This window comes from Cucurbita pepo, chromosome 17 (genome assembly GCF_057944985.1).
Source record: "Cucurbita pepo subsp. pepo isolate OVF chromosome 17, ASM5794498v1, whole genome shotgun sequence".
Classification (NCBI taxonomy): domain Eukaryota; kingdom Viridiplantae; phylum Streptophyta; class Magnoliopsida; order Cucurbitales; family Cucurbitaceae; genus Cucurbita; species Cucurbita pepo.
Window position 1 is genome coordinate 9853953 of NC_141814.1, and position 142330 is coordinate 9996282.

At 38.9% G+C, this 142330-nt stretch overlaps 1 long non-coding RNA gene, 46 other non-coding genes and 2 pseudogenes across 48 annotated transcripts; all 49 read left to right on the forward strand.

Moving 5' to 3' along the window:
- Window positions 1–6823: 6823 nt before the first annotated feature.
- Window positions 6824–8430, forward strand: LOC147787577 (uncharacterized). Of its 2 annotated transcripts, none has more exons than XR_015413539.1 (2): window positions 6824–7600; window positions 7727–8430. It is a non-coding gene; the product is annotated as an uncharacterized LOC147787577 (long non-coding RNA). The 2 variants fall into 2 exon arrangements; XR_015413538.1 differs by having other exon boundaries at window positions 6824–7042.
- A 32659-nt stretch (window positions 8431–41089) lies between these two features.
- LOC147787578 (uncharacterized) lies at window positions 41090–41728 on the forward strand (annotated as a pseudogene).
- A 4213-nt stretch (window positions 41729–45941) lies between these two features.
- On the forward strand, window positions 45942–46013 carry TRNAD-GUC (transfer RNA aspartic acid (anticodon GUC)). Its single transcript has one exon. It is a non-coding gene; the product is annotated as a tRNA-Asp (tRNA).
- Window positions 46014–46954: 941 nt separating this feature from the next.
- Window positions 46955–47026, forward strand: TRNAD-GUC (transfer RNA aspartic acid (anticodon GUC)). The gene has a single exon. It is a non-coding gene; the product is annotated as a tRNA-Asp (tRNA).
- Window positions 47027–48899: 1873 nt separating this feature from the next.
- Window positions 48900–48971, forward strand: TRNAD-GUC (transfer RNA aspartic acid (anticodon GUC)). The gene has a single exon. It is a non-coding gene; the product is annotated as a tRNA-Asp (tRNA).
- Window positions 48972–49912: 941 nt separating this feature from the next.
- Window positions 49913–49984, forward strand: TRNAD-GUC (transfer RNA aspartic acid (anticodon GUC)). The gene has a single exon. It is a non-coding gene; the product is annotated as a tRNA-Asp (tRNA).
- Window positions 49985–52951: 2967 nt separating this feature from the next.
- Window positions 52952–53023, forward strand: TRNAD-GUC (transfer RNA aspartic acid (anticodon GUC)). The gene has a single exon. It is a non-coding gene; the product is annotated as a tRNA-Asp (tRNA).
- Window positions 53024–53964: 941 nt separating this feature from the next.
- Window positions 53965–54036, forward strand: TRNAD-GUC (transfer RNA aspartic acid (anticodon GUC)). Its single transcript has one exon. It is a non-coding gene; the product is annotated as a tRNA-Asp (tRNA).
- A 941-nt stretch (window positions 54037–54977) lies between these two features.
- Window positions 54978–55049, forward strand: TRNAD-GUC (transfer RNA aspartic acid (anticodon GUC)). The gene has a single exon. It is a non-coding gene; the product is annotated as a tRNA-Asp (tRNA).
- A 941-nt stretch (window positions 55050–55990) lies between these two features.
- Window positions 55991–56062, forward strand: TRNAD-GUC (transfer RNA aspartic acid (anticodon GUC)). The gene has a single exon. It is a non-coding gene; the product is annotated as a tRNA-Asp (tRNA).
- A 941-nt stretch (window positions 56063–57003) lies between these two features.
- TRNAD-GUC (transfer RNA aspartic acid (anticodon GUC)) lies at window positions 57004–57075 on the forward strand. Its single transcript has one exon. It is a non-coding gene; the product is annotated as a tRNA-Asp (tRNA).
- Window positions 57076–58016: 941 nt separating this feature from the next.
- TRNAD-GUC (transfer RNA aspartic acid (anticodon GUC)) lies at window positions 58017–58088 on the forward strand. The gene has a single exon. It is a non-coding gene; the product is annotated as a tRNA-Asp (tRNA).
- Window positions 58089–59029: 941 nt separating this feature from the next.
- On the forward strand, window positions 59030–59101 carry TRNAD-GUC (transfer RNA aspartic acid (anticodon GUC)). The gene has a single exon. It is a non-coding gene; the product is annotated as a tRNA-Asp (tRNA).
- A 941-nt stretch (window positions 59102–60042) lies between these two features.
- On the forward strand, window positions 60043–60114 carry TRNAD-GUC (transfer RNA aspartic acid (anticodon GUC)). Its single transcript has one exon. It is a non-coding gene; the product is annotated as a tRNA-Asp (tRNA).
- Window positions 60115–61055: 941 nt separating this feature from the next.
- Window positions 61056–61127, forward strand: TRNAD-GUC (transfer RNA aspartic acid (anticodon GUC)). Its single transcript has one exon. It is a non-coding gene; the product is annotated as a tRNA-Asp (tRNA).
- Window positions 61128–62068: 941 nt separating this feature from the next.
- TRNAD-GUC (transfer RNA aspartic acid (anticodon GUC)) lies at window positions 62069–62140 on the forward strand. The gene has a single exon. It is a non-coding gene; the product is annotated as a tRNA-Asp (tRNA).
- Window positions 62141–63081: 941 nt separating this feature from the next.
- On the forward strand, window positions 63082–63153 carry TRNAD-GUC (transfer RNA aspartic acid (anticodon GUC)). The gene has a single exon. It is a non-coding gene; the product is annotated as a tRNA-Asp (tRNA).
- Window positions 63154–64094: 941 nt separating this feature from the next.
- On the forward strand, window positions 64095–64166 carry TRNAD-GUC (transfer RNA aspartic acid (anticodon GUC)). Its single transcript has one exon. It is a non-coding gene; the product is annotated as a tRNA-Asp (tRNA).
- Window positions 64167–65107: 941 nt separating this feature from the next.
- On the forward strand, window positions 65108–65179 carry TRNAD-GUC (transfer RNA aspartic acid (anticodon GUC)). The gene has a single exon. It is a non-coding gene; the product is annotated as a tRNA-Asp (tRNA).
- A 941-nt stretch (window positions 65180–66120) lies between these two features.
- Window positions 66121–66192, forward strand: TRNAD-GUC (transfer RNA aspartic acid (anticodon GUC)). Its single transcript has one exon. It is a non-coding gene; the product is annotated as a tRNA-Asp (tRNA).
- A 941-nt stretch (window positions 66193–67133) lies between these two features.
- On the forward strand, window positions 67134–67205 carry TRNAD-GUC (transfer RNA aspartic acid (anticodon GUC)). The gene has a single exon. It is a non-coding gene; the product is annotated as a tRNA-Asp (tRNA).
- A 941-nt stretch (window positions 67206–68146) lies between these two features.
- TRNAD-GUC (transfer RNA aspartic acid (anticodon GUC)) lies at window positions 68147–68218 on the forward strand. Its single transcript has one exon. It is a non-coding gene; the product is annotated as a tRNA-Asp (tRNA).
- A 941-nt stretch (window positions 68219–69159) lies between these two features.
- Window positions 69160–69231, forward strand: TRNAD-GUC (transfer RNA aspartic acid (anticodon GUC)). The gene has a single exon. It is a non-coding gene; the product is annotated as a tRNA-Asp (tRNA).
- Window positions 69232–70172: 941 nt separating this feature from the next.
- On the forward strand, window positions 70173–70244 carry TRNAD-GUC (transfer RNA aspartic acid (anticodon GUC)). Its single transcript has one exon. It is a non-coding gene; the product is annotated as a tRNA-Asp (tRNA).
- A 941-nt stretch (window positions 70245–71185) lies between these two features.
- TRNAD-GUC (transfer RNA aspartic acid (anticodon GUC)) lies at window positions 71186–71257 on the forward strand. The gene has a single exon. It is a non-coding gene; the product is annotated as a tRNA-Asp (tRNA).
- A 941-nt stretch (window positions 71258–72198) lies between these two features.
- TRNAD-GUC (transfer RNA aspartic acid (anticodon GUC)) lies at window positions 72199–72270 on the forward strand. Its single transcript has one exon. It is a non-coding gene; the product is annotated as a tRNA-Asp (tRNA).
- A 941-nt stretch (window positions 72271–73211) lies between these two features.
- Window positions 73212–73283, forward strand: TRNAD-GUC (transfer RNA aspartic acid (anticodon GUC)). Its single transcript has one exon. It is a non-coding gene; the product is annotated as a tRNA-Asp (tRNA).
- Window positions 73284–74224: 941 nt separating this feature from the next.
- Window positions 74225–74296, forward strand: TRNAD-GUC (transfer RNA aspartic acid (anticodon GUC)). Its single transcript has one exon. It is a non-coding gene; the product is annotated as a tRNA-Asp (tRNA).
- Window positions 74297–75237: 941 nt separating this feature from the next.
- Window positions 75238–75309, forward strand: TRNAD-GUC (transfer RNA aspartic acid (anticodon GUC)). The gene has a single exon. It is a non-coding gene; the product is annotated as a tRNA-Asp (tRNA).
- A 941-nt stretch (window positions 75310–76250) lies between these two features.
- Window positions 76251–76322, forward strand: TRNAD-GUC (transfer RNA aspartic acid (anticodon GUC)). Its single transcript has one exon. It is a non-coding gene; the product is annotated as a tRNA-Asp (tRNA).
- A 941-nt stretch (window positions 76323–77263) lies between these two features.
- TRNAD-GUC (transfer RNA aspartic acid (anticodon GUC)) lies at window positions 77264–77335 on the forward strand. Its single transcript has one exon. It is a non-coding gene; the product is annotated as a tRNA-Asp (tRNA).
- A 941-nt stretch (window positions 77336–78276) lies between these two features.
- On the forward strand, window positions 78277–78348 carry TRNAD-GUC (transfer RNA aspartic acid (anticodon GUC)). The gene has a single exon. It is a non-coding gene; the product is annotated as a tRNA-Asp (tRNA).
- A 941-nt stretch (window positions 78349–79289) lies between these two features.
- Window positions 79290–79361, forward strand: TRNAD-GUC (transfer RNA aspartic acid (anticodon GUC)). The gene has a single exon. It is a non-coding gene; the product is annotated as a tRNA-Asp (tRNA).
- A 941-nt stretch (window positions 79362–80302) lies between these two features.
- On the forward strand, window positions 80303–80374 carry TRNAD-GUC (transfer RNA aspartic acid (anticodon GUC)). Its single transcript has one exon. It is a non-coding gene; the product is annotated as a tRNA-Asp (tRNA).
- Window positions 80375–81315: 941 nt separating this feature from the next.
- TRNAD-GUC (transfer RNA aspartic acid (anticodon GUC)) lies at window positions 81316–81387 on the forward strand. The gene has a single exon. It is a non-coding gene; the product is annotated as a tRNA-Asp (tRNA).
- Window positions 81388–82328: 941 nt separating this feature from the next.
- TRNAD-GUC (transfer RNA aspartic acid (anticodon GUC)) lies at window positions 82329–82400 on the forward strand. Its single transcript has one exon. It is a non-coding gene; the product is annotated as a tRNA-Asp (tRNA).
- Window positions 82401–83341: 941 nt separating this feature from the next.
- TRNAD-GUC (transfer RNA aspartic acid (anticodon GUC)) lies at window positions 83342–83413 on the forward strand. The gene has a single exon. It is a non-coding gene; the product is annotated as a tRNA-Asp (tRNA).
- A 941-nt stretch (window positions 83414–84354) lies between these two features.
- Window positions 84355–84426, forward strand: TRNAD-GUC (transfer RNA aspartic acid (anticodon GUC)). The gene has a single exon. It is a non-coding gene; the product is annotated as a tRNA-Asp (tRNA).
- Window positions 84427–85367: 941 nt separating this feature from the next.
- TRNAD-GUC (transfer RNA aspartic acid (anticodon GUC)) lies at window positions 85368–85439 on the forward strand. The gene has a single exon. It is a non-coding gene; the product is annotated as a tRNA-Asp (tRNA).
- A 941-nt stretch (window positions 85440–86380) lies between these two features.
- On the forward strand, window positions 86381–86452 carry TRNAD-GUC (transfer RNA aspartic acid (anticodon GUC)). Its single transcript has one exon. It is a non-coding gene; the product is annotated as a tRNA-Asp (tRNA).
- A 941-nt stretch (window positions 86453–87393) lies between these two features.
- On the forward strand, window positions 87394–87465 carry TRNAD-GUC (transfer RNA aspartic acid (anticodon GUC)). Its single transcript has one exon. It is a non-coding gene; the product is annotated as a tRNA-Asp (tRNA).
- Window positions 87466–88407: 942 nt separating this feature from the next.
- Window positions 88408–88479, forward strand: TRNAD-GUC (transfer RNA aspartic acid (anticodon GUC)). The gene has a single exon. It is a non-coding gene; the product is annotated as a tRNA-Asp (tRNA).
- A 941-nt stretch (window positions 88480–89420) lies between these two features.
- Window positions 89421–89492, forward strand: TRNAD-GUC (transfer RNA aspartic acid (anticodon GUC)). The gene has a single exon. It is a non-coding gene; the product is annotated as a tRNA-Asp (tRNA).
- A 942-nt stretch (window positions 89493–90434) lies between these two features.
- On the forward strand, window positions 90435–90506 carry TRNAD-GUC (transfer RNA aspartic acid (anticodon GUC)). Its single transcript has one exon. It is a non-coding gene; the product is annotated as a tRNA-Asp (tRNA).
- A 942-nt stretch (window positions 90507–91448) lies between these two features.
- Window positions 91449–91520, forward strand: TRNAD-GUC (transfer RNA aspartic acid (anticodon GUC)). Its single transcript has one exon. It is a non-coding gene; the product is annotated as a tRNA-Asp (tRNA).
- A 941-nt stretch (window positions 91521–92461) lies between these two features.
- On the forward strand, window positions 92462–92533 carry TRNAD-GUC (transfer RNA aspartic acid (anticodon GUC)). Its single transcript has one exon. It is a non-coding gene; the product is annotated as a tRNA-Asp (tRNA).
- Window positions 92534–93474: 941 nt separating this feature from the next.
- On the forward strand, window positions 93475–93546 carry TRNAD-GUC (transfer RNA aspartic acid (anticodon GUC)). The gene has a single exon. It is a non-coding gene; the product is annotated as a tRNA-Asp (tRNA).
- A 941-nt stretch (window positions 93547–94487) lies between these two features.
- On the forward strand, window positions 94488–94559 carry TRNAD-GUC (transfer RNA aspartic acid (anticodon GUC)). The gene has a single exon. It is a non-coding gene; the product is annotated as a tRNA-Asp (tRNA).
- Window positions 94560–127961: 33402 nt separating this feature from the next.
- Window positions 127962–142330, forward strand: part of LOC147787625 (uncharacterized) — an 18185-nt pseudogene continuing 3816 nt past the window's right edge.

Genomic DNA, 142330 nt, shown 5'->3' on the forward strand with positions numbered 1-142330 from the left:
GGGTACCTTAAAAAACGTTTCTCTTTTCTTATCTTATACAAGACATACCTGACGGTGACAAAGCATGGACGGTTGGACCATGGAACGTGTCAAGCCTACATCGTTCTATACATCGTAAGGTAGTCTACAATATCTAAAACCTAGAGCTCTGATACCAAATGTAACGACTCTAAATTATAACTTTTAAAAGAAAACATCATCTATAATATAAATCTCGAAAACATTTAAAACGTGCTATTCTCTGGAAAACACAGTCATGGTCTTACGTGTTTAAATACAAAATACTTAAATTTAGAAAAAAAAATAAAAAACAAATACAAATAATTTAAAATGATGTAATGCAAAAAAAAAAATAATAATAATAATAAATAAATAAATAAAAACTTATTCTAACATAGGAATAGGACTCGGAATTTAAATATGAGTCTACCCTATTCACGTGCCACAATCTCTGTTCTAGGCCCATAAGGGGTCATGCAAATGCAAACACTGTTAGAATAATTTGATTATGTCAAAAATAATTAACTTAAGATCGTTTCTTTGGGATAGGTGGAGTACTTTTTGGTATTTAGTTTAAATATTTGCAAGATTTGTGGTTAGTTCTGGTTATTTGTAAAGCTATAAAAGTCAAGTTCAATATGCAATAATATCGTCACTTGAAACTTCAATTGTTTATGTTTCTGTCAAAACCTAACAATTGGTTTCGGAGCCACCACTAAGGCTTTGTAAAGTAGCAATTTTTTAGTGATCGAATACAAAGAGTATGAGTGAAGACAAAACTTTCATGAAGATCCCTCACTTCGATGGTCACTACGATCATTGGAGTGAGTTGATGGAAAATTTGCTCAGAGCAAAGGGTCTATGGAGTGTGGTGATCAAATAGAGAGAGTATGAGGGAAGACAAAACTTTCACGAAGATCCCTCACTTCGATGGTCACTATGATCATTGGAGTGAGCTGATGGAAAATTTGCTTAGAGCAAAGGGTCTATGGAGTGTGGTAAAGATTGGTTTCTCATAACCAGAGGAAGAAACAATGTTGATTGAGACACAAAAGGGCCACCTTGATGATGCTAGACTTAAAGATCACCAAGTAAAACATTACCTCTTCCAGGCAATTGATCGTACTATCTTTGAACAAATCTTGGATCGTCCAAGATTGTTTGGGACTCAATGAAGCAAAAATTTGGTGGAAACCAAAAAGTAAAGAAATCTCTTCTTAATGCATTAAGGAGAGAATTTGAGATCCTAGAGATGAAGAATGATGAAAGTATCACAGATTATTTTGCAAGAGCGATGATAATCTCCAACAAGATGAGAAGCAATGGAGAAAATATGCCTGACAAGAAAATTGTAGAAAAAATTATGCATACCTTGATTGAAAAATTTACTTATGTTGTAGTATTTGCTGAAGAATCCAAAGATACTGATAACATGTCCATTGATGAATTAAAAAGTTCACTAGTGGTGCATGAACAAAAATTTCGACGATCCAGCATTAACGGAGAGGAGCAAGTTTTAAAAGTCAAAGGTCGAACGAAAATAAGTAACAGAGGAAGAGGAACTTACAGGGGCAGAGGACGGAAGAGGAAGATCAACTTTCAACAAAGAAACTATTGAATGTTATAAGTGTCATGACTTAGGTCATTTTCAATATGAATGTCCAAAGAAGAATAAGGAATTGAATTATGCAGAGCTGGCAGAAGAGGATGAAATGTTGTTAATTGCTCATATAGAAAGACATGAAACAAAAAGGAGTGATGCTTGGTTCTTAGATTCTGGTTGCTCACACCATATGTGTGCAAGTGAAGGTATGTTTTCAAGCTTAAACAAGACCTTATCCCAAATTGTCAAGCTTGAAAATAATACAAGTTATGAAAGTAACGGGAAATGGTGTAGTTAAATTAACTTTGCATGGGTCCATTACACTATTAGTAATGGTATAGGGTACCTAAACTAAAAAATAATCTCTTGAGAGTTGAACAACTACATAAAAAAGGAGTAATAGTGTTGTTCAAAGATGGTGTAGGTAGCCTTTATCATCATCCACAAAAAAGAAAAATAATAGAATCAATTATGAGCGCAAATCAGCATTTTAATTAGGTTGAAAATCATTATAGTTTTTAGTTACTATTTTGTAGGTAACTATTCTTCTAAACCCACCTTTTTCTGTTAAACCTACTTTTTCATTTAAACTCAAAATTAGAGTGAAGTGGAAGTCCACTTCGAGTGAAGTGATTTAATTAAGTTGCCCACTTCTTTACATTTTTAGGATGTAGTTTGTTATTTAAATATCCCAATGAGAAATAAAATCATCGGGTCTTCAACCAAATAGTGTCTCTTTCTTTTGTTTCTATGTTATTTTCTTCTTTCAAGATTTTTCCTTCGGCTTTTCCTCGTCAACGATTTCCTCCTCCGTCAAAACAACACCCGATTTCCTCCTCAGTCAAAACAAGTGGTATCAGAGTAGGGTTCGTGATATATCATTGTGGAGAAGCCAAGTCTATCAAAAGCCAACTTGATTAGCTCAATTGATTAGAATGTCGACCTAATAGCACATAGGTCTCTGGTTCAAGTAGAAGAAAATGCAAAGCACGAAAATACACACATTGTATGGGGTCCATCTCGGGCAGGCTCACTCACTCCTCTGTTGGCTCTATCAGCTGCGGAAGGAGCTCTCGGAGTTCTTTTTTTTTATAAGGACAAGGAGTCCGTCGATGATTTTCAATGTGGATCACGGGGCTCGCCAACAACATCCACCACTCTTCTTCCTCACTCAGGAAGAATGGCTTGCACGCCTGAAGCTCCGCGAGAGTAACGTTTTCAACGGCGGTAAAGGTAGCAAGAAGCCGTGGTAATCTCGTGGGCGCGCGCGGGAATAAAGGGGATCAAACCATATGTGACCAAGGGGCAAGGTTTGCATTCTCCGAGCTAGACTCAGGGATTCATGGGACGGTGAAGTTCGGCGACATGGTTTGCTAGCACAATCGAATGTGTAAATAAGCTGTGCGATGTGGCTGATCCTACTACAAGTGAAAAGTGAGGCAGAGAATTCACCATGCAGCGACACCTAACGGCACCCTACTCAGCAGAATGGGGTGGTGGAACGTCGAATCAGACCCAATGGAACGACGTGACCGAGGCAGACCAAAACCCAAATCAATTCACAGTGGAGTACCTATTTGCTGGCAATCGCGGCACATCATTCCTAAGAGGTCCACCACATGGACGTGAAGTACGCATTCCTCAACGGAAAGCTGACGGAGACCATCTATGTCCGACAACCACCAGGCTTCCTGGACAACGACAACTCTAGCAAGGTATTGCGACTGCACAAGGCATTCTATGGGATTCGACAAGCATCACGAGCCTGGAATGCAAAGCTCGACATTACCCTACTGTCGCTGAAGTTTAAACGCACGGCCACGGCGAGCAACGACTAATCATGGGAGTTTACGTTGACGACCTCATAATCACTGGAGGCGACATGGAAGTCCTCGAAAGATTCAAGAGGGAGATATCAAAGAACTTCAAGATGAGCGATCTCGGCGTGCTCAGCTTCTACCTCGGCCTCGAAGTGCAACAGAGTACTGCTGGTATCACCATCTGTCAAGAGCGTACGCAAAGAAGCTATTGGACACAGCTGGGCTAGCGAACAGTAACCCTACAAGGACACCAATGGAAGCCCGACTCCAACTGAGGAAAGTCGACACTACAACAGTAGTCGACTCCACCAATTACCGCAGCATTGTTGAGAGCTTGCGCTATCTGGTAAACGCACACCCTGACCAGAGGCTGGGGTGTGAGATACTACGCAGGGAGAGGAAAGGAGAAGCTTGAGTTGATCGGCTATAGTGTGCAAGTGAAGGTATGTTTTCAAGCTTAGACAAGACATTTTCCCAAATTGTCAAGCTTGGAAATAATATAAGTATGAAAGCTACGGGAACGAGTGCAGTAAAATTAACTTTGCATGGGGTTCGTTACACTATTAGTAATGTTTATTGGGTACCTGAACTCAAAAATAATCTCTTGAGCGTAGGACAACTACATGAAAAGAAGTAGTAATGTTGTTCAAAGATGGTGTATGTAACATTTATCATCCACAAAAAGGAAAATAGCAGAGTCAATTATGAGCACAAATCGGCTGTTTATTTTGCGTAATGAACCATCTACCACAAAAAATGAAGGAAGATGCCTCCAAGTTTCAAATACGGATCAGTGAACCCTTTGGCACCATCGTTATGGTCATCTCGGCTACAAAGGCTTGTGCACCTTGAAACACAAAAATATGGTGAAAGGCCTGCCGCAAATTGTAGCTCCAAACACCACCTGTGAGGCATGTGTGAAAGGCAAGCAACATTGGATTCCATTTCAAAAAATGGGTAAATGGAGAGAAACGGAAAAATTGGGTCTTGTTCATACAGATTTATGTGGTTCAATTTCACCAGCTTCAAGTGGCTAGAAAAAGTACTTTGTGTGCTTTATAGATGATTTTTCAAGGAAGACATGGAGTTATTTCTTGTAGAAAAATTAGAAACATTTTGTGATTTCAAATGTTTCAAAACAATGATGGAAAAGGAAATTGGAATGCCTATAAAATGTTTAAGGACAAATAGAGGAGGAGAATTCAACTGTGCAGAATTCAACCATTTTTTAAAACAACATGGAGTGAAAAGACAATTGACCACAGCCTATATCCCACAACAAAATGGAGTGGCCGAACGCGAAAATCGCACTGTTTTGAACTTGGTAAGAGCTATGCTGACAGAGAAGAAAGTGCCTAAAAATTTATTGCCTGAAGCAGTCAGGTGGACAGGTGGACGATTCACATTTTGATTAAATCACCCACTCTGGCGAGAAGAGGCTTGGAGCGTTGTATTAGTAGATTATTTAAGAGTTTTTGGATGTGTGGGACATGTTCATATTCTAGGTGCCAAGAGAAGCAAACTTGAAAATAAAGTGTAACATGTGTTTTATTTTGAGTTAGAAACGAATCCAAAGGCTATAGAATGTTTGATCCAACTACAAATAATATTATAGTAAGTCGTAATGCAGCTTTCGAAGAAGACCGTGAATGGGGTTGAAATTTTTTTTAAGGTGAAACAAAATTGGACGGGGGACAAATATTGAAATTGATAAGAAGGAGAAATCACGGAGGAAACAACTGAACTAGCTGCTCAAACAATTGAATCAGTTGCTAAAAACGAAGAAGGGGAAATCACAGAAGAAACGACCGAACAGGTTGCTGAAACAATTGAACCAGTTGCTTAAAACAATTTTTCAGCAGCTATTGCACCATATTTGACAATAAGGGAGGGGAGAAATCGACTTCCACATGTATGGTTTGTAGATTATATTTATGGTGAAGGCTTGTATGAGGAGGATGAAGAAAATATGGCATTGTTGATGATTTCAGATCCTGTGAATTTTGAGGAAGTTGTCAAAAGCCCAAAATTGAGATTGGCTATGGAGGAAGAAATCAAATGGAACCTGGTTTAGTTGAATAGAATCCTACTAGGATTCAAAAGTAGTTCCAGTGAGCAGACACTCTTCATCAAGAGGAAGGGAGGTAACATTCTTATTGTAAGCATTTATGTTGATGATCTTTTATTTAGTGGAGACGATGAAGAATTATTGGAGGAGTCTAAATGTTCCATGAAAAAAAAAATTGATATGACTGACTTAGGTCAGATGAGATTTTTTCTTAGAATAGAGGTAAGATTAGATGATATTTTTATATGTAAAAAAAAAAGTATGCTGCGTAAGTTTTAAATCGATTTAGCATATAAATTTACAATTTTGTTTGTAATCCCATTGTTCCCTAAGAGAAAATTGGCAAAGATGAAAATGGTGCAAAAGTAGATATAACGTTGTATAAACAAATAGGGGAAGTCTGATGTATCCCACAGCTACTTGTCCTAATCTCATGTTTGTTGTAAGTTTGATTAGTCGTTTTATGATATGTCCAACACAACAACATTTTGCAGCAACTAAAAGGGTTTTAAGGTACTTGAAAGGTACGGTAGATTATGGTGTATTTTATAAAAAGGGAGGAGTTAGTGATTTAATTGGATTTGCTGATAGTGACTATGCCAGAGACATGGAAGATAGCAAGAGTACTTCAGGCTATGTGTTTATGATGAGTGAAGGAGCAGTAGCTTGGTCTTCTCATAAGCAACCTATGGTCACCTTATCAACCACATAATTTGAGTTTGTTGCTGCTAGTGTCTGTGCCATGTCAAGCTGTTTGGATGAGGAAGATACTCAAAGAGAATAGTCACTCTCAAATAGAAGAAACATAGCTAATGTGTGATAATACTTTAACTATTAAACTATCCAAAAATTCAGTTCTACATAGACGTTCCAAACACATAAGAGTAAGATTTCATTTTCTTAGAGATCTTACAAAAGAAGGAACCGTTAATTTATTATTTGTGGTACCTGAAATCAACATGCTGATTTGTTGACAAAGTCTCTAAAATTAGAAACATTTCAAAACTTGCATGAATAAATTCTTGACAAGGAAGAATAAGTTCAAGGGAGGGATTGTTAGAAGAATTTGATTATGTAAAAATAGTTAAATAAAGATGGTTTCTATTTTATAGTTAAAGTATTTTTAGGTATTTAGTTTAACTATTTTGGAACATGTGTAGTTAGTTGCTATTTCTGGATATTTGTAAAGCTATAAAAGCCAAGTTCAGTATTCAATAATACGATGACTTCAAACTTTAATTGTTTATGTTTCTGACTTAGTTATTTTTCTGTCAAAACCTAATAAACACATGCAATCATGCTCTTCGGACCTATCTCTTTTCTTTAGGGGTGGCCTCCAGTCTCGAACTAATATGGATGTATAGTACTTCCCTACACACGACCCACACGTGCAATTGTGAATCTCCAGGGGGCTCGCACACCCCTGGACCCTCTCTAATTAAGTTAATCTATAGCGACGTTTGGAGGTCAATGGAACCCCTTGATGTCATGCTCTCCATGAATACCCTTATTATCATACCATGCGCATCCACACTCATCGTCTCTAAGGAAGTATCCTTATGCTTATGAACAAACAACATGCATGAGGCCTCTAGTTTCCATCTTATAATCTCTAATGACACAACCCTCTAGTCTCATCTCTTTGTTACATTAAGTAACACATGCTCATTGAATATTTATATTAATATCATTTTCATGCTCTTAGGGTTGTGTCCTATGTCGGTCTATCGACATGATGCAATATGAGACTCGTCATCATATATCATGCTTAATATGAAAAATATCAACATATTAAAGCAAACGTCATGCAATCATCATAATCATCATATTGCAATAAACTGCATCAAGCATATCAAGTACGTCATTCATCGAAATATATATATTACGCACGTCATCAAGCATCATAACTCATACATCACCATATACTCATACATTATCATATACTAGTATACAGCATCCTACGATACAACTCATACATCATAATTATAACACATACAATTTTTAGCTTATCTTATAGTAAGGTCACTTACCTGGTTAACCTTAGTTAGAGTTCACCCTAATTACGCTAAACGTAAGATCTTGTTCCTCACTGCTCCAAAGGTCGCCAAGGTTTGTTTCCTATTACACTATTCGTCACTTTCTGTTAGTATTTCACAATTAAATTAAAAATCAAATTAATAATGTGAAATACGACTCTAAAACGACCTCAGTTACCTTAATCGAGGTCGAAAATAGGTTCGAGACAATCGAAACGGTGGAAATCAAGCAAAAATTGGAAAATCGAGCCGAATAGCCGCCGCTGTCCCATCCAATCCGCTCAATCTGAAGGGCTGCTTCCACTGCAGCTTGACATGTGCCGACATCTGAGCGGGACACGACAACGCAGACATTTGAGCGGGACACGACAACGCAAACAAGGTTGAGGCGCGAGTTGAAGTTCTTGTTTGGATCGCGTTTCTTGTTGGCTCGCGGCTCGTCGGCTGCAGGTGCGCCGCTGGGCTTCGCTTCGCAGGCTGGGCCACAGATGAGTTTGGGCTACTAGGTTGATTGTTAGGTTTTGGGTTGAGTTGGGATTGGGCCTCGGGTTTATAGGTTTGTTTTGGGTTGTAGAGCGGGCGCAGGTCGTACGCGGGTCGCAGGCTTGACCAGCCTCTGGCTACTAGGCCAACGAATTTTGGGTCGGGCTTACCTGCTGGGAATCGAGTTAGGATCAAGTCCAACCTAGATCCGACGGACCTTTTCTTCTTCGCTCAACTCCTTGCATGATTTTCTCTCTCCTCTCTACTACGTTTCTGACGCCTTTTCTCTCCCTATGGACCCGCCTTTTCTTTTCCATTTTCTCTCCCTATCTCTCTATGGACCTCTCCACTTCTCTTCCATGAATTTTTGTGGCTTGTAGCCACCTGTAATGACGGATCTTCGATATTTTTTAAACTCAATTTTGATCTCATTTTTCATGATGACAACGACAAAAATACAGCGTGGAACATGTCCTAGACGGTTGACCTTCTCTTCACGACGTGTTTCAAGCATTTTGATGTCGGATCTGACGGTGTAAGGTCGTGGGTTTCATTTTTGGAACTTGTCGACGTTCTCGATAATTCCCTCTCTCTCTCACTCTCTTCTTCGTTGCAGGTGGTCTGAGTGTCTTGGAGTGGTTGCTGACGTTTGTGTGGTGATGGTTGAAGGTCCAGGGAGCATTGTGAGGGGTTGGGGGAACACGACTTTCATGTGTGTGACGAAATTTCCGGAGACTGAATTTTTTTTTAAAAAATTCGGATTCGTTACCGTGTTAGACTGACGTGATAACCAACTACATCATGACACCAGATGATTTACAAGTTTTGTTCTATATTATGATATAATATTATAAAATTCGGAGCACGAGTAAAAAGAAAGATAAAATTAGAAATTCAAATCCCCACTTTTTTTAAAAAAAAATTTAGAATTGATTGAATAGTCTTTACATCTTTGAATGTTTTCATTATTATTTTGAGTAGTGCGTCGAGCTCTTTAATCTTAATATTGGCCCCTAAAAATTTGACTACTTACCAGTGACAACTATACAACGTGGGAAAATGATGTTTGTACCCTTTCCACAACCTTAACCTTTTGATCCCAAATTAGACGCACTAATCCATTGCGCTATGCAGCCATTTTTAAAATTTTATGCCTATAATTTAATATAAATATATATTTTTATACTTTTGTGTTTGAATTCCTACTAATCATATGGTGATGGAAAGTATGTGGACCTAATGCATAACTGAGTGTTTACCATTTGTCTTTTAAGTCATTAATTTCATATCGAGAAGCGGTGTTCATTATTAAGTCTACGCCCATTCCTTTCAAGCTTGACTCCGCCCTTAGACTCGTTATGATGTTCGACTGAACTCGTTGTCTTTGTGCTCTATTTGGTCGAATCAAGATACTTTTCCATAATGATGAGTACGGACGCATATACCATACCATATCATATCGTTCATATTAGAGACATTATACACATATGTCATATCCTAATGTTTCATATTAGACACATAGTTCGCGTTTTGCATGTCAATCATATTATTTCATTCCTTCAACATATCATATCTTAACATATCTGATAAGCGCCAACAATGCCAGATTTTTGCAAAGCTAGAGGTCCTTCTAGAATCCTTGCAAAACATTCATAGAGAAAGCTAACTTAACAGATTGATTCCAACCAAGAGCTAGTTAGAAGATGAATGACTCTTAGATCGAACTTGGAATCTATGATGGTCACTCTTAGATACCAAGACAATTCACTCCAGAATTAGCTTGATCAAAACTAATTCAATGAATCGGTTTAAACATCAAACCTAAAGCAAGGTTTGAAAAAGAATAACACTAAGAGGTATCAAGAAAACACAAAGGTTTTGTTCGTATTCAACAATTCATCACAAACATGAATATTACATGCCTTTAAATAGGCCCACAAGATAACCCTAACATAATAAAGTTCAACCACCAACTACAAATCACTAATAAATGCTATTAAATACAAATCGAAGGAAATAAGGCATTCATAAATTAATTGGTAATTCAACTACCAATGGCAAGTCTTTTAATCACTTTCCAATGTCACTTACTCCATTATTTTCTTGATTTGATACTTGAATCTTCTTTGTATTGCTTCTTGTAATTGCTCGTTCTGGTACATGGAAGTGATCAGTTGTTGGATTCATATTATCCCCCTTTCTTTAAAAGAATTTGTCCTCAAATCAAATTCTTCGTTCTTTCCGGACAAGAACTGAATATTGTTTTTTTTTTTCTTTCTCTACTAATATATTTTTTTTTCACCTTTTTTTTTTCCTTTCTTGGTTTTCACTCATCCTTTGCCCCTCATTTTCTCTCTTTTTTTTTTTTCACTCTTATCTCTCTCTTTTACCTTAGTTTCTTCTCTACATTATTGTTGTTCTTCATATTCTTTTTTTTTTTTTTTCTCTAATTTTAATTGGTCACAATGTACTTCATATGGAGACAATGAAAGTAAAGTAAATTTCTTCCCACACAAAGTAAAAGTATACTTGTTCATCAAACCATCAAATGTTACCTTTCTATCATATTGCCAAGGTCGGTCGAACAAGGTGCCCCCACATGCATTGGTAAACCATCACAAAGGAATTCATCTTTATATCTTCCAAGAGTAAAAGAAATAAGAGCTTGGGAGTTCACCTTAATTTCTTTTTCGTTTGTCAACCATTAAAATTTGTATGGTTTTGGATGTAGATGAACAGAAAGTTGAAGTCTTTTTACAAGGAAGTTGCTTACCACATTTGTGCAACTTCCACTATCAATCACCAAGCTGCGTGGGTTTCCTTTGATCAAACATCTTGTGTAGAACAAGTTTTTCCTTTGATCTTCAAATTTTTCTTCCTTGATTTGAACATTGAGTACCCTTCTTGTGATCAAAGATATGGAACTACCTTCTTCAACATACTCATCACCATATGCTGCGATTTCTTCCACAAGCTATGAATCATGATCCTCACATTCATCATCTGAATCAAGTATACCATTCCTTATCACCATAACTTTTTTATTAACACACTCTTTGCTCATGTGTCCAAACCCTTTGCACTTCCAACATTGAATAGAACTAGACTTCTCCTTTACCATGTTTGAAGCTTCATTCTTTTTACAATTGGAACTCTCAGCCTCCACTCTTTTAGCAGCCATAAACTTTTCTTTTGGTGACAATGATTCATTTTATTCACAAAACTATCATTGTTCCAAGTTTTAGAATTTGAAAAGGTGTTAGTTCGTGATGTGTACCTTTTTTAATGCTCTTTTTCTTCCTTCAATTGTCTTCAATTTTGAGAGCATAATGATACATGTCTTCCAGATATGGTGGTGGATTTCTATCAACAAGATGAGCAATTTCTCGATTCAAACCTCCAAGGAATCTAGACATGGTATCTTCTTCTTCTCCTCTAACATTTGCTCTTTCCATCATAGTCTCCATCTCTTGATAATATTCCGCCACACTTTTTGTTCCTTGCTTCAAACCTTGCAATTTAGTTTTCAAATTTCTTTCAAATGTTTTGGAACATACATTTTTCTCATGGCTTCTTTAAGTTCTTCCCAAGTCTCTATTGGATCCTCCTCTTTTCTTCTTCTCTCGGATTTGAGATGTTGGTACCAATCACCGGCATGATTGGTAAATTCAGCAATAGCAAGTCTCATCTTCTTATTTGCACTATAGGTGTTGCAATCAAATACATGCTCTATCTTTCTTTCCCATTGCAAGTATGCCTCAGAATCTGCCGTTCCACAAAAGGGTGGGATTTTGAGTTTAACTCCCCCATCTCTATCTTCATGTACTCTTTCCATCCTTCTAGGTTGCATAATAGTTGCATGGTTATTTCTTCCTCTCCATCTTCCTTCAACTTATCTTTCTTGTACTACTATACCTTCATCTTCTTGTAATGTTCGTTCTTGTCTTTGTTGTTGCGCCCTTCTTTCTTGTCTATCTTCCATCATCATTCCATCATACCTTGAATTGCTTGAAGAATGGTTGTATTAAGATCTGGTACTAGTGGTACTTCTTCTCCATTATGTGACATTTTGTTATCAAGGGACCTCTCCGCACTTCTCACAAAAATTTCACTCAAGGACACTCGTGATTAACACTCAAAGGTAGACTTTTGGTACTAGGTCAAGAATGTAAAGGCTGGCTTTTTTTTTTTTTTTTTTTTGGTACAATCTTGGTTTAAGCTTGATTATAACCAATTCAACGATCAACTCTAACAAGCTATGACTAGTATCTCAAGGATCAAAAACTTGAAAATTTTGAACAAACTCAAATAAATGATAAGAACTGAATATATATATATATATATATATATATATATATATTCCTCAGAACTATCGATTTTTTTTTTCTACTGATTTTTTTTTTCTTTTATTTTTTTTTCTTGATAATCAGAGAGAGACAAAAAAAAAAAATAACTGTAAAGATATTTCACCTCTAGAGCGGCCAAAGAACGTCGACCAAATGCTCTGATACCAAATGATAAACACCAACAATGCTAGATTTTTGCAAAGTTAGAGGTCCTTCTAGAATCTTTGCAAAACGTTCACAGAGAAAGCTAACTTAACGGATTGATTCCAACCAAGAGCTGGTTAGAAGATGAATGACTCTTAGATCGAACTTGGAATCTATGATGGTCACTCTTAGATACCAAGACAATTCACTCCATAATTAGCTTGATCAAAACTAATTCAATGAATCAGTTTAAACATCAAACCTAAAGCAAGGCTTGAAAAAGAATAACACCAAAAAGGTATCAAGAAAACACAAAGGTTTTGTTTGTATTCAACAAGATAACCCTACCATAATAAAGTTCAACCACCAACTACAAATCACTAATAAATGCTATTAAATACAAATTGAAGCAAATAAGGCATTCATAAATTGTCTTAATTGGTAAATCAACTACCAATGACAAGTCTTCTAATCACTTTCCAATGTCACTCACTCCATTATTTTCTTGATTTGATACTTGAATCTTCTTTGTATTGCTTCTTGTAATTGCTCATTCCGGTACATGGAAGTGATCAGTTGTTGGATTCATATCAATATCATATAAGGGTTGTATTTCATGCTAGATCATCGTTATGCATGTCAATCATATGATATCATTCATATTAGACACATACGCCATATCATAATGTTTTCATGCTTCCAGACATAACAATTCTCATCATGCACATTGATATGAACCAAAACACATCAATCATACAATATACTTCAATGAAGATATGAAAAAAAATATTGTTGAAATTATCAAAAGATATTTCAATTCATGCCACATTGAAGAAGAATGAAGTTTCATGTTATAAATTTTGGGTGGATTACAATTTAGAGTTATTGTATTTCATTAATGTATTTTAAGACTTTTTATTTATTTAGGTTACAATTACATAATGGTTAATTATGGCCATTAAGTATGAATGTTACAACTCTTGGAATGCCTTTACTAGTTTCATTTTGAGGCTATATAAAGCCATGTATGTTGTATTTGTAAGAAGACTTGAAAAATATAGTAAAAGATGCATTTGTGCTCTTCTTTCGCCAATGGCTAAGTTTCTTTGCAATTCTATGTAGTTTAGGTTGCATGTAGAATCATTCAAGCTTGACATGATCAATCTTGCTTGTGGAGTGATTCGAATCTCAAACAAGTGTTCTTGCGTTGAGATATTTGATCAACAAGAATCATTCAAGCTAGACATAATCAATCTTGTTTGTCGAGTGATTCGAATCTCAAACAATGTTCTTGCCTTGAGATATTCGATCAACAAGATAATCCAAATCTTAAACAAATTAATGCACTCAATACAACATAACAATCTCATAACAATCTCATATCATAAACATATTAATGCACTCAATACAACATAAAAGTCTCATATCATAAAAGTCTCATATCATATCATATCATAAAAGTCTCATATCATATCATATCATAAAAGTCTCATATCATATCATATCATATCATATCATAAAAGTCTCATATCATATCATAAAAGTCTCATATCATTTCATTTCATATCATATCATATCATATCATAAAAGTCTCATATCATATCATATCATATCATATCATAAAAGTCTCATATCATATCATATCATAAAAGTCTCATATCATATCATATCATATCATATCATATGTAACACCACAACACGTGTCATCATAAACACAATTATATAGGGCTGCTTACTTGGTTAGTCTTAGCCGGTATTTTTTCTAACTTGTATACGCCACTTACTTGGTAGGGCTTAGACGACGTTTTTCCTAACTACTCGCGTTCCTCTAAACTTCTCCAATTATTGTTGTTGTAGGCACCTTTGGGTCGAGCATAGGTGCTTGGCTGCTAGGATGCTGTAGATCTAGTTGAAACGAATGTTGGGGCATAACAGGTTGAGCGTGGGTTGTTTTCAAGTTGCAGGCACGTAGGTAATGGATGTGTGTTGCAGGCTTAGGCTAAGGGTCCTATTTAATGTGTTAGACTAACGGTAAACACCTATAATGCGTTAGACTAACTACATAACCAACTACATCACGATAACGTGATAACCAACTACATCACGATAACGTGATAACCAACTACATCACGATAACGTGATAACCAACTACATCACGATACTAGATGATTTACAAGTTTTGTTATAGAATTAATTAGATAATATTTACATTTTTATGAATGCATAAAGAGACTTTAGTGAGGATATGTGTTCTCCAAATGAAGGTCTAACATTTTAGCCGATCGTAGTGGGAGTTGAACCCACGACCTTCTACATGCTACCATGGAAATCAATGATAACCTGTATGATCAACGCCCTCCTATAGGACAAAGCCATTCCGTAGAGCAATCAAACAAACTATCAAGTGACACATCCCTAACCAACCTCATGCCTAACTCAATGGTTTCATACTGGAGTTGAAAGGAAAGTGAAAACTTTGCATACAGTACATCGACTACCATTGAGCCTACATTCTAACTTGGAAATAACATCAACTGTTTTTCATTTGCTTTAATTATTTTTCTTTTCCTAGAACCTACTCTACCCATTTTTATTGATGAGTAATACATTTAATAAATAGGAATTATGTGAATAAATATCTTATCTTATCCTTTTTGTTGTTATAAGTGACCAGATGAGATTTATTTTAATACATTTTTTCGCGATTGGATAACATAAATTAGTACCCAATAGTTTTCACAAATCTAGTATACAACATCTAATCATCCACTTTCCCAATATATTTCTACCCAACCTACAAAAAATAATAATAATAATAATAATAATAATAATAATAAAATAAAAATAAAAATACAAAGAATTCGAACCTATAGGACTATAAGTAGTGAATGGAAGAGTATAGGTAAAGGATTAACCACTTGGGTACTAAAAAAATATAGGTTTTAATCCATTGAAATTATCTATCCAAATCTTAACATTATATATTGTTATTACACCTATTCGCATAAATAATTTTAGTTGCATATGGTCAAAGCTAAAGGAAGACTTGCGTGTAGGAAGACTCAATTTTGAAGAAAATGAATTGTATGTAAGATTTCGATCCTTACCCCCAAATTTTACACGAAAATAATTTTCTTCAATAGGACATGTTCTGAGTCTTGTTAACCTTCGTGGTCTTCTATGAAAATATTCCTTGGAGGTGCAAAAATCGATCAAGATATGTTTCTCTTGACAAACTTGCGTGTAGGCTCAGATTTAACGTTCGAGCTTCAACCTTCTTTCTTTAAAGGTGGACAAAATTTGGAAGCTGTGTTTGAGGCACCTTCAACACTTTATTTCATCACCAAACTTGTGGATAATCTCATTTAGAAGGTGTAGAAGCAAGTTGGAAGAAAAATGGTTGACTATGGCTCTCAAATTTGTAAGAAATCCGAGATTTAGAAACCCAAAATCTAAGAGGCTATAACAACTAACGATTGAAGGCTCGACTTAGCTCAATTCTTGCTCCAAAAGAAAACCCCTACTTCAGGCTTTATAAAGGGAGGAGCTTAAACCGACATTAAAACTTCTAAATTGCCGTGAATTTGAGATTGAGTTTTATAAAATTTCTACAATAAATATTTTCTCCAATTCGTGGGCAATTGATCTCTATTTTGAATTTAGGCTATGTTTGAGAATGACTAAGGTGTGGTGGTTGTGAGTTGATTTAAAGTTAATGAGCCATGGTTGGATAAAACCTTATGATCATGGTCAAAGTTCTATAAGTATTTATGGAGATTGACTGTCGTATAAAATTTTCCAGATGTCTTGAACTTAGGAAACCATATGAGTGGAGAAACCACCACGGATTTTTCCTAGCCATACAAAGGTGTTTAAGAGGTAATACCGTATTAAATTTCAAGATTCATATTTGAAACTGGATTTTTAAGCATTCTAAGTTTTATTATATGTAAGGATATCCAATATGATTATGTAATACCCGTTTTTAGAAGAAAATTTTGTTAAACTTCCTTCTTAGTATCACAAAAGAGTGGGAAGAAACAATCCTCTGGTTGTGATACTAATTGGTATGGTTATAGGAAGAAAAAAAATTGTTAGAATGAGGTTTAGAGTTTGATTTGGAGAAGCATGTAATCATGAAAGTGATTAAACTATTGGTCTAGTTGATGGAAGAAAGCAATCATCTTGAAGAAAGTGAGAATGTTGGAATTAAGATTAAGGTTTTCCAACATTAGGCAATGCCTACATGAATGTTGATTTCACTAAGCTACAAATCCACTAAATGGATTGTTGCTCATGAAAGTTTAGGAGAAGGCTTAGTATGACATGATAAGGTTACGTATGAAATTTAGTAATCATTAGATTATAAGAAGGGACTGAACCAAGGGTAGGTGTAAAATAACCAAAATGCCCCTATAATTATGTACCACTGACTTATGACCAAAGTGACTTCTAAATTGCATGACTTCGATGAAGAACCTTATGTCATGGTTTAAAGGAATTATACAAAATTACAAGACCATTGGAATATTTGAGGATTTAAACCAAGATTTGAGTTGGTAAATGACTAACATACCCTTATAAGAATTCTAAAATGTTTTTAAGATTCTAAAGATCCCAAATGTTAAAGAAATTTCTTATGAGACTCATTTATGATCTTAAAGTTAAGTATGCAAGATCTCAGGAGGGTATTAGAACATGTTTGAGGTATGAACGGTAAGAAAAATGAGGAAACTACCCCTATAGACCTTTTATAAGAATCAAGGTTTGTTATGAATACCAAGTGACAAGATGTGTATATGAAACTAATTCTTCAGTATCTTGACTTTTACGGCATATAAGAATAACTATTATGCTTATGCAATATCAGTCTTAGAAGAGAGTTATGTTAAGTCACTCCTTAGTGTTACAAAGAAACGGGAGGAAATAAGACTCTTGTTGGAAATGTTTATGCACCACGATTGTAGGAGGAAATATTCAAAGGAAGCTTTTAGATGGTATGAGCAAAGTGGTCAATGATTGGATACTTTAGCTAGATTTGGAGTCCATGACTTAAAAGATAAAGTAACACATAAAAACTAATCAAGTCATGATCTAGTTAAAGGAAGAAAACGAGTCACCTTGAAGAAGGTAGGAAGGTTTGAATGAAGGGTGAATGTTATACCTAAGTTATTCTAACATTAATATCAACACGAGATCTGAGCCTTAAATCTACTTGAAATTTTTAAGATTATGACCAGGACAGTTTAGTAGAGTTGAGGTAGACCGAGCCATAGGTACATGAGTTACTAAGTCGGGACTTCACACTCCTTAGCATTTCTGTTAGTGAGTGCAATAGCACTGATCATTAAGAGGAAAGAGTTGGCCCATATATTGAACATTAAGAGCTTATCCAGATAGTGATTAAAAAGAAAAAACATCCATTCATGTAGAAACAAGGGTTCCCTCAAACATATGAATCAAGAAGACAAGGTTAAAAGGTTTTCTCTGAGTTCGACATAGTTGTGCGAGTTAGAGTGATGGTGTTGGGCTCACTAATTTCTCACCGCTTAAGTAATTTTCATGAAAAGATATTCAAGGAGGTTTTATAGACCTGCTTTACAATAATATTCATACCGATAATCGGAGGCTAATCAGTGACAAAAAGGATAACAAGATGAGCCCTTAAGCAAACTTGATACCTCTATATAGTGAGTGTTATACCAAACTCTCGATTAAGAGTCTTAGTTGAATAAAAATATTTTCTTTAGACATTGAATATTATAGAATGTGGTCTAGTGAACCATTTTAAATGAGGAACAAATCGTAGTTTGTCTAGACTTATTCGGAGATGTAAAGTTGTACGTTCCCTCACTTTGACAATGTAGAAGGTTTGTCCAAAATTTTGAGTTTGACTCATTCAATACATGCAAGCACAACTCACACTTCCAATGGTTAGTGAGAAGAGGTTTCGATGGTTAAGGAATTTGCTAACCTCAGTCATAGTATAAGGATGTGTTATATGATATATAAAAGTTAGTAAAGTTTAATGATTTTATGAAGAAATAACTAGTTAGAGTACTAACGCAACTAAAAAAGTAAACATCGTACCTCATATTTACCAAAGGAACATGAGATTATTTGCCTCGTCTTTAATGTTTAAAAACTATGTTATTTTTATTTTCTTGTTTTAAATTAAATATGCAAGTTCATGGCTTCATTTGCAAATGTTTTATTTCGATGTCCGTAATAAAATTAATGTTGGTATTAGAGCCAGACACTGGGCGGTGTGCCAACAAGGACAGATGATAGTGAATGCTGGAATGACCATGGAAGTTAAGATAGGAAATTAGTATGCATTGATTATCATTTAGTAGTTGACAGATGGATTGTGAGATCTCACATCGGTTGGAGAGAATGAAGCATTCTTCATAAGGGTGTGGAAATATCTCCCTAACAAACTCGTTTTAAAACCTTTAGAGGAAGCTTGGAAGGGAAAGCTCAAAGAGGACAATATCTGCTAGCGGTGGGTTTGAGCTATTACAGTGTTAGTCTCCAGGCATTTTAGAGATTCAACCCCACTCGAAGTAAAGTTATTGTTTCGAAACCATTTCAGCAAGTGAAATTTTGAATTCACTTTTCATCAAAATAACACTAATTTCATTATAAATCTCTTGAATTGTGCTCGAAAAACAAAATATCAAAATGATCTATATGTTCTAGGAAATTACACAATGAATCTATATCAAAAGGAGTAAAAAACTGATCATAACTTGCCATAATTTGGTTAGTAGCCAAACAAAAACAAAAAGGAGTTTAATTGATATTATCCAGATGATAGATCAAGGTTGAATTGGACAATGAGGAGCAAATTTAGGCTGGTATAAAGAATAAATAGTGACTCTTGCCTAGGCCAAACATGTAAGTGACTTACTGTTTCTGTACGAAGAATTATAAGATGTATGATTACAAATGTCTCGTGGCTCTTGCATGTCATAATGTTATGTTATGCTTATGTATGCTACGTGATAACGTATGATGTTATGTTATGTTATGCATGTGATGTTCTATTATGCCATGATATGAATGAAATGAAAAACTATGTATGTCATGTTATGCTTTGCCATGTAAAGCCATGTTATAGATTATATGGTGATGCAATATGAAAGTCATGATGATTACTATGCATTCGTGACTCACATGTGTGCTATGACATGGATGAAAGGAAGAGCGAAATGATTTTGATTTTATGCTTTGACTTAAATCCATGGAACCTCATGCATTTATGTATGTCATGTACATTAGGATACTTTCCCATTATGTTATGTTATGTTAGTACGAACATGTACCTTTTATATTTATGTTCATCATGATATCATGTGACTCTTTTCTTTTTGTGGCGTTCGACGACGCGTTAATGTGTTTAGTCCGACCAATTTAGACCCAGGGGTATATACATGAGCCCGCTTGGTGGATCCATGTGTGTGAATCATGTGTGGGGAAGTACCATATATCCAATCCTACCCAGAAATGGACAGAGCTCAAGACCATGCTATGTTATTTTAAAAGATATGTCTTAACATGTATGTGTGTATTTGCATTACTCAACCACAACAATGAGGTTACACAACACGTTCAACATATTTGAATATTATAAATCCATTTCAAAAGTCAAATATTTAAAAGTTCACCCCCACATACTATAAAATTAGCAAATATTTAAACCTCCGATTTATGTTATGCAATCTCTTCCCAACTCAACACGTTGCGATCAACTTTTCGTTCTGCCTCTGCGTCGCCAGGTTTCACTCGCTCTTTCGTTCTTCAATTTTGTTCATGTTGTTCGTTGCCATTGGGTTTCAGAAACCGAGTTGACTTGATTCATTTGCCTCCCCTAATCGCATGACGCATTGATGTGATTGTTCTACCACCTATTCTCGCATTGATGTGAGATCTGGTTTGAAGAGTCCCCGAAGATAGATTATTTCGAGCCATATATGCAGAGACAAAATAGTTTCCACTATCCCTCCAGCCCTAGTGCTCGGCTTCGACACTGTAGGCGATCAAATGAGGTTTCTCCCCCTTAATCTGCCTTTTTCTTGTTTATCACCCTTCTCTTTTCGATATACTTTTGTGTTGCCTGAAGTTACTAATGATGCTATTTTTCTTTTCTTTTCCTTTTTTGGGTAATTTGGTGCTACTTTTGTTTCCCTTTTTTGTTCATTTTCCTTTTTAATTAGATTACAGGGGAAAAATGTTTTCAGTGTTCTTGGATTGTGTAATGGTTTTGTAAAATTAATGAGTGGTTGAGCTCTCTCTCCCCAATTTTCAGGGGATTCCGGAGGATTTTTCAGGTAATTTGACTGTTGAAGTAACACATTTTGTTGCCTGGATCAGGTTTTATGTGGTTCATTCTTACTTTAAAAAAAGAAGATGTACAAATATCAGTTTGGCCAGTATGCATGGACACACATGATCTTGATAGTTGTGTTTACCACAGTCTTCTTTCACTGTTGCTAACATCTTCGAAGGAATCTTCTGGTAATTCATTTTGCTTTGAGTGTCCATAGTTCTATTTCATTCACTTCTCCTATTTCTCCCTACGATAAAATTGTCCTTGTTTTGGTTACTTTTGGACCATTTGCTTAGCCAATGTTGCGTGATAGATTTTTTTTTTTTTTTTTTTCCTTCCTCAAATAAGAAACCTCAAATATATTTTGTAGATAAAAAAGAAGAAAGAACAGCATAAAGGCTGGGGTAGAGGAATCCTCCTCCCAAAAAGTACATCAATATAGCTTTCCGATCATTGAATGCTTAGCTAATTGTTGCTTGGTAGCATAAGTTGTTAACATCAGGGTATGAGTAGCATGAGGGATCTTTCACTTGGTTTCTTACGCAACTATATTTTTGTAATCTTCTCTATATTATGGTTGTTATGTATTAATATGTTTCATACAGTAAAGATCTCGGGATACTATGGCGTATGCAAAACATATGCCTAGCATGGAAATTATGACAAGCATTAGTTGAAATCAATACGGTTATGCTTTTACATGGATTTATATGGATCTAATTCGTGCAAGAGATAGTCATCCATTTGTTGGATCCACGAGACTTATGTCGCATAGGAGATTATAGGAGGAAATCCTGTTGATTAGTAACGAACATATACAACTAATTGTTGAAGATTCTCGGTTTGGGGCTTGAAATTGTAGGCCAAATACTCCTAAGACTGCCATTTTGCCGCATCCGACTAATTAAATTACATTGTAATTAACCTCAAATATTATATCAATTAACAGGAAAGCCTAGAATGAGTAAATTCTCAAGGTTGGTTTTCTCTAATTAGTAATTTTGAGACTAGAGATGAAATATCCCTTTCTATTTTTGCGCTGGTATTTTTATCTGAATTTAGAAATGCTTTAAGGAATGAAGATGGTTGTTGTGATGGATGAAAATCTATGATGCAAGGAGTTGGATTTTGTGTTAATTACCTCTTAGAATTTAGGTGTAAGATGACCACTTTGGCTCAAGACTGGGGTGGACATGTTCATTTATTTATTTATATTTTCTTATCATTCATTTTTCATGTCTTGTATAGTCGGCTTGAAGGGTTCTCTCCGTATGCTTGGCATTTTTCATGTCTTGTATCATTCATTTTTCTTATCATTCTATTGTTTTCTCCTTTCTTTTTGTGTTTACTGCACATGCTAGAATCGCTCTGTACATGCTAGAACCGCTCACCCCCTTGTTGTACCAGGCCTCTGTAGTTAATGCTTGGCATGTTCCACGGTCCAATCATCAATGCTCCGTCGTTGCCAGGTACACCTTGCGCTGAATGAGGGAAGGACAGATTTTTTTTTGTAATATATTTAATGTGATTGGCTTTAAAAATTGAATGTCATGATACTATATGATTTTATGCTATGAGGTAATCTTGTATCAATGCTTGTCTTTATGTTATGGCATTTATGTTTTCTTTTCCTTGAATTATATAGTAGAGTGTAAGTAAGGTTAAACTTGAAATTGATGGCATGGGCTCACATAGGTTGACTTGGATTTCAAAGAACAAAATCGAACTTTCATTATGGATATATTCGTGACAACAACTTAAGCTAACCAGGTAAGTGGCCTTACTATCGACATGGTTATATTTGATGTTGACACGTGCCTGTGGTTTTACACGTGTTAATATACTGATATGTGTGAATTATCTGTGAATCGGTATGCTTATATTATGTTTATGTTATGTTATAATATGTGAATTGTATGATAATAATTGTGGTACGATGTGTTCAAGGATATGTTTGAGATAGGATACGAGAAGGATGCACAAAACGAAATGTAACGATAGGAGTAAGATACGTTCATGAAACGTTAAGGTTAGGTTACATATTGGAGTGCTATGGATAGGAGAGATTGATGAAAGAATATGGTCAGGATATGGGTAGAAAGGGATAGGTTTGTAATAGATTGATAGAACGATAGCGTTAGGATACGTTTCTGTGATGATATGACTAAGGTACGATCACGTAACGATATGACTGTGATAATTTTGTGTAACCATTGAGGTAATTGTTGTATGAATTGCACGTCATGAAATGACATACTAAAAGCATGGAGCGTTATGTTATGTTTTCTAAATTGTATGTATACAGCATGTTATGAATGACATGATATCACGATAAATGAAATGAAATGTAACCCCGTTAGGATTATGTATGATACATAGACTGAAAAATGAGAAATGACATGTTAAGCATGAAAGATGATAGTGGGGTTATATTCATTAGTGATAAAAGTAGAAATATTGGGGACCTCATGCATTATGTGTGCTCATGCATTTGGGGGGATTCCCCTATTCCATCACGAGGGTACGGACGCGTACATCCAATGGCAGGACAACGATTGTTATGTTTTGCATAGTGCTGTTGTGACGGTTACTAGTTCTAACGGGTGTCCGGCCTAAGGAGCTCCCAGAATATGCTCGCCCGACAAGGAAAGTGGCCTAGCGGTGTGCGAACTGACTGGTGAGCCTTACTCGCATGTATGGACTGTGTGTAGAGTATATGGTACACATCCAAATTACCTGTTAGGACAGCACCGTAGGAAATTAGATTGAAACGATAGGTCTCGTTATTGCATTCGCATGTTCTTGCATTTAACCCCCAATAGTGGGGTCACTTACGGAGTATTTCTTTAAATACTCAAGCTATGTGCTACTACATTTTTTAGGTAAAGGCAAGACATTCATGTATGGCACATTTTTCAGGTAAAGGCAAAGCATTCCTGTACGACTACTACATTTTTCAAGTAAAGGCAAGACATTCCTGTACGACTACTACATTTTTCAAGTAAAGGCAAGGCATTCCTGTACGGCTGACGATGACATCGCAACTCGAGACCATGACATATGCATAGGATAGTGGTATTTATTTTCTTAGGCTTATGCTAGAATAGGATGTTTTTAACTTAAACGCTTATATATTTTATTTAGTCTTTTGTTGCGTTGTTTTATAGATGTTTTCGAAACATGTAAGTCCATAGCTGTGTTTTAAGATAGTTTTAAGATAAATGATATGTTTTATGGAATTTAAATGAATATGTATACAGTAGCGACCTTAAATTAAGTAGAAAATTTCGGGTCGTTACAGTTTGTATTAGAGCAAGGTTGACCTGACTCTAATACCATTTGTAATGGCCCAGATCCAGCGCTAGCAGATATTATCCTCTTTGGGCTTTCCCTTTCGGGCTTCCCCTCAAGGCTTTAAAACGCGTCTGATTGGGGAAGGTTTCTACACCCTTATAAATGGTGGTTTGTTTTCCTCCCCAACCAATGTGGGACATCACAAGCCGGATGTAGAACGACGAGTATCAGGACAACCAGCCCATTCAGCATCCGAATATGTGAGGAACAGTGGATGGACGAAAGGTAAGACCAAAGTGGAGTGTTCCTCTGACATAGCGAAGAATATGTTTGACAGCAAGAAAGTGATCTGCAGTAGGGGCATGCAAGAATTGGCTGACAAAATTGACAGCATAAGAAATATCTGGACGCGTAATAGTAAAGTACTGAAGGGCCTCAACAAGAGATTTATAGAAAGTAGGATCAGAGAAAAGGAGAACCATCAGCAGTCAGGTGTTGAGAAACAACCATGGGAGTGTGGATTGGTTTGCTATCGAGCAACTGAGCACGAGTAAGAATATCTCGAGCATATTTTAACTGACTAATAAAGAGATCATCAAGAGTTGGTGAAGCTTCAAGACCAAGAAAGTAACTGAGAGAACCCAAATCTTTGGTAGCAAACTCAGAATGAAGCTTGCAAGTAAAGCTGTCAATAAGGGATGAGTTGTTGCCGGTAACAATAATGTCATCAACATAAAGAAGCAAATAGATAAGGTTAGATTGCTGATGAAAGACAAAAAGGGACAGCACGACTGCAAGAAAAACCAAGTGGGAGAAGAAATGAGCTAAAACGCTAAAACTAGGCACGAGGAGCTTGCTTTAAGTCATAGAGGGCTTTCTTAATAGACAAACATGAGTGGGAAATCGAGGATCAATATACCCAGAAGGTTGTTCCATATGAACACGTTCAATAAGAGGGGTACAGTAGCAAAATAGGGGAATAGGGGAGAGGGGTGAGAGCACAGTAGCAAAATAGGGGAATAGGGGAGAGGGGTGAAGAGTGCAGTAGAAAAAGCTAAAAAGTCGGTGTCGAGTGCCGAGTCCACGAAGGAACCATTGCACGTTATCAATGTCCTCGACGGGCCTGCCAATTGCATGAAATAAGTGTTTTGTATCAAGTATTTGCCTGATGGATCAGTCGAGTGTTTCAAGATTCGTCTTGTTGCCAAAGGTTATACTTAGGTTCCTAGTCTTGACTACACCGACACTTTCAATCGGATTGTCAAAGTTACCATTGTCCGTGTTGTGCTTTCTATTGCGATCACAAATAAATGGCTTCTTCAATAACTTGATGTCAAGAATGCTTTTCTCAATGAGACTCTTATTGAACATGTTCATTTGGAACAACCTCCTAGGTATATTGATCCTTCGTTTCCCACTCATGTCTGTCTATTAAAGAAAACCCTATATGGCTTAAAGCAAGCTCCTCACACTTGGTTTTAGCGTTTTAGCTCATTTCTTCTCACACTTGGTTTTTCTTACAGTCGTGCTGACACGTCCCTTTTTATCTTTCATTAGCAATGTAACCTTATCTATTTGCTTCTTTATGTTGATGACATTATTGTTACCGGCAACAATTCATCTCTTATTGACAATTTTATTCGCAAGCTTCATTCTAAGTTTGCTACCAAAGATTTGGGTTCTCTCCGTTACTTTCTTAGTCTTGAAGTTTCACCCACTCCTGATGGTCTCTATATTAGTCAGTTAAAATATGTCCGAGATATTCTTACTCGTGCTCAGTTACTTGATAGCAAACCAGTCCACACTCCCATGTTTGTTTCTCAACGTCTGACTGCTGATGGTTCTTCTTTCTCTGATCCTATTCTTCAGTACTTGACCATTACGCGTCCAGATATTGCCTATGCTATCAATTATGTTAGTCAATTTTTGCATGCTTCTACTGCAGATCACTTTCTTGCTGTCAAACATATTTTTCGCTATGTCAAAGGAACACTCCACTTTGGTCTTACCTTTCGTCTATCCATTGTTCTTAGTGCGCCAGTGGCTTATTCGGATGCTGATTGGGTTAGTTGTCCCGATACTGATCGTTCTACATCCGACTATTCTATTATCTTGGTCACAATCTTGTTTCTTAGAGTGCCAAAAAGCAATCTATTGTCTGATGTTCTAACTGAGAATCTGAGTATTATGTTCTTGCCACAACTGCTGCTAAACATCTTTTGGTTATGCATCATTTGCATGACCTCAAAAGGTTCCTATTTCACAGCAGCCCTTGCTCTTATGTGACAACAAAAGTGCTATTTTTTTTAGCGCTAATCCTGTTTCTCACAAGCAGGACAAACATGTTGAACTAGATTATCATTTTCCTTCGAGAACTTGTTATCGCGGGCAAACTTCGCACAAAATATGTACCTTCCCATCTTTGTTATCGTTGGCAAACTTCGCACACAATAACTTCCATTTCCATGTTGCTGACATCTTCACAAAAAGTGTTTCTTGACCTCTCTTTGAATTTTTTAGATCCAAACTTCACGTTCATTCAAATCCGACGCTTGGCTAGTGGGAGGTGTTAAGGATATTTGACCGTTTATGTTTATTAAAGACAAATATCTAGATATTTACTTTACCGGCTTACCATATTTGCCCTTTCATTAAAAGTAAATATACTCTATTTATTTATTATTCTTTCCTTTTATTGTTATTTCCATATTATTTGTAATTTACCGAGATTCTTTATTATCTAAATTATTATAAATAGAGAACATTCACCACCATTTATGTTCGGTGGTTTTAGCAAATATTCTCAGGTTAGAGCGTCATGCTAATAATGTGACGGTTGAAGGTTCGACACCTGCAGTGGTGAATTCAATTTATTCTTACTGATATAAAACTAAACTCGATTGGAGCTACTAATCTGCAATGTGCATAAAACCAAATTTGTTAGAACGTCGTGCTAACATTGTTGACACTTGCATGGGTCAATTTCATTAATTCTCAATGATATCTTTAAAGATACGGGGTTAAAGCACTACAAACTTATAATGACTTAAAGTTTTAAGTTTGTTAGGCATGAAATTATGTAACCTAAACTCGATTGATTGGATTAGGAGCTACCGATCTGCAATGTGCATAAAACTTATGGCCTGTTAGCTTAGTTAGTTAGAGCGTCGTGCTAATAACGCGAAGGTTGCAGGTTTAACACCTGCATGGGCCAATTTCATTAATTTCTAATAATATCTTTTCATGATACGAGGTTACAACACTACGAACTTTAAAGATAATGACTTAAAATTCGAAAGTTTTAAGTTTTATTATGCATAAAACCTTTGGCCTATTAGCTAAGTTGTTTAGAACGTTTATTATGCATAAAACCTTTGGCCTATTAGCTAAGTTGGTTAGAACGTCTGCTAACAAAAATCGAAGGTTGTAAGTTTGACACTTGCTTGGGTCAATTTCATTAATTCTCAATGATATCTTTAATGTTACGGGCTTAAAGCACTACAAAGTTTAAAAGATAATGACTTGAAGTTTTTAGTAATATTGATTGGATTAGGAAAGATATTATGAAGAATTATGACCCCTTATCATAACCTAAACTCGAATAACTGGATTAGCTTAGTTGGTTAGAGTGTCGTGCTAAGAATGTGAAGGTCATAAGTTTGACACTTGCATGGACCAATTTCATTAATTCTTAATAATATCTTTCCATGATAAGGGGTTATGTTTTGAAAATTTTGGAATTTTTTTTGAAGTGTGCAAATCAAAGAGAATGATGCCCTTGGGTTACGCCAAGTCTTAAATCGAGTGGATTTATTTTTTGTCCCATAATCTCCCATTCTTATACATGTCAGAAGACGTCATTTTAGTAATATCTTTTCATGATATGGGGTTATACACTATAAAATTTAAGAGTTAGTTTTACGTTTTATTTTGTAACTGGTCAAAATCAGAGGGGTATGACAATCATTTCGCCCTCAAGTTACTTTACGGGTTCATGAGAGGCCATGAAAAAATACCTACAACAAAGAAAACGGGAAGACTCACTGAGAACTACCGTAGGAGCCAATTTCAGTCAAGACCATGATGCAAGGAGCCTTTCTTGGAAGGAAGAAGAAGATTTGGGTGGCCGGAGTCCTATTTTTCTGTCATGAACCGAGGAGACCCACGAGGTAACCTTTCATCATTTTTCTTCTGATCTGAGCAATTTCTTACGAGTTAAAGTCAAAGATTTCGATATGTTCTTCTAGGAAGGATTCCCCACAGTATTCATGAAGAAGCCTAGCCAAAATTTTGGTCTAAAGGCGGATTTTCGAGAGTTCTTCCAAGAACAAGAAGGAGGTGAATGAACCGACTTTGAACGCTCATAACTTAGTATGTGATGATGTGAAAATTCAAGAAAAATATTAGGACGAAGTTTGTATTACAATCTAAAATACTTCGAATAAAACAAATCAATATGAAGTCTCAATCAAAAGAATGAAAATGAGAAAAGAGGAAAAAAGTTAATCAGATTCTGTGTTGCGGCGAGCCACGTGTCAACCTGCGAGAGGGAAAGTACGTTGGATAGCTTGAGGGACATGTGTCAACGATTGGGTGGAACAACGCATCAGGCACATTGTGGAGCGACGCGACTCCACTCGATATGCAACACACAACAGGTCTTCCGACCCACATCTGACCTAGTTTGACTCAAAGGATGTTTGATCAGATTCTCATGGTGCTACGCGTCAACATAAAGAATTTCACTTCCTAGCATGCGCCTTTGGATTTAAACCCATGACTTATCAGCGGCTGATCAACTTGAGCACGCCATGTGGTAGCACTAGGACGTGCGTCCTCTTCCATCAAGCGCGTCCGTATGGGCGCGTGGCATCGTGCGTGGAGCGTCTTTCTGGCGAGTGGAAGCGTGTGTTGCATGCATGAAGGTTAGTTTCCTTTCTGTTCGACCTCTGTTTGCTCGATTTTTATCCTGATTCTAATCCTAATCATATTTTTATGTTAATTAGAACCTAATTGGACAAAATGAGTATTTTTGGATACGTTATTTGTGCAGAAACACTAAACGAAAGTCATGCATCAATCATGTTAGTCACCACACGGTATTTAGGAAGCAATACATGTAGGGATCGCTTGAAATGCATGCATGCTAATGCATTTACCTTAAGTGGTAGCTTTCCATGATTGAATGTAGTTAATTTGATTGTTATGAGTATGGATATACTATGTGAAGTATTATGAGTGTTACTTGAGTGTTGCAAGTATGCTTTAAGCCTCCATTATTTATGTATATGTTTAATTCATGCTGAAAAGAGGAAGAGAAGAACTCTGCGCTCTGGGAGCTTGATGGATGTTATCGCCCCATTGAGCATGTATGTTTACTTTGTATGAATTATGTATGATAATGCTAGATGACGGTTGTATGCACACTCAGTTATTTTCCATGACTCAATAATATGATAAGCCTAGAGATTTGTGGTTAGAAGTGACAAGTCACTGAGTCTAGACCTAACCTTTCCCTAGGAGCCTATCAGATCACCACGGCAAACAAAGTACCTTAGGAGTATTCTTAGGCTACAATTTGTGTGAACGGTATCTATAGCTTCGTGGGAGGACCAACGGTTCCTGATCAGTTCTCACTACTCCTAGCCGTTTCGCATGGAAAATGTGTCCCCATGTCTTACAGGCCACTAGCTGGGAAACGAGGGGTCACGCCCGCCAATAAGATGGTCTATCATGGGCCTAGGAGGTACTCAACAACACCCCCTGGTAAGATACCATATAGTCTTAGAATGCCATGCAAATGTAGCGCCTCATAGAAAGACACTGGTCATAAAGCTCGGCATAAGGAGCTTTTAGGGTTTAAATGAAAGGATTGAGAACCAAAAAAGCCCAAGGGCCTAATACCAGAACCAGACGTCCTATAGCCAAAGAGAAGTCCGTGGGAATTTGTTAAGCTTAGATGCGATGAGAGTCTACAAGTAGGTGGCTTACTGAGTATAATTTTTATACTCATCCTAGTTTTCTTATTTTTTTCAAGTGTTCACAGGCTGCCGGTCGAGGTTGAGGAGCATTTGAGAGCTGTCGGGCACGGAGGGGATCTTTACGGAGCGTCAGTTCCTTTTCCGTCATTTGGGAGTCTTTTACATTTCCTTGTTTCATTTGTATCCCCTTTGTAATATTTGGAAAAAAATTCTCTTTATTAGTTTTATTTAAATAATATTATTAACTTGTACTTTTCTTTTCTTTTATTTTATTTTCGTCTGTTTTCGCTTTTGCCTTTTGGATCACGGTCCGAGTTTTCGAAGCCACGAAAATTGGATCGTGACAGATTTGATCTTAAGATTTTGGATCACGGTCCATGTCAATTAGGAACCAAGATATTGTGAGATACCACATCAGTTGGGGAGGAGAACAAATATCCTTTATAAGAGTGTGGAAACTTCTCCCTAGTAGACACGTTTTAAAAACCTTTAGAAGCATCCCGAAAGGAAAAGTTAAAAAGAGGACAATATTAGCTAGCAGTGGACTTGGGTTGTTGCAAAGATGATGTTGGATGTGGCGTTGCATTGTGACCTTGGCCCCAACCGATGGTAAGATTGAGCCAAATGACTTGGCCTAGTGTAGAGGTAAGGTAATTATGTCATAGACGATTGAATATGCACATGCATTCATCATGTGTGGTCGTACAAACTTAAATTCTGCACAAGTGATGAACGGTGAGCAAAGATAAACTTCACCTAAGATCCGATGAAGCCACAAAGTGGGTGAAAAACGAATATGGGGCTTAAGTTCCCCTTAAGACTAGTCATGAGCGTGTCAAGATTACAACGTCACATGGTTGAAAAGTACAACCGTGACACCAAGCGGGCCTTTGAAAACAGGTTTGGTACCCGGTTCGAGCTCTATGCAGAAATTTACAACTCGGGAACGGGGTGCTTCTAGTATATCCTTTAACAAACATCAGAAAAATTGTTCACCATCGGTACTGCGGACAAGAACTTCTCTTCCTTTTTTTGTATCTACGTACTAACAAATATTACCTAGACTCGTTGCTGGATTAATCTCTTTGCTTTCATCATCCAAACTATCTTAAGGATAACTACAGTGCAGGTACCCTTAAACTAAAAACTAGTTCTTCATGGCGACGAGAATACTACTTCCTTTTTATGACAGCTTATGCTAGCATGGTTTTCGGCCAACCAATCCATTCCCAGAATAACATCAAAATCCATCATACTAACAACTATTAGGTTTACATCTAGGGTCTATTGCTGTATTACTACTTGTCTAGCTTTCACTCTATTCGTAGCAACTAAGTCTACACCTACTTGGGTACTAACAAATAAGACATGCAATAAGAGTTCTGACTCAAACCTTGCCTGACTAACAAACAATATAGATATAAATGAATCCGTAAATCCTTAATCAAATAAAGTTAGGGTAAAACGCCCCAAGACAAATAATGTACTTGTCACCACTGTGTTAGAGTTTTCAACGTTTCTATTGGTGAAAGTGTTGCCTGGGAACGAGTCTATATAGGCCTTCCTATACTACTTGGGCCTCATGTCGGGTTAACCAAGTTTTTCAGTGTTCTTTTCTAGACAGTTCATAGCCATGTGACCCTCTTGGCCGTACCTGAAGCATGCTTTAACCTGGACTAGGCACCATCTCCAATGTTTCCTTCCACACTTGCTGGATCGAGGTCTCTCGTCTCCTCTGACTCCCTATTGACTCGAATGCTCACCGTCCCTAGGTCCCTATGGTTACTGTCTTCCTTTTGTAGTTGGTACACAAGTGGTTGACGGTGCAGTTCTCTGATTATACCTTCAGTTTTGTCCAATGGTGATTGACGGTGTTGTTGGCCCTTGGTGTTTTTTTTACTGCTCTCTCCATAGCCTTAAATGCTCTCATAATAGTAGCATAGGTGGTAGGAGCTATGATGTCCAGGCTTAGAAAAAACCTCTAAGCCATCTTCAACTCTATGTCAACCAAATCAAGGGCAAACTACTTCAATCTCATGAACTCTCTTCGGTAGCCAACAAAAGATGTCTATTTTGTGTTAGCTACGTGATTTCTTATCGTATTCAAAGTTGGGCTACATCCGAATAATATTCCCCCAAAAAGCCTCCTTGAATTAGGTCCATGGTACTACAACTTTGTCGGGGATAAGGATCTCTCAAGTGTTCTCCCAAAATATCTCTGCATCGTGCTGATGCACAAATGATGCACATGACATTCGGGTAGTTCATTAACCAAAATATTGTCTCCATCAATGACAACCATAGTTGTGCCACCATCGGATCCTCTGAGGTCCAATTAAAAGTACGAGGGTTGTACCTCCTAATATCCTGCAGGTACCTCGCCTCTCTTATTGACATTGCATTGTTGGCCTGTTGAATGGTCACCATTGTTTGCATCATGACTTGAATGACTCTCACATCAAAGTTACTGTGGGGTCCACTCCATTCATAGGCACCATAGGAGGTGCCACTACTACTTTTGTTTGAGTCATAGATCCCTAAGTAGAGTCATAGATCCCTCGCGAGCTGGACTTTTTCTACTTGCAAGGTGTTGTCCTCCTCTACATCCTATAGGTGACATGATCTAGGACAAACATACATATAACTCATGAACATACTATACAAAACATTATATCACACATATAACTCAATTATTAATAACATTCGACATAATCATTTATTATCTTTCGTATGACATACCTGATGGCGACGGAACATCAGTGGTAAGGTCATGGAACATGTTTAGCCTATCTCATAGGCTAGTCTATAGAATCTATAGCCTTCGAGCTCTCTTACTAACTGTAATAACTCTATTTTTCTACTACAATAAAGTCGTTACTAAATGCATGACACGATTATTAAATTCAGAAACATTCATTTAAAATAATTCAAGAATGATTTCATGAACTTGAACATTCGTAGTAAAATCTTTAAAACGATGAAGAAAACAATAAAGAAAATAAATAAATAACAACACATTTGAAATAGATAAGAAAAATAAAACAATGCCCTGGTCTATCCTAAGGGCTACAAAATACACAAAATGCAACTATTGTAGCACTGCTTCTATGCCTTCCATCATGATGCCATCATTTGTATGTGAGTGCCTTACCTTTACCTAAAAATAAGAGTAGCAAGTGTCTTGAGTATTTTAAGAAATATTCAATAAGTGTTCCTAATGTTGGTATCGGGGAATGGAAACACATGGCATATGGTGAGACCTATCATTTTAAAAATATCATGGCTGGTCTTAGACAGCTTTCTAGTCGAGGCAAGGTTTGATGTGTAGTACTTCTCTACACACGGCCCACACACGCGAACATTGTCCTACGGGTAGACTCGCATACCCTTAAGTTAGGCTCGTCGGGCTAGCACTTGTTAATGGGATGCCATAGATAACGAAGAGAAAGGGTCTGCATAACATCATAGAGAGAACAAATATCGCAAGTCGTAAAGTACACATTTGTAATAATCATAACAGGATAGTATCCCGATGCATATGACTTACAAAAATGCATGAGGTCCCCATGGTTTAAAATCATGGCATAAATTTATTATGCAAATCAAACCTCCATTTATCTATAGCATAGTTAATCAAATTATGCATATACAATTCCTATCAAATCTTAAATACATAGCATAACATACATGGACGGAGCTGATCGCTTGAAGCCGTCAGAGATGCCATAACGACCACAAGAAGAGCACAGAGATCGAGCCAAGGCACGAGTTGGACGAAGCTGATCTGATATGATAAGGAATCACTATAAGGGGAGTAAGATTCGGATTATCTTGTTGATCGAATATCTCAAGACAAGAACATTGTTTGAAATTCGAATCACTCCACAAGCAAGATCGAATAACATACATGGACGGAGCTGATCGCTTGAAGCCGTCAGAGATGCCATAACGACCACAAGAAGAGCACAGAGATCGAGCCAAGGCACGAGTTGGACGAAGCTGATCTGATATGATAAGGAATCACTATAAGGGGAGTAAGATTCGGATTACCTTGTTGATCGAATATCTCAAGACAAGAACATTGTTTGAAATTCGAATCACTCCACAAGCAAGATCGATCATGTCTAACTTGAATGATTCTTGTTGATCAAATATCTCAAGACAAGAACACTTGATTGAGATTCGAATCACTCCACAAGCAAGATTGATCATGTCGAGCTTGAATGATTCTACATGCAACCTAAACTACATAGAATTGCAAAGAAACTTAGTCATTGGCTAAAGAAAAGCACAAATGCTTCTTTTAATATGTTTTCCAAGTCTTCTTACAAATACAACATACATGGCTTTATATAGCCTCAAAATGAAACTATTAAAGACATTCCAAGAGTTGTAACATTCATACTTAATGGCCATAATTAACCATTATGTAATTATAACAAGTAAATAAAAACTCTTAAAATACATTAATGAAATACAATAACTCTAAATTCTAATCCACCCAAAATTTATCACATGAAACTCCATTCTTCCTCAATGTGGTATGAATTGAAATATCTTTTGATAATTTCAACAATATTTTCTTCACATCTTCATTGAAGCATATTGTATGATTGATGTCTCTTGGTTCATATCACGATCATTTGTCGTTGAGCCACAGTGGGCCAAGTACCAAAGATGGCTCGTCACGCACATTTCACGTGGCAGGAAGGGACAGTCAAATTCTTGAGTCAATGCACGGGTAATGGGTCAACACATGGGTCTTGGGTCGCCCTACTATAATCACAAGGTGGGTCATGCCACACTGGTGTACTACGTTTGGGGAATGGGGATGTATGGGCTATGTTTTAGACTTGGGCCGCACAAGAACGGGATAACTTCTCTTTATCCTGCATCTAGATCAAACCCGAAATTTGACCTGCAGATTCCTTCTCTTTATCCTGACTTTGGGGGTTTTGTTTTCCTCCCCAGATTTCTCTCTCTCTCTTCCTCCACGCCTTTTGTGTTTTTCTATGGCCTAGGTGCACATCTTACTCACTACTTGCTCCAGTGATCTTTCTCTTGTGGTCGTGACTTTACGGAACTTATACACATTGGTAATTTTGAGAAAAGACAAGAACCTAAAATTCTTTTCTTAAAATTGAAATCAGATAACTTAAGAGAACAAGTTCTTACTAATCGTTTGCGTGTCTTTGTCGACTGTCTCCACCACTGTGACTTCCCTCTCGGTTAGTAATGTCCATGACGCTAACGAGTTGCAGGGAAAGGAAAGAAAAACAAAACAAATCTATTGGAGTTCCTTCTTTTGAGCATGTATGTGTTGTAGGGTGGGAATAGAGGGTAAGTTGGGTGGTTGAGGTAGTGAATGGTAACGGGCTTAAGAGGAGGGAGCGTGGGTAGTTCCATCGCAAGATCTCCGCTGTCTCGCTGGAAATCTCATGGTTTTCCAGATATGCTTGTGAATACCTAATTATTGGACATTGATTGAAGATCTCCTATTGAAAGTCAAAAGTATTGTGGATGTTATTCTTCCTCGTCAATTTCCTTGACAATAAGTTCTGTTCAAATTCGTTCGAATACGATCACTTATTCGAAAATCTATGTGCCACAAAGAAGAAAGAAAATACCACAAGATTGAAGATGGAAGTTCACTTACAAGATATTTTTTTTTGTTTTTTACCTTTGTGAAATATGAAAGCCGAGTAGATACAAAACTGTTATTTATTCTCTTTTTCATATTATTAAAATTTCACCAAGTGGATAAATTTGTAAAATCACGTCTATCATTGTCACAATTTAGATTTGAGAAATCTCACCCAACCTTCTTATAACAATAAAGAAAATTTTATTTGATGGATAAGATGTGGGACAAAGTAGAAGAAGACTACACAACAATGTGGTATTTGCTACCTACTTTTCCATTCAAAAGAAAGTTGGGATTGATAGATGTCAAATTTAATTTGAATCCTAATCTGTGTCCTGGACATGGGACGTTATGACCATATCATAGGGGATGCAAGGAAATGTTAGAGCAATTATGGACTAAATATGGGTTCCAAAGCCTAATCCCAATCATGGACACAGGTTTTACTAGGTTAAGGAAGTTAGTATTGACCACCTGACCTAGTAGTCTATCGATCATGAGATTTCTAGTTAAGACTAGAACTATGTCTTGCATGTGAAAAAGGAGGTGGACAGGCTCATAGGATCTAGTCTCTTTGAAAACGCCTTGAGAAGGATGAAAGACCACGTAAGTACACAAGTCAAGGCTTAGGCTAAATAGACTAATTAAAGCCTCAAAATTTAGACCCTTATAATACAACCCATATTACCATTTTAGGCAATTGATTAGGCGGTAATCAACCTCGAGAGTGGTGTGGAGGAGACGACATAGAGATAAACTTAGGTTCAAGAGTCTCCTTGTATTTTGTACAAACACTTTTGTCCCGATCTTGTCTTTTGTATTTAAACTCAAACTCTGTTTTGTATAGTCTAGATATATATTATAGGTACATTTGTCCCAACGTGGGACAACTTCCTTTTTTTTTTTTTTTTTTTTTTTTTTTACTATTAATCTCCTCCTAAATTTTTATTGAATCTCCTCCATAAAATCTTCTTAGCTAAGACTCAATATAAAATCAAGAAAATAAAATCCCTTAAGTGATTTGGAGGAATAGAGTTTTAGAGAGAATTCCACATCAGAGAAAGCGTGGAAAACATTTTAACTCACTCCAACATTTATATTTATAATATATATAAATATATTAAGTGAATTCCATCTAATAATATATTTGAATATTTAATATATTAGGATATGATATATTATTCAAATTATATTTAAATGTTATAAGATATTATATATATATGTATACTATCTATCTTTCTCACCTGTCAATACCCATCATGATTTTTGCGATTCCCTTTATCTCCCGTGACGTGTCTTGCCTTCTATTCCACAATTAACACGATGAAGGTTCCTCTTGTGAACGATTATAATTACTTCCTCATTGAGGCTGACTGAGAGAGGAAGAGGTTGGAGTCGTCTGTTGAGATCTGCGGTGAGTAAGTTTTCCTTCTCTCTGTCTTTCTCTATCTATCTCTTACTCTCACGGTGCTGTGTATTACTGGCAAAAATGAGAGTTAAAATAGTTGTGTGAATGAGGGGTATGAGATGTACGTTTTAAGGGGAAGTGGGGTTGGTTACTGACGCAAATCTCGCCTCACTAAAAACCTCGAGATATATTGTGCAATATCCGGTGAGTTTTTAAAATTTCTTCCTTTTTTTTTTTAAGAGAACCATTATAGGATATATTGTTCAGGAAATTCAACTAAACTATCAATCACACAATCTTAACTGACCTAGGCCTTGCTCGACGGCATTGGTATTGAAGTGGAAGCTCTTTTGACAACGTATGAACTGCTAACGGCCTGGAGGCTACCTTTGTCTCACTGAGTTGATACAATCTTTTCACTCTTTGACCTTGGCAGTTTACTTTGCTTACGTAGTGAATGTTCGACGATGTGAATTGAGGCGAGGCCTCATAAAATTATGTTGAGACAATATAGTGATTTCTAGTCTTAACATCATCCAAGGTAGGTTGGTTGACCCATCCCTCGGGACCATAGAGTCACCTAAGCTTGGGGGATGCGATCCTTGTGTCCTAGCCAACTACTAGGCTATTTGTCATGGTCCCACGCTCCCCTATCACGAATGGGTTTACGACACAATGATCCTGTTTTGGAGACCACTGGTCATTCCATGAAACTTAAGTTCACACTACCCTAGCCAGTTTATGCCTAGCTCATTACTAGAGTGGAAAGGGTAGTGGAGGGTCTGAAGACTCCGTCATACTACTATTAGCCTAAAGAACTACCCTGGTCGTCCTTAGTTTCCATGGAGGCCTACTAGGTGCTTAGGAGCTTCTAGATGGTTTAATCTCATCTCTCATTTTCAAAACACTCAGTGTTAGTTCATCGAGGCTAATCCAAGTCTCTAGGTGCACTTAGATATAGACCTCTGATCGTTGGCTCACGATCTTGGGGTATAGGGTTTACAAAAAATATTTTAACCTAGGTGAACATGTAAAACACACTAGTTGTAGTGCTCTAATCTTAACTGAGTTCTCTCTTGTATGTTTGCTAGATAGATATACCTATTAATCACCTAAGCTTGTAAGCCATAATTTAAACTTCGTCTTGGTCATATCGGTGGGTTGAAGAAGTCTATTGGGTTCTAGGGTGGCTAGGTGACTTAATGCAGACTTCTGACTCCAGGCTGTTCTATTTTGACTCATTGGGTTTTTCTTAGTTTCGGAGCACTAGGGTTTGGACCCTCTAACCGTGACCCATGATCCTAAAGTGCTTAGTCTACTGGAGATGTCCTGACCTAGCGCATCATCTAGCAAACCTAAATTTAAGGCCCTAGCTTTGTGTAGATAAACACGCAACACATGAAGAACATACAATCAAACACTCGAAGCTAACACATACTATATCATGCACACATACAAGTAAAACAAGCTCAATGGGGGAGATAACATCTATTAATCACTCAGAGCACAAATCAAAATAGCCCATCCTTCTTTCTACACAACGGAAAACATTTAAAACATCATTCATCACAAATCTCATCATTGGGGCATTTTTGTATTTTCTTATATCATGCATACCACACTCATTCATGTACCCCAACTCATATACTAATCAAGCATATTTTCTTTCTAGCCTTATATAATACATAAAACATCATGGTCCTCGAAAATCTTAACAAATGGAGCATAATGGTAATCTACCATAACAGATTATATTTTTCGAAAGTCATCGTTCTATAGTGGTGAGTATTTTCTTTTGGATAGTTTTAATCACCCGCAGCGATGATTTTTCTTTTCTTTTGGATAGTTTTAATTGAATTCGAAATTCAGTTGTGGTGAACCGGATGATTTGGGTTTGTTCTCCAACAACGAAATTCGAAATTAGATTCCTTTTTCTCTCGTGTGTTAACAAATAATATATTTTTCAGAGGTCGATATCATACAGTAGTGAGTATTCCCACTCGCCACTCAAGAGACCTGAGTTTGAACCCCGACAATAATAAGTTTAATTTTCTTTTGACAATTTTCACTGAATTTGAAATTGGATTACTTGTTCTGAATCTTCTATTGATAAAATCTAGAGCGTTAACAATGGATCACTTTTTCTAAAGACGATTGATAAAATCTGGAGTGTTAACAAATAATTATTTTTTTATGAGTTGTTGTAGTATATTGGTGAGTATTCTTGCATGTCATGTAAGTGACTCGGGTTCGATCCTTGGCAACGGCGATTTTAATTTTATTTTGGTAGTTTTAACGGAATTCGAAATTGGACAGTGGTGAACCTGTCATGCCGATAGTTTGGGTTCAATCCCCATGTGACGAAAGTCGGAATTGGATTGCTTTTCCTAAAAAAAATGGTTTATAAAATCTTGTGTGTTAACAAATAATATGTTTTCAGAGGTCGTTGTAGTGGTACAGTGGTGAGTATTTTCACCTGTCACTCGAGTTATTATATAACAAAGATCATCGTAGTACAAGGGTGACCATTCTTGCTTGTCACTCGAGTGACTTGAGTTTGATCCCCAACAATAACAAGTTTAATCTTGTTTTGACAATTTTAATCGGATCGGATTCAAAATTGGATTACTTTTTGTAACAACGATTGATAAAATCTAATGTGTTAACAAATATTATATTTTTCGAAAGTCGTCATTGTAGAATGGTGAGTATTCCCGCCTGTCATGCGGGTCTGTAGGTTTTCGGGTCAGTTCAGTCTTTCCTTTCAGTTTCAGAATCAAGAGCAGTCAGACCTACAGGTTCAGTAGTTAAAGATAATGAATAAGGAGGTAATCCAAGCCTAGTTACCGAGTCTTTGAAGGTTCAGTAGTTCAAGTTAATTAATAATGTAATCTTTCGTCTTGACTTTGAGTTTCAGGCCAAACACCTATTTACCTTGTTCACGAATAAATAGGAAAAGAAAAGGGCGAGACCGAAGGGAGAGGGTTGAGGGTTCTTCTTCTTCTCATTTACCTTTGTGTTTTAAGGAAAAGGTGAAGGCAGACTAAAAGAGTGAAATCTGCTTCAGGAGAAAGAACCAAACAAATAGTAAACCTTGTCTTTGAGTTCAAGAAAAGGTTTAAGGTTGAGTCTTAGTTTACAGTTAAAGAAGAAATAGGTTCCGGCTCTCACAATTTGAAAGTAGTAGGTCCAGCAAAAAAAGCACTTTTCATTAATCAAAGAAAGGCCCAACAGATCCACACGTCTCTATTGTAAATATGATGCGGTCACAAATAATCCAGCCAAAGGAATAGGAATTAGACCTAATACGATTCCAAATAGAAAAACAGAAATCATTTCCATTTAGTTGAACGAGGAACAAGGAGATGGGAGAGGGAAAGGGAATATCTATCCCGCCGCAAAATCTTAATCGTGCCCATGAATCTCACCCGGAATTGGAAATTCAATTGACAAGGTAAGGTAAAGAACTCCACAATATATAGAATATATGGAATACCACGGAAACCTTTCCTCCCTCTTTTGAACATTCAATTAATTGAAAGAAAAGAAAATAAGTCGTATCTTATTCAGACCGATAAATAGAGCTGAGGTTAGGGGGAAATCAAACTGCTAGTAGAAAACCGAAATAACTAGTTATAGTGGGTAGGCATGACGAGGCTAAATGAAATACGTTCTTTTTATCCATATGTTTATAAAGCAATCTACTACTTCCCTAAGTTTCTATTTTTGAAAGATATGCCGATGGATAAGTCAAAATACCAATTTCACTTGTGGACTATGAGAATCCCTTTCCTCAATTATTAGAAACCAAAACCAGTCTCACATTTGACCCAATCTTCGCTGTCTAGCCCGAAGCCAATAACCGAGAGAACTCTGACTACTACATAATAGTACATACTGGAATTTGCATCATTTTCTATTTCATGGTACATGATTCTACATCGACAAGCAAGAAGAAAAGAAGAAGAAAGAAATTCTCTAGCGCTGAATTTAGAGACGGATTGTGAAATTGCTTTATTGTCTCAAAGAAGGATACTATACTCGGTATACTCTCTCTGAATCAAGACGCTCTGGGTACTAGATTGACGATCACCCAAAGATGCCATTTTTCGTTCATTTTCATTTACTTATCTCATCCTTTATGGAATCCCTCTTTTAACTGTACAAGAATATGTAGAGGCATGTCTGGAAGCACAGGAGAACGTTCTTTCTATTATTTATTATCAGTAGAAGAAAGAGAGAGACTGCGTCATTCATTGCATTACTATACTTGTTCTATTCATTGCAGGTTGGTTATTCGTCAACACGGGGTTAGCTTACGATGTCTTTTTCAGCTCTCGTCCAAACAAACAAGTATTTTATAGAGGGGCGACTAAGGAATTCCATTAATCATTGGCCGGAACAACTCGATGAATTTAGTAGATCTTGTTAGGAGGAACAAATGATGATAGAGAAAACCTATCCCATTTTGACAGGGCGTTGGCTGTTCACGGACTAGCTGTACCTACACCTACCTTTTCCTTTTTGGGGTCAATATAAGCAATGCAGTTCACGAAAAACCTAATCTGAATGAGAGAGCTACGACACAATCAAGCCCTCCACGAACAAAATGGTGAATTGAATCCCTTTTGGATAGTTTTAATTGAATTCTAAATTCGGTAGTGGTGAACGAGATGATTTGGTAATAAGTTTAATTTTCTTTTGACAATTTGAAATTGGATTACTTGTTCCAAATTTAGATCCATAAAATCTAGAGCGTTAACCAGATCACTTTTTCTAAAGACGATAGGTAAAATATGTTCCGTTAACAAATAATTTAGTTTTTATGAGTCGTTGTAGTATAGTAGTGCGTATTCCTGCCTGTCACCTAGGTGACCTAGGTTTGATCCACAATGGCAATTTTAATTTTATTTTCGTAGTTTTAACGGAATTTGAAATTGGGAAGCGGTGAACAACCTGGGTTCGATCCCTGACAACGACAATTTTAATTTTATTTTGATAGTTTTAACAAAATTCGAAATTGGACAGCGGTGAACTTGTCATGTCGGTAGTTTGGGTTCGATCCCCAACAACAGTAGTTTAACGAAAGTCGAAACTGGATTGCTTTTCCTAAAAAGTGGTTTAAAAAATCTTGTGCGTTAACAAATAATATGTTTTCAGAGGTCGTTATAGTGTTTTCCTAAAAAGTGTTTTCAGAGGTCGTTATAGTGTTTTCCTAAAAAGTGGTTTAAGAAATCTTGTGGTGGTTTAAGAAATCTTGTGTGTTAACAAATAATATGTTTTCAGAGGTCGTTCTAGTGGTACAGTGGTGAGTATTTCTGCTTGTCACTCATGTTATTATGTTCCAGAGGTCGTTGTAGTGCAAAGGTGATCATTCCTGCTTGTCACTCGAGTGACTTGAGTTTGATCCCCAACAATTAACAAGTTTAATCTTGTTTTGACAATTTTAATCAGATCGGATTCAAAATTGGATTACTTTTTGTAACGGCGATTGATAAAATCTAGTGTGTTAACAAATATAATATTTTTTGAAAGTCGTCATTGTAGAGTGGCGAGTATTCCCGCCTATCACGCAGGTGACCCGAGTTTGATCTCCCGTAGCGACGATTTTAATTTTCTTCTGGATAGTTTTAATGAATTCGAAATTTGGTACTGGTGAAGCGGATGATTTTGGTTTGTTCCCCAACAACGAAATTCAGAATTAGATTCCTTTTTCAATTCGGAATTGGATTCCCTTTTCTCTCGTGTTTTAACAAATAATATATTTTTCAGAGGTCGATGTAATACAGTAGTGAGTATTCCCGCTTGTCACTCGAGAGACCTGAGTTTGAACCCCGACAATAATAATTTTAATTTTCTTTTGACAATTTCCACCGGATTTGAAATTGGATTACTTGTTTCAAATCTTCGATCGATCAAATCTTGAACGTTAACAATGGATCACTTTTTCTAAAAACATTGGTAAAATCTGGAGCCTTACCAAATAATTTATTTTTTATGAGTCCTTGTAGTATAGTGGTGAGTATTCTTGCCTTTTACGCAGGTGAATCGGGTTCGATCCCTGGCAACAGCGATTTTAACTTTATTTTTATAGTTTTAACGAAATTCAAAATTGGACAGCGGTGAACCCGTCATGCCGGTTGTTTGGGTTTGATCCCCAAGAATGGTAGTTTGACGAGGATTACTTTTCCTAAAAAGTGGTTTATGAAATCTTGTGTGTTAACAAATAATATGTGAGGTCGTTGTAGTGGTACAATGGTGAGTATTTCCACTTGTCACTCGAGTTATTATGTTCCAGAGGTTGTTGTAGTACAAGGGTGAGCACTCTTGCTTGTCACTCGAGTGCCGTAAGTTTGATCCCCAACAATAACAAGTTTAATCTTGTTTTGACAATTTTAATCGGATCGGATTCAAAATTCGATTACATTTTGTAACGACGATTGATAAAATCTTGTGTGTTAACAAATATTATATTTTTCGAAAGTTGTCGTTCGATCCCCAGCAACAGCGATTTTAATTTTATTTCTATAGTTTTAACGAAATTCGAAATTGGACAGCGGTGAACCTGTCATGCTGGTTGTTGGGTTCGATCCCCGGCAACACTAGTTTGACGTGGATTGCTTTTCCTAAAAAGTGGTTTATGAAATCTTGTGTGTTAACAAATAATATGTTTTCAAAGGTCATTGTAGTGGTACAGTGGTGAGTATTTTCGATTGTCACTCGAGTTATTATGTTCCAGAGGTCCTTGTAGTACAAGGGTGAGCATTCCTGCTTGTCACTCGAGTGACCTGAATATGTTTTCAAAGGTCATTGTAGTGGTACAGTGGTGATTATTTCCGCTTGTCACTCAAGTTATTATGTTCCAGAGGTCCTTGTAGTACAAGGGTGAGCATTCCTGCTTGTCACTTGAGTGACCTGAGTTTGATCCCCGACAATAACAAGTTTAATCTTGTTTTGACAATTTTAATACGATCATATTCAAAATTGGATTACTTTTTTGTAACGGCGATTGATAAAATCTGGTGTGTTAACAAATAATATATTTTTTGAAAGTTATTGTTGTAGAGTGGTGAGTATTCCCTCCTGTCACGCGGGTGACCCGAGTTTGATCCCCCACAACGACGATTTTAATTTTCTTTTGGATAGTTTTAATTGAATTCAAAATTCGGTAGTGGTGAACTGGATGAGACCTGAGTTTGAACCCTGACAATAATAAGTTTAATTTTCTTTTGACAATTTTCACCGGATTTGAAATTGGATTACTTGTTCCAAATTTTCGATTGGTAAAATCTAGAGCGTTAACAATGGATCACTTTTTCCAAAGACGATTGGTAAAGTCTGGAGCGTTAACAAATAATTTATTTATTATGAGTCGTTATAGTGGTGAGTATTCCTGCGATGACCCGGGTTTGATCCCCGACAATGACGATTTTAATTTTATTTTGGTAGTTTTAACAAAATTCGAAATTAGACAACGGTGAACCTGTCATGCCGGTAGTTTGGGTGAACTGGATTGCTTTTCCTAAAAAATGGTTTATGAAATCTTGTGTGTTAACAAATAATATGTTTTCAGAGGTCGTTGTAGTGGTATAGTGGTGAGTATTTCCGCTTGTCACTCGAGTTATTATGTTCTAGAGGTCGTTGTAGTACAAGGGTGAGAATTTCTGCTTGTCACTCGAGTGACCAGAGTTTGATCCCCAACAATAACAAGTTTAATCTTGTTTTGACAATTTTAATCGGATCCGATTCAAAATTGAATTACTTTTTGTAACGGCGGTTGATAAAATCTGATGTGTTAACAAATATTATATTTTTTGAAAGTTGTCATTGTAGAGTGGTGAGTATTCCTGCCTGTCATGCGGGTGACCCGAGTGTGATCCCTCGCAGCGACGATTTTAATTTTCTTTTGGATAGTTTTAATTGAATTCGAAATTCGGTAGTGGTGAACCCGATGATTTGGGTTTGTTCTCCAACAACGAAATTTGGAATTGGATTCTTTTTTCTCTCATGTGTTAACAAATAATATATATTTCAGAGGTTGATGTAATACAGTAGTTAGTATTCCCGCTTGTCACTCGAGAGACCTGAGTTTGAACCCCGACAATAATAAGTTTAATTTTCTTTTGACAATTTTCACCGTATTTGAAATTGGATTACTTGTGTTCCGAATCTTCGATTGATAAAATCTAGAGCGTTAACAATGGATCACTTTTTCTAAAGACGATTGATAAAATCTGGAGTGTTAACAAAGAATTTTTTTTTTATGAGTCATTTTAGAATAGTGGTGAGTATTCCTACCTGTCACGTAGGTGACTCGGGGTTCGATCTTCGAAAACGGCGATTTTAATTTTATTTCCGTAGTTTTAACGAAATTTGAAATTGGACACCATTTCAAGCCCTTAGTTGTAACACCATCTTCAAGTTTCATGTAGAAATCGAGGGGAGAAATCCCGTGATCGGATTTGTGGAGGAGAATTTTCAAGTGGCTGCATTATGCGTTGCGCGCGTCTTCTTGAACATTCGTGTGTGTTAGCGAAGAATATATTTTACAGAGGTCGATGCAATACAGTAGTGAGTATTCCGGCTTGTCACTCGAGACACATGAGTTTGAACCCCGACAATAATAAGTTTAATTTTCTTTTGACAATTTTCACCGGATTTGAAACTGGATTGCTTGTTCCGAATCTTCGACTGATAAAATCTAGAGCGTTAACGACGGATCACTCTTTCTAAAGACGATTGGTAAAATCTGGAGCGTTAACAAACAATTTATCTTTTACGAGTCGTTGTAGTATAGTGGTGAGTATTCCTGCCTGTCACGCAGGTGACCCGGGTTCGATCCCCGGCAACGGCGCGCGATTTTCATTTTATTTTCCGTAGTTTTGACGGAATTCGAAATTGGACAGCGGTGAACCTGGGTTCGGTCCCCGGCAACGGCGATTTTAATTTTATTTCCGTAGTTTTGACGGAACTCGAAATTGGACAGCGGTGAACCTGTCATGCCGGCAGTTTGGGTTCGATCCCCAACAACGGTAGTTGGACGAAAGTCGGAACTGGATTGCTGTTCCTAGCCTAAAAAATGGTTTATGAAATCTCGTGTGTTAACAAATAATATGTGTTCAGAGGTCGTTGCAGTGGTACAGTGGTGAGTATTTCCGCTTGTCGCTCGAGTTATTATGTTCCAGAGGTCGTTGCAGTACAAGGGTGAGCATTCCTGCTTGTCGCTCGAGTGACCCGACTTTGATCCCCGACAATAACAAGTTTAATCTTGTTTTGACAATTTTAATCGGATTCAAAATTGGACTACTCTCTGTAACGGCGATGGATGAAATCTGGTGTGTTAACAAATATTATAATTTTTCGAAAGTCGTCGTTGTAGAGTGGTGAGTACTCCCGCGAGTTTGATCCCCCGCAGCGACGATTTTAATTTTCTTTTGGTTTGTTTTAATTGAATTCGAAATTCGGCAGTGGTGAACCGGATGATTTGGGTTTGTTCCCCAACAACGAAATTCGGAATTGGATTCCTTTTTCTCTCGTGTGTGTTAGCGAATAATATATTTTACAGAGGTCGATGCAATACAGTAGTGAGTATTCCGGCTTGTCACTCGAGACACCTGAGTTTGAACCCCGACAATAATAAGTTTAATTTTCTTTTGACAATTTTCACCGGATTTGAAACTGGATTGCTTGTTCCGAATCTTCGACTGATAAAATCTAGAGCGTTAACGACGGATCACTCTTTCTAAAGACGATTGGTAAAATCTGGAGCGTTAACAAACAATTTATCTTTTATGAGTCGTTGTAGTATAGTGGTGAGTATTCCTGCCTGTCACGCAGGTGACCCGGGTTCGATCCCCGGCAACGGCGCGCGATTTTCATTTTATTTCCGTAGTTTTGACGGAACTCGAAATTGGACAGCGGTGAACCTGTCATGCCGGCAGTTTGGGTTCGATCCCCAACAACGGTAGTTGGACGAAAGTCGGAACTGGATTGCTGTTCCTAGCCCAAAAAATGGTTTATGAAATCTCGTGTGTTAACAAATAATATGTGTTCAGAGGTCGTTGCAGTGGTACAGTGGTGAGTATTTCCGCTTGTCGCTCGAGTTATTATGTTCCAGAGGTCGTTGCAGTACAAGGGTGAGCATTCCTGCTTGTCGCTCGAGTGACCCGACTTTGATCCCCGACAATAACAAGTTTAATCTTGTTTTGACAATTTTAATCGGATTCAAAATTGGACTACTCTCTGTAACGGCGATGGATGAAATCTGGTGTGTTAACAAATATTATAATTTTTCGAAAGTCGTCGTTGTAGAGTGGTGAGTACTCCCGCGAGTTTGATCCCCCGCAGCGACGATTTTAATTTTCTTCTGGTTTGTTTTAATTGAATTCGAAATTCGGCAGTGGTGAACCGGATGATTTGGGTTTGTTCCCCAACAACGAAATTCGGAATTGGATTCCTTTTTCTCTCGTGTGTGTTAGCGAATAATATATTTTACAGAGGTCGATGCAATACAGTAGTGAGTATTCCGGCTTGTCACTCGAGACACCTGAGTTTGAACCCCGACAATAATAAGTTTAATTTTCTTTTGACAATTTTCACCGGATTTGAAACTGGATTGCTTGTTCCGAATCTTCGACTGATAAAATCTAGAGCGTTAACGACGGATCACTCTTTCTAAAGACGATTGGTAAAATCTGGAGCGTTAACAAACAATTTATCTTTTATGAGTCGTTGTAGTATAGTGGTGAGTCTTCCTGCCTGTCACGCAGGTGACCCGGGTTCGATCCCCGGCAACGGCGCGCGATTTTCATTTTATTTTCCGTAGTTTTGACGGAATTCGAAATTGGACAGCGGTGAACCTGGGTTCGGTCCCCGGCAACGGCGATTTTAATTTTATTTCCGTAGTTTTGACGGAACTCGAAATTGGACAGCGGTGAACCTGTCATGCCGGCAGTTTGGGTTCGATCCCCAACAACGGTAGTTGGACGAAAGTCGGAACTGGATTGCTGTTCCTAGCCCAAAAAATGGTTTATGAAATCTCGTGTGTTAACAAATAATATGTGTTCAGAGGTCGTTGCAGTGGTACAGTGGTGAGTATTTCCGCTTGTCGCTCGAGTTATTATGTTCCAGAGGTCGTTGCAGTACAAGGGTGAGCATTCCTGCTTGTCGCTCGAGTGACCCGACTTTGATCCCCGACAATAACAAGTTTAATCTTGTTTTGACAATTTTAATCGGATTCAAAATTGGACTACTCTCTGTAACGGCGATGGATGAAATCTGGTGTGTTAACAAATATTATAATTTTTCGAAAGTCGTCGTTGTAGAGTGGTGAGTACTCCCGCGAGTTTGATCCCCCGCAGCGACGATTTTAATTTTCTTCTGGTTTGTTTTAATTGAATTCGAAATTCGGCAGTGGTGAACCGGATGATTTGGGTTTGTTCCCCAACAACGAAATTCGGAATTGGATTCCTTTTTCTCTCGTGTGTGTTAGCGAATAATATATTTTACAGAGGTCGATGCAATACAGTAGTGAGTATTCCGGCTTGTCACTCGAGACACCTGAGTTTGAACCCCGACAATAATAAGTTTAATTTTCTTTTGACAATTTTCACCGGATTTGAAACTGGATTGCTTGTTCCGAATCTTCGACTGATAAAATCTAGAGCGTTAACGACGGATCACTCTTTCTAAAGACGATTGGTAAAATCTGGAGCGTTAACAAACAATTTATCTTTTATGAGTCGTTGTAGTATAGTGGTGAGTATTCCTGCCTGTCACGCAGGTGACCCGGGTTCGATCCCCGGCAACGGCGCGCGATTTTCATTTTATTTTCCGTAGTTTTGACGGAATTCGAAATTGGACAGCGGTGAACCTGGGTTCGGTCCCCGGCAACGGCGATTTTAATTTTATTTCCGTAGTTTTGACGGAACTCGAAATTGGACAGCGGTGAACCTGTCATGCCGGCAGTTTGGGTTCGATCCCCAACAACGGTAGTTGGACGAAAGTCGGAACTGGATTGCTGTTCCTAGCCCAAAAAATGGTTTATGAAATCTCGTGTGTTAACAAATAATATGTGTTCAGAGGTCGTTGCAGTGGTACAGTGGTGAGTATTTCCGCTTGTCGCTCGAGTTATTATGTTCCAGAGGTCGTTGCAGTACAAGGGTGAGCATTCCTGCTTGTCGCTCGAGTGACCCGACTTTGATCCCCGACAATAACAAGTTTAATCTTGTTTTGACAATTTTAATCGGATTCAAAATTGGACTACTCTCTGTAACGGCGATGGATGAAATCTGGTGTGTTAACAAATATTATAATTTTTCGAAAGTCGTCGTTGTAGAGTGGTGAGTACTCCCGCGAGTTTGATCCCCCGCAGCGACGATTTTAATTTTCTTCTGGTTTGTTTTAATTGAATTCGAAATTCGGCAGTGGTGAACCGGATGATTTGGGTTTGTTCCCCAACAACGAAATTCGGAATTGGATTCCTTTTTCTCTCGTGTGTGTTAGCGAATAATATATTTTACAGAGGTCGATGCAATACAGTAGTGAGTATTCCGGCTTGTCACTCGAGACACCTGAGTTTGAACCCCGACAATAATAAGTTTAATTTTCTTTTGACAATTTTCACCGGATTTGAAACTGGATTGCTTGTTCCGAATCTTCGACTGATAAAATCTAGAGCGTTAACGACGGATCACTCTTTCTAAAGACGATTGGTAAAATCTGGAGCGTTAACAAACAATTTATCTTTTATGAGTCGTTGTAGTATAGTGGTGAGTATTCCTGCCTGTCACGCAGGTGACCCGGGTTCGATCCCCGGCAACGGCGCGCGATTTTCATTTTATTTTCCGTAGTTTTGACGGAATTCGAAATTGGACAGCGGTGAACCTGGGTTCGGTCCCCGGCAACGGCGATTTTAATTTTATTTCCGTAGTTTTGACGGAACTCGAAATTGGACAGCGGTGAACCTGTCATGCCGGCAGTTTGGGTTCGATCCCCAACAACGGTAGTTGGACGAAAGTCGGAACTGGATTGCTGTTCCTAGCCCAAAAAATGGTTTATGAAATCTCGTGTGTTAACAAATAATATGTGTTCAGAGGTCGTTGCAGTGGTACAGTGGTGAGTATTTCCGCTTGTCGCTCGAGTTATTATGTTCCAGAGGTCGTTGCAGTACAAGGGTGAGCATTCCTGCTTGTCGCTCGAGTGACCCGACTTTGATCCCCGACAATAACAAGTTTAATCTTGTTTTGACAATTTTAATCGGATTCAAAATTGGACTACTCTCTGTAACGGCGATGGATGAAATCTGGTGTGTTAACAAATATTATAATTTTTCGAAAGTCGTCGTTGTAGAGTGGTGAGTACTCCCGCGAGTTTGATCCCCCGCAGCGACGATTTTAATTTTCTTCTGGTTTGTTTTAATTGAATTCGAAATTCGGCAGTGGTGAACCGGATGATTTGGGTTTGTTCCCCAACAACGAAATTCGGAATTGGATTCCTTTTTCTCTCGTGTGTGTTAGCGAATAATATATTTTACAGAGGTCGATGCAATACAGTAGTGAGTATTCCGGCTTGTCACTCGAGACACCTGAGTTTGAACCCCGACAATAATAAGTTTAATTTTCTTTTGACAATTTTCACCGGATTTGAAACTGGATTGCTTGTTCCGAATCTTCGACTGATAAAATCTAGAGCGTTAACGACGGATCACTCTTTCTAAAGACGATTGGTAAAATCTGGAGCGTTAACAAACAATTTATCTTTTATGAGTCGTTGTAGTATAGTGGTGAGTCTTCCTGCCTGTCACGCAGGTGACCCGGGTTCGATCCCCGGCAACGGCGCGCGATTTTCATTTTATTTTCCGTAGTTTTGACGGAATTCGAAATTGGACAGCGGTGAACCTGGGTTCGGTCCCCGGCAACGGCGATTTTAATTTTATTTCCGTAGTTTTGACGGAACTCGAAATTGGACAGCGGTGAACCTGTCATGCCGGCAGTTTGGGTTCGATCCCCAACAACGGTAGTTGGACGAAAGTCGGAACTGGATTGCTGTTCCTAGCCCAAAAAATGGTTTATGAAATCTCGTGTGTTAACAAATAATATGTGTTCAGAGGTCGTTGCAGTGGTACAGTGGTGAGTATTTCCGCTTGTCGCTCGAGTTATTATGTTCCAGAGGTCGTTGCAGTACAAGGGTGAGCATTCCTGCTTGTCGCTCGAGTGACCCGACTTTGATCCCCGACAATAACAAGTTTAATCTTGTTTTGACAATTTTAATCGGATTCAAAATTGGACTACTCTCTGTAACGGCGATGGATGAAATCTGGTGTGTTAACAAATATTATAATTTTTCGAAAGTCGTCGTTGTAGAGTGGTGAGTACTCCCGCGAGTTTGATCCCCCGCAGCGACGATTTTAATTTTCTTCTGGTTTGTTTTAATTGAATTCGAAATTCGGCAGTGGTGAACCGGATGATTTGGGTTTGTTCCCCAACAACGAAATTCGGAATTGGATTCCTTTTTCTCTCGTGTGTGTTAGCGAATAATATATTTTACAGAGGTCGATGCAATACAGTAGTGAGTATTCCGGCTTGTCACTCGAGACACCTGAGTTTGAACCCCGACAATAATAAGTTTAATTTTCTTTTGACAATTTTCACCGGATTTGAAACTGGATTGCTTGTTCCGAATCTTCGACTGATAAAATCTAGAGCGTTAACGACGGATCACTCTTTCTAAAGACGATTGGTAAAATCTGGAGCGTTAACAAACAATTTATCTTTTATGAGTCGTTGTAGTATAGTGGTGAGTCTTCCTGCCTGTCACGCAGGTGACCCGGGTTCGATCCCCGGCAACGGCGCGCGATTTTCATTTTATTTTCCGTAGTTTTGACGGAATTCGAAATTGGACAGCGGTGAACCTGGGTTCGGTCCCCGGCAACGGCGATTTTAATTTTATTTCCGTAGTTTTGACGGAACTCGAAATTGGACAGCGGTGAACCTGTCATGCCGGCAGTTTGGGTTCGATCCCCAACAACGGTAGTTGGACGAAAGTCGGAACTGGATTGCTGTTCCTAGCCCAAAAAATGGTTTATGAAATCTCGTGTGTTAACAAATAATATGTGTTCAGAGGTCGTTGCAGTGGTACAGTGGTGAGTATTTCCGCTTGTCGCTCGAGTTATTATGTTCCAGAGGTCGTTGCAGTACAAGGGTGAGCATTCCTGCTTGTCGCTCGAGTGACCCGACTTTGATCCCCGACAATAACAAGTTTAATCTTGTTTTGACAATTTTAATCGGATTCAAAATTGGACTACTCTCTGTAACGGCGATGGATGAAATCTGGTGTGTTAACAAATATTATAATTTTTCGAAAGTCGTCGTTGTAGAGTGGTGAGTACTCCCGCGAGTTTGATCCCCCGCAGCGACGATTTTAATTTTCTTCTGGTTTGTTTTAATTGAATTCGAAATTCGGCAGTGGTGAACCGGATGATTTGGGTTTGTTCCCCAACAACGAAATTCGGAATTGGATTCCTTTTTCTCTCGTGTGTGTTAGCGAATAATATATTTTACAGAGGTCGATGCAATACAGTAGTGAGTATTCCGGCTTGTCACTCGAGACACCTGAGTTTGAACCCCGACAATAATAAGTTTAATTTTCTTTTGACAATTTTCACCGGATTTGAAACTGGATTGCTTGTTCCGAATCTTCGACTGATAAAATCTAGAGCGTTAACGACGGATCACTCTTTCTAAAGACGATTGGTAAAATCTGGAGCGTTAACAAACAATTTATCTTTTATGAGTCGTTGTAGTATAGTGGTGAGTATTCCTGCCTGTCACGCAGGTGACCCGGGTTCGATCCCCGGCAACGGCGCGCGATTTTCATTTTATTTTCCGTAGTTTTGACGGAATTCGAAATTGGACAGCGGTGAACCTGGGTTCGGTCCCCGGCAACGGCGATTTTAATTTTATTTCCGTAGTTTTGACGGAACTCGAAATTGGACAGCGGTGAACCTGTCATGCCGGCAGTTTGGGTTCGATCCCCAACAACGGTAGTTGGACGAAAGTCGGAACTGGATTGCTGTTCCTAGCCCAAAAAATGGTTTATGAAATCTCGTGTGTTAACAAATAATATGTGTTCAGAGGTCGTTGCAGTGGTACAGTGGTGAGTATTTCCGCTTGTCGCTCGAGTTATTATGTTCCAGAGGTCGTTGCAGTACAAGGGTGAGCATTCCTGCTTGTCGCTCGAGTGACCCGACTTTGATCCCCGACAATAACAAGTTTAATCTTGTTTTGACAATTTTAATCGGATTCAAAATTGGACTACTCTCTGTAACGGCGATGGATGAAATCTGGTGTGTTAACAAATATTATAATTTTTCGAAAGTCGTCGTTGTAGAGTGGTGAGTACTCCCGCGAGTTTGATCCCCCGCAGCGACGATTTTAATTTTCTTCTGGTTTGTTTTAATTGAATTCGAAATTCGGCAGTGGTGAACCGGATGATTTGGGTTTGTTCCCCAACAACGAAATTCGGAATTGGATTCCTTTTTCTCTCGTGTGTGTTAGCGAATAATATATTTTACAGAGGTCGATGCAATACAGTAGTGAGTATTCCGGCTTGTCACTCGAGACACCTGAGTTTGAACCCCGACAATAATAAGTTTAATTTTCTTTTGACAATTTTCACCGGATTTGAAACTGGATTGCTTGTTCCGAATCTTCGACTGATAAAATCTAGAGCGTTAACGACGGATCACTCTTTCTAAAGACGATTGGTAAAATCTGGAGCGTTAACAAACAATTTATCTTTTATGAGTCGTTGTAGTATAGTGGTGAGTATTCCTGCCTGTCACGCAGGTGACCCGGGTTCGATCCCCGGCAACGGCGCGCGATTTTCATTTTATTTTCCGTAGTTTTGACGGAATTCGAAATTGGACAGCGGTGAACCTGGGTTCGGTCCCCGGCAACGGCGATTTTAATTTTATTTCCGTAGTTTTGACGGAACTCGAAATTGGACAGCGGTGAACCTGTCATGCCGGCAGTTTGGGTTCGATCCCCAACAACGGTAGTTGGACGAAAGTCGGAACTGGATTGCTGTTCCTAGCCCAAAAAATGGTTTATGAAATCTCGTGTGTTAACAAATAATATGTGTTCAGAGGTCGTTGCAGTGGTACAGTGGTGAGTATTTCCGCTTGTCGCTCGAGTTATTATGTTCCAGAGGTCGTTGCAGTACAAGGGTGAGCATTCCTGCTTGTCGCTCGAGTGACCCGACTTTGATCCCCGACAATAACAAGTTTAATCTTGTTTTGACAATTTTAATCGGATTCAAAATTGGACTACTCTCTGTAACGGCGATGGATGAAATCTGGTGTGTTAACAAATATTATAATTTTTCGAAAGTCGTCGTTGTAGAGTGGTGAGTACTCCCGCGAGTTTGATCCCCCGCAGCGACGATTTTAATTTTCTTTTGGTTTGTTTTAATTGAATTCGAAATTCGGCAGTGGTGAACCGGATGATTTGGGTTTGTTCCCCAACAACGAAATTCGGAATTGGATTCCTTTTTCTCTCGTGTGTGTTAGCGAATAATATATTTTACAGAGGTCGATGCAATACAGTAGTGAGTATTCCGGCTTGTCACTCGAGACACCTGAGTTTGAACCCCGACAATAATAAGTTTAATTTTCTTTTGACAATTTTCACCGGATTTGAAACTGGATTGCTTGTTCCGAATCTTCGACTGATAAAATCTAGAGCGTTAACGACGGATCACTCTTTCTAAAGACGATTGGTAAAATCTGGAGCGTTAACAAACAATTTATCTTTTATGAGTCGTTGTAGTATAGTGGTGAGTATTCCTGCCTGTCACGCAGGTGACCCGGGTTCGATCCCCGGCAACGGCGCGCGATTTTCATTTTATTTTCCGTAGTTTTGACGGAATTCGAAATTGGACAGCGGTGAACCTGGGTTCGGTCCCCGGCAACGGCGATTTTAATTTTATTTCCGTAGTTTTGACGGAACTCGAAATTGGACAGCGGTGAACCTGTCATGCCGGCAGTTTGGGTTCGATCCCCAACAACGGTAGTTGGACGAAAGTCGGAACTGGATTGCTGTTCCTAGCCCAAAAAATGGTTTATGAAATCTCGTGTGTTAACAAATAATATGTGTTCAGAGGTCGTTGCAGTGGTACAGTGGTGAGTATTTCCGCTTGTCGCTCGAGTTATTATGTTCCAGAGGTCGTTGCAGTACAAGGGTGAGCATTCCTGCTTGTCGCTCGAGTGACCCGACTTTGATCCCCGACAATAACAAGTTTAATCTTGTTTTGACAATTTTAATCGGATTCAAAATTGGACTACTCTCTGTAACGGCGATGGATGAAATCTGGTGTGTTAACAAATATTATAATTTTTCGAAAGTCGTCGTTGTAGAGTGGTGAGTACTCCCGCGAGTTTGATCCCCCGCAGCGACGATTTTAATTTTCTTTTGGTTTGTTTTAATTGAATTCGAAATTCGGCAGTGGTGAACCGGATGATTTGGGTTTGTTCCCCAACAACGAAATTCGGAATTGGATTCCTTTTTCTCTCGTGTGTGTTAGCGAATAATATATTTTACAGAGGTCGATGCAATACAGTAGTGAGTATTCCGGCTTGTCACTCGAGACACCTGAGTTTGAACCCCGACAATAATAAGTTTAATTTTCTTTTGACAATTTTCACCGGATTTGAAACTGGATTGCTTGTTCCGAATCTTCGACTGATAAAATCTAGAGCGTTAACGACGGATCACTCTTTCTAAAGACGATTGGTAAAATCTGGAGCGTTAACAAACAATTTATCTTTTATGAGTCGTTGTAGTATAGTGGTGAGTATTCCTGCCTGTCACGCAGGTGACCCGGGTTCGATCCCCGGCAACGGCGCGCGATTTTCATTTTATTTTCCGTAGTTTTGACGGAATTCGAAATTGGACAGCGGTGAACCTGGGTTCGGTCCCCGGCAACGGCGATTTTAATTTTATTTCCGTAGTTTTGACGGAACTCGAAATTGGACAGCGGTGAACCTGTCATGCCGGCAGTTTGGGTTCGATCCCCAACAACGGTAGTTGGACGAAAGTCGGAACTGGATTGCTGTTCCTAGCCCAAAAAATGGTTTATGAAATCTCGTGTGTTAACAAATAATATGTGTTCAGAGGTCGTTGCAGTGGTACAGTGGTGAGTATTTCCGCTTGTCGCTCGAGTTATTATGTTCCAGAGGTCGTTGCAGTACAAGGGTGAGCATTCCTGCTTGTCGCTCGAGTGACCCGACTTTGATCCCCGACAATAACAAGTTTAATCTTGTTTTGACAATTTTAATCGGATTCAAAATTGGACTACTCTCTGTAACGGCGATGGATGAAATCTGGTGTGTTAACAAATATTATAATTTTTCGAAAGTCGTCGTTGTAGAGTGGTGAGTACTCCCGCGAGTTTGATCCCCCGCAGCGACGATTTTAATTTTCTTTTGGTTTGTTTTAATTGAATTCGAAATTCGGCAGTGGTGAACCGGATGATTTGGGTTTGTTCCCCAACAACGAAATTCGGAATTGGATTCCTTTTTCTCTCGTGTGTGTTAGCGAATAATATATTTTACAGAGGTCGATGCAATACAGTAGTGAGTATTCCGGCTTGTCACTCGAGACACCTGAGTTTGAACCCCGACAATAATAAGTTTAATTTTCTTTTGACAATTTTCACCGGATTTGAAACTGGATTGCTTGTTCCGAATCTTCGACTGATAAAATCTAGAGCGTTAACGACGGATCACTCTTTCTAAAGACGATTGGTAAAATCTGGAGCGTTAACAAACAATTTATCTTTTATGAGTCGTTGTAGTATAGTGGTGAGTATTCCTGCCTGTCACGCAGGTGACCCGGGTTCGATCCCCGGCAACGGCGCGCGATTTTCATTTTATTTTCCGTAGTTTTGACGGAATTCGAAATTGGACAGCGGTGAACCTGGGTTCGGTCCCCGGCAACGGCGATTTTAATTTTATTTCCGTAGTTTTGACGGAACTCGAAATTGGACAGCGGTGAACCTGTCATGCCGGCAGTTTGGGTTCGATCCCCAACAACGGTAGTTGGACGAAAGTCGGAACTGGATTGCTGTTCCTAGCCCAAAAAATGGTTTATGAAATCTCGTGTGTTAACAAATAATATGTGTTCAGAGGTCGTTGCAGTGGTACAGTGGTGAGTATTTCCGCTTGTCGCTCGAGTTATTATGTTCCAGAGGTCGTTGCAGTACAAGGGTGAGCATTCCTGCTTGTCGCTCGAGTGACCCGACTTTGATCCCCGACAATAACAAGTTTAATCTTGTTTTGACAATTTTAATCGGATTCAAAATTGGACTACTCTCTGTAACGGCGATGGATGAAATCTGGTGTGTTAACAAATATTATAATTTTTCGAAAGTCGTCGTTGTAGAGTGGTGAGTACTCCCGCGAGTTTGATCCCCCGCAGCGACGATTTTAATTTTCTTTTGGTTTGTTTTAATTGAATTCGAAATTCGGCAGTGGTGAACCGGATGATTTGGGTTTGTTCCCCAACAACGAAATTCGGAATTGGATTCCTTTTTCTCTCGTGTGTGTTAGCGAATAATATATTTTACAGAGGTCGATGCAATACAGTAGTGAGTATTCCGGCTTGTCACTCGAGACACCTGAGTTTGAACCCCGACAATAATAAGTTTAATTTTCTTTTGACAATTTTCACCGGATTTGAAACTGGATTGCTTGTTCCGAATCTTCGACTGATAAAATCTAGAGCGTTAACGACGGATCACTCTTTCTAAAGACGATTGGTAAAATCTGGAGCGTTAACAAACAATTTATCTTTTATGAGTCGTTGTAGTATAGTGGTGAGTATTCCTGCCTGTCACGCAGGTGACCCGGGTTCGATCCCCGGCAACGGCGCGCGATTTTCATTTTATTTTCCGTAGTTTTGACGGAATTCGAAATTGGACAGCGGTGAACCTGGGTTCGGTCCCCGGCAACGGCGATTTTAATTTTATTTCCGTAGTTTTGACGGAACTCGAAATTGGACAGCGGTGAACCTGTCATGCCGGCAGTTTGGGTTCGATCCCCAACAACGGTAGTTGGACGAAAGTCGGAACTGGATTGCTGTTCCTAGCCCAAAAAATGGTTTATGAAATCTCGTGTGTTAACAAATAATATGTGTTCAGAGGTCGTTGCAGTGGTACAGTGGTGAGTATTTCCGCTTGTCGCTCGAGTTATTATGTTCCAGAGGTCGTTGCAGTACAAGGGTGAGCATTCCTGCTTGTCGCTCGAGTGACCCGACTTTGATCCCCGACAATAACAAGTTTAATCTTGTTTTGACAATTTTAATCGGATTCAAAATTGGACTACTCTCTGTAACGGCGATGGATGAAATCTGGTGTGTTAACAAATATTATAATTTTTCGAAAGTCGTCGTTGTAGAGTGGTGAGTACTCCCGCGAGTTTGATCCCCCGCAGCGACGATTTTAATTTTCTTTTGGTTTGTTTTAATTGAATTCGAAATTCGGCAGTGGTGAACCGGATGATTTGGGTTTGTTCCCCAACAACGAAATTCGGAATTGGATTCCTTTTTCTCTCGTGTGTGTTAGCGAATAATATATTTTACAGAGGTCGATGCAATACAGTAGTGAGTATTCCGGCTTGTCACTCGAGACACCTGAGTTTGAACCCCGACAATAATAAGTTTAATTTTCTTTTGACAATTTTCACCGGATTTGAAACTGGATTGCTTGTTCCGAATCTTCGACTGATAAAATCTAGAGCGTTAACGACGGATCACTCTTTCTAAAGACGATTGGTAAAATCTGGAGCGTTAACAAACAATTTATCTTTTATGAGTCGTTGTAGTATAGTGGTGAGTATTCCTGCCTGTCACGCAGGTGACCCGGGTTCGATCCCCGGCAACGGCGCGCGATTTTCATTTTATTTTCCGTAGTTTTGACGGAATTCGAAATTGGACAGCGGTGAACCTGGGTTCGGTCCCCGGCAACGGCGATTTTAATTTTATTTCCGTAGTTTTGACGGAACTCGAAATTGGACAGCGGTGAACCTGTCATGCCGGCAGTTTGGGTTCGATCCCCAACAACGGTAGTTGGACGAAAGTCGGAACTGGATTGCTGTTCCTAGCCCAAAAAATGGTTTATGAAATCTCGTGTGTTAACAAATAATATGTGTTCAGAGGTCGTTGCAGTGGTACAGTGGTGAGTATTTCCGCTTGTCGCTCGAGTTATTATGTTCCAGAGGTCGTTGCAGTACAAGGGTGAGCATTCCTGCTTGTCGCTCGAGTGACCCGACTTTGATCCCCGACAATAACAAGTTTAATCTTGTTTTGACAATTTTAATCGGATTCAAAATTGGACTACTCTCTGTAACGGCGATGGATGAAATCTGGTGTGTTAACAAATATTATAATTTTTCGAAAGTCGTCGTTGTAGAGTGGTGAGTACTCCCGCGAGTTTGATCCCCCGCAGCGACGATTTTAATTTTCTTTTGGTTTGTTTTAATTGAATTCGAAATTCGGCAGTGGTGAACCGGATGATTTGGGTTTGTTCCCCAACAACGAAATTCGGAATTGGATTCCTTTTTCTCTCGTGTGTGTTAGCGAATAATATATTTTACAGAGGTCGATGCAATACAGTAGTGAGTATTCCGGCTTGTCACTCGAGACACCTGAGTTTGAACCCCGACAATAATAAGTTTAATTTTCTTTTGACAATTTTCACCGGATTTGAAACTGGATTGCTTGTTCCGAATCTTCGACTGATAAAATCTAGAGCGTTAACGACGGATCACTCTTTCTAAAGACGATTGGTAAAATCTGGAGCGTTAACAAACAATTTATCTTTTATGAGTCGTTGTAGTATAGTGGTGAGTATTCCTGCCTGTCACGCAGGTGACCCGGGTTCGATCCCCGGCAACGGCGCGCGATTTTCATTTTATTTTCCGTAGTTTTGACGGAATTCGAAATTGGACAGCGGTGAACCTGGGTTCGGTCCCCGGCAACGGCGATTTTAATTTTATTTCCGTAGTTTTGACGGAACTCGAAATTGGACAGCGGTGAACCTGTCATGCCGGCAGTTTGGGTTCGATCCCCAACAACGGTAGTTGGACGAAAGTCGGAACTGGATTGCTGTTCCTAGCCCAAAAAATGGTTTATGAAATCTCGTGTGTTAACAAATAATATGTGTTCAGAGGTCGTTGCAGTGGTACAGTGGTGAGTATTTCCGCTTGTCGCTCGAGTTATTATGTTCCAGAGGTCGTTGCAGTACAAGGGTGAGCATTCCTGCTTGTCGCTCGAGTGACCCGACTTTGATCCCCGACAATAACAAGTTTAATCTTGTTTTGACAATTTTAATCGGATTCAAAATTGGACTACTCTCTGTAACGGCGATGGATGAAATCTGGTGTGTTAACAAATATTATAATTTTTCGAAAGTCGTCGTTGTAGAGTGGTGAGTACTCCCGCGAGTTTGATCCCCCGCAGCGACGATTTTAATTTTCTTTTGGTTTGTTTTAATTGAATTCGAAATTCGGCAGTGGTGAACCGGATGATTTGGGTTTGTTCCCCAACAACGAAATTCGGAATTGGATTCCTTTTTCTCTCGTGTGTGTTAGCGAATAATATATTTTACAGAGGTCGATGCAATACAGTAGTGAGTATTCCGGCTTGTCACTCGAGACACCTGAGTTTGAACCCCGACAATAATAAGTTTAATTTTCTTTTGACAATTTTCACCGGATTTGAAACTGGATTGCTTGTTCCGAATCTTCGACTGATAAAATCTAGAGCGTTAACGACGGATCACTCTTTCTAAAGACGATTGGTAAAATCTGGAGCGTTAACAAACAATTTATCTTTTATGAGTCGTTGTAGTATAGTGGTGAGTATTCCTGCCTGTCACGCAGGTGACCCGGGTTCGATCCCCGGCAACGGCGCGCGATTTTCATTTTATTTTCCGTAGTTTTGACGGAGTTCGAAATTGGACAGCGGTGAACCTGGGTTCGGTCCCCGGCAACGGCGATTTTAATTTTATTTCCGTAGTTTTGACGGAACTCGAAATTGGACAGCGGTGAACCTGTCATGCCGGCAGTTTGGGTTCGATCCCCAACAACGGTAGTTGGACGAAAGTCGGAACTGGATTGCTGTTCCTAGCCCAAAAAATGGTTTATGAAATCTCGTGTGTTAACAAATAATATGTGTTCAGAGGTCGTTGCAGTGGTACAGTGGTGAGTATTTCCGCTTGTCGCTCGAGTTATTATGTTCCAGAGGTCGTTGCAGTACAAGGGTGAGCATTCCTGCTTGTCGCTCGAGTGACCCGACTTTGATCCCCGACAATAACAAGTTTAATCTTGTTTTGACAATTTTAATCGGATTCAAAATTGGACTACTCTCTGTAACGGCGATGGATGAAATCTGGTGTGTTAACAAATATTATAATTTTTCGAAAGTCGTCGTTGTAGAGTGGTGAGTACTCCCGCGAGTTTGATCCCCCGCAGCGACGATTTTAATTTTCTTTTGGTTTGTTTTAATTGAATTCGAAATTCGGCAGTGGTGAACCGGATGATTTGGGTTTGTTCCCCAACAACGAAATTCGGAATTGGATTCCTTTTTCTCTCGTGTGTGTTAGCGAATAATATATTTTACAGAGGTCGATGCAATACAGTAGTGAGTATTCCGGCTTGTCACTCGAGACACCTGAGTTTGAACCCCGACAATAATAAGTTTAATTTTCTTTTGACAATTTTCACCGGATTTGAAACTGGATTGCTTGTTCCGAATCTTCGACTGATAAAATCTAGAGCGTTAACGACGGATCACTCTTTCTAAAGACGATTGGTAAAATCTGGAGCGTTAACAAACAATTTATCTTTTATGAGTCGTTGTAGTATAGTGGTGAGTATTCCTGCCTGTCACGCAGGTGACCCGGGTTCGATCCCCGGCAACGGCGCGCGATTTTCATTTTATTTTCCGTAGTTTTGACGGAATTCGAAATTGGACAGCGGTGAACCTGGGTTCGGTCCCCGGCAACGGCGATTTTAATTTTATTTCCGTAGTTTTGACGGAACTCGAAATTGGACAGCGGTGAACCTGTCATGCCGGCAGTTTGGGTTCGATCCCCAACAACGGTAGTTGGACGAAAGTCGGAACTGGATTGCTGTTCCTAGCCCAAAAAATGGTTTATGAAATCTCGTGTGTTAACAAATAATATGTGTTCAGAGGTCGTTGCAGTGGTACAGTGGTGAGTATTTCCGCTTGTCGCTCGAGTTATTATGTTCCAGAGGTCGTTGCAGTACAAGGGTGAGCATTCCTGCTTGTCGCTCGAGTGACCCGACTTTGATCCCCGACAATAACAAGTTTAATCTTGTTTTGACAATTTTAATCGGATTCAAAATTGGACTACTCTCTGTAACGGCGATGGATGAAATCTGGTGTGTTAACAAATATTATAATTTTTCGAAAGTCGTCGTTGTAGAGTGGTGAGTACTCCCGCGAGTTTGATCCCCCGCAGCGACGATTTTAATTTTCTTTTGGTTTGTTTTAATTGAATTCGAAATTCGGCAGTGGTGAACCGGATGATTTGGGTTTGTTCCCCAACAACGAAATTCGGAATTGGATTCCTTTTTCTCTCGTGTGTGTTAGCGAATAATATATTTTACAGAGGTCGATGCAATACAGTAGTGAGTATTCCGGCTTGTCACTCGAGACACCTGAGTTTGAACCCCGACAATAATAAGTTTAATTTTCTTTTGACAATTTTCACCGGATTTGAAACTGGATTGCTTGTTCCGAATCTTCGACTGATAAAATCTAGAGCGTTAACGACGGATCACTCTTTCTAAAGACGATTGGTAAAATCTGGAGCGTTAACAAACAATTTATCTTTTATGAGTCGTTGTAGTATAGTGGTGAGTATTCCTGCCTGTCACGCAGGTGACCCGGGTTCGATCCCCGGCAACGGCGCGCGATTTTCATTTTATTTTCCGTAGTTTTGACGGAATTCGAAATTGGACAGCGGTGAACCTGGGTTCGGTCCCCGGCAACGGCGATTTTAATTTTATTTCCGTAGTTTTGACGGAACTCGAAATTGGACAGCGGTGAACCTGTCATGCCGGCAGTTTGGGTTCGATCCCCAACAACGGTAGTTGGACGAAAGTCGGAACTGGATTGCTGTTCCTAGCCCAAAAAATGGTTTATGAAATCTCGTGTGTTAACAAATAATATGTGTTCAGAGGTCGTTGCAGTGGTACAGTGGTGAGTATTTCCGCTTGTCGCTCGAGTTATTATGTTCCAGAGGTCGTTGCAGTACAAGGGTGAGCATTCCTGCTTGTCGCTCGAGTGACCCGACTTTGATCCCCGACAATAACAAGTTTAATCTTGTTTTGACAATTTTAATCGGATTCAAAATTGGACTACTCTCTGTAACGGCGATGGATGAAATCTGGTGTGTTAACAAATATTATAATTTTTCGAAAGTCGTCGTTGTAGAGTGGTGAGTACTCCCGCGAGTTTGATCCCCCGCAGCGACGATTTTAATTTTCTTTTGGTTTGTTTTAATTGAATTCGAAATTCGGCAGTGGTGAACCGGATGATTTGGGTTTGTTCCCCAACAACGAAATTCGGAATTGGATTCCTTTTTCTCTCGTGTGTGTTAGCGAATAATATATTTTACAGAGGTCGATGCAATACAGTAGTGAGTATTCCGGCTTGTCACTCGAGACACCTGAGTTTGAACCCCGACAATAATAAGTTTAATTTTCTTTTGACAATTTTCACCGGATTTGAAACTGGATTGCTTGTTCCGAATCTTCGACTGATAAAATCTAGAGCGTTAACGACGGATCACTCTTTCTAAAGACGATTGGTAAAATCTGGAGCGTTAACAAACAATTTATCTTTTATGAGTCGTTGTAGTATAGTGGTGAGTATTCCTGCCTGTCACGCAGGTGACCCGGGTTCGATCCCCGGCAACGGCGCGCGATTTTCATTTTATTTTCCGTAGTTTTGACGGAATTCGAAATTGGACAGCGGTGAACCTGGGTTCGGTCCCCGGCAACGGCGATTTTAATTTTATTTCCGTAGTTTTGACGGAACTCGAAATTGGACAGCGGTGAACCTGTCATGCCGGCAGTTTGGGTTCGATCCCCAACAACGGTAGTTGGACGAAAGTCGGAACTGGATTGCTGTTCCTAGCCCAAAAAATGGTTTATGAAATCTCGTGTGTTAACAAATAATATGTGTTCAGAGGTCGTTGCAGTGGTACAGTGGTGAGTATTTCCGCTTGTCGCTCGAGTTATTATGTTCCAGAGGTCGTTGCAGTACAAGGGTGAGCATTCCTGCTTGTCGCTCGAGTGACCCGACTTTGATCCCCGACAATAACAAGTTTAATCTTGTTTTGACAATTTTAATCGGATTCAAAATTGGACTACTCTCTGTAACGGCGATGGATGAAATCTGGTGTGTTAACAAATATTATAATTTTTCGAAAGTCGTCGTTGTAGAGTGGTGAGTACTCCCGCGAGTTTGATCCCCCGCAGCGACGATTTTAATTTTCTTTTGGTTTGTTTTAATTGAATTCGAAATTCGGCAGTGGTGAACCGGATGATTTGGGTTTGTTCCCCAACAACGAAATTCGGAATTGGATTCCTTTTTCTCTCGTGTGTGTTAGCGAATAATATATTTTACAGAGGTCGATGCAATACAGTAGTGAGTATTCCGGCTTGTCACTCGAGACACCTGAGTTTGAACCCCGACAATAATAAGTTTAATTTTCTTTTGACAATTTTCACCGGATTTGAAACTGGATTGCTTGTTCCGAATCTTCGACTGATAAAATCTAGAGCGTTAACGACGGATCACTCTTTCTAAAGACGATTGGTAAAATCTGGAGCGTTAACAAACAATTTATCTTTTATGAGTCGTTGTAGTATAGTGGTGAGTATTCCTGCCTGTCACGCAGGTGACCCGGGTTCGATCCCCGGCAACGGCGCGCGATTTTCATTTTATTTTCCGTAGTTTTGACGGAATTCGAAATTGGACAGCGGTGAACCTGGGTTCGGTCCCCGGCAACGGCGATTTTAATTTTATTTCCGTAGTTTTGACGGAACTCGAAATTGGACAGCGGTGAACCTGTCATGCCGGCAGTTTGGGTTCGATCCCCAACAACGGTAGTTGGACGAAAGTCGGAACTGGATTGCTGTTCCTAGCCCAAAAAATGGTTTATGAAATCTCGTGTGTTAACAAATAATATGTGTTCAGAGGTCGTTGCAGTGGTACAGTGGTGAGTATTTCCGCTTGTCGCTCGAGTTATTATGTTCCAGAGGTCGTTGCAGTACAAGGGTGAGCATTCCTGCTTGTCGCTCGAGTGACCCGACTTTGATCCCCGACAATAACAAGTTTAATCTTGTTTTGACAATTTTAATCGGATTCAAAATTGGACTACTCTCTGTAACGGCGATGGATGAAATCTGGTGTGTTAACAAATATTATAATTTTTCGAAAGTCGTCGTTGTAGAGTGGTGAGTACTCCCGCGAGTTTGATCCCCCGCAGCGACGATTTTAATTTTCTTTTGGTTTGTTTTAATTGAATTCGAAATTCGGCAGTGGTGAACCGGATGATTTGGGTTTGTTCCCCAACAACGAAATTCGGAATTGGATTCCTTTTTCTCTCGTGTGTGTTAGCGAATAATATATTTTACAGAGGTCGATGCAATACAGTAGTGAGTATTCCGGCTTGTCACTCGAGACACCTGAGTTTGAACCCCGACAATAATAAGTTTAATTTTCTTTTGACAATTTTCACCGGATTTGAAACTGGATTGCTTGTTCCGAATCTTCGACTGATAAAATCTAGAGCGTTAACGACGGATCACTCTTTCTAAAGACGATTGGTAAAATCTGGAGCGTTAACAAACAATTTATCTTTTATGAGTCGTTGTAGTATAGTGGTGAGTATTCCTGCCTGTCACGCAGGTGACCCGGGTTCGATCCCCGGCAACGGCGCGCGATTTTCATTTTATTTTCCGTAGTTTTGACGGAGTTCGAAATTGGACAGCGGTGAACCTGGGTTCGGTCCCCGGCAACGGCGATTTTAATTTTATTTCCGTAGTTTTGACGGAACTCGAAATTGGACAGCGGTGAACCTGTCATGCCGGCAGTTTGGGTTCGATCCCCAACAACGGTAGTTGGACGAAAGTCGGAACTGGATTGCTGTTCCTAGCCCAAAAAATGGTTTATGAAATCTCGTGTGTTAACAAATAATATGTGTTCAGAGGTCGTTGCAGTGGTACAGTGGTGAGTATTTCCGCTTGTCGCTCGAGTTATTATGTTCCAGAGGTCGTTGCAGTACAAGGGTGAGCATTCCTGCTTGTCGCTCGAGTGACCCGACTTTGATCCCCGACAATAACAAGTTTAATCTTGTTTTGACAATTTTAATCGGATTCAAAATTGGACTACTCTCTGTAACGGCGATGGATGAAATCTGGTGTGTTAACAAATATTATAATTTTTCGAAAGTCGTCGTTGTAGAGTGGTGAGTACTCCCGCGAGTTTGATCCCCCGCAGCGACGATTTTAATTTTCTTTTGGTTTGTTTTAATTGAATTCGAAATTCGGCAGTGGTGAACCGGATGATTTGGGTTTGTTCCCCAACAACGAAATTCGGAATTGGATTCCTTTTTCTCTCGTGTGTGTTAGCGAATAATATATTTTACAGAGGTCGATGCAATACAGTAGTGAGTATTCCGGCTTGTCACTCGAGACACCTGAGTTTGAACCCCGACAATAATAAGTTTAATTTTCTTTTGACAATTTTCACCGGATTTGAAACTGGATTGCTTGTTCCGAATCTTCGACTGATAAAATCTAGAGCGTTAACGACGGATCACTCTTTCTAAAGACGATTGGTAAAATCTGGAGCGTTAACAAACAATTTATCTTTTATGAGTCGTTGTAGTATAGTGGTGAGTATTCCTGCCTGTCACGCAGGTGACCCGGGTTCGATCCCCGGCAACGGCGCGCGATTTTCATTTTATTTTCCGTAGTTTTGACGGAGTTCGAAATTGGACAGCGGTGAACCTGGGTTCGGTCCCCGGCAACGGCGATTTTAATTTTATTTCCGTAGTTTTGACGGAACTCGAAATTGGACAGCGGTGAACCTGTCATGCCGGCAGTTTGGGTTCGATCCCCAACAACGGTAGTTGGACGAAAGTCGGAACTGGATTGCTGTTCCTAGCCCAAAAAATGGTTTATGAAATCTCGTGTGTTAACAAATAATATGTGTTCAGAGGTCGTTGCAGTGGTACAGTGGTGAGTATTTCCGCTTGTCGCTCGAGTTATTATGTTCCAGAGGTCGTTGCAGTACAAGGGTGAGCATTCCTGCTTGTCGCTCGAGTGACCCGACTTTGATCCCCGACAATAACAAGTTTAATCTTGTTTTGACAATTTTAATCGGATTCAAAATTGGACTACTCTCTGTAACGGCGATGGATGAAATCTGGTGTGTTAACAAATATTATAATTTTTCGAAAGTCGTCGTTGTAGAGTGGTGAGTACTCCCGCGAGTTTGATCCCCCGCAGCGACGATTTTAATTTTCTTTTGGTTTGTTTTAATTGAATTCGAAATTCGGCAGTGGTGAACCGGATGATTTGGGTTTGTTCCCCAACAACGAAATTCGGAATTGGATTCCTTTTTCTCTCGTGTGTGTTAGCGAATAATATATTTTACAGAGGTCGATGCAATACAGTAGTGAGTATTCCGGCTTGTCACTCGAGACACCTGAGTTTGAACCCCGACAATAATAAGTTTAATTTTCTTTTGACAATTTTCACCGGATTTGAAACTGGATTGCTTGTTCCGAATCTTCGACTGATAAAATCTAGAGCGTTAACGACGGATCACTCTTTCTAAAGACGATTGGTAAAATCTGGAGCGTTAACAAACAATTTATCTTTTATGAGTCGTTGTAGTATAGTGGTGAGTATTCCTGCCTGTCACGCAGGTGACCCGGGTTCGATCCCCGGCAACGGCGCGCGATTTTCATTTTATTTTCCGTAGTTTTGACGGAATTCGAAATTGGACAGCGGTGAACCTGGGTTCGGTCCCCGGCAACGGCGATTTTAATTTTATTTCCGTAGTTTTGACGGAACTCGAAATTGGACAGCGGTGAACCTGTCATGCCGGCAGTTTGGGTTCGATCCCCAACAACGGTAGTTGGACGAAAGTCGGAACTGGATTGCTGTTCCTAGCCCAAAAAATGGTTTATGAAATCTCGTGTGTTAACAAATAATATGTGTTCAGAGGTCGTTGCAGTGGTACAGTGGTGAGTATTTCCGCTTGTCGCTCGAGTTATTATGTTCCAGAGGTCGTTGCAGTACAAGGGTGAGCATTCCTGCTTGTCGCTCGAGTGACCCGACTTTGATCCCCGACAATAACAAGTTTAATCTTGTTTTGACAATTTTAATCGGATTCAAAATTGGACTACTCTCTGTAACGGCGATGGATGAAATCTGGTGTGTTAACAAATATTATAATTTTTCGAAAGTCGTCGTTGTAGAGTGGTGAGTACTCCCGCGAGTTTGATCCCCCGCAGCGACGATTTTAATTTTCTTTTGGTTTGTTTTAATTGAATTCGAAATTCGGCAGTGGTGAACCGGATGATTTGGGTTTGTTCCCCAACAACGAAATTCGGAATTGGATTCCTTTTTCTCTCGTGTGTGTTAGCGAATAATATATTTTACAGAGGTCGATGCAATACAGTAGTGAGTATTCCGGCTTGTCACTCGAGACACCTGAGTTTGAACCCCGACAATAATAAGTTTAATTTTCTTTTGACAATTTTCACCGGATTTGAAACTGGATTGCTTGTTCCGAATCTTCGACTGATAAAATCTAGAGCGTTAACGACGGATCACTCTTTCTAAAGACGATTGGTAAAATCTGGAGCGTTAACAAACAATTTATCTTTTATGAGTCGTTGTAGTATAGTGGTGAGTATTCCTGCCTGTCACGCAGGTGACCCGGGTTCGATCCCCGGCAACGGCGCGCGATTTTCATTTTATTTTCCGTAGTTTTGACGGAGTTCGAAATTGGACAGCGGTGAACCTGGGTTCGGTCCCCGGCAACGGCGATTTTAATTTTATTTCCGTAGTTTTGACGGAACTCGAAATTGGACAGCGGTGAACCTGTCATGCCGGCAGTTTGGGTTCGATCCCCAACAACGGTAGTTGGACGAAAGTCGGAACTGGATTGCTGTTCCTAGCCCAAAAAATGGTTTATGAAATCTCGTGTGTTAACAAATAATATGTGTTCAGAGGTCGTTGCAGTGGTACAGTGGTGAGTATTTCCGCTTGTCGCTCGAGTTATTATGTTCCAGAGGTCGTTGCAGTACAAGGGTGAGCATTCCTGCTTGTCGCTCGAGTGACCCGACTTTGATCCCCGACAATAACAAGTTTAATCTTGTTTTGACAATTTTAATCGGATTCAAAATTGGACTACTCTCTGTAACGGCGATGGATGAAATCTGGTGTGTTAACAAATATTATAATTTTTCGAAAGTCGTCGTTGTAGAGTGGTGAGTACTCCCGCGAGTTTGATCCCCCGCAGCGACGATTTTAATTTTCTTTTGGTTTGTTTTAATTGAATTCGAAATTCGGCAGTGGTGAACCGGATGATTTGGGTTTGTTCCCCAACAACGAAATTCGGAATTGGATTCCTTTTTCTCTCGTGTGTGTTAGCGAATAATATATTTTACAGAGGTCGATGCAATACAGTAGTGAGTATTCCGGCTTGTCACTCGAGACACCTGAGTTTGAACCCCGACAATAATAAGTTTAATTTTCTTTTGACAATTTTCACCGGATTTGAAACTGGATTGCTTGTTCCGAATCTTCGACTGATAAAATCTAGAGCGTTAACGACGGATCACTCTTTCTAAAGACGATTGGTAAAATCTGGAGCGTTAACAAACAATTTATCTTTTATGAGTCGTTGTAGTATAGTGGTGAGTATTCCTGCCTGTCACGCAGGTGACCCGGGTTCGATCCCCGGCAACGGCGCGCGATTTTCATTTTATTTTCCGTAGTTTTGACGGAGTTCGAAATTGGACAGCGGTGAACCTGGGTTCGGTCCCCGGCAACGGCGATTTTAATTTTATTTCCGTAGTTTTGACGGAACTCGAAATTGGACAGCGGTGAACCTGTCATGCCGGCAGTTTGGGTTCGATCCCCAACAACGGTAGTTGGACGAAAGTCGGAACTGGATTGCTGTTCCTAGCCCAAAAAATGGTTTATGAAATCTCGTGTGTTAACAAATAATATGTGTTCAGAGGTCGTTGCAGTGGTACAGTGGTGAGTATTTCCGCTTGTCGCTCGAGTTATTATGTTCCAGAGGTCGTTGCAGTACAAGGGTGAGCATTCCTGCTTGTCGCTCGAGTGACCCGACTTTGATCCCCGACAATAACAAGTTTAATCTTGTTTTGACAATTTTAATCGGATTCAAAATTGGACTACTCTCTGTAACGGCGATGGATGAAATCTGGTGTGTTAACAAATATTATAATTTTTCGAAAGTCGTCGTTGTAGAGTGGTGAGTACTCCCGCGAGTTTGATCCCCCGCAGCGACGATTTTAATTTTCTTTTGGTTTGTTTTAATTGAATTCGAAATTCGGCAGTGGTGAACCGGATGATTTGGGTTTGTTCCCCAACAACGAAATTCGGAATTGGATTCCTTTTTCTCTCGTGTGTGTTAGCGAATAATATATTTTACAGAGGTCGATGCAATACAGTAGTGAGTATTCCGGCTTGTCACTCGAGACACCTGAGTTTGAACCCCGACAATAATAAGTTTAATTTTCTTTTGACAATTTTCACCGGATTTGAAACTGGATTGCTTGTTCCGAATCTTCGACTGATAAAATCTAGAGCGTTAACGACGGATCACTCTTTCTAAAGACGATTGGTAAAATCTGGAGCGTTAACAAACAATTTATCTTTTATGAGTCGTTGTAGTATAGTGGTGAGTATTCCTGCCTGTCACGCAGGTGACCCGGGTTCGATCCCCGGCAACGGCGCGCGATTTTCATTTTATTTTCCGTAGTTTTGACGGAGTTCGAAATTGGACAGCGGTGAACCTGGGTTCGGTCCCCGGCAACGGCGATTTTAATTTTATTTCCGTAGTTTTGACGGAACTCGAAATTGGACAGCGGTGAACCTGTCATGCCGGCAGTTTGGGTTCGATCCCCAACAACGGTAGTTGGACGAAAGTCGGAACTGGATTGCTGTTCCTAGCCCAAAAAATGGTTTATGAAATCTCGTGTGTTAACAAATAATATGTGTTCAGAGGTCGTTGCAGTGGTACAGTGGTGAGTATTTCCGCTTGTCGCTCGAGTTATTATGTTCCAGAGGTCGTTGCAGTACAAGGGTGAGCATTCCTGCTTGTCGCTCGAGTGACCCGACTTTGATCCCCGACAATAACAAGTTTAATCTTGTTTTGACAATTTTAATCGGATTCAAAATTGGACTACTCTCTGTAACGGCGATGGATGAAATCTGGTGTGTTAACAAATATTATAATTTTTCGAAAGTCGTCGTTGTAGAGTGGTGAGTACTCCCGCGAGTTTGATCCCCCGCAGCGACGATTTTAATTTTCTTTTGGTTTGTTTTAATTGAATTCGAAATTCGGCAGTGGTGAACCGGATGATTTGGGTTTGTTCCCCAACAACGAAATTCGGAATTGGATTCCTTTTTCTCTCGTGTGTGTTAGCGAATAATATATTTTACAGAGGTCGATGCAATACAGTAGTGAGTATTCCGGCTTGTCACTCGAGACACCTGAGTTTGAACCCCGACAATAATAAGTTTAATTTTCTTTTGACAATTTTCACCGGATTTGAAACTGGATTGCTTGTTCCGAATCTTCGACTGATAAAATCTAGAGCGTTAACGACGGATCACTCTTTCTAAAGACGATTGGTAAAATCTGGAGCGTTAACAAACAATTTATCTTTTATGAGTCGTTGTAGTATAGTGGTGAGTATTCCTGCCTGTCACGCAGGTGACCCGGGTTCGATCCCCGGCAACGGCGCGCGATTTTCATTTTATTTTCCGTAGTTTTGACGGAGTTCGAAATTGGACAGCGGTGAACCTGGGTTCGGTCCCCGGCAACGGCGATTTTAATTTTATTTCCGTAGTTTTGACGGAACTCGAAATTGGACAGCGGTGAACCTGTCATGCCGGCAGTTTGGGTTCGATCCCCAACAACGGTAGTTGGACGAAAGTCGGAACTGGATTGCTGTTCCTAGCCCAAAAAATGGTTTATGAAATCTCGTGTGTTAACAAATAATATGTGTTCAGAGGTCGTTGCAGTGGTACAGTGGTGAGTATTTCCGCTTGTCGCTCGAGTTATTATGTTCCAGAGGTCGTTGCAGTACAAGGGTGAGCATTCCTGCTTGTCGCTCGAGTGACCCGACTTTGATCCCCGACAATAACAAGTTTAATCTTGTTTTGACAATTTTAATCGGATTCAAAATTGGACTACTCTCTGTAACGGCGATGGATGAAATCTGGTGTGTTAACAAATATTATAATTTTTCGAAAGTCGTCGTTGTAGAGTGGTGAGTACTCCCGCGAGTTTGATCCCCCGCAGCGACGATTTTAATTTTCTTTTGGTTTGTTTTAATTGAATTCGAAATTCGGCAGTGGTGAACCGGATGATTTGGGTTTGTTCCCCAACAACGAAATTCGGAATTGGATTCCTTTTTCTCTCGTGTGTGTTAGCGAATAATATATTTTACAGAGGTCGATGCAATACAGTAGTGAGTATTCCGGCTTGTCACTCGAGACACCTGAGTTTGAACCCCGACAATAATAAGTTTAATTTTCTTTTGACAATTTTCACCGGATTTGAAACTGGATTGCTTGTTCCGAATCTTCGACTGATAAAATCTAGAGCGTTAACGACGGATCACTCTTTCTAAAGACGATTGGTAAAATCTGGAGCGTTAACAAACAATTTATCTTTTATGAGTCGTTGTAGTATAGTGGTGAGTATTCCTGCCTGTCACGCAGGTGACCCGGGTTCGATCCCCGGCAACGGCGCGCGATTTTCATTTTATTTTCCGTAGTTTTGACGGAGTTCGAAATTGGACAGCGGTGAACCTGGGTTCGGTCCCCGGCAACGGCGATTTTAATTTTATTTCCGTAGTTTTGACGGAACTCGAAATTGGACAGCGGTGAACCTGTCATGCCGGCAGTTTGGGTTCGATCCCCAACAACGGTAGTTGGACGAAAGTCGGAACTGGATTGCTGTTCCTAGCCCAAAAAATGGTTTATGAAATCTCGTGTGTTAACAAATAATATGTGTTCAGAGGTCGTTGCAGTGGTACAGTGGTGAGTATTTCCGCTTGTCGCTCGAGTTATTATGTTCCAGAGGTCGTTGCAGTACAAGGGTGAGCATTCCTGCTTGTCGCTCGAGTGACCCGACTTTGATCCCCGACAATAACAAGTTTAATCTTGTTTTGACAATTTTAATCGGATTCAAAATTGGACTACTCTCTGTAACGGCGATGGATGAAATCTGGTGTGTTAACAAATATTATAATTTTTCGAAAGTCGTCGTTGTAGAGTGGTGAGTACTCCCGCGAGTTTGATCCCCCGCAGCGACGATTTTAATTTTCTTTTGGTTTGTTTTAATTGAATTCGAAATTCGGCAGTGGTGAACCGGATGATTTGGGTTTGTTCCCCAACAACGAAATTCGGAATTGGATTCCTTTTTCTCTCGTGTGTGTTAGCGAATAATATATTTTACAGAGGTCGATGCAATACAGTAGTGAGTATTCCGGCTTGTCACTCGAGACACCTGAGTTTGAACCCCGACAATAATAAGTTTAATTTTCTTTTGACAATTTTCACCGGATTTGAAACTGGATTGCTTGTTCCGAATCTTCGACTGATAAAATCTAGAGCGTTAACGACGGATCACTCTTTCTAAAGACGATTGGTAAAATCTGGAGCGTTAACAAACAATTTATCTTTTATGAGTCGTTGTAGTATAGTGGTGAGTATTCCTGCCTGTCACGCAGGTGACCCGGGTTCGATCCCCGGCAACGGCGCGCGATTTTCATTTTATTTTCCGTAGTTTTGACGGAGTTCGAAATTGGACAGCGGTGAACCTGGGTTCGGTCCCCGGCAACGGCGATTTTAATTTTATTTCCGTAGTTTTGACGGAACTCGAAATTGGACAGCGGTGAACCTGTCATGCCGGCAGTTTGGGTTCGATCCCCAACAACGGTAGTTGGACGAAAGTCGGAACTGGATTGCTGTTCCTAGCCCAAAAAATGGTTTATGAAATCTCGTGTGTTAACAAATAATATGTGTTCAGAGGTCGTTGCAGTGGTACAGTGGTGAGTATTTCCGCTTGTCGCTCGAGTTATTATGTTCCAGAGGTCGTTGCAGTACAAGGGTGAGCATTCCTGCTTGTCGCTCGAGTGACCCGACTTTGATCCCCGACAATAACAAGTTTAATCTTGTTTTGACAATTTTAATCGGATTCAAAATTGGACTACTCTCTGTAACGGCGATGGATGAAATCTGGTGTGTTAACAAATATTATAATTTTTCGAAAGTCGTCGTTGTAGAGTGGTGAGTACTCCCGCGAGTTTGATCCCCCGCAGCGACGATTTTAATTTTCTTTTGGTTTGTTTTAATTGAATTCGAAATTCGGCAGTGGTGAACCGGATGATTTGGGTTTGTTCCCCAACAACGAAATTCGGAATTGGATTCCTTTTTCTCTCGTGTGTGTTAGCGAATAATATATTTTACAGAGGTCGATGCAATACAGTAGTGAGTATTCCGGCTTGTCACTCGAGACACCTGAGTTTGAACCCCGACAATAATAAGTTTAATTTTCTTTTGACAATTTTCACCGGATTTGAAACTGGATTGCTTGTTCCGAATCTTCGACTGATAAAATCTAGAGCGTTAACGACGGATCACTCTTTCTAAAGACGATTGGTAAAATCTGGAGCGTTAACAAACAATTTATCTTTTATGAGTCGTTGTAGTATAGTGGTGAGTATTCCTGCCTGTCACGCAGGTGACCCGGGTTCGATCCCCGGCAACGGCGCGCGATTTTCATTTTATTTTCCGTAGTTTTGACGGAGTTCGAAATTGGACAGCGGTGAACCTGGGTTCGGTCCCCGGCAACGGCGATTTTAATTTTATTTCCGTAGTTTTGACGGAACTCGAAATTGGACAGCGGTGAACCTGTCATGCCGGCAGTTTGGGTTCGATCCCCAACAACGGTAGTTGGACGAAAGTCGGAACTGGATTGCTGTTCCTAGCCCAAAAAATGGTTTATGAAATCTCGTGTGTTAACAAATAATATGTGTTCAGAGGTCGTTGCAGTGGTACAGTGGTGAGTATTTCCGCTTGTCGCTCGAGTTATTATGTTCCAGAGGTCGTTGCAGTACAAGGGTGAGCATTCCTGCTTGTCGCTCGAGTGACCCGACTTTGATCCCCGACAATAACAAGTTTAATCTTGTTTTGACAATTTTAATCGGATTCAAAATTGGACTACTCTCTGTAACGGCGATGGATGAAATCTGGTGTGTTAACAAATATTATAATTTTTCGAAAGTCGTCGTTGTAGAGTGGTGAGTACTCCCGCGAGTTTGATCCCCCGCAGCGACGATTTTAATTTTCTTTTGGTTTGTTTTAATTGAATTCGAAATTCGGCAGTGGTGAACCGGATGATTTGGGTTTGTTCCCCAACAACGAAATTCGGAATTGGATTCCTTTTTCTCTCGTGTGTGTTAGCGAATAATATATTTTACAGAGGTCGATGCAATACAGTAGTGAGTATTCCGGCTTGTCACTCGAGACACCTGAGTTTGAACCCCGACAATAATAAGTTTAATTTTCTTTTGACAATTTTCACCGGATTTGAAACTGGATTGCTTGTTCCGAATCTTCGACTGATAAAATCTAGAGCGTTAACGACGGATCACTCTTTCTAAAGACGATTGGTAAAATCTGGAGCGTTAACAAACAATTTATCTTTTATGAGTCGTTGTAGTATAGTGGTGAGTATTCCTGCCTGTCACGCAGGTGACCCGGGTTCGATCCCCGGCAACGGCGCGCGATTTTCATTTTATTTTCCGTAGTTTTGACGGAGTTCGAAATTGGACAGCGGTGAACCTGGGTTCGGTCCCCGGCAACGGCGATTTTAATTTTATTTCCGTAGTTTTGACGGAACTCGAAATTGGACAGCGGTGAACCTGTCATGCCGGCAGTTTGGGTTCGATCCCCAACAACGGTAGTTGGACGAAAGTCGGAACTGGATTGCTGTTCCTAGCCCAAAAAATGGTTTATGAAATCTCGTGTGTTAACAAATAATATGTGTTCAGAGGTCGTTGCAGTGGTACAGTGGTGAGTATTTCCGCTTGTCGCTCGAGTTATTATGTTCCAGAGGTCGTTGCAGTACAAGGGTGAGCATTCCTGCTTGTCGCTCGAGTGACCCGACTTTGATCCCCGACAATAACAAGTTTAATCTTGTTTTGACAATTTTAATCGGATTCAAAATTGGACTACTCTCTGTAACGGCGATGGATGAAATCTGGTGTGTTAACAAATATTATAATTTTTCGAAAGTCGTCGTTGTAGAGTGGTGAGTACTCCCGCGAGTTTGATCCCCCGCAGCGACGATTTTAATTTTCTTTTGGTTTGTTTTAATTGAATTCGAAATTCGGCAGTGGTGAACCGGATGATTTGGGTTTGTTCCCCAACAACGAAATTCGGAATTGGATTCCTTTTTCTCTCGTGTGTGTTAGCGAATAATATATTTTACAGAGGTCGATGCAATACAGTAGTGAGTATTCCGGCTTGTCACTCGAGACACCTGAGTTTGAACCCCGACAATAATAAGTTTAATTTTCTTTTGACAATTTTCACCGGATTTGAAACTGGATTGCTTGTTCCGAATCTTCGACTGATAAAATCTAGAGCGTTAACGACGGATCACTCTTTCTAAAGACGATTGGTAAAATCTGGAGCGTTAACAAACAATTTATCTTTTATGAGTCGTTGTAGTATAGTGGTGAGTATTCCTGCCTGTCACGCAGGTGACCCGGGTTCGATCCCCGGCAACGGCGCGCGATTTTCATTTTATTTTCCGTAGTTTTGACGGAGTTCGAAATTGGACAGCGGTGAACCTGGGTTCGGTCCCCGGCAACGGCGATTTTAATTTTATTTCCGTAGTTTTGACGGAACTCGAAATTGGACAGCGGTGAACCTGTCATGCCGGCAGTTTGGGTTCGATCCCCAACAACGGTAGTTGGACGAAAGTCGGAACTGGATTGCTGTTCCTAGCCCAAAAAATGGTTTATGAAATCTCGTGTGTTAACAAATAATATGTGTTCAGAGGTCGTTGCAGTGGTACAGTGGTGAGTATTTCCGCTTGTCGCTCGAGTTATTATGTTCCAGAGGTCGTTGCAGTACAAGGGTGAGCATTCCTGCTTGTCGCTCGAGTGACCCGACTTTGATCCCCGACAATAACAAGTTTAATCTTGTTTTGACAATTTTAATCGGATTCAAAATTGGACTACTCTCTGTAACGGCGATGGATGAAATCTGGTGTGTTAACAAATATTATAATTTTTCGAAAGTCGTCGTTGTAGAGTGGTGAGTACTCCCGCGAGTTTGATCCCCCGCAGCGACGATTTTAATTTTCTTCTGGTTTGTTTTAATTGAATTCGAAATTCGGCAGTGGTGAACCGGATGATTTGGGTTTGTTCCCCAACAACGAAATTCGGAATTGGATTCCTTTTTCTCTCGTGTGTGTTAGCGAATAATATATTTTACAGAGGTCGATGCAATACAGTAGTGAGTATTCCGGCTTGTCACTCGAGACACCTGAGTTTGAACCCCGACAATAATAAGTTTAATTTTCTTTTGACAATTTTCACCGGATTTGAAACTGGATTGCTTGTTCCGAATCTTCGACTGATAAAATCTAGAGCGTTAACGACGGATCACTCTTTCTAAAGACGATTGGTAAAATCTGGAGCGTTAACAAACAATTTATCTTTTATGAGTCGTTGTAGTATAGTGGTGAGTATTCCTGCCTGTCACGCAGGTGACCCGGGTTCGATCCCCGGCAACGGCGCGCGATTTTCATTTTATTTTCCGTAGTTTTGACGGAATTCGAAATTGGACAGCGGTGAACCTGGGTTCGGTCCCCGGCAACGGCGATTTTAATTTTATTTCCGTAGTTTTGACGGAACTCGAAATTGGACAGCGGTGAACCTGTCATGCCGGCAGTTTGGGTTCGATCCCCAACAACGGTAGTTGGACGAAAGTCGGAACTGGATTGCTGTTCCTAGCCCAAAAAATGGTTTATGAAATCTCGTGTGTTAACAAATAATATGTGTTCAGAGGTCGTTGCAGTGGTACAGTGGTGAGTATTTCCGCTTGTCGCTCGAGTTATTATGTTCCAGAGGTCGTTGCAGTACAAGGGTGAGCATTCCTGCTTGTCGCTCGAGTGACCCGACTTTGATCCCCGACAATAACAAGTTTAATCTTGTTTTGACAATTTTAATCGGATTCAAAATTGGACTACTCTCTGTAACGGCGATGGATGAAATCTGGTGTGTTAACAAATATTATAATTTTTCGAAAGTCGTCGTTGTAGAGTGGTGAGTACTCCCGCGAGTTTGATCCCCCGCAGCGACGATTTTAATTTTCTTTTGGTTTGTTTTAATTGAATTCGAAATTCGGCAGTGGTGAACCGGATGATTTGGGTTTGTTCCCCAACAACGAAATTCGGAATTGGATTCCTTTTTCTCTCGTGTGTGTTAGCGAATAATATATTTTACAGAGGTCGATGCAATACAGTAGTGAGTATTCCGGCTTGTCACTCGAGACACCTGAGTTTGAACCCCGACAATAATAAGTTTAATTTTCTTTTGACAATTTTCACCGGATTTGAAACTGGATTGCTTGTTCCGAATCTTCGACTGATAAAATCTAGAGCGTTAACGACGGATCACTCTTTCTAAAGACGATTGGTAAAATCTGGAGCGTTAACAAACAATTTATCTTTTATGAGTCGTTGTAGTATAGTGGTGAGTATTCCTGCCTGTCACGCAGGTGACCCGGGTTCGATCCCCGGCAACGGCGCGCGATTTTCATTTTATTTTCCGTAGTTTTGACGGAATTCGAAATTGGACAGCGGTGAACCTGGGTTCGGTCCCCGGCAACGGCGATTTTAATTTTATTTCCGTAGTTTTGACGGAACTCGAAATTGGACAGCGGTGAACCTGTCATGCCGGCAGTTTGGGTTCGATCCCCAACAACGGTAGTTGGACGAAAGTCGGAACTGGATTGCTGTTCCTAGCCCAAAAAATGGTTTATGAAATCTCGTGTGTTAACAAATAATATGTGTTCAGAGGTCGTTGCAGTGGTACAGTGGTGAGTATTTCCGCTTGTCGCTCGAGTTATTATGTTCCAGAGGTCGTTGCAGTACAAGGGTGAGCATTCCTGCTTGTCGCTCGAGTGACCCGACTTTGATCCCCGACAATAACAAGTTTAATCTTGTTTTGACAATTTTAATCGGATTCAAAATTGGACTACTCTCTGTAACGGCGATGGATGAAATCTGGTGTGTTAACAAATATTATAATTTTTCGAAAGTCGTCGTTGTAGAGTGGTGAGTACTCCCGCGAGTTTGATCCCCCGCAGCGACGATTTTAATTTTCTTTTGGTTTGTTTTAATTGAATTCGAAATTCGGCAGTGGTGAACCGGATGATTTGGGTTTGTTCCCCAACAACGAAATTCGGAATTGGATTCCTTTTTCTCTCGTGTGTGTTAGCGAATAATATATTTTACAGAGGTCGATGCAATACAGTAGTGAGTATTCCGGCTTGTCACTCGAGACACCTGAGTTTGAACCCCGACAATAATAAGTTTAATTTTCTTTTGACAATTTTCACCGGATTTGAAACTGGATTGCTTGTTCCGAATCTTCGACTGATAAAATCTAGAGCGTTAACGACGGATCACTCTTTCTAAAGACGATTGGTAAAATCTGGAGCGTTAACAAACAATTTATCTTTTATGAGTCGTTGTAGTATAGTGGTGAGTATTCCTGCCTGTCACGCAGGTGACCCGGGTTCGATCCCCGGCAACGGCGCGCGATTTTCATTTTATTTTCCGTAGTTTTGACGGAATTCGAAATTGGACAGCGGTGAACCTGGGTTCGGTCCCCGGCAACGGCGATTTTAATTTTATTTCCGTAGTTTTGACGGAACTCGAAATTGGACAGCGGTGAACCTGTCATGCCGGCAGTTTGGGTTCGATCCCCAACAACGGTAGTTGGACGAAAGTCGGAACTGGATTGCTGTTCCTAGCCCAAAAAATGGTTTATGAAATCTCGTGTGTTAACAAATAATATGTGTTCAGAGGTCGTTGCAGTGGTACAGTGGTGAGTATTTCCGCTTGTCGCTCGAGTTATTATGTTCCAGAGGTCGTTGCAGTACAAGGGTGAGCATTCCTGCTTGTCGCTCGAGTGACCCGACTTTGATCCCCGACAATAACAAGTTTAATCTTGTTTTGACAATTTTAATCGGATTCAAAATTGGACTACTCTCTGTAACGGCGATGGATGAAATCTGGTGTGTTAACAAATATTATAATTTTTCGAAAGTCGTCGTTGTAGAGTGGTGAGTACTCCCGCGAGTTTGATCCCCCGCAGCGACGATTTTAATTTTCTTTTGGTTTGTTTTAATTGAATTCGAAATTCGGCAGTGGTGAACCGGATGATTTGGGTTTGTTCCCCAACAACGAAATTCGGAATTGGATTCCTTTTTCTCTCGTGTGTGTTAGCGAATAATATATTTTACAGAGGTCGATGCAATACAGTAGTGAGTATTCCGGCTTGTCACTCGAGACACCTGAGTTTGAACCCCGACAATAATAAGTTTAATTTTCTTTTGACAATTTTCACCGGATTTGAAACTGGATTGCTTGTTCCGAATCTTCGACTGATAAAATCTAGAGCGTTAACGACGGATCACTCTTTCTAAAGACGATTGGTAAAATCTGGAGCGTTAACAAACAATTTATCTTTTATGAGTCGTTGTAGTATAGTGGTGAGTATTCCTGCCTGTCACGCAGGTGACCCGGGTTCGATCCCCGGCAACGGCGCGCGATTTTCATTTTATTTTCCGTAGTTTTGACGGAATTCGAAATTGGACAGCGGTGAACCTGGGTTCGGTCCCCGGCAACGGCGATTTTAATTTTATTTCCGTAGTTTTGACGGAACTCGAAATTGGACAGCGGTGAACCTGTCATGCCGGCAGTTTGGGTTCGATCCCCAACAACGGTAGTTGGACGAAAGTCGGAACTGGATTGCTGTTCCTAGCCCAAAAAATGGTTTATGAAATCTCGTGTGTTAACAAATAATATGTGTTCAGAGGTCGTTGCAGTGGTACAGTGGTGAGTATTTCCGCTTGTCGCTCGAGTTATTATGTTCCAGAGGTCGTTGCAGTACAAGGGTGAGCATTCCTGCTTGTCGCTCGAGTGACCCGACTTTGATCCCCGACAATAACAAGTTTAATCTTGTTTTGACAATTTTAATCGGATTCAAAATTGGACTACTCTCTGTAACGGCGATGGATGAAATCTGGTGTGTTAACAAATATTATAATTTTTCGAAAGTCGTCGTTGTAGAGTGGTGAGTACTCCCGCGAGTTTGATCCCCCGCAGCGACGATTTTAATTTTCTTTTGGTTTGTTTTAATTGAATTCGAAATTCGGCAGTGGTGAACCGGATGATTTGGGTTTGTTCCCCAACAACGAAATTCGGAATTGGATTCCTTTTTCTCTCGTGTGTGTTAGCGAATAATATATTTTACAGAGGTCGATGCAATACAGTAGTGAGTATTCCGGCTTGTCACTCGAGACACCTGAGTTTGAACCCCGACAATAATAAGTTTAATTTTCTTTTGACAATTTTCACCGGATTTGAAACTGGATTGCTTGTTCCGAATCTTCGACTGATAAAATCTAGAGCGTTAACGACGGATCACTCTTTCTAAAGACGATTGGTAAAATCTGGAGCGTTAACAAACAATTTATCTTTTATGAGTCGTTGTAGTATAGTGGTGAGTATTCCTGCCTGTCACGCAGGTGACCCGGGTTCGATCCCCGGCAACGGCGCGCGATTTTCATTTTATTTTCCGTAGTTTTGACGGAGTTCGAAATTGGACAGCGGTGAACCTGGGTTCGGTCCTCGGCAACGGCGATTTTAATTTTATTTCCGTAGTTTTGACGGAACTCGAAATTGGACAGCGGTGAACCTGTCATGCCGGCAGTTTGGGTTCGATCCCCAACAACGGTAGTTGGACGAAAGTCGGAACTGGATTGCTGTTCCTAGCCCAAAAAATGGTTTATGAAATCTCGTGTGTTAACAAATAATATGTGTTCAGAGGTCGTTGCAGTGGTACAGTGGTGAGTATTTCCGCTTGTCGCTCGAGTTATTATGTTCCAGAGGTCGTTGCAGTACAAGGGTGAGCATTCCTGCTTGTCGCTCGAGTGACCCGACTTTGATCCCCGACAATAACAAGTTTAATCTTGTTTTGACAATTTTAATCGGATTCAAAATTGGACTACTCTCTGTAACGGCGATGGATGAAATCTGGTGTGTTAACAAATATTATAATTTTTCGAAAGTCGTCGTTGTAGAGTGGTGAGTACTCCCGCGAGTTTGATCCCCCGCAGCGACGATTTTAATTTTCTTTTGGTTTGTTTTAATTGAATTCGAAATTCGGCAGTGGTGAACCGGATGATTTGGGTTTGTTCCCCAACAACGAAATTCGGAATTGGATTCCTTTTTCTCTCGTGTGTGTTAGCGAATAATATATTTTACAGAGGTCGATGCAATACAGTAGTGAGTATTCCGGCTTGTCACTCGAGACACCTGAGTTTGAACCCCGACAATAATAAGTTTAATTTTCTTTTGACAATTTTCACCGGATTTGAAACTGGATTGCTTGTTCCGAATCTTCGACTGATAAAATCTAGAGCGTTAACGACGGATCACTCTTTCTAAAGACGATTGGTAAAATCTGGAGCGTTAACAAACAATTTATCTTTTATGAGTCGTTGTAGTATAGTGGTGAGTATTCCTGCCTGTCACGCAGGTGACCCGGGTTCGATCCCCGGCAACGGCGCGCGATTTTCATTTTATTTTCCGTAGTTTTGACGGAGTTCGAAATTGGACAGCGGTGAACCTGGGTTCGGTCCCCGGCAACGGCGATTTTAATTTTATTTCCGTAGTTTTGACGGAACTCGAAATTGGACAGCGGTGAACCTGTCATGCCGGCAGTTTGGGTTCGATCCCCAACAACGGTAGTTGGACGAAAGTCGGAACTGGATTGCTGTTCCTAGCCCAAAAAATGGTTTATGAAATCTCGTGTGTTAACAAATAATATGTGTTCAGAGGTCGTTGCAGTGGTACAGTGGTGAGTATTTCCGCTTGTCGCTCGAGTTATTATGTTCCAGAGGTCGTTGCAGTACAAGGGTGAGCATTCCTGCTTGTCGCTCGAGTGACCCGACTTTGATCCCCGACAATAACAAGTTTAATCTTGTTTTGACAATTTTAATCGGATTCAAAATTGGACTACTCTCTGTAACGGCGATGGATGAAATCTGGTGTGTTAACAAATATTATAATTTTTCGAAAGTCGTCGTTGTAGAGTGGTGAGTACTCCCGCGAGTTTGATCCCCCGCAGCGACGATTTTAATTTTCTTTTGGTTTGTTTTAATTGAATTCGAAATTCGGCAGTGGTGAACCGGATGATTTGGGTTTGTTCCCCAACAACGAAATTCGGAATTGGATTCCTTTTTCTCTCGTGTGTGTTAGCGAATAATATATTTTACAGAGGTCGATGCAATACAGTAGTGAGTATTCCGGCTTGTCACTCGAGACACCTGAGTTTGAACCCCGACAATAATAAGTTTAATTTTCTTTTGACAATTTTCACCGGATTTGAAACTGGATTGCTTGTTCCGAATCTTCGACTGATAAAATCTAGAGCGTTAACGACGGATCACTCTTTCTAAAGACGATTGGTAAAATCTGGAGCGTTAACAAACAATTTATCTTTTATGAGTCGTTGTAGTATAGTGGTGAGTATTCCTGCCTGTCACGCAGGTGACCCGGGTTCGATCCCCGGCAACGGCGCGCGATTTTCATTTTATTTTCCGTAGTTTTGACGGAATTCGAAATTGGACAGCGGTGAACCTGGGTTCGGTCCCCGGCAACGGCGATTTTAATTTTATTTCCGTAGTTTTGACGGAACTCGAAATTGGACAGCGGTGAACCTGTCATGCCGGCAGTTTGGGTTCGATCCCCAACAACGGTAGTTGGACGAAAGTCGGAACTGGATTGCTGTTCCTAGCCCAAAAAATGGTTTATGAAATCTCGTGTGTTAACAAATAATATGTGTTCAGAGGTCGTTGCAGTGGTACAGTGGTGAGTATTTCCGCTTGTCGCTCGAGTTATTATGTTCCAGAGGTCGTTGCAGTACAAGGGTGAGCATTCCTGCTTGTCGCTCGAGTGACCCGACTTTGATCCCCGACAATAACAAGTTTAATCTTGTTTTGACAATTTTAATCGGATTCAAAATTGGACTACTCTCTGTAACGGCGATGGATGAAATCTGGTGTGTTAACAAATATTATAATTTTTCGAAAGTCGTCGTTGTAGAGTGGTGAGTACTCCCGCGAGTTTGATCCCCCGCAGCGACGATTTTAATTTTCTTTTGGTTTGTTTTAATTGAATTCGAAATTCGGCAGTGGTGAACCGGATGATTTGGGTTTGTTCCCCAACAACGAAATTCGGAATTGGATTCCTTTTTCTCTCGTGTGTGTTAGCGAATAATATATTTTACAGAGGTCGATGCAATACAGTAGTGAGTATTCCGGCTTGTCACTCGAGACACCTGAGTTTGAACCCCGACAATAATAAGTTTAATTTTCTTTTGACAATTTTCACCGGATTTGAAACTGGATTGCTTGTTCCGAATCTTCGACTGATAAAATCTAGAGCGTTAACGACGGATCACTCTTTCTAAAGACGATTGGTAAAATCTGGAGCGTTAACAAACAATTTATCTTTTATGAGTCGTTGTAGTATAGTGGTGAGTATTCCTGCCTGTCACGCAGGTGACCCGGGTTCGATCCCCGGCAACGGCGCGCGATTTTCATTTTATTTTCCGTAGTTTTGACGGAGTTCGAAATTGGACAGCGGTGAACCTGGGTTCGGTCCCCGGCAACGGCGATTTTAATTTTATTTCCGTAGTTTTGACGGAACTCGAAATTGGACAGCGGTGAACCTGTCATGCCGGCAGTTTGGGTTCGATCCCCAACAACGGTAGTTGGACGAAAGTCGGAACTGGATTGCTGTTCCTAGCCCAAAAAATGGTTTATGAAATCTCGTGTGTTAACAAATAATATGTGTTCAGAGGTCGTTGCAGTGGTACAGTGGTGAGTATTTCCGCTTGTCGCTCGAGTTATTATGTTCCAGAGGTCGTTGCAGTACAAGGGTGAGCATTCCTGCTTGTCGCTCGAGTGACCCGACTTTGATCCCCGACAATAACAAGTTTAATCTTGTTTTGACAATTTTAATCGGATTCAAAATTGGACTACTCTCTGTAACGGCGATGGATGAAATCTGGTGTGTTAACAAATATTATAATTTTTCGAAAGTCGTCGTTGTAGAGTGGTGAGTACTCCCGCGAGTTTGATCCCCCGCAGCGACGATTTTAATTTTCTTTTGGTTTGTTTTAATTGAATTCGAAATTCGGCAGTGGTGAACCGGATGATTTGGGTTTGTTCCCCAACAACGAAATTCGGAATTGGATTCCTTTTTCTCTCGTGTGTGTTAGCGAATAATATATTTTACAGAGGTCGATGCAATACAGTAGTGAGTATTCCGGCTTGTCACTCGAGACACCTGAGTTTGAACCCCGACAATAATAAGTTTAATTTTCTTTTGACAATTTTCACCGGATTTGAAACTGGATTGCTTGTTCCGAATCTTCGACTGATAAAATCTAGAGCGTTAACGACGGATCACTCTTTCTAAAGACGATTGGTAAAATCTGGAGCGTTAACAAACAATTTATCTTTTATGAGTCGTTGTAGTATAGTGGTGAGTATTCCTGCCTGTCACGCAGGTGACCCGGGTTCGATCCCCGGCAACGGCGCGCGATTTTCATTTTATTTTCCGTAGTTTTGACGGAGTTCGAAATTGGACAGCGGTGAACCTGGGTTCGGTCCCCGGCAACGGCGATTTTAATTTTATTTCCGTAGTTTTGACGGAACTCGAAATTGGACAGCGGTGAACCTGTCATGCCGGCAGTTTGGGTTCGATCCCCAACAACGGTAGTTGGACGAAAGTCGGAACTGGATTGCTGTTCCTAGCCCAAAAAATGGTTTATGAAATCTCGTGTGTTAACAAATAATATGTGTTCAGAGGTCGTTGCAGTGGTACAGTGGTGAGTATTTCCGCTTGTCGCTCGAGTTATTATGTTCCAGAGGTCGTTGCAGTACAAGGGTGAGCATTCCTGCTTGTCGCTCGAGTGACCCGACTTTGATCCCCGACAATAACAAGTTTAATCTTGTTTTGACAATTTTAATCGGATTCAAAATTGGACTACTCTCTGTAACGGCGATGGATGAAATCTGGTGTGTTAACAAATATTATAATTTTTCGAAAGTCGTCGTTGTAGAGTGGTGAGTACTCCCGCGAGTTTGATCCCCCGCAGCGACGATTTTAATTTTCTTTTGGTTTGTTTTAATTGAATTCGAAATTCGGCAGTGGTGAACCGGATGATTTGGGTTTGTTCCCCAACAACGAAATTCGGAATTGGATTCCTTTTTCTCTCGTGTGTGTTAGCGAATAATATATTTTACAGAGGTCGATGCAATACAGTAGTGAGTATTCCGGCTTGTCACTCGAGACACCTGAGTTTGAACCCCGACAATAATAAGTTTAATTTTCTTTTGACAATTTTCACCGGATTTGAAACTGGATTGCTTGTTCCGAATCTTCGACTGATAAAATCTAGAGCGTTAACGACGGATCACTCTTTCTAAAGACGATTGGTAAAATCTGGAGCGTTAACAAACAATTTATCTTTTATGAGTCGTTGTAGTATAGTGGTGAGTATTCCTGCCTGTCACGCAGGTGACCCGGGTTCGATCCCCGGCAACGGCGCGCGATTTTCATTTTATTTTCCGTAGTTTTGACGGAGTTCGAAATTGGACAGCGGTGAACCTGGGTTCGGTCCCCGGCAACGGCGATTTTAATTTTATTTCCGTAGTTTTGACGGAACTCGAAATTGGACAGCGGTGAACCTTTTCATGCCGGCAGTTTGGGTTCGATCCCCAACAACGGTAGTTGGACGAAAGTCGGAACTGGATTGCTGTTCCTAGCCCAAAAAATGGTTTATGAAATCTCGTGTGTTAACAAATAATATGTGTTCAGAGGTCGTTGCAGTGGTACAGTGGTGAGTATTTCCGCTTGTCGCTCGAGTTATTATGTTCCAGAGGTCGTTGCAGTACAAGGGTGAGCATTCCTGCTTGTCGCTCGAGTGACCCGACTTTGATCCCCGACAATAACAAGTTTAATCTTGTTTTGACAATTTTAATCGGATTCAAAATTGGACTACTCTCTGTAACGGCGATGGATGAAATCTGGTGTGTTAACAAATATTATAATTTTTCGAAAGTCGTCGTTGTAGAGTGGTGAGTACTCCCGCGAGTTTGATCCCCCGCAGCGACGATTTTAATTTTCTTTTGGTTTGTTTTAATTGAATTCGAAATTCGGCAGTGGTGAACCGGATGATTTGGGTTTGTTCCCCAACAACGAAATTCGGAATTGGATTCCTTTTTCTCTCGTGTGTGTTAGCGAATAATATATTTTACAGAGGTCGATGCAATACAGTAGTGAGTATTCCGGCTTGTCACTCGAGACACCTGAGTTTGAACCCCGACAATAATAAGTTTAATTTTCTTTTGACAATTTTCACCGGATTTGAAACTGGATTGCTTGTTCCGAATCTTCGACTGATAAAATCTAGAGCGTTAACGACGGATCACTCTTTCTAAAGACGATTGGTAAAATCTGGAGCGTTAACAAACAATTTATCTTTTATGAGTCGTTGTAGTATAGTGGTGAGTATTCCTGCCTGTCACGCAGGTGACCCGGGTTCGATCCCCGGCAACGGCGCGCGATTTTCATTTTATTTTCCGTAGTTTTGACGGAGTTCGAAATTGGACAGCGGTGAACCTGGGTTCGGTCCCCGGCAACGGCGATTTTAATTTTATTTCCGTAGTTTTGACGGAACTCGAAATTGGACAGCGGTGAACCTGTCATGCCGGCAGTTTGGGTTCGATCCCCAACAACGGTAGTTGGACGAAAGTCGGAACTGGATTGCTGTTCCTAGCCCAAAAAATGGTTTATGAAATCTCGTGTGTTAACAAATAATATGTGTTCAGAGGTCGTTGCAGTGGTACAGTGGTGAGTATTTCCGCTTGTCGCTCGAGTTATTATGTTCCAGAGGTCGTTGCAGTACAAGGGTGAGCATTCCTGCTTGTCACTCGAGTGACCCGACTTTGATCCCCGACAATAACAAGTTTAATCTTGTTTTGACAATTTTAATCGGATTCAAAATTGGACTACTCTCTGTAACGGCGATGGATGAAATCTGGTGTGTTAACAAATATTATAATTTTTCGAAAGTCGTCGTTGTAGAGTGGTGAGTACTCCCGCGAGTTTGATCCCCCGCAGCGACGATTTTAATTTTCTTTTGGTTTGTTTTAATTGAATTCGAAATTCGGCAGTGGTGAACCGGATGATTTGGGTTTGTTCCCCAACAACGAAATTCGGAATTGGATTCCTTTTTCTCTCGTGTGTGTTAGCGAATAATATATTTTACAGAGGTCGATGCAATACAGTAGTGAGTATTCCGGCTTGTCACTCGAGACACCTGAGTTTGAACCCCGACAATAATAAGTTTAATTTTCTTTTGACAATTTTCACCGGATTTGAAACTGGATTGCTTGTTCCGAATCTTCGACTGATAAAATCTAGAGCGTTAACGACGGATCACTCTTTCTAAAGACGATTGGTAAAATCTGGAGCGTTAACAAACAATTTATCTTTTATGAGTCGTTGTAGTATAGTGGTGAGTATTCCTGCCTGTCACGCAGGTGACCCGGGTTCGATCCCCGGCAACGGCGCGCGATTTTCATTTTATTTTCCGTAGTTTTGACGGAGTTCGAAATTGGACAGCGGTGAACCTGGGTTCGGTCCCCGGCAACGGCGATTTTAATTTTATTTCCGTAGTTTTGACGGAACTCGAAATTGGACAGCGGTGAACCTTTTCATGCCGGCAGTTTGGGTTCGATCCCCAACAACGGTAGTTGGACGAAAGTCGGAACTGGATTGCTGTTCCTAGCCCAAAAAATGGTTTATGAAATCTCGTGTGTTAACAAATAATATGTGTTCAGAGGTCGTTGCAGTGGTACAGTGGTGAGTATTTCCGCTTGTCGCTCGAGTTATTATGTTCCAGAGGTCGTTGCAGTACAAGGGTGAGCATTCCTGCTTGTCGCTCGAGTGACCCGACTTTGATCCCCGACAATAACAAGTTTAATCTTGTTTTGACAATTTTAATCGGATTCAAAATTGGACTACTCTCTGTAACGGCGATGGATGAAATCTGGTGTGTTAACAAATATTATAATTTTTCGAAAGTCGTCGTTGTAGAGTGGTGAGTACTCCCGCGAGTTTGATCCCCCGCAGCGACGATTTTAATTTTCTTTTGGTTTGTTTTAATTGAATTCGAAATTCGGCAGTGGTGAACCGGATGATTTGGGTTTGTTCCCCAACAACGAAATTCGGAATTGGATTCCTTTTTCTCTCGTGTGTGTTAGCGAATAATATATTTTACAGAGGTCGATGCAATACAGTAGTGAGTATTCCGGCTTGTCACTCGAGACACCTGAGTTTGAACCCCGACAATAATAAGTTTAATTTTCTTTTGACAATTTTCACCGGATTTGAAACTGGATTGCTTGTTCCGAATCTTCGACTGATAAAATCTAGAGCGTTAACGACGGATCACTCTTTCTAAAGACGATTGGTAAAATCTGGAGCGTTAACAAACAATTTATCTTTTATGAGTCGTTGTAGTATAGTGGTGAGTATTCCTGCCTGTCACGCAGGTGACCCGGGTTCGATCCCCGGCAACGGCGCGCGATTTTCATTTTATTTTCCGTAGTTTTGACGGAGTTCGAAATTGGACAGCGGTGAACCTGGGTTCGGTCCCCGGCAACGGCGATTTTAATTTTATTTCCGTAGTTTTGACGGAACTCGAAATTGGACAGCGGTGAACCTTTTCATGCCGGCAGTTTGGGTTCGATCCCCAACAACGGTAGTTGGACGAAAGTCGGAACTGGATTGCTGTTCCTAGCCCAAAAAATGGTTTATGAAATCTCGTGTGTTAACAAATAATATGTGTTCAGAGGTCGTTGCAGTGGTACAGTGGTGAGTATTTCCGCTTGTCGCTCGAGTTATTATGTTCCAGAGGTCGTTGCAGTACAAGGGTGAGCATTCCTGCTTGTCGCTCGAGTGACCCGACTTTGATCCCCGACAATAACAAGTTTAATCTTGTTTTGACAATTTTAATCGGATTCAAAATTGGACTACTCTCTGTAACGGCGATGGATGAAATCTGGTGTGTTAACAAATATTATAATTTTTCGAAAGTCGTCGTTGTAGAGTGGTGAGTACTCCCGCGAGTTTGATCCCCCGCAGCGACGATTTTAATTTTCTTTTGGTTTGTTTTAATTGAATTCGAAATTCGGCAGTGGTGAACCGGATGATTTGGGTTTGTTCCCCAACAACGAAATTCGGAATTGGATTCCTTTTTCTCTCGTGTGTGTTAGCGAATAATATATTTTACAGAGGTCGATGCAATACAGTAGTGAGTATTCCGGCTTGTCACTCGAGACACCTGAGTTTGAACCCCGACAATAATAAGTTTAATTTTCTTTTGACAATTTTCACCGGATTTGAAACTGGATTGCTTGTTCCGAATCTTCGACTGATAAAATCTAGAGCGTTAACGACGGATCACTCTTTCTAAAGACGATTGGTAAAATCTGGAGCGTTAACAAACAATTTATCTTTTATGAGTCGTTGTAGTATAGTGGTGAGTATTCCTGCCTGTCACGCAGGTGACCCGGGTTCGATCCCCGGCAACGGCGCGCGATTTTCATTTTATTTTCCGTAGTTTTGACGGAGTTCGAAATTGGACAGCGGTGAACCTGGGTTCGGTCCCCGGCAACGGCGATTTTAATTTTATTTCCGTAGTTTTGACGGAACTCGAAATTGGACAGCGGTGAACCTGTCATGCCGGCAGTTTGGGTTCGATCCCCAACAACGGTAGTTGGACGAAAGTCGGAACTGGATTGCTGTTCCTAGCCCAAAAAATGGTTTATGAAATCTCGTGTGTTAACAAATAATATGTGTTCAGAGGTCGTTGCAGTGGTACAGTGGTGAGTATTTCCGCTTGTCGCTCGAGTTATTATGTTCCAGAGGTCGTTGCAGTACAAGGGTGAGCATTCCTGCTTGTCGCTCGAGTGACCCGACTTTGATCCCCGACAATAACAAGTTTAATCTTGTTTTGACAATTTTAATCGGATTCAAAATTGGACTACTCTCTGTAACGGCGATGGATGAAATCTGGTGTGTTAACAAATATTATAATTTTTCGAAAGTCGTCGTTGTAGAGTGGTGAGTACTCCCGCGAGTTTGATCCCCCGCAGCGACGATTTTAATTTTCTTTTGGTTTGTTTTAATTGAATTCGAAATTCGGCAGTGGTGAACCGGATGATTTGGGTTTGTTCCCCAACAACGAAATTCGGAATTGGATTCCTTTTTCTCTCGTGTGTGTTAGCGAATAATATATTTTACAGAGGTCGATGCAATACAGTAGTGAGTATTCCGGCTTGTCACTCGAGACACCTGAGTTTGAACCCCGACAATAATAAGTTTAATTTTCTTTTGACAATTTTCACCGGATTTGAAACTGGATTGCTTGTTCCGAATCTTCGACTGATAAAATCTAGAGCGTTAACGACGGATCACTCTTTCTAAAGACGATTGGTAAAATCTGGAGCGTTAACAAACAATTTATCTTTTATGAGTCGTTGTAGTATAGTGGTGAGTATTCCTGCCTGTCACGCAGGTGACCCGGGTTCGATCCCCGGCAACGGCGCGCGATTTTCATTTTATTTTCCGTAGTTTTGACGGAGTTCGAAATTGGACAGCGGTGAACCTGGGTTCGGTCCCCGGCAACGGCGATTTTAATTTTATTTCCGTAGTTTTGACGGAACTCGAAATTGGACAGCGGTGAACCTGTCATGCCGGCAGTTTGGGTTCGATCCCCAACAACGGTAGTTGGACGAAAGTCGGAACTGGATTGCTGTTCCTAGCCCAAAAAATGGTTTATGAAATCTCGTGTGTTAACAAATAATATGTGTTCAGAGGTCGTTGCAGTGGTACAGTGGTGAGTATTTCCGCTTGTCGCTCGAGTTATTATGTTCCAGAGGTCGTTGCAGTACAAGGGTGAGCATTCCTGCTTGTCGCTCGAGTGACCCGACTTTGATCCCCGACAATAACAAGTTTAATCTTGTTTTGACAATTTTAATCGGATTCAAAATTGGACTACTCTCTGTAACGGCGATGGATGAAATCTGGTGTGTTAACAAATATTATAATTTTTCGAAAGTCGTCGTTGTAGAGTGGTGAGTACTCCCGCGAGTTTGATCCCCCGCAGCGACGATTTTAATTTTCTTTTGGTTTGTTTTAATTGAATTCGAAATTCGGCAGTGGTGAACCGGATGATTTGGGTTTGTTCCCCAACAACGAAATTCGGAATTGGATTCCTTTTTCTCTCGTGTGTGTTAGCGAATAATATATTTTACAGAGGTCGATGCAATACAGTAGTGAGTATTCCGGCTTGTCACTCGAGACACCTGAGTTTGAACCCCGACAATAATAAGTTTAATTTTCTTTTGACAATTTTCACCGGATTTGAAACTGGATTGCTTGTTCCGAATCTTCGACTGATAAAATCTAGAGCGTTAACGACGGATCACTCTTTCTAAAGACGATTGGTAAAATCTGGAGCGTTAACAAACAATTTATCTTTTATGAGTCGTTGTAGTATAGTGGTGAGTATTCCTGCCTGTCACGCAGGTGACCCGGGTTCGATCCCCGGCAACGGCGCGCGATTTTCATTTTATTTTCCGTAGTTTTGACGGAGTTCGAAATTGGACAGCGGTGAACCTGGGTTCGGTCCCCGGCAACGGCGATTTTAATTTTATTTCCGTAGTTTTGACGGAACTCGAAATTGGACAGCGGTGAACCTGTCATGCCGGCAGTTTGGGTTCGATCCCCAACAACGGTAGTTGGACGAAAGTCGGAACTGGATTGCTGTTCCTAGCCCAAAAAATGGTTTATGAAATCTCGTGTGTTAACAAATAATATGTGTTCAGAGGTCGTTGCAGTGGTACAGTGGTGAGTATTTCCGCTTGTCGCTCGAGTTATTATGTTCCAGAGGTCGTTGCAGTACAAGGGTGAGCATTCCTGCTTGTCGCTCGAGTGACCCGACTTTGATCCCCGACAATAACAAGTTTAATCTTGTTTTGACAATTTTAATCGGATTCAAAATTGGACTACTCTCTGTAACGGCGATGGATGAAATCTGGTGTGTTAACAAATATTATAATTTTTCGAAAGTCGTCGTTGTAGAGTGGTGAGTACTCCCGCGAGTTTGATCCCCCGCAGCGACGATTTTAATTTTCTTTTGGTTTGTTTTAATTGAATTCGAAATTCGGCAGTGGTGAACCGGATGATTTGGGTTTGTTCCCCAACAACGAAATTCGGAATTGGATTCCTTTTTCTCTCGTGTGTGTTAGCGAATAATATATTTTACAGAGGTCGATGCAATACAGTAGTGAGTATTCCGGCTTGTCACTCGAGACACCTGAGTTTGAACCCCGACAATAATAAGTTTAATTTTCTTTTGACAATTTTCACCGGATTTGAAACTGGATTGCTTGTTCCGAATCTTCGACTGATAAAATCTAGAGCGTTAACGACGGATCACTCTTTCTAAAGACGATTGGTAAAATCTGGAGCGTTAACAAACAATTTATCTTTTATGAGTCGTTGTAGTATAGTGGTGAGTATTCCTGCCTGTCACGCAGGTGACCCGGGTTCGATCCCCGGCAACGGCGCGCGATTTTCATTTTATTTTCCGTAGTTTTGACGGAGTTCGAAATTGGACAGCGGTGAACCTGGGTTCGGTCCCCGGCAACGGCGATTTTAATTTTATTTCCGTAGTTTTGACGGAACTCGAAATTGGACAGCGGTGAACCTGTCATGCCGGCAGTTTGGGTTCGATCCCCAACAACGGTAGTTGGACGAAAGTCGGAACTGGATTGCTGTTCCTAGCCCAAAAAATGGTTTATGAAATCTCGTGTGTTAACAAATAATATGTGTTCAGAGGTCGTTGCAGTGGTACAGTGGTGAGTATTTCCGCTTGTCGCTCGAGTTATTATGTTCCAGAGGTCGTTGCAGTACAAGGGTGAGCATTCCTGCTTGTCGCTCGAGTGACCCGACTTTGATCCCCGACAATAACAAGTTTAATCTTGTTTTGACAATTTTAATCGGATTCAAAATTGGACTACTCTCTGTAACGGCGATGGATGAAATCTGGTGTGTTAACAAATATTATAATTTTTCGAAAGTCGTCGTTGTAGAGTGGTGAGTACTCCCGCGAGTTTGATCCCCCGCAGCGACGATTTTAATTTTCTTTTGGTTTGTTTTAATTGAATTCGAAATTCGGCAGTGGTGAACCGGATGATTTGGGTTTGTTCCCCAACAACGAAATTCGGAATTGGATTCCTTTTTCTCTCGTGTGTGTTAGCGAATAATATATTTTACAGAGGTCGATGCAATACAGTAGTGAGTATTCCGGCTTGTCACTCGAGACACCTGAGTTTGAACCCCGACAATAATAAGTTTAATTTTCTTTTGACAATTTTCACCGGATTTGAAACTGGATTGCTTGTTCCGAATCTTCGACTGATAAAATCTAGAGCGTTAACGACGGATCACTCTTTCTAAAGACGATTGGTAAAATCTGGAGCGTTAACAAACAATTTATCTTTTATGAGTCGTTGTAGTATAGTGGTGAGTATTCTTGCCTGTCACGCAGGTGACCTGGGTTCGATCCCCGTCAACGGCGCGCGATTTTCATTTTATTTTCTCGACTCTAATTTCTTCGTTTTAGCTCTGATTTGAGTAATTGAAAAGTCGTTGTAATCGTTATTCCCGACCTTATAATGTGGACAGTTCAAAATACTAAAAAATAGTTAATAATTAAAAGTAGGTTTGTTATCATCAAAATATCAATAAAAAATTAATTAAAGTGAGATCAAGGGCCAAAAAGCCAATAATCTCCCTCTTTTTTATGATGACAAACCATTTCAAGAAAATTCATAAAAACCAAGAAAATTATCATAAATTTCATTCAAGAGCATATTCTCCCCCTATATTAATGCCTCAAGAAATTATGAAACATCACATCAAGTAAATGATTCATAAATTATAAAACAACAAACTCATATTTTTTTTTAATTTTCTCCCCTTTGTAATCATAAAAATAACTATTGAAAAAGAATATATTTAAGAACATGCATTCAAAAATTATAAATAAGATTATAAAATTCAAGATATATCACAACCAATAATACCAAACTCAAGCTAGTTGATTATTAGAGTTTACAAAATCAAGAATAATATGTCCATTTTGCACCTGATCTCTAATAAAATCATGTCTAATATCAATATGTTTAGTTCTAGAATGATGAATAGGATTTTTGGTTAAATTAATAGCACTCGTATTATCACAAAATATAAGCACACTATCAAACTTTAATCCAAAATCACAAAGAATTTGTTTCATCGAAAGAATTTGAGCACAACAACTAGCAACCGCAATATATTCCGCTTCTGTAGTAGATAAGGCAACCGAATTTTGCTTTTTACTAAACCAAGAAACTAAGGAACTACCAAGAAATTGACAAGTTCCACTAGTACTTTTACGATCAAGTAAGCTTCCAGCAAAATCCCCATCAGAATATCCTACCAATTTAAATTCAACATTTCTAGGATACCACAATCTTAAATCAATAGCTCCAAGCAAATATTTAAATATTCTTTTAACGGCATGTAAATGAGATTCCTTAGGACAAGATTGAAACCTAGCACAAAAACATACACTAAACATAATATCGGGTCTACTAGCGGTCAAATAAAGTAAAGATCCAATCATACCTCGATAAGCTTTAATATCCACATTTTTACCTTTTTCATCCTTGTCAAGCTTAGTGGATGTGCTCATCGGTGTTTTTGCAATCTTACCTCCATTGAACTTGAACCTTTTGAGCAAATCTTTCTGTATTTCTCTTGATTGATGAAGATACCATCCTTGAGTTGTTTCATTTGAAATCCAAGAAAGAAACTAAGTTCTCCCATCATACTCATCTCAAACTCACTGTGCATACATTTAGAAAATTCTTCACATAAAGAAGGATTAGTAGAACCAAATATGATATCATCCACATATATTTGCACTAATAGCATATCGTTTTCTTTAATCTTAATAAAGAGTGTAGTGTCGTTTACCCATTTTAAAATCATTCCTGATAAGAAAATTTCTAAGTCTATCATACCAAGCTCTTGGAGCTTGTTTTAAGCCATAAAGAGCCTTTTTCAGCTTAAAGACATGATGAGGAAATTCAACATTTTCAAATTCGGGAGGTTGTTCTACATAAACTTCCTCTATAATATAACCATTCAAGAATGCACTTTTCACATCCATTTGATACAATACAAAATTTTTGTAAGAAGCAAAAGCAAGTAATATTCTAATAGCTTCTAATCTAGCAACGGGTGCAAAAGTTTCTTCATAATCTATGCCTTCCTCTTGACAATAACCTTGAGCTACAAGCCTACCTTTATTTCTAATGATATTCCCATTTTCATCCATTTTATTTCTAAAAACCCATTTGGTTTCAATAATAGAAGTATTAGATGGCCTCGGATCTAATTCCCAAACTTTGTTCCTTTCAAATTGATTTAATTCTTCTTGCATAGCTAAAATCCAAAACTCATCATTTTCGGCATCCTTAAGACTTTTTGGTTCAATTTGAGAAACAAAAGCAAGATTATTAAATAAATTAACAGAAGAACGAGTTTTCACACCTTGTTCGAGATCACCAAGAATCAAGTCCTTGGGATGAGATAAGGCATACCTCCATTCTTTTGGCATTGACGAAGAACCTTCTTCCTTTAAGCTCACCTCTATTCTCACTAACGAGTAAATCTCCCAAATTTCTTTCTAAATCATCCCTACAAATAGACTCATTAGAAATGTTATTGTAAGATTCATCAAATACCACACGCATAGATTCTTCAATAACTAAAGTTCTCTTATTGAAAACTCTATAAGCTTTACTAGTAGATGAATAACCAAGAAAAATACCAATATCCGTTTTTGAATCAAACTTTCCAAGCTTTTCTTTATGGTTCAAAATAAAACATTTACCACCAAAAACTTTGAAATACCCAACATTTGAAATTTTGTTATGTCAAAGTTCATAAGGAGTTTTATTTAATGAAGGTCTACTTAAAACTCTATTTAAAATATAACAAGCGGTATTAACGGCTTCCGCCCAAAAGTATTTATGTAAATCATACTCATTTAACATTGATCTAGCAAATTCTTGTAAAGTACGATTTTTCCTTTCAACCACACCGTTTTGTTGAGGAGTCCTTGGAGAGTAAAAGTCTAGAAAAACCATTATCTTCACAAAAAATTTCACAGGCAATATATTAAATTCTCCTCTATGGCCACTCCTAATTTTAGTAATTAAAAGAACTTTTTAATTTTGAACTCTTTTTACAAAACTAGCAAATCTTTTCAAAACATCATCCTTATGATTTATTATCAAAACCTAAGTAAATCTTGAAAAATCATCAACTATTACAAAAGCATAATAATTTCCGCCATAGCCAAGAGTTATCAAGCAAAACCGAAAGACATTTATCATTTGTAGAACAATAATTTAAATCAATAGTATACACATTATCATCTCTATTTCCTACCAACAAAACTTTTCTATATCACTAGCATTTTCAATTATGCAATTATTCTTATCAAACACAACTCTAAAACCTTTATCACATAATTGACTAATGCTAAGTAAGTCATGCTTCAAACCATCAACTAAAAGTACATCTTCAATGAGACTACAAGAATCATTACCTATAGTACCCTTACCAATTATTTTACCCTTCTTGTTATCACCAAAGGTTACTAAGCCACCATCCTTCTTTGAAAGATTCACAAACTTGGATTGATTTTCCGTCATGTGTCTTGAGCAACCACTATCCAAGTACCACTTTTTTTTTTTTTTTTTTGAGGCTTTCAAACAAACCTAAAAATAAAAATATTCAAGATTGACCTTTTGGTACCCATACTTGTTTGGGTCGTTAGTCTTCACAAATTTAGGAATCCATTTCATGTTTGCATTCATATTAAAGACATTGTATTTGGATAAGTAACAAGAATAATCTTTATGTCCAAACTTACCACACGAGAAACAAACAACATTATGCAAGAATTTATTTCTTCGACTAAATTTGTGTATTCTATTTTTATTCGAAAAATTATTTTTAAAGCATTGTTAAACTTTGTATTTTGAGAAACTTTTCTTCCTAAATGAATATTTTGAGAATTTTTCAATTTAAAGCACTTAGGTCTAATATGACCTTCAACACCGCAATAATGACATACAAGCACAAATCTAGATTTATCATACTTAGATACAAATTTACATGTGTTAGATTTAGACATGATAGGGGATGCTTTAACAAATATTGTTTTAGAACTTGAAGGTGTAGAACATTCATCAATATAGCCTAATCCTTCTTTATCACCATATAACTTACCTCCTTCAAGTATTTTATCTAATTTTTGAGCACCTATTGTTAACTTTTTAATAGACTCCTTAGCCCTACCAAGTCCTTGTAAATTATTTGATTCATTTTATTTGAGCAATTTAATTAATTTATCTTTTTCACAACAATCATGTTCAAGAGACTTGACTTTATCAATTAATGCATTTTTCTCATAACAATCAAATACATGCTTTTCACAAGGTACATCAATTTTAACAATATTATGATCCTTCTCTTTTAAGCAAGAAATTTCATTTAATAAAGACTTTTAAGCAAGAAATTTCATTTAATAAAGACTTATATTTAATGATTGAAGTCTTATATTTCTTTTTGTGCTGTTGTACTTAGTTTTTCTAAATCACTTTGCATCTCATCAACAAGTTTAAATAATTCATGATGAGAAAGAGATTCAAAAGTTACCTCATCTTCTTGTTCATCTTCTTGTTCATCCTCTTTGTCACTATGAGCTCTGAAGCAAAAATTTGCCACTTCTTCATCACTTCCACTTGCACTTTCATCACTATCATCCCAAGTAGCCTTCATTGCCTTCTTATTGGATTTCTTAGATGATTTGAGGAGAGGACAATCCGTTCTTATATGACCCAGCTTTTTACATTCATAACATATTACCTCATCGTTTTTTCTCTTTTCACCTTTTGACTCTTTTTGATTGGTGAAATGTTTCTTAAATTGTTTCATTCTTTTAATAAAATTTTTATACTTACGTGTGAAGTAGGCGACATCATCTTCATCAAGGACGTCCTCATCTTCAGAGTCAACTTTGATAGACTTTAGGACTATACTTTTCTTCTTTTTGGATTCTTCTTCCATGTGACCCTTCATGGTAATCTCATGTGTCATGAGAGAACCAACAAGTTCATCCAAAGGAAGCTTTGTGAGATCCTTTGCTTCTTGAATCACCGTCACTTTTGCCTCCCAACTTTTAGGACCTAAGAATTTTTCTTACATTTTCGGAAGTAGAATATACTTTTCCAAAATTTTTCAAAGCATTTAGAATATTAGTAAATCTAGTAAACATATCACCAATAGGTTCATTTTCCTCAATTTTAAATAGTTCATAATTATGAACTAACATGCTAATTTTTGTTTCTTTAACTTGATTTGTTCCCTCCTGAGTTACTTCAAGAGTTTTCCAAATTTCATATGCCGAAGAACACATACATACTCTATTAAATTCATCATTACTTAAGGCACAATAAAGACAACTGATAGCACTAGCATTCAAAGAACATTTTTTCATATCATGCTCATCAAATTCCTTTCTAATTTAGGCACCTCAACATTATTAACAATTTTTATTGGAATGTAAGGACCATTACTAACATTTAACCACAATTGATAATCAATCGATTGTAAATAAATTTTCATTCTAGCTTTCCAACATGTATAATTTGTTCCATTAAAATAAGGGGGTCTAGAGGTTGATTGTCCTTCACTAAAACCATTTTTAACATGTAGGTTGGCCATAAGCTCGAACAATAAAGTTTATATAAAAAATCTATAAGAGCAACCCGCTCTGATACCAATTGTTGGATCGGTATGGCAACCATAGAGGGGTGGGGGGGGATGAATAGGGTTTTAACGATAAAAGTGTTCAAACGTGATTAATTTTTCTAACGATGAAACTTTTTACAAATAAGTAGAAGATGATACTAGAACAAAATAATTCAAGTCAAAACAATAATCAAGTAGAACATGCAATAAATCACAATAATAATTTTGAAATTAAATAGGAAGGAGTTAGAGAAAATGACACCGTAGTTTTATAGAGGTTCGGTCAAACTCGACCTACTCCACTCCCCAAGCGCCTCTTGGGAATTTGAATAAAGAACTTTCTCGACTTTCCACGGATTAGAGCCAAACCACTACACCGCTCTTTTTACGAGGTCAAGAGCAAACTCAATCCTTTCCACGACGCAGGATCAAACCGATACAATTATTTGAGTTTGATAATAACACACCACAAGTCTCTCAAAGAGTATATTTACAATTTGGGACACTCACAACTATTTCCTCACAATACAATAATAATCTCTCTCAAGAATAAGATGAAGAGAAATAAACTTGTAAGCTTGGAGAGAGCAAAAAAAAAAAAACAATGGAGACTTTGAACAAATGATGATCGGAGAATTTATGAAAGTTGTGTATTTTAAAATGTGGGGGAAGATGAGTTTATATAGAGGAGAAAAGTGGCAAAATGTAGGAATTAATATTGACCATTGGATTGTGTTAGGAATAATAGAAGGTGGAGATTAAAAGTAAATAAATAAGAAAAATTTTCAAATTCATTTATTTAAAATTTTTAATATAATAATAATAAAAAGTTATGTGAGTAACCGTCAAATGAAAATTCAAAATTTATTATAAATATAATAATATAATAATATAATAATAATAAAAACTATGTGAGTAACTACCAAAATTTTAAAATATAATAATATAATATAGTAATAATAAAAATCGATACGAGTAACGGTTAGATTCAAATTTATATTTTATAAAAATAATTTTATTTAGAAATATAATAATAAGAAAAACTCCACAATTTGTTACTTTTCCAACCTTATAAATGTCATACTTTGATATATTTTGATTTGTCCATCATTTTGATTTTGCTGCCACATCATCACGTCGGGTATGTTGTCTCGACTCTATTTCTTCATTTTAGCTCTGATTTGAGTAATTGAAAAGTCGTTGTAATCGTTATTCCCGACCTTATACTGTGGACAGTTCAAAATAGAAAATAGTTAATAATTAAAAGTAGGTTTGTTATCATCAAAACATCAATCAATTAATTGATTGAAATTAATTAAAGTGAGATCAAGGGCCAAAAAGCCAACATGTACATGATTATAAATAGAGAACTTTCACCACCATTTAGGTGCGGTGGTTTCATTATAAATAGAGAACTTTCACCACCTTTTAGGTGTAGTAGTTTCAACGAACATTTTCAAGGTATCAGAGCCCTTTTGGTTTTACAACCCTTTTGGTGGTATCATCTTCTTCCTTTCAACACTCTAATCCATATGATCACCATCAAACTTTCTTCCTCCAATTATCTTCTTTGGAAAAGCCAACTTCACCCTCTCCTTGAGAGTCAAGACATGATAGGCTATGTTGATGGAACTATGGTTCCACCACCTTGCTTTGAACCAGAAATCTCCTCAACACTCAACCCCAAATATGTGGCTTGGAGAGTAGCCGATCAATGACTTCTCTGTCTCCTACTCTCCTCTCTCACCGAGGAAGCCATTGTTGTCGTCGTTGGTCTCTCCACTGCACGTGATGTTTGGCTTGCGTTGGAAACTACGTTCAGCCATCATTCGAAAGCTCGTGAACTGAGACTCAAGGATGACTTGCAGTTGATGAAACGTGGCACCAAACCTGTAGTTGAGTATGCCCGTGCCTTCAAAACAATTTGTGACCAAGTTCATGCCATTGGCACCCGTCGAGGACATTGATCAAGTGCACTGGTTCCTTTGTGGACTCGGCACCGATTTTTTAGCTTTTTGTATTGCTCAGATGGCTCTCACCCCTATCTCCTGTTTTGCAGATTTAGTCTCTAAAGCTGAAAGTTTTGAGCTATTTCAGTGCTCCCTTGAGTCCTCTGGCTCCACTCCTACAGCATTCACAGCCACTAATCGTGGTCGTACCCATGGAAGCCACCCTGCTTCCTCTAGCAACCAGCAAGGTCGTTCTTAATTCCATAAAAATAACTCTTCCAATCGAGGACGAACCCACTCAGGTCAGGGTCGTCGACAACCTCACTGCCAAATATCCCGCAAAGAGAGCCATTATGTTGACCGCTGCAACCAACGGTATGTTCGACCTGATTCTATTCATGCTCACCTTGCTGAAGCCTTCAACACATCCTGTTCTATTGCTGGACCCGATGTTGTTGATTGGTTTATGGATACTGGGGCTTCGATTATATGACCGCCGACCCATCTATTTTGGATCAGTCTAAAAATTACACGGGTAAGGACTCTGTGATCATAGGAAATGGTGCATCCCTACCCATTACCGACACTGGTACTCTTTCTCTTATTCTAAATATTTACTTATTAGATGTCTCGGTTGTCCCTCATATCACTAAAAATCTTCTTTCAATTAGTAACTTAACGTCTAATTTTTCTTTCTCCGTTACATTTACTAATAATCTTCTTACTATCCAGACTTGTCAAACAGGAAGGGTGGTGGCAATTGGTAAAAGAGATGGAGGGCTACATGTGCTGGAGCGTGACAACTCTGCTTTTATAAGTCCTTAGAAACAAATCTTTACATGTTTCATATGATTTATGGCATACTTGACTGGATCACGTGAATCATTCTGTTTTTTCTTTTTTAAATAGAAAAGGTACTCTTACGTCTTTATTGCCTTCTCCATCACTATGTAGTACTTGTCAGCTTGCGAAAAGTCATCGATTGCCTTATTTCCGCAATGAAAATAGGTCGTCTCATGTGTTAGATCTTATTCATTGTGATCTTTGGGGTCCTTCCCCCGTCAAATCAAATTTGGGTTTTCTTTACTATGTTATTTTTATTGATGATTATTCTCGATTCACTTGGCTTTACCCTAAATTTAAATCTGATTTCTTTGATATTTTTCTATAATTTCAAATTTTTTTTGGAAAATCAATATTCTTCTCTTATCAAGGTATTTCGAAGCGATGGAGGTACCGAATTTACTAGCACTTGTTTCTAAATTTATTTACGTACTTCTGGCATCCACCATCAACTCTCTTGTTCATATACACCTACTCAAAATGGTCGTGCTGAGAGAAAACACCGTCATGTGACTGAGACTGGCTTGGCTCTTCTCTTTCACTCCCATCTTTCTCCTCGTTTTTGGGTTGACGCCTTCAACACTGCAGCTTATATTATCAACTGGTTGCCTACTCCACTTTTTGGAGGTAAGTCACCCTTTGAACTCCTCTGTGGCTACTCTCCGCATTATGACAATTTTCATCTCTTTGGTTGTCGTGTTTATCCATATTTGCGTGATTATATGCCTAATAAGCTTTCTCCCTACAACATTTCTTGTATTTTTTTGGGTTATAATCCTGCTCATAAAGGGTTTTGCTATCTTGATCCCGCCACCACTAAGCTATATATCACCCACCATTCTCAATTTGATGAAACTCATTTTCCTGCTATCCCTAGCTCTCACGCCCAACCTCTTTCCTCTCTTCATATTTCAAATTTTTGAAACCACATCTTTATCATATTGATTCATCCCCCCTACCACTTCATCATCACACATTTCTCGATCAAGTTCATCCCAGTGTGATATTTGTTCTGATCTTGTGGATGAGTTTGTGCAGGTTGATACTTCTTGTGTAGGTTCCGCTTTACCACCCTCGACTTCTGATCCGGCCTCTATTGAACCTACTGTTGACTCCTCTTCTTTAGGCTCTCATCCTATGATAACATGAGTCAAAGCTGGTATATTCAAGACTTGTTATCCAGCAAATCTTGGTATTTTTGGCTCATCTGGACTTCTTTCTGCTCTTCTTGCATCCACTGGGCCAAAAGGATTCAAATTTGCGGCTAAGAATCCTGCTTGGGTTGCTACCATGGATGAAGAAATTTAAGCTTTACAACAAAATGATACTTGGACTTTGGTTCCTCGGGGCCAACACCAACATCATGGGCTCTAAATGGGTGTTTTGTATTAAATATTTTCTTGATGGATCCGTCGAGCGTTTCAAGGCTCGTCTTGTTGCCAAAGGTTATACTTAGATTCCTGGTCTTGACTACACTAACACTTTCAGTCCGGTTGTCAAAGTTACCACTGTCCCATGTTGTGCTTTCTATTGTAGTCACAAATAAATGGCCTCTTTGACAACTTGATGTCAAGAATGCTTTTCTTAATGGAACTCTTATTGAACGTGTTCATATGGAACAACCTCCTGGGCATATTGATCCTTGATTTTCCACTCATGTTTGTCTATTAAAGAAAGCCCTCTATGGCTTAAAGCATGCTCCTTGGGCCTGGTTTCAGCGTTTTAGCTCATTTCTTCTCACACTTGGTTTTTCTTCCAGTCGCGCTGACACGTCCCTTTTTGTCTTTCATTAGTAATCTAACCTTATCTATTTGCTTTTTTATGTTGATGACATTATTATTACCGACAACCACTCATCTCTTATTGATAGCTTTACTCGCAAGCTTCATTCTGAGTTTGCTACCAAAGATTTGGGTTCTCTCATTTACTTTCTTAGTCTTGAAGTTTCACCAACTCCTAGATGGTCTCTTTATTAGTCAGTTAAAATATGCTTGAGATATTCTTACTCGTGCTCAGTTGCTCGATAGCAAACTAGTCTACACTCCCATGGTTGTTTCTCAACACCTGACTGCTGATGGTTCTCCTTTCTCTTATCCTACTCTCTATAGATCTCTTGTTGACGCCCTTCAGTACTTAACTATTACGTGTCCAGATATTGCTTATGATGTCAATTCTGTCAGCCAATTCTTGCATGCCCTTACTGCAGATCATTTTCTTGCTGTCAAATGTATTCCTCGCTATGTCAAAGGAACACTCCACTTTGGTCTTACATTTCGTCCATTCAGTATTCCTAGTACGTTAGTCGCTTACTCGGCTGCTGACTGGGCTAGTTGTCCTGATACTCGTCGTTCTACATCCAGCTATTCTATTTATCTTGGTAACAATCACGTTTCTTGGAGTGCCAAAAAGCAACCTACTATCTCACGCTCCAGTTGTGAATCTGAGTATCGTTCTCTTGCCACGACTGGTGTTGAACTTCTTTGGGTTACGCATCTTTTCCATGATCTCAAGTTCCCTATTTCACAGCAGCCCTTACTCTAATGTGACAACAAAAGTGCTATTTTTTTTTAGCTCTAATTCCGTTTCTCACAAGCAGGCTAAACATGTTGAACTAGATTATCATTTCTCTCAAGAACTTGTTATCGCTGGCAAACTTCGCGCACAATATGTACCTTCCCATCTCCAAGTTGCTGACATCTTCACAAAACGTATTTCTCGACCTCTCTTCGAATTTTTCAGATCCAAGCTTCACGTTTGTTCAAATCCGATGCTCAGCTTGCGGGGGGTGTTAAGGATAGTTGACCATTTATTATAAGGCAAATATCTAGATATTTGCCTTACATTTCAGCTTACCATCTTTGCCGTTTTATTAAAGGCAAATATATTGTATTCATTTATTATTCTTTCCTTTTACTGCTCTTTCCATATTATTTTTAATGTACCGTATTTCTCTATTCTCTAAATGATTATAAATAGAGAACTTTCACCCCTATTTAGGTGGTGGTGGTTTTAGCAAACATTTTCAATAGTTTTTGAAAAAAAAAAAAAAGAATTAAATAAATAAACCTCCTATCAACTACTAAATGAAAATCAATGCATACTATTGCCCTATCCTGATTTCCATGGCTGTTCCAGCATTCACCGTAAGTCATGTGGTGAAGAAACAAGTTTGAGGAGGAATGATAAACTGTAGCTCCCAAATTCGAGGAAAACCCAAGAACACGATACCCAAAATCGTAACTCACGATTGAGGTCTTGCTCTTATTAGTTGTCCCTACCTAATAATTTATAGATGGATGATCCTCAAACGTCTATATTTTCATTAATTCCATTCTTGATTTTTCTGGATCTTCCACTGAAAATACCTACTCCGATTAGAGCCTTTCCGACTTTAGTTTTGAATTCTAGCCATTGAATGAGATGATCTATGAATGTTCTAGATTGTGTCCAATTTTAGAGGAGATCCAATGGCTAGATTTTGAGATTAAATAGATTTTTGGTAGAGGATCGATGTGAAAGTTTTGATTCTAGCCAAAGGGTATTTTTGTAATTATCTATATTTTTCAGGGGCATTTTGGTAATTTGGCCATTTTTTACTATTTTAATATTATTTTCTCAAAAAAAAAATCTAGAATTTTTCCAAAACTTCTATACCCCTTAATGAGCACCTTGAGCACCTTGAATTCTTCCTCCGTAAGAATTTAAAATTTTTGGAACTTTCATAAAAATTGGAAAAAATTCCATTTTCTAAAATTTTCTCCAATTTTCGTGGTTATTTGCTTCCAAAACCTTGTACAACCTATTAGGAATTATGCATTATCTCTTATTAAAGGCCTTGGGTGTTACACACACCGAAAGAAGTTCCTCTAAACCAATTCCTTTAGCTTGAGGGAAGAATGAGGAAAAGGTTCCATGAAGAAATTGGGTCCTAATAACCTCTGGAAATGACTGTCTCATAAGTTTTTTTTGGTAGAGATCTGGTGAGGAAAAAGATTTCCGACAAACTTTAGAGATTAATAACTTAGGCTACGATCCACGAGAAGGTATGAAACCAATCTCAAGCCCTTCCTTGTAACATCATCTTCAAGTTTCATAAAGAAATCGAGGGGAGAAATCCCGTGATCGGAGTTGTGGAGGAGAATTTTCAAGTGGTGGCATTATGTGTTGCGCGCGTCTTCTTCCTATCTAGACGATGTCATATAAAAAAAATGACTCTCCATTGATTTTTCTCATTTTTAACTCTCTTACAGACCATTTCTCATGAAATATTTTATGGTTCCAGAAACTAGAACATCGACGACGACGGAGGTCCCGAACATCGACGACAAGGTAAGTACCCATCATGGACTTTTCTTAAAAAATACTTGTAGGAATTACTTGAATCTTTGTATGAACCTTAAACTAAGTATGATTTAAAGGATTATGAAAGAAAAATACCAAGAACCGATAATTAAGGCTCTGAACCGATCAAATTGCTCGGGGTTGAAGTAACATTAAAATAACCCATTAAATGAATTCTGTTGCCTATAAAAATTTAATTATGAGCATATTATGATATGTTAACATTATATATGAAATTTAGCTGTGATTGGATAAGGTTAAGTAGCTAAACCAAGAAACGGTGTAAAATTGGCATAATACCCTTAAGGTAAGTTATCTTTGGTTCATGCTCTAAATGACTTCAAAATATTATGAAACTTTGTAGTAGATCTTATTTTATGATGTTTAATGATGTGAAGTTTGAAAGTCATTAAAACATGTTAAGTAGCGAAACTAAATATTGGGGGTAAAATGATGAAAATGCCTCTCGGACTCTTTATGATATCAGGATCTAAACATACTCCAAATGACCTACTACTTTTTATATGATCTATTCCTAAGGACATGAAGGAACGTTCAAGATTTCATGTTGATTTGAGCAAGTTTGGAAGCTAAACCAAGTTAGGGCCTTATAAACACTTAAAGGAAAGTACTTCAAGGAATTCTTACCGAATATTCAAGATTCTTCTAGAACTCTATAAAGAATATATTATGACTCTATGAATTTTTAGAATAACTCAGGCATGTTACTATGCTTGGTTCACAAGCTTAAGATGGCATGTTACAATTTATGCCTCAAGAAATAAAGAAACTTAGAAACTTATAAGCTCTACCACTACCAATGTAACAAGAATGCTAGGTACTACTCAAGGGTAAGGGACCAAGGTCTTCAGACACAGAAACGCAAGAAACTCCTAAGACCTCCCACCGTACAGAATGTTCATGACTCAGACTATGCTGCTTAGAACGTATGAAACCTTGAGCGTAGGTATTCAGACTACGTTGCTTGGAATGTATGAAGCCTTGGACATAGATATTCAAGCTGTATCACATGGCAAACACTGGATGAAAGATTTTAGATTACGCTACTTGGAATGTATTAAACCTTGAGAGTAGGTATTTAGACTATGCCGCTTGGAATGCAGGAAGCCTTAGGCATAGGTATTCAGGTTGTATCACAAGGCAAGCCATGGATGCAGAATCAGACTACATCGCTTGGAACGTAAGAAGCTTTGGATGTAGGTTTTCAGATCGTATCACATAGCAAGCCCTAGATGCAGGTTCAAACTATGTTTCTTGGAACGTATGAAGCCTTGGACACAGGTTGTCAGGTTCATGACTGATAACATAAATCCTATGGGGAGTGTCTTGGAGAAAGAACTAAGAACCTAAAAAGTAACTGATATGAACCAAGAGACATCAATCATACAATATGCTTCAATGAAGATGTGAAGAAAATATTGTTGAAATTATTAAAAGATATTTCAACTCATGCCACATTGAAGTAGAATGAAGTTTCATGTTTTAAATTTTGGGTGGATTACAATTTAGAGTAATTTAGAGTTATTGTATTTCATTAATGTATTTTAAGACTTTTAATTTACTTTAGGTTACAATTACATAATGGTTAATTATGGCCATTAAGTATGAATGTTACAACTATTGGAATAACTTTAGTAGTTTCATTTTGAGGCTATATAAAGCCATATATGTTGTATTTTTAGGAAGACTTGGAAAATATAGTAAAAGAAGCATTTGTGCTCTTCTTTAGCCAGACTAAGTTTCTTTGTAATTCTATGTAGTTTAGGTTGCATGTAGAATCATTCAAGCTCGACATGATCAATCTTGCTTGTGGAGTGATTCGAATTTCAAACAATGTTCTTGCCTTGAGATATTCGATCAACAAGGTAATCCGAATCTTACACCCCTTGTAGTGATTCCTTATCTTATCAGTAACCATGAACAAAACAACGATCAAGGACTAGAACATGGATCAAGATCCAAATTTTGAAAACAAGAACCTAGAACCATAGTACTAAGGCCCTTAGATCAAGACCAAAGTTGAGACCAAAGTTGAGACCTCTGAATTCTAGGACCAAGGTCCTCAAGATAGATCACAATAAAAATTCACAAGTCAAGAACATAACTAAAGGGGCCTAAGTACTTACAACAAGAAAAGAAAGAGTATTATTGATAAGGCAACCCTAGTCCTCAGCCCAACGATCCAAGCTTTTGTTGAAGCAAGAACCCTTGAATCAAAGTAATTAACACCTTCTTATACAAAATTTGGATCAACCAAGAGATAATGCTAGAATTAGATTACCTCTTACGATCGAAGATCTAGAAGCAAGATTTGGAAACCTTGTTCTAAATTGAGTCACTCCACAAGCGAACTTGATCAAGGTTTGATTGAATGGCTCGGGTGCAATTCACAAGAATTGCTTGAAACTTAGAAATGACAAATATGATGCTCGGGTTTCTAGGTGAAACGTCTCAATTTGAGATCTGAATTACATTCATCCATGAATCTGACTTTTACATAACATATTGAGGGTATTTATAGTCTCCCAACAAAAGATGTTTATGGACGGGATTTATTCCCGATCCCCTTTAATCTCCACACAAGAATAAGTCAAATTGACCATTTGACTTTGACCTAATTTATGAAATTAAAAATAGTTCTTTCTAACAAATGTTGATATGTTTGAGTGGCTAATGCGACAGGTTTGAAATTAATTGAGCTCTTTGCGCGTAGGTTTGAATTCTGTTGTTGACATGTTTTTTTAATCTTCTTGGCAATAGGACTATTTGGAACACCGTGATTCTTATCAATTATACCCTAGCATACCAAGGACATGAGTAAGACCCTACAAGTAGGCTACTTATTGAGTCTACTATCAGCCTACATGCTATCTTGGAAATCACTGACAACCCGCACGATCAACATCCTCCTATAGGACAGAGCCATTGGGCAAGACAATCAAATAAACTATCAAGCGACACATCCATAACCAATCTCACGCCTAAGTCAAAGGTTCCATACTGGAGTTGAAAGAGAAGTTGAAGTTCTACAGACACTGTATCGACAACAATTACCAAAATGCTAACTTGAAAATAACATCAACGACTTTTTTTCTTAAGGCACTTGATTTAATTATTTTTTTCCCTAGAAACGACTCTACCCATTTTTATTGATGAGTAATGCATTTAATAAACAAGAACTATATGAATAAATATCTGATCTTATCCTTTACTAACAAAATGAGATTTTGATATGAACCAAGAGACATCAATCATACAATATGCTTCAATGAAGATGTGAAGAAAATATTGTTGAAATTATCAAAAGATATTTCAATTCATGCCACATTCAAGAAGAATGAAGTTTCATGTTATAAATTTTGGGTAGATTACAATTTTGAGTAATTTAGAATTATTGTATTTCATCAAAATATTTTAAGACTATTTATTTACTCTAGGTTACAATTACATAATGGTTAATTATGACCATTAAGTATGAATGTTACAACTCTTGGAATGCCTATAATAGTTTCATTTTGAGACTATATAAAGCCATGTATGATGTATTTGTAAGTAGACTTGGAAAATATATTAAAAGAAGCATTTGTTCTTTTCTTTAGCCAATGGCTAAGTTTCTTTGCAATTCAATGTAGTTTAGGTTGCATGTAGAATCATTCAAGCTCGACATGATCAATCTTGCTTGTGGAGTGATTCAAATCTCAATCAAGTGTTCTTGCATTGAGATATTTGATCAACAAGAATCATTCAAGCTAGACATGATCGATCTTGCTTGTGGAGTAATTCGAATCTCAAACAAGTGTTCTTGCCTTGAGATATTCGATCAACAAGGTAATCCGAATCTTACTCCCCTTGTAGTGATTCCTTATCTTATCATTTGGTATCAGAGCTTCAGGCTCAAGATCAGATATATGTTTCCTTTGCGTTTTTTTTTTCTCAATTTGATTTTTTATTTATTTTTAGTTTTTTAGTTTTTAATCGACCAAGAGTTTAAAATCGAATCTTGCTCTATTGAAAATTTTGAGAGGTGAGAATGAGAGCTTCATTTGTGTAAATGAGTGTAAAAAGAGTGGCCTAAATTTCCTTGAGTGTATACTTGTGAGAGAATGTTGTGAGGTCCTTTGTATTTCCATAACTTATTTTTTGCAGCAAAGTTTCACAAATAGATTCGAGGACGAATCCTCTCGAAGAAGTGGAGAATGATATGATCCAAGAGACATCAATCATACAATATGCTTCAATGAAGATGTGAAGAAAATATTGTTGAAATTATCAAAAGATATTTCAATTCATGCCACATTCAAGAAGAATGAAGTTTCAAGTTATAAATTTTTGGTAGATTACAATTTTGAGTAATTTAGAATTATTGTATTTCATCAATATATTTTAAGACTATTTATTTACTTTAGGTTACAATTACATAATGGTTAATTATGACCATTAAGTATGTATGTTACAACTCTTGGAATGTCTTTAATAGTTTCATTTTGAGACTATATAAAGCCATGTATGTTGTATTTATAAGTAGACTTGGAAAATATATTAAAAGAAGCATTTGTGCTTTTCTTTAGCCAAAGGCTAAGTTTATTTGCAATTCAATGTAGTTTAGGTTGCAAGTAGAATCATTCAAGCTCGACATGATCAATCTTGCTTGTGGATTGTTTTGAATCTCAATCAAGTGTTCTTGCCTTGAGATATTTGATCAACAAGAATCATTCAAGCTAGACATGATCGATCTTGCTTGTGGAGTGATTCGAATCTCAAACAAGTGTTCTTGCCTTGAGATATTCAATCAACAAGGTTATCCGAATCAACAAGGTAATCTGAATCTTATTCGATCAACCAGGATATTCGATCAACAATTGTCTACAAACGTCTTTTGTCGGGGGACTATAAATACCCCAATATGTTATGTAAAATTCAGATTTGTGGATGAATGTAATTCAGATCTCAAATTGAGACATTTTCCTTAGAAATTCGAGCATCATATTTGCCATTTCTAAGTTTCAAGCAATTCTTGTGGTAGAATTGCACCCGAGCCATTCAATCAAGCCTTGATCAAGTTAGATTGTGGAGTGACTCAATTTAGAACAAGGTTTCCAAATCTTGCTCCTAGATCTTCGATCATAAGAGGTAATCTAATTCTAGCCTTATCTCTTGGTTGATCCAAATTTCGTATAAAGAGGTGTTAATTACTTTGATTCAAAGGTTCTTGCTTCAACAAAATCTTGGATCGTTGGGCTGAGGATTAGGGTTGCCCTATCAGATTATATAGAAGTGTACACACCTGTGGCCAAAATAAATACTGTGAGAATTATCATTGCTTTTGCAGCCCAAAAAGGTTGGAAACTCTATCAGTTAGATGTCAAATCAGCTTTTTTATATGGCGGGTTAAAAGAAGATATTTTTGTTGAACAACCAAAAGGCTATGAAAAGAAGGGAAGTGAGGACACGGTGTCCAAACTCCAAAAGACTCTTTAAGGATTAAAATAAGCACCTAGAACCTGGTTTAGTCGAATAGAATCCTACTTCATCAAGGACTATGCCAGAGACATGGAAGATAGCAAGAGTACTTCAGGCTATGTGTTTATGATGAGTGGAGGAGCAGTAGCTTGGCCTTCTCATAAGCCGCCTATAGTCACCTTATCAACCACATAAGCTGAGTTTGTTGCTACTAGTGCCTGAACTGTTTGGATGAGGAGGATACTCAAAGAGAGTCGTCACTCTCAAATAGAAGAAACAAAGCTAATGTGGGATAATACTTCAACTATTAAGCTATCCAAAAATTCAGTTCTACATAGACGTTCCAAAGAGAGTCGTCACTCTCAAATAGAAGAAACAAAGCTAATGTGTGTGTCGAAAATAGTTAAATAAAGATGGTTTCTTTTTTAGTAGTTAAAGTATTTTTAGGTATTTAGTTTAACTATTTTGGAACCTTTGTGGTTGGTTTCTATTTGTGGTTATTTGTAAAGCTATAAAAATCAAGTTATTCTTCTGTTAAAACCTAACAAACACATGCAATCATGCTCTTCAGACCTATCTCTGTTTTTTAAGGGTGGCCTCCAATCCGAACTAATATGGATGTATAATACTTCCCTACACACGACCTACACGTGCAAGTGTGAACCTCCAGGGGGCTCGCACACCCCTGGACCCTCTCTGATTAAGCTAATCTATAGCGACGTCCGGAGGTCGACGGAAGCCCTTGGTGTCATGCTCTCCATGAATACCCTTATTATCAACCCTCTAGTCTCATCTCTTTGTTACATTAAGTAACACATGCTCATTGAATATTTATATTAATATCATTTTCATGCTCTTAGGTTTGTGTCCTATGTCGGTCTATCGACATGATGCAATATTATGCTCATTATCATATATCATGCTTAATATGAAAAATATCAACATATTAAGCCAAACGTCATGCAATCATCATAATCATCATATTGCCATAAACTGCATCAAGCATATCAAGTACGTCATTCATCGAAATATATATTACGCACATCATCAAGCATCATAACTCATACATCACCAGATACTCATACAGTATCATATACTAGTATATAGCATCCTACGATACAACTCATACATCATAATTGTAACACATACAATTTCTAGCTTTCTACTTCAAAGGTCGCCAGGGTTTGTTTCCAATCACACTGTTCGTCACTTCCTGTTAGTATTTCACAATTAAATTAAAAATAAAATTAATAATGTGAAATACGACTCTAAAACGACCTCAGTTACCTTAATCGGGGTTGAAAACAGGTTCGAGACAATCGAAACGGTGGAAATCTGGCAAAAATTGGAAAATCGAGCCGAATAGCCACCGCTGCGCCGTACACTCCGCTCAAGCTGAAGGGCTGCTTGCGCTGCAGCTTGACATGTGCCGACATCTGAGTAGGACACGACAACGCAAACATCTCGGCTCGTCGGCTGCAGGTGTAGGCTTCGGCTGCAGGTTGGATTGCATTTCTTGTTGGCTCGCGGCTCGTCGGCTGCAGGTGTGGGCTTTGCTTCGTGGGCTGGGCCGCAGATGAGTTTGGGTTACTAGGTTTATTATTGGGTTTTGGGTCGAGTTGGGATTGGGCCTCGGGTTTATAGGTTTGTTTCAGGTTGTAGAGCGGGTCGCAGGTTGTACGCAGGTCACAGGCTTGACCAGCCTCTGGCTGCTAGGCCAACGAATTTTTGGTCGCAGGCTTACTCGCTAGGCATCGAGTTTGGATCAAGTGCAAACTAGATTCGACAGATCTTTTCTTCTTCGCTCGACTCCTTGCACGATTTTCTCTCTCCTCTTCGCGACGTTTCTGACGCCTTTTCTCTTCCATTTTCTCTCCCTATCTCTCTATGGACCTCTCCTCTTCTCTTCCATGAATTTTCGTGGCTTGTAGCCACCTGTAATGACGGATCTTTGATATTTTTGAAACTCAATTTTGATCTCCTTTTTCATGACGATGACGACAAAAATACAGCGTGGAACATGTCCTAGACGGTTGACCTTCTCTTCACGACGTGTTTCAAGCATTTTAATGTCGGATCTGACAGTTTAAGGTCGTGGGTTTCATTTTTGGAACTTGTCGACGTTCTCGATAATTCCCTCTCTCTCTCAGTTCCTCACTTTCTTCTTCGTTGCAGGTGGTCTGAGTGTCTTGGAGGGGTTGCTGACGTTCGTGTGGCAATGGTTGAAGGTCGAGGGAGCCTTGTGAGGGGTTGGGGGAACACGACTTTCGTGTGTGTCACGAAATTTCCGGCGACTGAATATTTTTTTAAAAATTTCGATTCGTTACAGTGTTAGATTGACGTGATAACCAACTACACCACAATACCAGATGATTTACAAGTTTTGTTCTATATTATGATATAATGTTATAAGACTCCGAGCACGAGTAGAAAGAAAGATAAAATTAGAAATTCAAATCTTTTTTTTTATTTTTTATTTTAGAATTGATTGAATACTCTTTACATATTTGAATGTTTTCATTATTATTTTCAGTAGTACGTGAAGCTCTTTAATCTTAATATTGGCCACTAGAAAATTGACTACTTACTAATGACAACTATAGAACTTGGGAAAATGATGTTTGTACCCTTTCAATAGAAGCAAATTAGATAATTGAAAGACATTATGAATTTGAGAGTTCTGTATCGGAAAGAGGATAATCAAGAGTTAATAGCATAACTGGCATGATTATGTAGAAGATATTGACGATTGAAGAAATAGTTATGGTTATGTGTTTCAACTCAATGAAGAAGCTCTGTCTTGGTCCTCAAAAGAAAAAAAAAACATAGTTCCTTTGTTCTCTTTGCTTGTCCAGGGGTGGATGATGAGAAACATGCAGTTTCTTTGTTCTGTGGATGATGAGAGTATTGAAAAAATTTGGTCAACTACAAGACCCAAAATCATTAGTCATATTTATTGGGATAATGAGATTTATTAAAAAAAAACATAATTTTTTTGCGATTAGATAACATAAATTAGTACCCAAATGTTTTCACAAATCTAGTATACAACATCTAATCCTCCACTTTCTCAATATATTTCTACCGTACCTAAAAAAAAACAAACAATCCAAACATATAGGATTATAAGTAGTGAATGGAAGTCTTGGGAGATGAGTAACCACTTGGATACTAAAAAAATATAGATTTTAATCATTATATAATTGTTATTACACCTATTCGTATAAATAATTTTAGTTGCATCTGTCAAAACTAAAAGATAGGATTATAATACATGCACATGAATTTTATCGATATTCAAATCAAATAAATGAATGAAATAATAATATATTCAATAAAAAAATTTGTCACAAGTGGGCATTTGGTCTAGTGGTATGATTCTCGCTTAGGATGCGGGAGGTCTTGAGTTCATGTTTATCTTCTCTTATTAATTCTCTCCTTTCCTATTTAAACAAAGATACTCCAATAACTCAGGATATGTTTCTCTTTACAAATATGGGTGCAGGCTTAGATTTTATTTTCGAGCTTCAACCTTCTTCCTTTAATGGCAAACAAAATTGGGAAGTTGTGTTTGAGGTACCCTCAACACTTTATTTCTTCACCAAACTTGTGAGTTTTGTGAGTAATCTCATTTAGAAGGTGTAGAAGCAAGTTTGAAGGAAAATGGTTGACTATGGCTCTCAAATTTTGACTAAATTTGATAGTAAGAAACCCAAAATCTCAAAGGCTATAACAATTCATAGTTGAAGGCTTAACTTAGCTCGATTCTTACTCCAAAAGAAAGCCCTTGCTTCAGGCTTTATAGAGGGAGCTTAGACCGACATTAAAACTTCTAGATTGTCGTGAATTTGAGATTAAATATTATAAAATTTCTGCCATAAATATTATCTATGATTAGTGGGCAACTGATCTCCATTTTGAATTTGGTCGTTGGATTCGATAGTTGTGTCTCTTCTATAAGATACTTGGATTCGATTCTAATTCTTGTCTTTAGAACTTAGGCCCTTTAAGTTCTATTATAGCTTTCTAGGTTCTTTTCATGATCTAGTCCAAGAACTTTAGTAGTGGGATATGAGGTCTTAACTTTAATAATGATCTAAAGACTTTAGTTTTAAGGTTCAGGGTCCTAAGTTCTAAAAACTTAGGTCTTTATCGGTACTTTAATTTTTATTCTTATCTTAGGCTTAGTCTTGTTCTAAGTTCTTTCCTTCGTTCTTTTTCTGTTCCATAAGACATTTCCTATGATTAATGATCCGGACCCTTTCAGCTATGTTACCTTATTCATTCAATCTGGAACGGAACCTACCTATCTATTTCTTTTTCTTCTTCTTTCGGTTGTTAGGAAGTGTAGTCAAGACGAAACCTCACCCCTCTCCAACTCGGTTTCATGTCTTCGGCCCTGGCCTATTCATTCATTCATTCATTCTTCTTTCTTCCTCTTTGTTGTTACGTTAAAGCTATTTGTTTGAAGAACCTGAACCGCACCGTACGTAACCTGATTTTAGTAGGTCTCTTCTCTTTGCTTGCTCCTGACCCTGCATTGTACTTACCTTACTTCTGTTCTTGTAGTCTTGAGGGAAATAGACTGGCTGTATGATTAGCTGCTCATTCACCTTTTTTCCTATTCTTGAACTGTAAAGCTGAAAGAAAGAGGGATTTTCCTTCACTCAATCACTTGTCTTTTCTTGACCTTAATAAAGATGATGTTAGCTTTGGCGAAGATTGACTTACCTATTCAAAATGAATTGGGATTCTCATTGCCAGTGGATTTGGATTCAGAGGTAGCTCCAAAAGGGAGGGATTGGCTTAGTTTCTTGTGTACCAGCATAGAAGACAAGAACAAGATAAGATCCAAATCTTGTCCAAGCCCTGAAGGAGATCTTTCAGGTCGGCACTCCACTCTAGTACTTTATAGAGCTATAGCTGTAGTTGTTACACTTATTCAGTAAAGGAAAAAGCAAGAGAAGTAGCGAAGCCTATGTTACCTTGTCTTTGAATAAAGAGGGAATGAAAGTATAAGGTTCCGGTCAGGTTAAATAAAGGGTTCCGGAGCGAAGCTACTCTGGAATCGAGTACTATACGTTTCCGGGAAGCACATACACAAAGGGAATTTATTTGGACGATACACAAGAAGGAAGGAGTGACGTCAACTCTGATCTAACTTTTAGTCTGTCAAAGAAGAATAAGTTCAGTTCCGGATTTCATTAATTTCTTCTCCTCGTCAGCCGGGATCAAGAGCAGTGAAAGCAAGAAGGTTCCAGCTTAGTAGCTCAGGGTTGAGGTTGAGTCTCATTCATCTTTCGGGCTTTCAATTCGACTGAACTCCTCTCTTCCTTTACTACCACAATAGCTCGACTGTAAAGGTTCTTCATTCAATCAAATAGCTTTACCTTGTACAATTGTTTGTCTCATTCATCTTTCTTACAGGAGAGGAAAAGAGGAAATGAATAGGAAAAGGAGAGACAGAAGCTCCTTTACTGAGTGAAAGAAGAATAGTCCAGGTGTAGGAGCGAAGCTGTGAAACCGACAGGTGAAGGAGTTCATAGACCTACAGAAAGAAGGTGAGAAGCAGCTTCCTTCCGTTGATGAATGGTTATACAATGGTGGTTCCTTATGAGCTAATTGTTCTACACTTCTGACTTGGTGTAGCATGTTACATGGGTGGAGAGTGGGAACTTAGTTTCCGTCTAGGTATGCGTCCTTGGATTGCTGTTGCATATTCCGCTCCTGTTGCAGCTGCTACTGCTGTTTTCTTAATCTACCCAATTGGGCAACGAAGCTTTTCTGACGGTATGCCTGACAGAATCTCTGGTACTTTCAACTTCACGATTGTATTCCATTCTAGGCTGAGCACAACATCCTTATGCACTCATTCCACATGTTAGGTGTAGCTGGTGTATTCCTCGGCTCCCTATTCAGTGCTATGCATGGTTCCTTGGTAACTTCTAGTTTGATCAGGGAAACCACAGAAAGAAAATGAATTTTGTTCAGTTCCATCCAAGCTCAGTTTTGTCTGAATCTTCGTGGAAGAATAAAAAGCGGTTCACCAGCCACTACATCTGTGGATCCCACCAGGGTCGCGAAGTGTAAAGATCCAGTCTTTGCCAACCGTCGTAAGAACAACAAAATCGATTGTGTCTTCGACACTATAACTATAGGCAGGACCAGTTGTAGGGGCATGCTCTCGAAAAAGATACCTTCCATTCTCTTGTCTCCGGTTCTGGAGCTTCTCTTCAGTTGTTGAGTCTGAAGAATCAAAGGAAAGAACAGATGAGAGACCGTAAAATAGCTTTAACGAGTTTACTATTCCAGAATAAATAGGAAAAGGGGCGAAGCCACAAGACCCAGTTCAAGAAGGTTCCGGTTCGGGAGGTAATCTCAGCCTATTCAATCACCAGGCGTTCTCCTTTTCTTTGACTCTATCTACTATTACAATCAGTTCTTGTGTGTGAATTATTCTGTGACCAAAGACTAAAGATGAATGAGAGTGAACTCCGTAACCTATGGATGGAAAAGGAGGTTCATTGGATACATTTGAAGTTAGATTGATTTGGTGGATACATGTATTAGCTAGATTCATTATTTCAGATTTGTTACATGAATGGCCATGGAGGATGTTCCAAAAGAAGGCCTAGATTGTTTTCCTCATTCCCTTCTTTCACTCCTATACCTATTTATTCTGGAACTTCTCTTTCTCCCAGGGAACCTATACTATATGAGAGTTTACAGGGTAGGCCGATCGATTCTTCGGAGGTAAAGCACTCTCTTTTCTTTCTTTTCTTTTTCCTATTTATTGAAAATATTCTTCTCTTTGTTTTTCTTTCCTGCTGTAAGGGTGTTCTGGAGCAAGCCTGTAATAAGTATTAGATAGAAGTGCGTTCTTTCTTTTGATTACCTATAAAAAGAGAATTGAGGGTTGGTTGGAATGGAACTGGCGTATAACAAGAATGATTGGAATTCCATGGGTTTGATTGGTGCTGAACTAAAGTGCAAAGTCGTATCTCTCTCTTTCTTTGGTTAATAAGATCAAAAAGGGTTCTCGATCCCAGGGGCAGGGGGTGGAGATCCATAATAGACATATTTAAATGAGAAAAGTGTTGGTTTCATCAGAATGTCTAATGTTCACCTGGAGAACTCATTGGATTGTTGCCAGCGGAACGAACAGTAGGGCGAAACCTGAACAAAAACATGAGAGTCAATTCATTAGCTGCTTTACAAGAGAACTGAAAGAAGAAGAAAATGAAAGAATCAGAGAAAGGAAAGAAATGCCAGAAAGAGAAGCGACTTACTCCTTTTCCGATATTACCTGACCTTCACCTTTTCCTATCCGAGTTTAGAGAAAGATTTGCGGCTGAACTCAATCACCTGTCCTTTACCCTGACGAAGAAGAAAATGAAAGAAAAAGAGAAAGACGAAAGAAAGCAATAGAAGATGAATGAGACGGAACGAACTGAACTCAATCACTTGAATGAAGAACCTTGACAGTAGAGCTACTTACTTCGGAACAGGAAGACAAAACAAACATTCTCCTTTACTGTGAAAGACTAAATTCAGGGAGAGTGGAGAGTCAAGCGAAAGATTCATTCTCCTGAGAAGGAAAGAAAGAGAAGAGAAGCTCATGAACCTGAACCTATATTACCGAGCGAGTTCAATCAGTCGGAGGGTTACTCTCGTCTTTGGCCAAACCACCTGGGCACTAGGGCCAATGTGAGTAGGATCACCTAGCCATGCTTCATAATTGAAAAAGAGCACCGTGGAAATACATCCCCCTCAGCCAAGCCCAGAGATCATAAATCAAGGATGGGATAGGAATAAAGGCATTCCAGCCCAACATACTCCGGTGAATGGGTCGAGAGAGATAGGGAGGGAGTGGGCTAGAGGAAGTCTAGTAATTTCTGACTACAGGGGTTACTCTTCCTTCCTCATCTTTCATTATTCATAACAGTTTAAGTGGCTATCCAACCAACCATTCAATCGGCTGACGAGGATTCATTCTATCTTTACCCTATTGAAACAGGAAAGACGAAAGAAGAATCAATGAGAGTGAACTGGAAGGAAAGACTAAAGATTCATTCTATCTTCTGTTTATTTTGAGGATTAAAAAGTCTTATCTCTCCCTTATTTTTTTTTTTTATTAAAAAGTGTATATTTACCCTATTTTTAGGGATCAAAGTCTATCTTTACCCTATTTTGAGGGATAAAATGCTATCCTCTGTCTATTTCTACGATAAAAGTGTATCTTTACCCTATTTTTAGGGATCAAAGTCTGTCTTTACCCTATTGAAACAGTAAAGACTATTTATGACTGAGAGTTCACTGTCAGTAAATCCTCAAGAGGGCCTTAGGACTCAAGAATTTGACTCTGAGTCTAGGAACCATTGGTCCGGGTAAGGCCTTCCTTTATATATTCCAGTATACTAGCGGGGCGTTAGCGTAATCAATCAATGGAGCAAGGAGAGGGGAGAAGCTGACAGACCGAGGGGAAGGAGAAAGAAACAAACCAAACAAATAGGAAGAGGGAAGGGATTCAATGAATTGACTCAACCGGAATGGAAAGGACAGGGACAAGGGATTGAGCGAACGAAGCAGCTTTACCAACTGAAAGAAAGAAGAAATTCATTAGTTTACTGGAAAGAAAAGAAAGAAGAAAGACTCAACCTCAGGAACCTTAAACGACCTTATTGAGGTAAAGCTAGAATCAGAATCAGATATTCCATTTACTACAGGAGAGTACAGAAAAGGAAGAAGACGAAAGATGAATGAGAGTGCACTGGAAGGAACCCTCTCCTCTCCTTTCCAGTCTTCTGCCGCTTCGCGCGTTCGCCTCGTAAACTCGGACTTACCGCTTCGCGCCTCTTCTCATCGAGCTTTTTCTCCCCTCTCCTCTTCTCATCGAGTTGCTTTGCCCCTCGACGAGAATAAAAAATAAACAAAAGAATCAGAAAAAAGGTATTTAAATCATAGTCTAATTGATTTCATAATCTATGAATCCATTTGACATTAATTAGAATACTATACATGACTTTGAATTTCCTCGAGCCGTACGAGGAGAAAACTTCTTATACGGTTCTGGGGGGGGGGGTATTGTTAATTTATATCTATCCTAATATTTACGGTATGAGTCATGAAAGCGAAAATCTGTGTCTAAGGCTTCATTCGTTCCAAGAGACATAGTTTGTACTTACGTCCAAGGTTTCTTGTGTTCCAAGCGACATAGTCTGAACCTACATCCATGGCTTTATGCATTCCCTACGATACAACCTGAAACCTACACCCAAGGCTTCTTACAATCAAAGCGGTGTAGTCTGAAACCTACATCCAAAACTTTTTACGTTTCAAGTGACTTAGTATGAAGAACTCATACGTTCCGAGCAGTGTAGTCTAAATACCTACGTTGAAGGCTTCATACGTTCTGAGCACTATAGTCCAAATACCTATACCCAAAGTTTCATACGTTCTGAGAGATGTAGTTTGAAACCTACATCCAATACTTTTTATGATAAGAATCACGGTGCGGAGAGCTCTATTGATTTCAAACCTGTCGCATTAGCCACTCAAGCACATCAACATTTATTAGAAAGAACTATGTTTAATTTCATAAATTATGTAAAAGTTAAATGGTCAATTTGACTTATTCTTTTGTGGAGATTAAAGGGGATCGGGAATAAATCTTGTCCACAAACGTCTCGAATAAATCCCGTCCACAAACATGTTTTGTTGGGAGACTATAAATACCCACAATATGTTATGTAAAATTCAGATTCGTGATGAATGTAATTTAGTTCTCAAATTGAGACATTTCCCTTAGAAATCCGAGCATCATATTTGCCATTTCTAAGTTTCAAGCAATTTTTGTTGTAGAATTGCACATAAGCCATTCAATCAAGCCTTGAACAAGTTAGATTGTGGAGTGACTCAATTTAGAACAAGGTTCAAAATCTTGCTTCTAGATCTTCGATCATAAAAGGTAATCTAATTCTAGCCTTATCTCTTGGTTGATCCAAATTTCGTATAGGGAGGTGTTAATTACTTTGATTCAAGGGTTCTTGTTTCAACAAAAGCTTGGATCGTTGGGCTGAGGATTAGGATTGCGTTATCAATTTGGTATGAGAGCCTAGGTTTACATCTTTATGGCCGACTCTAGAATTGATTTTGTCTTTCATTTTTGCTATTGTTAATTACTTTCATTTATTTTCTTACGGTCATTTCCGCCATTATTCATCAACTTTTCACTTTGTTCTCATTTTCTTCCTAAAGATCATGTTTAGATCTTGAAAAAAAAAATCTTATCATATTTGTTCTTACGATTGTGATTATAAACGATCTTTATCATTTTTTTCATTTGCATGTTTATTTGAAGATCAAATAAACTTTGATTCACATCTTTTTCTTAATTCATCTAAATCTAGAACCGTTGTGTTTGATATTTTTTTTCTCATAATCTACGCTTGAAGATAACTTCTAAAAATTTCCCGAATTCTGTAAAAAGAGAGTTAGATCGTTCTTAAAATCCTCACGTCCTTTCTTTTTTGAATTTTTTATTTTATTTTTCAGTGTGCAACTCTATTCCAAAATATCTGTGTCTCTTATTTGTTTGTTCATTTCTTGTTTTATTTTGCTGTTATTTCATAATTAACTTATCTTGATTGCCTTGAATAGCTTGCTACCATCAGAATTGCTTTACCCATATATTAGCCTACCTTGATGATAATTTAGTCACTTTCCCAAACAACCTAACTTTGTGTGTATAAATTGTTGGGTTTTATGTCCTAAAACTCGTAGTTTGTAAACAAAAAAAAATATATTCTATTTTCAATAAAGTTATTATTGTTATTTATTCAGTAAAGATTGTTATTGAATAAAGTGAACTTTACGATCATTAATCTAAATCCAATAAACTAAGAACACTCTGGCTATAGTATGATTACTTGAATTATATGTAGAGACATAAGAGTAAATCAAATTCAAGTATATAGTCAAAATGATCTACAGTATAAGGATAAGGCTGAGTACCTTATTCTGGGGACACTATGGATGCGGCCCACTTTTGTATATGATATAAACAATGTGATCACTAAATTGTACATGTGGAGACATGTGAGTGGGGGCGTCCTATGCAATGAGTATTTCATAAGATCGAACCATGAAGAAAACCACTCACTTTATAATGTCGTTTACTATTGAGACTGATTTTCTTTTCATTCGATAACCTAGGTAACTCAGTTTTAATCCTGAGCTAACCATGAACTCCTGTTTATTCGGAATTATCCTTAGATTTGCATGGGTGAGAGTGGCTCTAGTTCGCCGACTCAATAGGCCTTCCATTTCAGGGGTAAGACTGGGTGAATGGCTGGGGACGTGGGGTGCAAGATGGAATTCACTCCTACCCACTTTTAGGGATAGAATAAAGGTAGTTCACTTAAGCACTGACTCCAGGTCTTGAACAAGGGGCCCCACCCTCTCATTGGCCTGAGAGGGATTCGGTTTACTGGTTGGACCACAAACCAATTGTTCATTAGAGGATCAGTGAGACATAAGGAACAAGAAGTAACTTTAGGGGTAAAACGATAAATTGACCCAGCTCTAGTTACGAACAACCTGTGAAGGATCGACTTACTAATCATGGTTATATCAAATGGACAGAAATATATCTATAGTGAGGGGAGTGCAACTACTAGGCTATAGTGGAGTGTCCTAGTAGTTAACGAATGTTGATTAACAAGGTTAATGAGTTTAGCCGGTTAATCTTGGATCGTTGGAGCCCATGATCTATAGGTTCATTAGGTCCCTCTACTAGCTCATATCAGACTAAACCATAGAACAGTGTGACGAGTGAGTTCGAAGTGTTCGAATAGGGAATATGCGCTACATATATACGATATATTTAACCGCATTTTTGTTTTATTTACGAATTAAACAAAAGGAGAGAATCTGAGATATTTAAATAAGATTTAAATATCTTAATCAATTATGTGTCGGAATTGATTGGGATTGGCATTTGAATTAATATTAAATATTAATTAAATAGTTTAATTAATCATTTAATGTTACTTTAATTTGAAATTCATTATTCAAATTAATTGTAGAATTAAAATGAAGAAAGTCAAAATGTTGACTTCATTTAATGGAAAAATCCATGTTAGTGGAATTTTGAGGTGTCAAAATTTGGTTTAACCAAACTTGCATGTTTGCCAAATAAACCCCACAAGTTTGAGTGGAATTTTGAGTGTCAAAATTTGGTTAACTCAAACATGCATGCTTGCCACATAATCCCAAACATTTGAGTGGAATTTTGAGTGTCAAAATTTGGTTAACTCAAACATGCATGCTTGCCACATAATCCCAAACATTTGAGTGGAATTTTAAGTGTCAAAATTTGATGATCTCAAATTTGCATGAACATGCAAACATGACTCTTTAAATAAAGTGATCATGGTACATGGAAGGTCTTCTTCTTCTTGGTGGAAAACCTTGAGAAAAATCTCTCACAAACACTCTCTTCACATATACAAAATCTCTCCCAAGTTTAGTCACTCACCGAATTCCACAATCCCGTTCTAAGGCCGGAGGATAGTGGAGAAGACACTAGTGGTGGTTCGAAACCGGTTCGTGAGGAAAAAGGAGTTTGAACTACAAAAGGTTAGTATCTAAACTAATTAAGTTTCTATACTTATGAACATGCTAGTTATATACTATAATTAATGTTCTAAAAGTGCCTAAGATCCAAATTACTTCCGCATGTGTTATATTAACACCATCATAAACACGAGTGTCCCTGAGTGTAAAATTAGTGAGTTGAGTGTCTGAGATCTTAAACATATTTCACTACTGTTTGTACAATCATGAACCAAGACGAGGAAAATGGAAGGGAGATCAATGATCTAGTTGAAGAATTCTAGAAGAATGAGGAGGAACTGGAAGATGAGATTCATTTGTCACTTATAACAAGAAGACTTGTTTAAACTCAAGTTACGGAGAATGATGTTGATGATCAAAGAGACAACCTGTTCCACTCGCGGTGTTTCGTCAAGGGGACTGCTTGTAGTCTTGTCATTGATAGTGGAAGTTGCACCAATGTTGTGAGTACCATGTTGATCAAAAGGTTACAAATTCCAACCCAAGATCATCCTAAACCTTACAAGCTTCAATGGCTCAATGATAGTGGAACAATGAAGGTAGTTTTTCAAGCTTTAATATCTTTTACTTTGGGAAAATATAAAGATGAAGTTCTTTGTGATGTAACCAATGGAAGCTGGAGATATATTGCTGGGCCGACCATGGCAATTTGACAAGAGAGTTATGTATGATGGCTATTTGAATAGGTATTCTTTTGTAAAAGATGGTAGAAAAACCACTCTTGTACCTTTGAGTTCTGCAAATGTATTTCCTGATCAATTAAAGTTGGAGGAAAGAAAGAGTTTGAGGAAAAAGAGTTAAAAGAAAAACAAGAGTTGAGTGAAAAAATAGAGAAAAATCAAAGAGAAAAGAAGAAAATGAAAAAAGAGATGAAATTGAAGAAAAAAGGAAGAGAGAGAGTTATTTGGCTACAGTTGTAGAGGTGAGAAGGTTTTCACAAAATTTGTAATTCAACTACCAATGGCAAGTCTTCTAATCACTTTCCAATGTCAGCCACTCCATTATTTTCTTGAATTGATACTTGAATCTTCTTTGTATTGCTTCTTGTAATTGCTCGTTTGGGTACATGGAAGTGTTTAGTTGTTGGATTCATATCATCCCCCTTTCTTTAAAAGGATTTGTCCTCAAATTTAATTCTTCCCAAGTCTCTATTGGATTCTCCTCTTTTCTTCTTCTCTCGGATTTGAGATGCTGGTACCAATCACTAGCATGATTGGTAAATGTGGCAATAGCAAGTCTCATCTTCTTATTTTCACTATAGGTGTTGCAATCAAACACATGCTCTATCTTTCTTTCCCATTGCAAGTATGCCTCAGAATCTGCCGTTCCACAAAAGGGTGGGATTTTGAGTTTAACTCCCCCATCTCTATCTTCATGTACTCTTTCCATTCTTCTAGGTTGCATAATAGTTGCATGGTTATTTCTTCCTCTCCATCTTCCTTCAACTTGTCTTTCTTGTACTACTATACCTTCATCTTCTTGTAATGTTCGTTCTTGTCTTTGTTGTTGCGCCCTTCTTTCTTGTCTATCTTCCATCATCATTTCCATCATACCTTGAATTGCTTGTGAATGGTTGTATTAAGATCTGGTACTCTTTTCATGGTGAGTGCATTAGTCTTATCCGACGTCTTCAATTCTGATTCCAAATCTACGGAGGTAATTGACGACGGCGTAACTGCTCTAATGAGCGTCAAACCCGAAGAAGAGCTTCAGCTGGGCGTGATAAAGGCACCGGCTGGAGAGCCAATTCAGCTGAAGGAGGAGCGAGTGTTCGCTCAAATCGGTGAAATAAGCGAGCAGCAAGAGCACCGATGATGGGTCCTCGACACAGGGGCAACAAACAGTATGACCGGGGCTAGGTCAACATTCTTCGAGCTCGACTTGGGGATTCGCGGGACGGTGAAGTTCGGCGACGGCTCCATCGTCGAGATCGAAGGACGCGACACCATCCTATTTGTCAGCAAGGGAGGCGAGCACCGGAAGCTGACCGGTGTCTACTTCATCTCGAGGCTTAAAGCTAACCTTGTGAGCCTAGGTCAACTTGATGAGGCCGGTTGCTTTATCTCCATTGAGCGCGGGCTACTTAAAATCTACGATGATTGACGACGGCTGCTCATGCAAGTTCGGCGCACGGCAAATCGCCTTTACATTCTGGAGTTAGAGATAGACCAATCGGTCAGCCTCTCGGCCAGGACCAAAGAAGTAGCTTGGAGGTGGCACGCAAGGTGTGGGTTTCTAAGCTTTCCTGCTCTATAAAAACTACACGAGGAGATGGTGCACGATTTTCTAGCAATTAAAGGTGTGAACAAGCTGTGCGACGGGTGTCTCATCGGCAAGCAAAGGCGCTCCCCCTTTCCGTCTAAGGTATTCTACTGCACTAATGTGCCATTGGAGCTCGTGAACGATGATATCTATTGGCCCATCAAGTTGGCGACCCTAGGCAGCAAGACCCTCTTCCTCTTGTTGGTCGATGACAAAAGCCACTTCATGTGGCTAGTCCTACTGCAAGCGAAGAGTGAGGCGAATGCGGAAAGAAGATATGAGTGCTGCGCACCGATCGGGACGGAAAATTCTCCTCAGTGAGTTTCAATAAGTACTGTGATGAGCTAAAGCAAGCACATAGAAATTATATTCAACTACATCCGGGAATGTGCAGAATGGGGGCTCATCAAGATTGATCTCATCCAAACAGAGGAACAGCTTTGAGACATTTTCACCAAATCTCTAGTTTGGCTGAAATTTGAAGAATTACGCTCTAAGATTAGAGTTCAAACAATAAGGTAAATATATACCACACGGCTTAGGAGGAGATTGTTAGATAAAACCCTATTTTAGCTTAAAAGTTATTCTCATTTTTAGTTACTATTTTTAATTAAAGTCACACAATTAAAATTAGGGAAATGTGACGGTGTAATGGCTTTAATTGAGCTTACACTTCTTCCCAATTTTAGGATATAATTGTTATTTAATTATCCCTATTGAATGAGAAATAAAATCATCGAGTCTTCAAACAGAATCTCAAATATTGTATCTCTGATATGAACCAAGAGACATCAATCATACAATATGCTTCAATGAAGATGTGAAGAAAATATTGTTGAAATTATCAAAAGATATTTCAACTCATGCCACATTGAAGTAGAATGAAGTTTCATGTTTTAAATTATGGGTGGATAATTTAGAGTAATTTAGAGTTATTGTATTTCATTAATGTATTCTAAGACTTATAATTTACTTTAGGTTACAATTACATAATAGTTAATTATGGTCATTAAGTATGAATGTTACAACTCTTGGAATGCCTTTAGCAGTTTCATTTTGAGGCTATATAAAGCCATGTATGTTGTATTTTTAAGAAGACTTGGAAAATATAGTAAAAGAAGCATTTGTGCTCTTCTTTAGCCAATAACTAAGTTTCTTTGAAATTCTATGTAGTTTAGGTTGCATGTAGAATCATTCAAGCTCGACATGATCAGTCTTGCTTGTGGAGTGATTCGAATCTCAAACAATTATTCTTACGTTGAGATATTTGATCAACAAGAATCATTCAAGTTAGACATGATCGATCTTGCTTGTGGAGTGATTCGAATCTCAAACAATGTTCTTGCCTTGAGATATTCGATCAACAAGGTAATCCGAATCTTACTCCCCTTATAGTGATTTCCACATATCATTTTGTATCAGAGCTTCAGGCTCAAGATCGGATATATGTTTCTTTTGCGTTTCTTTTCAATTTGATTTTTATTTATTTTTATCTTTTTAGTTTTTAATCGATCCAAAATCAAAAAAATCCAATCTGGGCTCTACAAAAATTGAGAGGTGAGAATGAGAGCTTCATTTGTGTAAATGAGTGTAAAAAGAGTGGCCTAGAATTCATTGAGTGTATACTGTTGAGAGAGTGTTGTGAGGTCCTTTGTATTTCCATAACTTATTTTTTGCAGCAAAGTTTCACAAATAGATTCGAGGACGAATCCTCTCGAAGAAGTGGAGAATGATATGAATCAAGAGACATCAATCATACAATATGCTTCAATGAAGATGTGAATATTATTGAAAATATCAAAAGATATTTCAATTCATGCCACATTGAATAAGAATGAAGTTTCATGTTATAAATTTTGAGTGGATTACAATTTAGAGTAATTTAGAGTTATTGTATTTCATTAATGTATTTCAAGACTTTATTTACTATAGGTTACAATTACATCATGGTTAATTATGGCCATTAAGTATGAATGTTACAACTCTTGGAATGCCTTTAGTAGTTTCATTTTGAGGCTATATAAAGTCATATATGTTGTATTTGTAAGAGACTTGGAAAATATAGTAAAAGAAGCATTTATGCTCTTCTTTAGCCAATGACTAAGTTTCTTTGCAATTCTATGTAGTTTAGGTTGTATGTAGAATCATTCAAGCTGGACATGATCAATCTTGCTTGTGGAGTGATTCGAATCTCAAACAAGTTTTCTTGCGTTGAGATATTTGATCAACAAGAATCATTCAAGCTAGACATGATCGATCTTGCTTGTGGAGTGATTCGAATCTCAAACAATGTTCTTGCTTTGAGATATTCGATCAACAAGGTAATCCGAATCTTACTCCCCTCGTTGTGATTTTCCCATATCACTCTCTCTTTGTGTTTTTCTGTTATTTTCTTCTCCCAACATTTTCGTTCGGCTTTTTTCCTCCGTAAAAAACAACACCACAAAGAAGAAAGAAAATACCAAAGATTAAAGATGGAAGTTCACTTACAAGATGAATTCTTTTGTTTTTTTTTTCCTTGAAATATGAAAGCCAAATTGATACAGAACTGTTTTCTATTCTCTTTTTCATATTATTAAGGTTTCACTTAGTGGATAAATTTGTAAAATCATGTCTATTGTCGTTATCACGATTTAGATTTGAGAAATCTCACCCAACCTTCCTATAACAATAAAGAAAATTTTATTTGATAGAGAAGACGTGGGGCAAAGTAGAAGAAGACTACACAACGATGTGGTATTTGCTACACACTCTTCAATTCAAAAGAAATTCGGGATTGATAGATGTCAAATTTAATTTGAATCCTATTCCGTGTTTTGGACATGAGACATTATGACCATGTCACAAGGGATGTAAGGGAATGTCAGAGCAATTATGGACTAAATCTAGGTTCCAAAGCATAATCCAAACCATGGACATAGGTTTTACTAGGTTAAGGATGTCAGTATCGACCACATGACCTAGTTGTCTATCGATGGGAGATTTCTAGTTAAGACTAGAGCGTATGTATTGTGTGTGAAAAAGAAAGTGGACAGCCAGATAGGATCCACTCTCCTTCAAACCGCCTTGAGAACGATGAAAGACCACATAAGTACATAAGTCAAGACTTAGGCAATAGACTAATTAAAGCCTCAAAACTTAGACCCTTGTAATAGAACCATTGATATGAACCAAGAGAGATGTGAAGAAAATATTGTTGAAATTATCAAAAGATATTTCAATTCATGCCACATTGAAGAAGAATGAAGTTTCATGTTATAAATTTTGGATGAATTACAGTTTAGAGTAATTTAGAGTTATTGTATTTCATTAATGTATTTGAAGACTTTTTAGTTATTTTAGGTTACAATTACATAACGGTTAATTATGACCATTAAGTATGAATCTTGCCACCCTTGGAATGCCTTTAATATTTTCATTTTGAGAATATACAAAGCCATGTATGTTGTATTTGTAAGTAGACTTGGAAAATAATAGTAAAAGAAGCATTTGTTCTTTTCTTTAACCAATGGCTAAGTTTTTTTGCAATTCTATGTAGTTTAGGTTGCATGTAGAATCATTCAAGCTCGACATGATCAATCTTGCTTGTGGAGTGATTCGATTCTCAAACAAGTGTTCTTGCGTTGAGATATTTGATCAACAAGAATCATTCAAGCTAGACATGATCGATCTTGCATGTGGAGTGATTCTAATCTCAAACAAGTGTTCTTGCCTTGAGATATTCGATCAACAAGGTAATCTGAATCTTATTCCCCTTGTATTGATTCCTTATCTTATCAACCATATTCCTATTTTAAATAATGATTAGAACTTGATCAACTATTGGAGTGGTCTGGAGCACATGACCATAGAAACAAACTTAGGTTCAAGAGTTTCCTTGGATTTTATACACTTTTGTCCTGATCTTGTCTTTTATGCTTCGTTCCTTCTTTTGTATTTAAACTCAAACTCTATTGTGTATAGTGTAAATATATATTATATGTACTCTTGTATGTTTTCAAATTCTAGAGTCGTTCTTGTTTTTCAAAACGAAAAATATTACCATATTTTCATAACTCTTTTGTCGTTAGTCTACATCCCAATCCATGCTTAAAACATCTAAAATTGATCATGGCAACATCGATGTGGGGATGGTCAGTGGGTTCACCAACTCACCTTTGACAATCTACATAGTAGTGTCAGTTTATGGGGTTACCCCTACAAGTTCTATGACGACGTGGGGACTGGGGACTAGTAATTGAGAAATCGCACATATTTAGTAAACATGTTTGCGTGATAAGGGTCTACAAGCGTATTTAGAAATTATTAGGAGTTGGTATATTAAAGATCACGCGTTGAGCACAACTTATGCTCCATAGATAGAACTCATGTGGAGACGATCAAGCGATCTCCAACTATTTATTGGTCGTGAACTTTCCCATAGAAGTAAGGGTCGACATAGGTATAGTAGCTTAACAGGCACGAGGGCCACCCTTCCTAAATTATGATGATATTATATGGCTTATTAGGGAGTCACCCTCTAATCCCTTTTAGTAGACCAATATTAGGTGATAAATCATGTAATATCCTAGTAGCTCAATAGCGGGAACAACTAGAGGTCACATTTAACAGATGCATGATACTTGGGTATGTGATATGAGCAATAATTTAACTTATAGATAATTAATTGACTCTAAGATCTCGTAGAGAACAAATGGATATAGACATGCTCTTGGGGTCATTTTTGTAATTGGCCATTTTTTAATATTTTAATATTAGTTTCTAAAAAAAACAATCTAGAATTTTCCCCAAACTTTTATACCCCTTAATAATCCATTTTTCTTCATAAACACATTGAAATTCTTCTTCTATTAGAATTTAAAAATTCGTGAATTTTGATAAAACTTGGAAAAAATTCAACTTTCTAAATTTTTTTTCCAATTTTTGTTGTTCTTTGCTTCCAAAAACCTTCTACAATCTATTAGGGACTATACATTACCTCTTATTAGAGGACTTGGGTGTTACACACTCATGAAAATTCCTTAAAACCAATTTCTTTAGCTTGAGGGAAGAATAAGGAAGAAGTTCCATGAAGAAATCGGGTCCTAATTGATAAATTTAATAAAGATAAGTTTACAAAAGGAAGGAAATTCAGTAATTTGTTATGTGAAGAATGACTGTTTATAGCGAATACAATGTTTAACAGAAGATAAAAATAAAATCCTAACATAAAGTAGAATATCATGTCAAAACAAAGAATCTGGCATAATATCATATCTATGATTTGATATCGGCATAAGATCACATCAGTGAATTGATATTTGGGAATTAAAATATAAAAATAGCAACTAAATATTTTTTAACATTCTCTCCCTTAAACTGATGACACAGTCTTTAGATCAAACTTTAGGATCTTGACAGACACCAAGCAACATGCATAGCTTCTCAAACACAACTCGAGTCAAACGTTTTGATATGAATTCAATTGCTGACCCTTTGCATGTACCCGAAGAACCGATTACAAGAAGCAAGGTTAAGAAGATTCAAGAGGCCTATACATTGCATCTTCGAAACCTAGCTGGTGTACAAGTTGAAACAAAGACTGATATGAACCAAGAGACATCAATCATACAATATGCTTCAAAGAAGATGTGAAGAAAATATTGTTGAAATCATCAAAAGATATTTCAATTCATGCCACATTGAAGAAGAATGAAGTTTCATGTGATAAATTTTGGGTGGATTACAATTTAGAGTTATTGTATTTCATTAATGTAGTTTAAGAGTTTTTATTTACTTTAGGTTACAATTACATAATGGCTAATTATGGCCATTAAGTATGAATGTTACAACTCTTGGAATGCCTTTAATAGTTTCATTTTGAGGCTATATAAAGCCATGTATGTTGTATTTGTAAGCAGACTTGGAAAATATAGAAAGAAGCATTTGTGCTTTTCTTTAGCCAATGGCTAAGTTTCTTTGCAATTCTATGTAGTTTAGGTTGCATGTAGAATCATTCAAGCTCGACATGATCAATCTTGCTTGTGGAGTGATTCGAATCTCAATCAAGTGTTCTTGTCTTGAGATATTTGATCAACAAGAATCATTGAAGCTAGACATGATCGTTCTTGCTTCTGGAGTGATTCGAATCTCAAACAAAGTGTTCTTGGCTTGAGATATTCGATCAACAAGGTAATCCGAATCTTACTCCCCTTGTAGTGATTCCTTATCTTATCATTTGGTATCGAGCTTCAGGCTCAAGATCGGATATATGTTTCCTTTGCGTTTCTTTTCAATTTGTTTTTTATCTTTTTAGTTTTTAATCGATCCAAAATAAAAATAAAAAAAATCCAATCTCGGCTCTACTAAAAAATTTGAGAGGTGAGAATGAGAGCTTCATTTGTGTAAATGAGTGCAAATAGAGTGGCCTAAAATTCCTTGAGCATATACTCTTGAGAGAGTGTTGTGAGGTCCGTCGTATTTCCATAACTTATTTTTTGCAGCAAAGTTACACAAATAGATTCGAGGACGAATCCTCTTGAAGAAGTGGAGAATGATATGAACCAAGAGACATCAATCATACAATATACTTCAATGAAGATGTGAAGAAAAGGTTGTCAAAATTATCAAAAAGATGTTTCAATTCATGCTACATTGAAGAAGAATGAAGTTTGATTGTTGTAAATTTTGGGTGGGTTACAATTTAGAGTAATTTAGAGTTCTTGTATTTTAAGACTTTTTATTTAATTTCGGTTACATTTACATAATGGCTAATTATGGCCATAAAGTAGGAATGTTACAACTCTTGGAATACCTTTAGTAGTTTCATTTTTTAGGCTATATAAAGTCATGTATGTTGTATTTGTAAGCAGACTTGGAAAATATAGAAAGAAGCATTTGTGCTTTTCTTTAGCCAATGGCTAAGTTTATTTGCAATTCTATGTAGTTTAGGTTGCATGTAGAATCATTCAAGCTCGACATGATCAATCTTGCTTGTGGAGTGATTCAAATCTCAATCAAGTGTTCTTGCATTGAGATATTTGATCAACAAGAATCATTCAAGCTAGACATGATCGATCTTGCTTGTGGAGTAATTCGAATCTCAAACAAGTGTTCTTGCCTTGAGATATTCGATCAACAAGGTAATCCGAATCTTACTCCCCTTGTAGTGATTTCTTATCTTATCAAAGACTTTTGAGCCCAAAAATCTTTATAGCATTAACATATCAAATCAAGAAGATAATGGAATAGCTGACATTGGACAGTAATTAAAAGACTTGCCTTTGGTAGTTGAACTACCAATTAAGACAATTTATAAATACCTTATTTTTTTCCATTTGTATTTAATAGCATTTATTAATTTGGAGTTGGTGGTTGAACTTTATTATGTTAGGGTTAACTTTTGGGTCTATTTAAAGGCATGTAATATTCATGTTTGGGAATGTATTGTTGAATACAAACAAAACCTTTGTGTTTTTTTGATACCTTTTTGGTGTTATTCTTTTTCAAATCTTTCTTTAGGTTTGATGTTTAAACCGATTCATTGAATTAGTTTTGATCAAGCTAATGCTAGAGTAAATTGTCTTGGTATCTAAGAGTGACCATCATAGATTTTAAGTTCGATCTAAGTGTCATTCATCTTCTAACCAGCTCTTGGTTGGAATCAATCCGTTAAGTTAGCTTTCTCTGTGAACGTTTTGCAAGGATTCTAGAAAGACCTCTAGCTTTGCAAATTCCACCATTGTAGGTGCTTATTATTTGGTATCAGAGCATTTGATCGACGTTCTTTGGCCGCTCTAGTGGTGAAATATCTTTATTGTTATTTTTTTTCTATCAATTTTTTTTTCTCTCTCAGATTATCGAAAAAAAAAAAGGAAGAAAGAAGACTCGGTAGAAAAAAAATCATTTCTGAGAAAAATATATATATATATTCAGTTCTTATCATTTATTTTCAAGCTCTTGATCATTGAGATACTAGTCTTAGCTTATTACAATTGATCGTGAATTTGTTATAATCAAGCTTAAAGCAAGATTGAACCAAAATAATAATAATAATAATAAAAGCGAGCCTTTACATTCTTGACCTAGTACCAAAAGCCTACCTTTGAGTGTTAAACACGAGTGTCCCTGAGTGAAATTTTTGTGAGAAGTGTGGAGAGGTCCCTTGAGATACAAAATGTCACATAATGGAGAAGGAGTACCACCAGTACCAGATCTTAATACAACCATTCTCAAGCAATTCAAGGTATGATGGAAATGATGATGGAAGATAGACAAAAAAGAAGGGCGCAACAACAAAGACAAGAACGAACATTACAAGAAGATGAAGGTATAGTAGTACAAAAAAGACAAGTTGAAGGAAGATGGAGAGGAAGAAATAACCATGCAACTATTATGCAACCTAGAAGGATGGAAAGAGTACATGAAGATAGAGATGGGGGAGTTAAACTCAAAATCCCACCATTTTGTGGAACGCCAGATTCTGAGGCATACTTGCAATGGGAAAGAAAGATAGAACATGTGTTTGATTGCAACACCTATAGTGAAAATAAGAAGATGAGACTTGCTATTGCCGAATTTACCAATCATGCTGGTGATTGGTACCAAGATCTCAAATCCGAGAGAAGACGAAAATAGGAGGATCCAATAGAGACTTGGGAAGAACTTAAAGAAGCCATGAGAAAAAGGTATGTTCCAAAACATTATGAAAGAAATTTGAAAACTAAATTGCAAGGTTTGAAGCAAGAAACAAAAAGTGTGGCAGAATATTATCAAGAGATGGAGACTATGATGGAAAGAGCAAATGTTAGAGAAGAAGAAGAAGATACCATGTCTAGATTCCTTGGAGGTTTGAATCGAGAAATTGTTCATCTTGTTGACAGAAATCCACCACCATATCTGGAAGACATGTATCATTATGCTCTCAAAATTGAAGACCAATTGAAGGAAGAAAAAGAGCATTAAAAAAGGTACACATCATGAACTAACACCTTTTCAAATTCTAAAACTTGGAACAAGGATAATTTTGTGAATAAAAATGAATTGTTGTCACCAAAAGAAAAGTTTGTGGCTGCTAAAAGGGTGGAGGCTGAGAGTTCCAAATGTAAAAAGAATGAAGCTTCAAAGACGATACAGGAGAAGTCTAGTTCTATTCAATGTTGGAAGTGCAAAGGATTTGGACACATGAGCAAAGAGTGTGTTAATAAAAAAGTTATGGTGATAAGGAATGGGATACTTGATTCAGATGATGAATGTGAGGATCATGATTCACAACTTGTGGAAGAAATCGCAGCATATGATGATAAATATGTTGAAGAAGGTAATTTCATATCTTTGATCACAAGAAGGGTACTCAATGTTCAAATCAAAGAAGCGAAATTTGAAGATCAAAGGGAAAACTTGTTCCACACAAGATGTTTGATCAAAGGAAACCCATGCAGTTTGATGATTGATAGTGGAAGTTGCACAAATGTGGTATGCAACTTCCTTGTAAAAAGACTTCAACTTTCTGTTCATCCACATCCAAAACCGTACAAACTTCAATGGTTGGCAAACAATGAAGAAATTAAGGTGAACTCCCAAACTCTTATTTCTTTTACTCTTGGAAGATATAAAGATTGAAGTCCTTTGTGATGTCGTACCAATGCATGTGGGGGACATCTTGTTCGACCGACCTTGGTAATATGATAGAAAGGTAACATTTGATGGTTTGACGAACAAGTGTACTTTTACTTTTTGTGGGAAGAAATTTCCTTTACTTTCGTTGTCTCCATATGAAGTACATTGTGACCAATTGAAATTAGAGAAGAAAAGAAAAGAATGTGAAGAACCACAGTGGAGAGAAGAAACTCAGGTAAAAGAGAGAGATAAGAGTGAAAAAAAAGAGAAAAGTGAGGGGCAAAGGATGAGTGGAAACAAAGAAAGAAAAAAAAGTGATTTTGAGGAAAAGAGAGAAAATGTGAGTTTGGTTATAAGAAAGGGAGAAATGAGGAATATGTTAGCCCAAGAACCAAAATTTGTACTTATGTGCAAAGGAATGTGTTTAGCAATAGAACAAAAAACTGATGATGCTTTACCAAGTGCTTTTAAGTCTCTTTTTCAGGAATTCAGCGACATATTTCCACATGAAGATGCATGTACGGGGTTACCCCCTCTAAGAGGGATTGAGCACCAAATTGACTTCGTACATGGGGCAACTTTTCCAAATATGGCTGCCTATAGGACTAATCCCACCGAGACTAAGGAGATTCAGAGACAAGTAGAAGAACTCATGGATAAAAGATATGTTAAAGAAAGCATGAGTCCTTGTTCGATTCCTGTGATTTTGGTACCCAAGAAAGATGGCACGTGGAGGATGTGTGTTGATTGTTGAGCCATCAACAAGATAACGGTAAAGTATCGACACCCTGTTAAATAAAAGCCATGCCTTATTTAGTTAGGTTTGTAAAACATCTGAATTCACGCGAATGGAGGAGCGTGATTCTAGGGGCCATTGTTTTGGCAATTTGGGTGAAGTCTTCGTCCACTTCTTCTATTTTTGTATAATTGGTTTTTCTATTTTTGTAATTAGATTTGTTATTTAAACCGTTAAACTGAAGTAAAATAAGATATCGAGTCTTCAGCAATCGACGCGAATCTCTCACTCTCTCTCCTTTTACTTCCGCTAATTTTTCCTTCGAAGAAACCTTCGGCCAATTTTTCGTCGACACTGTCTTCCGAGTTGCCAGAGTCAACAAGTGGTATCAGAGCCAGGTTGAAGCGATCGGTAGTATACCATCACAGAAGAGCCAACCTATCAACAATCAAGTTGAATAGCTGAAGTGGTTAGAGTGTCGACTTAACAACACATAGGTCTCAGGTTCGAGTAGAAGAAAATGTAAAGTGTGTAAATAAGCACATCTTGGGGTCTCCCCATCCCAAGCAGGCTCCCTCACTCCTCCACGCCACCGTCAAGTGCTGGCATCTCCATCACCACCACGAAGAGGCCGACGCTGTGATGACGGGCATCGAGTTGTTGTTGAGCGAGATTGATCAAGGGAGACAACGACGACGTCGTTCAGTACCCGATGTTGACAAGGTCAAACTACAACGAGTGGGCCTTGTTGATGATGCGCGTCAACGTACAGGCGCTGCGGGAATGCTGCGAAAGAAAGCTCTCGGAGATCTGTTTTAAGGACGGCAAATCCGTCGATGATTTTTCAATGCCGGATCACGGGGCTCGCCAACAGCACCACCACCTGGCATCAGCGAGACAGAAATCGTGAAGAAGATGTTGCAGGTCCGTCCCCGATCACCTCGAGCAAGTCACGATTTCAATTGAGACATTGCTTCCGGAAGACTACGTAACGTCGAGAGGACCGTCTACTCCTCACGGAGGAGGAATGACTTGCACGCCTAAAGCTCCCTCCGCGACAACACCGGCGAGAGCAACGGGTCCTCCTCCAGCTGCAAAGGTGGCAAGAAGCCATGGATGTCCCACGGGCGCACGCGCAGGATAGATGGGAATCAAAAGAAGGAGTCGACCAATGGCAGGCCGATCCCAATGGTCGAACTGTGGGAAGAGAGAACACCTGAGTAGAAATTGCTGGAGCAAGCTCAGGAATTAAGAGAAGCCCGAAAAGGCCCATGTGGCTCCAATCCGAGGAGGACGAGCCAGCTCTCTTCATGGTAACTACATCCGACGACGATGTTGAACCCGAGAAAGAGCTCCAGCTGGGCGTAGCAAAGGTGGCACCAGCTGGGGAGCCAATTCAACTGGAGGAAGGGACGAGCAACACGAGCACCGGCGATGGATCCTTGACACAGGGGCAATAAACCATATGACTGGGGCTAGATCTGCGTTCTCCGAGCTCGACTCGAGGATCCGTGGAACGGTGAAATTCGGCGACGGCTCCGTCGTCGAGATTGAAGGGCGCGGCACCATCTTATTCGTCAGTAAGGGAGGCGAGCATCGCAAGCTGACCGACGTCTACTTCATCCCGAGGCTCAAGGTTAACCTTGTGAGCCTGGGTCAACTCGATGAGACAGGTTGCTTCATTTCCATCGAGCGCGGACTACTCAAAATCTGCGATAATAAACGACGGCTGCTCACGCAGGCAAGGCGCATGACAAACCGTCTTTATATCCTGGAGTTAGAGATAGACCAACCCGTCAGCCTCTCGGCCAAGACCGAAGAGGTATCTTGGAGGTGGCACGCAAGGTACGGGCACTTAAACTTTCCTGCCCTAAAAAAGCTATAGAAGAAGGAGTTGGTGCACGGCTTGCCAGAAATCAAAGGCGTGAACAAGCTGTGCGACGGGTGCCTCATCGGCAAACAGAGGTGCACACCCTTTCCGTCTCGAACATCCTACCGAGCCGATGAGCCGTTGGAGCTTGTACACGGCGATATCTGCGGGCCCATCAAGCCGGCGACCCCAGGCGGTAAGAGTCTCTTCCTCCTGTTAGTCGATGACAAAAGCCGCTTCATGTGGCTGACCCTGCTGCAATCGAAAAGTGAGGCGGCAGAGGCGGTTAAGCGCGAGCGGAGGCCGAATGTGAGAAGAAGATGCGAGTGCTACGCACAGACCGAGGCGGAGAATTCACCTCGGCAAGTTTTAGTAAGTACTGCGACGAGATCGGCATACAACGGCACCTAACAGCGCCCTACTCCCCCCAACAGAACGGAGTGGTAGAGCGCCAAAATCAGATCATTGTCGAGACAGCAAGGTCATTGTCGAGACAGCAAGGTCATTGTTGGTGACGGCCGGGATGCCTGGGAGATTCTGGGGAGAGGCAGTAATGACGGCTGTCTATCTCCTCAATCGGTCACCAACCCGAAGCCTCGATGGGAAGATGCCATATGAGGCCTGGTACAACAAAAAACCAACAGTACATCATTTCCGCGTGTTCGGCTGCGTCGCATACATGAAGGTAACACGTCCCCATCTCGCCAAGCTCGATCCCAGGGGGCTGAAGGTCGTCTTCATCGGCTACGAACCCGTGAACAAGGCGTACAGACTCTATGATCCGGTAGGGGGCGAGCTCACGTGTCTCGCGACGTCGTCTTCGACGAAAGCACCTTCTGGCAGTGGAATGAGGTGATTGAGGTAGACTGTAATCTAAATCAATTCACGGTGGAGTACCTCGTCACCGAGCCTGAAGAAGAAGGAGCCCAGTATCAGGAGACGTCACCGCCGCCAGCAGGTGCACCACCTGAACCAGTGGAATTCGCAACACCACGGACTGCGGATTCGATGCTGGATGCCGATCACGATACTGATCTGGAGGCTAGGTACCGAAGGATGGATGACCTAGTGGGAGGAGGTGAACCACCTGGACTAGCAGCGCGCGAGCTCGAAGAAGTGGCCGAACTACATGCCATCAGTGCAGATGAACCAAACACCTTCGCCGAAGCAGAAAAGAACCCGTGCTGGCGGAAGGCAATGCAGGAGGAGATGACATCCATCACCGAGAACCAAACGTGGAGTCTGAAGGATATGCCACCGAGAAATCGAGCCATAGGGCTCAAATGGGTCTTCAAACTGAAGTGCAACGAAAAAGGAGAAGTTGTGAAGCACAAGGCTCATCTGGTGGCGAAGGGCTACGTCCAGAAGCAAGGAGTGGACTTCAAAGAGGTATTTGCGCCAGTAGCAAGGTTAGAATCCGTTCGTTTCTTGCTGGCAATTGCGGCACATTACTCTTGGAAGGTTCACCATATGGACGTAAAGTCTGCTTTCCTTAACGAAGAGTTGAAGGAGACCGTATATGTTCGACAACCACCTGGCTTCCTGGACAACGACAACTCTAATAAGGTACTGCGCCTGCACAAAGCACTCTATGGGCTTCGACAAGCCCCACGAGCCTGGAACGCGAAGCTCGACAGTACCCTACTGTCATTGAAATTCAAACGTTGTGCCTCTGAGCATGGCATGTACACGTACGGCCACGGCAAAAAGCAACTGATCGTGGGAGTGTACGTCGACGACCTCATAATC